Source organism: Hippopotamus amphibius, chromosome 6 (assembly GCF_030028045.1).
Source record: "Hippopotamus amphibius kiboko isolate mHipAmp2 chromosome 6, mHipAmp2.hap2, whole genome shotgun sequence".
Classification (NCBI taxonomy): Eukaryota; Metazoa; Chordata; class Mammalia; order Artiodactyla; family Hippopotamidae; genus Hippopotamus; species Hippopotamus amphibius.
In genome coordinates, this window is record NC_080191.1 from 165,691,577 (window position 1) to 165,835,755 (window position 144,179).

Genomic DNA, 144,179 nt, shown 5'->3' on the forward strand with positions numbered 1-144,179 from the left:
GCGAGAGGAGGCCCCCTCCCCAGGAGGGCTTCCCAGAGGGAGGGAGAATTCTGTTGCCAGGAGATGCAGAGCGGAGATGCTGTCTATTTCTGGGAGATGAAAGCGTCCCAATTACAGTGCAACGTGCGACATGCCAGAAGAGAGAGATGCCTGACACACGCTGTCATCCTCAGCACCCAGCATCACACTTGGTAGACAGTCATGCATTTCTGATGAATGAATGACTCAGTTCCCCCAGCTGGTCGTGAACACTCTCGTCTCTGAACTGGCCCAGATTTTGATCAGCTGCTCTTCAGTTCTGTACGTTGTAGTAGAGGTTGTTGTTGTTGTTTTTTTTAATGCCCATATGTTATCTTTCCTCCCATCCCGGAGGCAAAGCGTGCCCGCGAAAGCCAGTCTCGCAGTAAGCATCCCGTGCAAATAGCTCACAGAACGGGGACTACACCGCCGACGGGAAGCGCCGGGTTCGGGGGGACCCCTGCGGCCCCTCTCGCGGAGGCCATCGGGACACAGAGCCCCCGGCGACACCCGCGACCCTCCGCTGGGAGGGGGCTGGGCGCGCAGGCGGGGCCGGCGCGGGGCCCCAGCCTCGGGCGCGTCCGGCGGCCCCGGGGAGGCGGCCGCGGGAGCCGCTCGGCGCTCGCCAGCTGCGCGCACTTGCGGTTTCAGACCTGCAGCTCCCCTCCCCCACCCTCCCCTCCCCTCCTCTCCCCTCCCCTCCCCTCCCCTCCTCTCCCCTCCCCTCCCCGCCGAGGCCCGCCCGCGCGCCCGCCCGCGCACCCGCCCTTTCTGTCTCCTCTCTCCCTCCGTACGGGCCGGCCCGGGGCCGTTTCCGGGCGCCGGGTATTAGGCGTCGATCAGGGCCGGGGGCGCGGGAGCAGGTGGCGGTGGCGGGCCAGCGGGGCCGCCAGGCTGCTGCGCCGGGGCCCGTCTCCCGCCGCCTTCGTCGCCGCCCGCCCTCGCGCGGCAGCCGGCTCCGTCGTCCGGGCCCGCGCGCGCTCTGCCGGCCCGACGTAGCGCTGCCGCTGCGCCCCCGGGGCCGCGTTCGGGGCCGCCGGCGGCCGGGACGCAGGAGGCCGAGGGCAGCCCGGCCCCCGGGCCAACATGGCCGAAGTCAGCATCGACCAGTCCAAGCTGCCGGGGGTCAAGGAAGGTAGGGCGCGGGCCGTGGCGGGCGCTCCGGGCCGCTCCGGCTGCCGTCCCCGGGTGCCTCCCGGTGGGGGCGTCGTCTCGGCGGCCGCCTGGTGCCGGCCCGCGCTGGCCGGGAGGGAACCGGGTCCGGGCTCTGCCGTGGGACCTGGGGCGAGTCACTTGGGTCCTGAGCGTCAGGTTTCTCCCGCGTGAGGAGGTGGGCGGAGAGGGGCCGGCACCCCCTCACCCAGTGGTCGTGCCGCGGTCCCCGGGAGCGGCGGTGCCCTTCGCGGATGCTCCAGAGCTGGGGACGCCCGCCTGACCGCTGTTCTTAAAAGTCCGGGCCCAGCCCAGCTGGCCCGAAGGCTGGGAGGTGGGGTGGGCTGGACGTTCAGTTCGTGTGGAGCCTTTGTTTTGAAACTTGACTCTCTCCCTCCTTCGGTCTACTTTTCCCAGGCTTGCGTCTGGCTGGCCGACTTTCCCACCTTCCTCCAGGTTTAAAAGTTGAGCCTGGGCCCTGCCCAGCGCAGCCAGGCGGGTGGGAAGCTACTATAAATAAACGTTTTCGCACAGAAAGCAGTAAGCAGGGGACTCACTGTGACCTTGGTTTTTACTGGCTCCCTATGCTGAGGTCCAGAAGAATCAAGATTGATTAGTACTGGTCTAGCGTGGCTTCTAGCAAGTAGCCCACTGAATTCTTGTCTCTCGTCTCCATCCAGACCTAGCTTTTTTGTTGTTGTTGTTGCTGTTGTTGTTGTAACTGAGATCTTGGGTGCTGGATCGCCTTAGTCTTTAGTGATCTTCGGCTGTTATTTTGACCCTGGGAAGCATGGAAGTCTCAGAGTGCTATCCGAGCTTGCAGAGGTTGTCTTTGTAGTGGATGTCGTTTGTTTCAGCTGACTCTTGTGGTCTTAGTTGTCTTGAGAATGTGGAGTTGAAAATAAGAATCTTTGCTTTCTTGGAAATTAGGTTGCTGTGTTTCAGCGCCAACCTGTTTTGACTCAGAGGGGCTTGTGGTGTTCAGGCTGACCCCAGAATCCGAGGAAAGCTTGACGGCTTTATGTCCCAGAGTTCCAAACGCTAGGAGACAGAGTTGCTTGTTTTATGTAGGACATTTAATCGCACTGGGCCTGTCCTGTTGTTCCTGAAGGATGTTAGAATTTAGGCCTGGGATATTTAGCAAGTAGTATTTTTCAACCTTTCAGTTCCCAACCTGGCTTTGGTGAAGATTCTGGCATTCATATGTAAATAAACTTCTCTTAGCACTGTCAAGTCGTGCCTGACTGACAGGAAACGCAGATTTACACTTTGAAAGTCCTGGTCTTTGAGGCTGTCCTTAACCTTTCTGATATGTATGTGGGTGTTGCATGTCTTTAGAGAAAAAGTGATCTTTGTGTAGTGTGTAGTGCTTCCTAGGGGGCAGGTGAGGAGTAGGAGGAGAACTGGAGTTCGAACACAACCTTAATATGTAAAGTATTAGGTAGTGCTAAGATTTAACCTAGCTCTTTGTATATGTCAGTGACCTGAAACAAACTTGAAACTCACTTTCAGTGTATGCGTTTATATTACTCTTAGGTCTTCTGGTTTCTAACCAAAACATGAATGGTTTATTCTAGATTCTACTTTCTCAAGGGTTTCAGCCACTTTCTGTCTATAAATGCAAGATTTTTCCATTGCTAAACTCTAGAGTTTAACACATTTGGATTGGTTTTTATTTTGCACAACATGGTATTTGGCAGTCTGGTTTACATAAATGGTAAAGTGGTAAAAGAAGAAATTTATGTGGCTGTTTCATGAAGTTAGAATTAAGTATTGATTTACTTTGAAGGTGGTCAGAAATTGTTGAGAAGATCATTTTCTTTGTAAGCATCTGTTTTTTTCTACTTCAGAGATCATCAAAGGAAGTGATATGCTATACTAGGAATGTCCTAATGGTGGTGTGGTTTTTGATCTGGAAAGTATTCACATCTGATAAAGTGTATCTTTCTCTAATATAACTCTTAATTATGGCCCAGTTGCTCCTTAAAGATGTTTTTGAACCCTAATTAAAGAAAATAAAGTTGCTGCCCATGACTGGGTAAAACATACACAAACATTGAGACTGTTCTTAATACTGAAACTCCAACTCAGTTTGAAAAGGAAGTTTAGTAATAATTTGCTTAATGTTCTGGCACAGATTTTTAAACTCCAGTTTTAGAAATCTGTCTTCTTTACTTCTCTTATCAATCTAAAGCTTTACACGTAATTACAATTTGGGATCATGGAGTAGACTCCGGTAGAGTTGAAGAAGGACCACGCACTGGAGGCCTGTCCCTTCCTGTTGCCCTTTTCCTTCGGAGGGGATGCGCAGCCCTGGGACTTTCCTTGTGAACATCTCAGCAGAGCTTGTGGGTAGCAGCTGCCATCAGGGAATGGGAATATTATGAAAACTTATTTTTTTCTAGGTTAAAATCTAATGCTCAGTTTTAAGATGGCCAAAGATATTCATCATTTGGACAGACCTTTGAAAAAAATAACTACAGCAGTATTTTTACCTTGGGAAATATCTCTTAAAATAGGAGACAAAGGAATATGTGTGAGGTCATATGGAATAAAAAGAATTAAGTCTAACTAAATGTCAACAGGTAGCATTATTTCTGGTTTAAAAGCATATTTGGAACATCTGCATACTCTTTGTAATGGAAATACTGTTGCCATTGTCTAGGAGTAATGCTTTATTTCTTCTGAAACGTTTGAAGTTCCCTGCTACAAGATTTGAAATAATTCTCAGCCATTTTTTTTTTAGCTGTAGATAAATAACTCAAATGCATCATGCAGTTCGTGAATGCTAGACAAAGGTATTCTCAAATAGACAAAGGTTCCAACAATATTCTGAAAGTTTTTTAGTTTGAATCAGAGCTTTTGTTTTTTCCGCAAAAAGAGCACTTTTAATTATTTTAACAAACTTAAATTTTTGGTCAGTTTCAGCTTCTTTGCTGAATTTTCTTCCTGAAGCCACAATCCAGACTTCCCACTTTTTTTTGCTCTCTCCAGTCTGATTCCCATCTCTCTACTTGTTTTTTTTTTAAAATAATTTTATTTATTTATTTATTTTTTATTTATTGGCTGCATTGGGTCTTCGTTGCTGCGAGCGGGCTTTCTGTGGTTGCGGAGAGCGGGGGCTACTCTTCATTGTGGTGCACAGGCTTCTTATTGCAGTGGCTTCTCTTGTTGCGGAGCACTGGCTGTAGGCACATGGGCCTCAGTAGTTGCGGCATGTGGGCTCAGTAGTTGTGGCTCGCAGGCTCTAGAGCACAGGCTCAGTAGTTGTGGTGCAGGGGCTTAGTTGCCCAGTGGCACATGGGATCTTCCCGGACCAGGGCTCGAACCGGAGTCCCCTGCATTGGCAGGTGGATTCTTAACCACCGCACCACCAGGGAAGCCCTCTACTTAGTTTTAATTGCTCACCAATCACTACTCTTGCCCTTTCCCCCATCTAACAAAGGTTTCACATTATCTTAAAGTTTTGGTTTGAAAGCCATAGCCTGTCCATCAAAGCCATTTCTAGACTCTTTTAAGTTTATTAACTCCTTTGCAGTTTTTTAGTCATTAGAGTTTTCCCACTTTTAGCTATTGAGCACTTATATGTCAACCCTCCCATCTTCCACCAGGGCTAACCTTTTTTCTTTCCTTTCAGCCGTAAGGAATTTTATTATGTATTCTTTCTGTCCTTCAAATGGAAGGTTCCACCATCCCCAAGTTAGTTAACTCTGTGTGTGTGTGTAGGTGCGTGTGTGCCTGAGTACAGTCACAATTAGCATCTGAAATTGGTGCACTTCGTAGACATTTCTTGAAATAAAGATAGCTAGCTATTCTGAGAGCAAATCATTTTTCTTTAGTGAAAGATAAAAGTTAATACATTTTCAGAAATATGCCTAGAAAGCACTGATTCATTTTAGGTCCAGGACACCCCAGTGGCGTATGGGGTAAATTAAATTAATGGCATAAATCCAGAGCTTTAAGGGGAAAGATACAAAATTATGTCTGGTGGTATGTTATCCAGGTAGTCCCAGAGATCTAAAGCATATCACATGCACACTAGACATCTAATGTGATGGAGGTCTCTGAGAGGTCCGTTATCTGGAAAGTGAGGGCAAACTCACTTTCTCTTTTCTTCAGAATTCTACAGCAGTTTGGTTTTTGTGTGTGTGTGTTTTTATTTTGTTTGTTTTTCTTTTTTCTTTCTGGTTATTGTCTTTTAATGAGACCATGGCTAGATCTTGATTAAGGAGGTTTGTGTCTTGTTTTTCTTCACCCTCATCTGGCTTCAGGTCTTTCACATAGCCAGCAAAGATTCAGCAAGTATTTGAATGTGTGAATGAATGAACGAATGAATCATGAATACTAGACGTTCCCTGTTAGTTTAAGAATCCTATCTCTGGCATAATTTCATATGCCTTCTGAGAGCATCAGCTCTTAAAGGGCAGAGATCGTGCTTTTTGACCATGGGCATCGTGTATCTTAGTGCTGCTAGTAAGTTTATAAAGCTTTTTAATCTATTTTTCTAGTTTTTTTTTTTTTTTTTTTTTTCCCTCTGATCTTCACTGTGGTGGAGAGCCAGTCCTGTAGAGTTCAAGAAGTTGTTGTAAAGAACCCTTGAAATTCCATACGTGCACCCAGAATACCTCTCACATAAGGGGAAAACATCTTTCAGTTTATTGCTATATCCAGGTATGCAGTACCTTCTTAAATGAACCAGTGCTTTTTTAAAAATGAAATAGCTGTTATTTGTAAAATAAAGATTATCTTGATTTGAGAATTTTTTTTTTAAACTAAAAAGTACATAAAGAACAACTTATCCCTTTTGGGAAACTGTAAAGTTAATTGCTATTTTTAAAAAAGGATCTCAGAGTAGAAAGCATTAAAGACCACTGATCTAGGCCAGCCAGATTTTCCAGATGAAAATCTGAGAGCCAGGATGGGAAAGTGAGTTTTATCAAACCGTTGAGGTTAAGTATCTAAAAATTGTCACATGGGGCCTAGAATTAGAAAAATTCAAAAGTGAATATTCACACAGCTCAGTCTTCCCTCCTCTCTCCTTTCCCACCTTCCCCTTCCTTTCCCATTTCTTCCCTTCCTCCGTCTTCCTTTGTTCCTTCTCCCTCTTCTTCTCTCTTTTAAATTATTCTGTTTATGCATAAGAATCACTCCTGATGTATTTCGTTAATACTGTCATTTAAAACAGTGGAATAAAAATAATGAATGACAAAACACATGCAGAGATTTTCCTCAGGTTATTTTAGGGATAATGTTTGATATGAATGTTAGTGAGTTAACAGGTTTTATTTTATTTTTTAATCAAGAGCATTTTTTTTTTAGGTTTTTATTTTGATTCAGCAAATGAATTCCTGGGTGAACTACAGGAGGTCATACTCCTGCCTCAGTGTTTTTTCTACCTAGAAAATGCATTTCTTCTCTGGTACACTCAGCCTGAAAGGGCTAAAGTTGAGAAGATTAAACATATTAGAGAAATAAAGCCATAGGCCATGGTCTTTCCTTAGTTCTTTTCAGGGACGTAGTTTTGATTGAGATAAGTGAATTTTTGCCTCAGTAACAAAAAGCAGTATCATACCACAAAACTTAAGTAAACCCTGCTTGAAATCCCAGTTCTCTAAATACAAGAGTGTATTTTAAAATTAACTACCCTGAATTATAGGGGGAAAAAATAAACCTTATCACAGCTGTATTTGCAATTTCAGATGTAGCCACTGGAAGGGCTGTTGGATTAATATTTATAACTGATGACCTATTTAAAAGTGTCCTGTGCTTCAAAACTGTAGAATTAGGATACCCTAGATCCTAAATAAGACCTACAGAGGATAATTGGTCTTATATACCTTGGGGATTATTTAGACTATTCCCATATGTTTGAATTTAGAAACCAGTACAAAAGAGTTCTTAGATAATACTTTTAAAAGGACATGACAAACACGCATACTCAAAAGAACTATTTTTTTTTGTCATTATTTTATTAAAACACACAAGCACACACACACATTAAGATATGTAGGTCTTCATATGATAGTTTGTAACCATACACTGACATAAAAGCATTGAAAACTTTCCAATAAAGCAGAACCAGTGTAAAGCCAGTCTTGCTTGTATATCAGTGTTTTTTTTTTTTCTTTTTAGTCAAATTCATTGATATATAATTCACCTACAGTAAAAATTCATCCTTCTTAGTATGGGGTTCTGAGTTTGGACAAATGTATAGTCTTGTAACCACCACAGCAATCGAAATATTGAACATTTACGTAACCTACGAACTGCTCCACGCTTTTCCCCCACCTCCACCAACCACTGATTTGTTTTCTGTCCCTTTAGTTTTACCTTTACAAAAATGTCATATAAATGGGATCATATAATAAGTTGCTTTTTGAGTTTGGCTTCTTTCACTTAGCATAATACATCTGATATCATGTGTGTATCAGTAATTTTGTTCCTTTTTATTGCTGTGTTCCAGTGCATGGCTGTACCACCATTTGCTTATCCATTCACTGGTTGACGAACATTGGGGTGTTTTCACTTTTGGTGGTTATAAATAGTCTCTTGTAAACATTTGCATACAGGTTTTTTTTTGAGTGAACATGTTTTCATTTCTCTTGGGTAAGCACCTAGGGTAGGTCATATGGTGAACGTATGTTTAGCTTTATAGGAAACTACAAATTGTTTTTCAAAGTGGCTGTACCATTTTGCATTCCTACAAGCAGTGTATATGAGCTCTAAATGCTCTGCATCCTTGTCTACACTCTGCATTGTCAAGATATATATATTTTTTATTTTTTAACTATTTTTTTTATACACTTATTTATTTTATTGGCAGTGTTGGGTCTTTTTTGCTGTGCAGGGGCTTTCTTTTAGTTGTGGTGAGTGGGGGCTACTCTTCATTGTGGTGCACGGTCTCCTCATTTCCGTGACTTCTCTTGTGGAGCACAGGCTCTAGGCACATGGCTTCAGTAGTTGCAGCACATGGGCTCAATACTTGTGGCTCACGGGCTCTAAAGTGCAGGCTCAATAATTGTGGCTCATGGGCTTAGTTGCTCTGAGGCATGTGGGATCTTCCTGGAGCAGGGATCGAACCTGTGTCCCCTGCATTGGCAGGTGGATTCTTAACCACTGAGCCACCTACAAAGCCCTTTAACTATTTTTTTTAAGGGTTTAAATTCTGGTTTTGTTGTTTCGTGGCTGTGAGATCTAAATTTTAACAGTGTAATATTATCTCATGTGGCTTTAATTTGCACTTCTGTAATGACTAATGATTGGAGTCTCTTTTCTTGTGCTTACTTCCTATTCTTATATCATTTGTTTAACTGTGTGTTCTAAGCTTTGCCTTTAAAAAAAAATCACTTTCTTTTTATTGAGTTTTGAGGGTTCTTTACATATTCTGAATTCAGGTCTTTTATCAGGTAAATATTTTGCAAATGTTGGTGGTCTTTAAACCTTGGTGCAACGTTAGGATGACGTGGGGAACTTTGCTGTAAACATATTCCTGCCCTTCTTGATATCAGCTGAATCTCTTGGAGTTGGTCCCAGGAATCTGTAGTTTTTTATACCCAAATTATACTCTTGGACTCACGATGGACATTTGGAATATACTAAGAATACTGTGGCCACTCTAATGTAGAGATGGATCCTGCCCTACTCTAATTTTTTAAGTTTTTGCAGTGGCAGCTCATTTCTTTATCAGGGTTAAAGAATGCGCAGCATTTTTTTTTTCCTTTTAGTAGTTGAAATTAGTTCCTCTAAGATAGGGGTTTGCAAACTATGGTCTGTGGGCCAGTCCAGCCCACACCACCCACTGCTTCTTTTTATACAAGTGAGCTGATGACAGTCTTTACATTTTTTAATGATTGAAAAAAGAAAGAGGAAGAAGAATGTTTGTGATGGGTAAAAGTGATATGGAATTCAAATTTCAATGTCTAAAGTTTTATTGAAACATAACTTTGCTCATTTGTTTACATGTTGTCTGTGGCTGCCTTGGTGCTGCAAAGGCTGAGATGAGTGGGTCATAGCAGAGGCTATGATCAGCAAAGCTTAAATTCTATACTATCTGGTACTTTGTGTAAAAACAATAACTCCTTTGGGACTGTTTCAATGAAACCTTTTAAAAACTTCCCTATTTAATTTTTTTTGATATTTCAGTTATCGCTATGAACATTTATCAGAGCTTTTCTTTAATTATAGTGGTGCGCTGTTGGAGACTGTTATTGATTGAACTCATGTAATAGCATGTTTTATTTTTGTAGTGACTTTTAAAAATATACTTACATCCTGATTTTTATTCTTTTTTTAAGAAGAAAATGTGCTCTCCATATAAATCTCTAGGGACTTCATGATTGCTTATCAAGGTAGAAATCTTATGTAAAGTAAGAACAGTCCATATGTCAGCTCTGAATAAGAATCTGTGGGGCTTTCATGAGTGAAGGGCATGAGTAAACAAGTTCAACTTTGAAAAAGTTTGCTTATGATTCTTAGCTTATTACTTATTGCTGGCTCTCTTCAAAACATATTACAAACACTTGCATGAATGAAGTGTCACTCTTTGTCTTCTTGGAAAATTGTACCAGAAGTACCTGGGTTGATTTACCACTAAACTTTGAAGTCTTAGTGTGTGATGAGCATTTCCAGTCCTGATACAGCTTTTCAATGACCAAACACCAGGGGAGTCTCCGCTGGACTTTTTTGGCTTTTATTTTCCTAATGAGTCATCAAGACTGAGTCACTTTCCGTTAACATTATTCCAGGACTTTTAACTGCATATAGTAAAAGCACGAACGACTTACAAGGATATCTTTCCCTCTTCACTGCCTCCCCATCAACAACAGTTTTTTTTGTCTGTTGACTACATAGAGGAATCCATGATTTACTTTAAGTATTATATTCACTTATTTTTGAGTAGCACTTTCCACCAAATACTTTAAAATATTAGCTTTTTCTTTCATATTATAAAATTCTGCAAAATACTGAATGTTAGGGTTGGTAAATACTTTCAAAACATTTTTATTGTCTAGATGGGAAACCAGGAGTAGAGAAAGAGAAAGGAGGGACTCAATTGAGATTCATATCCTGCCATCTGCACATGTTGAGTTTGGCCTAACATCTGCCAGCAGCTATTTTGGAAAGAACTGTGCAGTCTCAGTGTCTGCATTTACAGATCACTTTCTGGCTTTGCTTACAAACGGTTCCTTATCCTGTCAGTGATTGCCGAATTTTAACTTGCTGTGTCTGCTTCTGTTGTTTTCCCAGTTTTCCATGGTCAGACCTCATTATTTTAAACCCACGAAGCATTTCTTCTCTTCTTTTCTCCTTGTAGTTACCCCATTAAAACTCCACACAGCTGATCGTTGAAAGATCATTTTGACTGTGTGTATATGTTGGAGGGGACAAGCTGGAGGTTAGAAAATGGTTAGGGAGCTGTTATTGATAGACTCCAATTTACCATGCTTTTAACATCCCTGAAGTCCAGGAACTTGGTCGCAGTGGCACTCAAGCTCCCCAAACTAGGATAACTACTGAGACTTAAAGGCAGTGCTGTCAGATAATTTATAGGCCAAACCCAGATACTTTGTGAGTAAAAAGGATGATTCTAATAAGTTTACCAGAATAGGTGTATACTGTGACCACACAACTGCATAGACATTGTTGAAATACCACAGGCAGTTGAATATGATGACTAAGTGATGTTCTTTTTAAAAAACCCCTTCTGGATATGTAATGTAAAGTTTTCATTGCCACTTAAAACCTGAAGGGCACCTGTCTCTCGTAGACTATCTTGAGGTTCCTGATGTGTTTTCTATTTCATAATTGATTACTAGATGAAACATGGAATCTGCTCTATAGAAGGTAGTAGGAATAATTACGGTTTCGTTTAGCTATTCATATGTGGGTTACCCCAAATTCTACTTTTAATTAGTTAGTTTTCTTTTTCTTTCCTATTTATCAATTCTCCCTATATATTCCCCCCAGATGTGGGGAATGGGTATTGAAAAGATGTGTGCAATTGAAAGGAGGTAAGAAATGCACACATTTTTGATTCCTGCTTACTTGGCAGTATGCAATATAACTATCATTTTCTTCTTTTTAAATAGAGTAGGAGGCAGCCATTTTACTCTCTACATTTCTGCTGTGTATCTTTTCAGTCATAGAGCTCCTCTTTGAATTATTTTACAGTATTTTCTCTGGTTTATTGATACATTAAATAATTTGCCCAGATTTAAATCAAACTTGTATAAAATTTAACTTAAGCAGACTAACTTCTTTGGAAAGGGAAGTACTTTGAACCTAGACTTGTAAGGCTTGGTTTCACATCTCATCGTTACTACCATTTGATATAAGGACTCAGAGAAAACGGTATCTCTAAGCTTCCGTTTCCTTATCTGTTTATTGGAGATAATATTTACTATGTCTAACAGATGGGCTTTCCATGGGAGTTAATTGAAGAAATGGATATGAAAATATTTTGCAAAATACAGTGTTATACATTCAACCTCAGTGATATTACTGTTCAAGTTACCCTATAATACTCCTGCTTTTGCTTTTTCCAGACCATTGTTCTTTGAACCTGAATCCTCTATGTGGTATTTCCTTCTATACTATCCAAATATAGCCTATTTTTGTCCCCTTATCTTCTCACTGCCTCCCCAGGTCCAGCTCAAATGCTGATTCTCTGTTAAGTCCACCCTGCTTCTCTCCTGTGTATCTCTTTAACTTCTTTAAGCAGCATGTCTCATCCTCTGTATTGGTCTGCTAGCTCTCTAGACAAGACTGGTAGCTGACTGATCTCAGTACTTCTTGGGGATCCTTACACATAGGAGATACTGCAGGAAACTTGTCAGACTGTCTGACAGCTTATGTTCAGTGGGCAGACTGACCTGAGCTAACTGAACTACTGACACTAGAATAAGAGCTGTGATCATTTGCATGAATTCACTGGGATAGGAATAGAGGATTAGAAGCAATCGCTTTTACTTTTCGTTGCGTGAATTTTCCCCATCTATCAAATTTCTGTAGGAGGCAGATTGTTGCTGAGGTTAACTCAAGGCCTAAACACATAGTAGGCTCCTTTGGAGGCAATGATCTTACCAGTTTATGGACTGATTTTAGTTATGTAAGACCCTGTTAATGTGTGTATATTTTCCAGGATTGTGATATGGTATCATTTTGTTGTTGTAGTAAAGGATCCAATTAGTTTCTTAGATCCTGTTGGATTCTCTTCAGAATTTTTATGCTTACTATTTTCTCCTTTAGATTTATTTTTAGATAAAGGGGACGACGTTCTTATAAACTTTTAACTAACCAAATCACATGTAACGTGTATTTTTTAAGTTCTTGATTATAAAGTTCTTGATTATAGAGATAATTGTGAAGAGTGAAAGTTTTGAGTTGGAAACTAAAAAGGTGAATGTACTGATTGTAAACTTGGTATGGTTTATGATCAAGCAGGGGTGGAAAGTGTGAGCAAAAGAGCTCGAGTTTTTACCTTGGGGGTGGATATGTTTAATTCGTACTTATTTTAGGATGGTTTTCTAAATTAGGGCATACTATTTAGTCTCTTTTAGCTTCGTATGGTGCATTAGAAGTTAACACGGTTTTAAAAACATGCAGTGCTACAAAAACCAATTTATATTTCTAGGTAGATAGTATGGCAGTTTTTTTAAATCATCAAAATGACTTTGAATTCTTAAAAAACAAATGAGATAAGTGAATTAATCCTCCAGAGCAGAAAAGTATTTGGAGTATTCCTGTTCACAGATGCAGGCTGCCCCTGATTTTCTTTCATTTCCTCTGCAGGGGAATTACATGATAACCAGATATACTGTAGGATAACCAAATATACTGAAGCCAGTTTCAGTAACAATACATAGAGAAATCTGAGGCATTTAGAACCCATTCTAGTTTAATTTAAATTTGGTGATCTTCAAGAAGACTAGTGAGTATGGAGGGTGTTTGCTTTCCCAGGACTCTGACCATCTGGCCCCAGGTTAACCTTTTAGTAAATAGTACAGTTCATAGTTGCGTTCATTGGACAGTAAATGAATGATAACATGTTTTCATTTTACCATGATACTAAAGGCTCTGTGAGAACTAGTAGTTGAGACAGGATAAGTCTACCTTTTTTTAAGGCACTAGATTGAACAAAAGGTTATTTGAAGATTTATTGGTGGCTAAAGATACTGTACAGATGGATGAAAGCAGATGTTTGCCATTTTGTGTGGTAAAAATAGTAAAACCAACAGCAGCAATGAAGAAAGCAGTATTTGGTGCAGGAGAAAGTTAGCATAACAGCTATCCTGTATGGATAGCCTTTTATGTAGGCTGTGGTTATCATGTTTTAGATGATGTGCTTGTATCCAAGAGACAAATGTATCTCACTTATACTGAATCAACTACATTTCATACTACCTTATATCTAGGTTGAAGGAATTCTTAAAAATAATTTGGACTGTTTCCTTATAGGTCAGGACATTGAGGTTCTGATTTGGAAAGTGACTTGTCAAAGGTCACTTGAACTGCTGACAGAGCCAGAACTAAACTTCTGATGGGTATCTGGAATGAAGAACTGGGCTGTTTGTACTTCAACCTGTTTGTTCCTTATATGCTACAATAAAGCCATCATATTTCTATAAATTGGGAAAGAGATATCTACATTTCTTATAATAAGATACCAAAATGCCACGTGGATTTGGCAGAAAGCTTTTACTAAAGCAATTCAAAGGACAGAAATTAGGAAAATTCATCTAGTTTTAGGCATGCAGTATTTTAAATCTACATGTTAATGTTGTTTAGATTTTGACTGGCTGTACTTCTCAACAGTCTACTCTCCTACCATTCTTAATGGTGATGCTTCGATGAGTCTTCTATTTTAGTAAACTGTGATTACATGACTTTCACATAGAATTCTACTTTGCTTTCTAATTCCGGGCATTCAACTGAAAAAAGTTTGGAGTGGTGGAGCTTATTAAATATTCTAGACATACTGGCTTCCTTTTAACTCAGGCACACAATGTGTATGTATAGGAAACATGTTCTCCCTTATGAGAAAACATATGAGATTACAAAGAGCTATTGAAATGTAGTCAACTGTTGACTATATTGTAATTCCTTGCCAGGAAACATTTCCGTACATTCGTAAGAGGAAGTAGTGATTGCTTATTCTATTATAGATTCTGTACTAGAGAAGGGATAGATCTGTGTTCATGAGTGACGTAGTGGGATCTGACTAAAGGAAAAACTTCACTGAAAATAAGTAATTGTAAGAATTCATTAATTGATGATGCCAATAATAATTGGAAGTTCCATTTATTGAACTTCCTGTTACTGAGTGACAGATGTTTTCTTTGGCCCTTCACTTACCTAATTGAGCCTTCACAACGTTTATCCTCATTTTGCAGATGAGGAACCTGAGGCTCAGAGAGATGAATAACTTGCCTAAGGTCTTTTAGCCAATAAGAAAACAGTATTTGAATCCTGATCTGTATGGCTCCAAAGTTGTTTTTTCTTCTCTGAAATACCTTTAAACATGAGCCAAATCCAAATCAGAACCATAATGCCATGTTATGTATTCTGTTGACTTGTGTATGGCTGAAGAAATCATCAGCTTCCTCCTTATTGGAGTTATTACTAAAGTTCAGTTTTTGCTTCTCTCTTCCCATGACAGTAACTGACTTCCCAGCTTTCTTTGGCAATAGAGAACCATCAAAAGTTCACACCTAACTTAAATACCACTAAGGTGAATATAGAGTTCTTTCTCAAAAAGAAAAAAAATAAAATATCCCCTCTGATGAACTAAATGGAGAGCCAAAGTGGTTGACAGAATCCCTTCTTAAAATCTACGCACAACTCCCTGTTACCTGCTCAGGAGGTTTCTGGGTGTACTTTGAAACACAGGCTCGCTTCTTCCAATTTGCTGTTGGGTCATTACCTTCTTCTGTATAGAGTATTTGTAGGAGAGGAAATCTGATTCTAATGTAAGCCTGCTTGTAAGAGAAATCTCCTGATCTTCTGGGGAGGCATTTCCCTAGTAAGTGCAAAAACTGAGTTGATTCTAGGAATGTACCCATGATCTCAGGATACTTTTTAGAAAAACACATTTGTAGTCAGTAAATATGACCAATTATTGAGCACATGGCAGCATATCAGAGTAGAATTCCAGAAATCTCAAAGACTTACCCGTTTGTTTTATGTCCATACTTTCAGATTTATATAATCTAAGATTACTGGAAATGTGTATAGATTTCTGACAAGTGGTTACCACAGTGGAACTGTGAGTGCTGCAGTTTGCTTTATGGGAACAAGATTCTAAGAAAATATTTTTCCCATACCTACTTATCCCATGAGCACTTTTTATTTAAAGTTTTTTTTTTTTTTTTTAATTTTGAGTATTACTGTACTCTCAATTTTTTGAAATTGAAGTAAGTTTACTGATCCTAATAAGAAAGAGTGCTAGCTAAAGTATCTACTGGCAGTAGAAAAGTTGAAAGTGGAAATATCTGACTCAAGGATAAATAGAACTTGCAGTAGCTAGTACTTAAGGAAACTTGTCATATGAAGCCAATAAACCAAAATGGTTTTTCTTCCCTTGGTGTAAACTTGTACTTAAGTTGGGTTGATGTGATCTTTTGGGTTTTAATGGGCATGACTGGGTTTATCCTACAGAGGTTTAAGGAGATGGCTGGCTTTTCTTTCCAGGCTAAGGCACACAGAGAAACCAAACCATTTGAGGGCTGCCAAACCATTTGAGGGCTTAAGTGCCAGGAAAAGTGCCATTCAAACAGAGGAACAGAAGGTCGGAGTTTCTCTAGGGATACGTGGAGTGAAAATAAAAGAAATAAATTTTTGCTGTCGAGATACTCATAGTGGAAAATTGCTTTGAAAAAACAAGTCTGCTGCTTGTCTAAGGGTATTTACCCTTTTGAGGACCCCTGTGGTTATCAGTGATCTTTTGTTTTCTACATAGAAGGTTTATCTCCATCAGAATAATTTGTGAGTACTTTTTAAAAAAAAATACAAATTTCCTGCAATGCTTAAGTACTTAACGGTGGTTATCATTTCTGTCATATTACAGGTCAGCAAATATGAGTGATATTAACTTGTTCAAGATTATTCATCTAGTGAGTGTTAAAGCCAGGATTAGAATCTAAGTAAGCGTTCTCTTGGTTACACCATAGTGCATCTGCATGTCGTAAGTATTCACTGAGTATCTCATTACCCGTGCTCTGTGCAGTGTACTCCAGAAGACACTGTTTGAGTTTTCATAAGTGTAATTTTGATAGTCATCTTTTTATGTTTAATTATGAAATTTTTTAAATCTATTTAGAAATCAGCTGAATCATTTTAAAGCAGGAGTGCTTCCTTTTTAATCATTTTTATGATAGTAAGTACTTATTTAGCTTCAGTGAAAATTCATATATTCCTGAATTGTTCTGAAGTGGAACACCCCTGTAAAATGTAATTGTTCTTTAAGGAAGGCAACAAAGACAGTAAATTTGGGAGACAGCTCCTCGGTTATGATCAGTTTACTTTTCCGAGCCAGTTGAAATTCACAGATGCATACATTTGCTAAGGAGAACCCAGAGTTCTTCAGTAAATGATCGGTAAGGTATTAGAGATCTGGTAAGTTTATTCAGTAGCAGTTGTATTTCACAGAATCAAATTCCTTTAACTCTGTTGAATTAACAGCTCACTTTCCTTTTCAAGAGGATGTTTGTTCACTTTGTTTCTGTGACTGTATCTGCACAGTGGTGGCTTGATAAATGTAGAACAACTCTTACTCTTTTCACCTGTCTGAGGTTAGCAAAACTACTATCACCTTAAGGCTGAGGAAGAAGCAGCATAGGAGAAATAATGTACAAACACTTTGAAGTTAGTAGCTACTACAAGACTAAAAATATGTCAGGACCCTTGATTGTCCATACTGGCAAAGTGAGTTGTATCTGTTGGTTAAAAGATAAGCATGCCTTCTCTCTCTCTCTCATGCGCGTGCGTGCACACACCGCACACAGACACACACGCACAGTTAAAATGGTTTCAAATGCTGTGAATGGTCTGCTTGTTGAAATTGGCACTGACTGTGCTTTCTGTCATACTGTGATTATTGTTTAGAGCGGTGTTGTCCAGCAGAACTTCTGTGAAGGTGGAAGTACTCTGTATTCCCCTCTGTCCAGAACAGTAGTAAGCACCAGCTCCATATGGCTGTTTAGCACTGGAAACGTGGCTAAGTGGGACTGAGGAACTGGGTTTTTATCATTTAATTTTGGTTAATTTAAAGAAACAGCTATGTGACTAGTGGCTACCATATATAGTGGGGAAAAAAAATTTGTGACCTTAGTGGATAGAATAATGATGGATGAATAGAACATGCAAATTTGGTTCAGTTTAAGGAAATCTTTTCTAGTACCTGTTCCATCCAACGTTGAACCACGTGAAAGCACCTCACTTGGGATTTCGGAGAGTTGTAACTTTTCTTGGGTGAATTTTTTGTTTTGTTACTGCCAACAAGAAAAGACTAGGCTTCAAAGCACCAATCCATAAGTTCATGCCTGTAGCCCAGGAAGCTTGTGAGATTGTTTGTGTTTGTGGGTATTTTTTATCATTTATGATATTTCCTGATGGAAAGTCTTTTCTCTATCAAGCAGTCCTGCTGGGATGAGTAAAAATTGCTGTTTCCACCCTGCTACCTTCCTTCCCTTTTTTTACTGTCCCTTTGTCAGTATTCCTCTCACCCCCAGGATTCTACCCTGTCAAGATGGAAATTTCTGACTCAGCCATTTTCACTTTTCCAATAAGTTACCCAGTTACTCTGTGGTCTCTGATAATGATGTAGATGGTCTGTGATATTAAAGTAGTACTTCTGATTTGAGGGCTTATATTATCTCAGCATTTTCAAAATCCACTTGCCTACAATCTAGTGTGTATGTGGTTAGCTATAATGTATCTCCTTGCCAGACAAGTGGTTTGGGTTACTGGGGTTTTCATTTAACTATGAATTGGGGAGAAAACTGTGACTGGGGAAAAAAAGCTCAGGAACCTATTTTGATAAATTACATCAGAGTTAAGGATTAAATCATTTGTTTTGCTTTTTAAAATGTCTCCTTATGGAGCTTAGTCTTGTTCTTTTGTTGAAGGTGTGTGCATACGTTTGTGTGTATGCAGACACGTTTAAATCTCGCGCTTCAACTATTGATGAGTCCGTTATATAACTTAGTGTGTCCTAACTAAGTTCCAACATGGTAACTGAACTTACTTTCATGTTTGGTGCTAGTAAAACATTTCTCTCCAGTCAGGAACTGGTGTTATTTCTCCTTTACAATAATGAGAACTGAGCAGTTTCTCCCGGATTGCTTCGGTTATCAGGAAGATCAGATGCAAATTTGGGGCCTTATGTAGACTTTGTTTTTGTTAGCGTGCTTTTTTTTCTTTAAAAAAAGCACACTTATTCTCTAACCTTAAGGAAAGAGTATAATTAAATTGAATCAATAAACATTGCTACTGCAACTAATTTTTTCCCCTAGTAAATATTTGCTGCTTCACTGTTTAGATGCTTAAGTTAGATTAAAAAGATGTATCTTTTTATTATAAAATGTTATGAAAGGGATTATAAATAATAAGATTCCATTTCATGGTAGATAAATTGGAAAATATAGAAATGTTTTAGAAGGAAAATAAGCTACATTATAGTCCTACAGTACATAATCAATGTTAGGATTTTGATGTTTATCTTTTCTAGTATTATCTAAATAAAATTTAACTTGAAAAATCAGGTATTTCAACTGTCGTCAGTGTACAGTATAGAAAGGCTCAGAAATCAGCCCCGGCCTCTGCCCATATCAAGGCGAGTACCTTCAGGACTTCACCTGTGCATGGCCCATATAATATGCCACGTGGATGGTCGTCTGTTGTGTGTATAAAGCAACAGACTTCAGGGTGCCAGTGATTTGTACAAAACACCCACATACATGGTCGGGGTTGTGAGCGCTCTGAGGCTGGAACTAGGACCAGAGATGATGTCTGTAGATTGGCAGGTTTTGTCATTCCACAGATCATTTTGCAGTTACCTGAAAGGGAGCTGTGTTGAAAGGAAGTGGGCTTCCTGTGGTTAAATATTTGTGAGGAGTCCAGATGATTATTTGGACAGGATAAAGCTGGACCCAACAACTACTCAAACCCTTTCTGATAATCAATTTCTATAATTTTAAGAAAGTGGTGAATCAGTCAGCACCTTTTTATGAACAGTGACTGAAATTTAGAAATATTTGAGGAAACTTGGGAACCCAACCTATCATCCAGGGCCTTTATTATTTTCAGAGATATGTTGGGGGGTTAAAGGCTCTTGATGCTCTAAGACATTTTGGACTTCTGACCAAGGTGATGACTTTAGCAGATCAGATATTTGGTAGAACTTTGCAGAAAGTCCTGGGTTATACTCTTCTGGTCTTTGTGGAGCTTTTTATGAAAAGGATAGCTTTCTATTGTTATGTAATTTTTAAAAAAATTAATAAATTTATTTTTGGCTGCTTTGGATGTTCATTGCTGCACGAGGGCTTTCTCTAGTTGCAGCACAAGGGCTTTCTCTAGTTGCAGCGAGTGGGGGGCTACTCTTTGTTGCGGTGCGCAGACTCCTCATTGCAGTGGCTTCTCTTGTTGTGGAGCATGGGCTTTAGGTGTGCAGGCTTCAGTAGTTACAACACGCAGTCTCAGTCATTGTGGCTCGCAGGCTCTAGAGCGCAAGCTCAGTAGTTGTGGCTCACGGGCTTAGTTGCTGCGTGGCATGTGGGATCTTCCTGGATCAGGGCTTGAACCCATGTCCTCTGCGTTGGCAGGCAGATTCCTAACCACTGCGCCACCAGGAAAGTCCCGTTAGGTAATGTTTATGGAAGGATAATTAACCCTGAAAACATCTTGCTGTTACTAGATTTCTCAGGACTTTTCTCTCCCCCCAACTTTTTTTTTATTTTGGTTCTGTCAACCTTGGCTGGTTTTTCATTCACCTTATACTTAATTTACTAACATTTTTCTAATTTTCAGGACTGTTTGGCAGCTTGCAACTATAGAGGACTTCTGAGGACATGAGACCGTTTTTTCAAACAAATAACTCAGGGGACTAGCTCCAGATTCTGAAAATTCATGCCAGCACCTTAGCATACAGTGCATTCTGCTTCAAAATGCCACATACATCCTATGTACCGTCAGGCTGTTTAGCTTAACAAACATGTCCTCAAGTATACAGACATTTTTCATAGCCCTGGGTCTAATGTTGGAAGTGCCACATATTTAACTATGTGATCCTTGGCATGTTATTCCAACTTTCAGAGCCATTTTGAATGATGTGCTTGATTGTCATCTAAAGGAACCAAGAATTGACCATCTGCCTGAGTATACAGCTTTTCTTGGTATTCTAGGAGCCTATCAGGAATTATCCTTTCCATTATAATATGTCTGAAATTTGGGGTGTTGGAAGCAGAAACCCTTTACTGTCATTTAAGGCAGTGTGGGTAGATGTGCAGCTCCTTAGCTTTGTTTAGGTGATCTGGAGAATGTGAATAGATCACACTTCCAAAAAAGGCAAAACGTCTTGGTACGTTATTTATACTAGTCATCATTTTTCTCAGGATCCCTCCTTTCCACAAGGATTTATTTGAAAATCATTATCCCAGGCATTGAGATAAATGTTGGAGAGAAAATGATCCATAAGATTTTTCCTGCCTTCCAGGATCTTGAATATATGCTAGGGAAACATGAGTCCATGTATTTATAATATGATTAGTCCTCCAGTGTTATATTTACTACATGTTGTAAAATCACTGGGGAAGAAAAGCATAGGTAAATCTGGTGGATTTGTGAAAGTGTCACTTGTGATGGTTTTGGTTGTATGTCCTATAGGATTGGACTAATAGAGAGGTGACATTTGAATGAGGTTTCTGAAGGTTGATTATGACTTTTTTAGAGAGTGGAGAGGTGCCACAGGCAAATAGAAAAGGGTTCTTATGCCCATCATCTGTGTAGTGGTGACTAAACTTCCCTCAGACTTGCAAGCCTCTCCCATTCTCTGTTTCACATCCATACCAAGCAACCAAGAAAAACATAAACCAAAACAATAACCATAAAAATCCCCAAACAGTTGAAACATTGGTTAACGATACTTAATGCCCCAATCATTTGTACAATATGTGGAATGAAAGTCCTTGTCTTTCATAAAGGAATTGCAGAAACCTGCGTGTACTCTGTGGGTAGTTTAGTGGGGGGTGGGGTGGGATAATTATACTAAGGATAATAAGTAAGGAAGGTGGATCTGATTTAATTATTTTATAGGTCTCTGCTAAGAAGCATATTCTAGCTCCCAGACAGATGGAGTAAGCATAGTATATTGGAAAGAACAGGGGATTTGGAGACTTGATCAGAAAAGTAGCCCTGCCATTGGCTACTTTGACTAGGAACAAAGTAAATGAGTGTGGAACACCTGTGGTGTTTACCTCTTTAGCATCAGCCAAAATTAGGTGCCACTCTCTTTCCTCTGTCATACTATACTTCAATATTGTTCATTTCAACAAGATGGAAATTATAGGCACTAAAAATCAGAGCAGGATCAAAGGTTTTAGTTACCCTTTATCCCTAACAAGTTAATTGCTCAGACATTACTTGGATAGTATTCTCATTGTTTTCAGCTTTCTGCCTGAAAGTGGGAAATTTCAGTTGTCAGAGTGACCAGGGACTCAAAGCTGTGTTTATTTTGGGGCTCATGATCGGGGCAGGTGATTAGGAGTGTGTCTCCGTTCCATACCTGAGCATCTTTAAGAAGCTCCCACTGATGGTGGTAGTGATGAGGGTGGAGGTTGGTTTTGGTGTTGGTATTAGTCGTGGTGATGTTGATGTCATCTTAGTCTCTATATCTAAATTTTGCTGGGCTCAGAATGTCGAAGATTTGGCCTTAGGATGAGGTCTTTTCACAGTTTACCTACATCGCATTTCTCTTCAACTGAGGCAGTTTTAGTAAAGCTTTAGATAAAGGGAAGAGACTCTTCTTTAATAGATTAGAGAGACATTTCCCTTATAGGGCAGTGAACAAAGGCTTAGGGGTTTACATATATTATCATTTCTTAGTTAAAATTGCCTTTAACAACTATTAGACACATTAGTCTGAATTCATTAATACTCTCTTACCAAAGGGAAGGAAAGCCATTGATTTTGGATGGAGATGCGGGAAAGTAGTTAGATCCCAAAGGGAGATTTTCCTTGGAATTCCCCACTGCAGTTACTACCTAGGGTTTTTCTTATAGGTCATCTATGAAACACTGTGTAAATGTTAGGAATTTTTTTGTCCTTGCTTTTCAGAAGTGAACACAGGCCAACCATTATTGCTAGAGACTTATTCTTGGGAGATAGTGAGACAGAGAAAACTATGTGCATTTTTATGCTCTATTTTAGGACCTGGAACCCCCCTTCCGGACACATGTACCACCCTTAACCTAAATTTTATTTCTTCAATTTCAAAGAACTTAATGCATATTTTGCCTTATTTTAGTTAGTATTTAGTAATATCACTCTTTTCTGACATACTTAAACATAGACCCATTTCTTCTAGGAGTTCTTTGAGCAGAAATATTTGAGGCCAGAAGAGCTCAGTTTGGTTTCCAATTCATTTGCTCATTTGTTGGATTATCTTGGTCAATCCACTTTATTTCTCTGAGCCTTAGTTTCCTCATAAATAAGATGAGGATGTTGATAAAACCTCTGTCTTCAGACAGTTAGGAGGAATAAGTGTGAAAGCGCATTGTAATCTACAAAGTGCTACATCAATGTCAATTGTAGTTGCGCGTCATTACCAAACTTTCAAGACAAAATGTGTGTCTGGAACATCTTCTCCATTCATAGAGGGTTTTTCCATGTGTACAGAACAAAGGAAAGCAAGCATAAACCCAGCTCTCAAAGCAGTGAGTATGTTTTCCATCTGCTACTTATAGCATTTACACTAAAACAGAATAATTTGCAAAATTATACCAGAACATAAAAGGCAATACAGACACAGTTGAAAGAAATAGTTTCTAGTGAATGTATTATTATCCAGGCATTTTTATGTGGGAGGAAGCTTGTTAAGATTGAGTCATAGCGGTTGTATTTTCAGAAAGTTTTGGGATGTGGGTAAAAAAATGACAAAAGGGGAGTGACTTCTTCACTCCTCTTCTAGTTTGTATAGGGTTAATTGGTCCTTCTGCTGAGAATGCTTACCACTTCTGCGCGTTGGAGTTTTAACCTTTCTTTGAGGGTGATTCTCTATTAACTGCTTTAAGGTTTCATGATACAGCTCTGCCAGGTCACCCCCACTCCTTATACCCACCCCCCAGTTCATAGCAAGCATAAGTGCTCCATTTTTATGCCTTCAAAGAATTTTCTATAGGTCTTTATAACCTTTATCAAATTTTATATAATGCTTATTTACCTTTCTGTCAACTCCATCTCCTTGATGGCTTAGAAATGACTTACTCATCCTAATAATAGAATTCAGCAAATGTCTGTTGAGTGACTGTTTATTAGGTGCGTACTGTGCCATTTGCTTATTTAGGGGGATCCGCAGATGAATGAGAATCGCTTCTCTTCAAGGAGAATAAGTTGGAGATGTAATCTATAAATCCTGCTTCCCATTATTGACACTTGGTTGCCTTAATATAAACTTATCCACTGTATATATGTACATATCTGGATTTTAAAAATCACTAAAGCTCAGTTCTTTTCATGGGAAAGGGAGAGATTTCTAGTTTTTATTTGAATGTCTGAAAAATTTTACAAGTCTCTGTGATGCTGTCGTAAACAAGAGAGCTTAATTCTATTCATGACGTTGTTTTCCTCCTTTGTCTATGAAACTCTGTTCTTTGACTTTATTGACCAGTTTTTCTTCATTTTTTTCTACTAATGAGCATCTCCTGAAGTCTTCCTTTATGCTACATCCAGCGCTAATTGTGTGGAAGGTGTCGAGATTGCAGGGCTGGATGGGAATGGAGAATGATGGGATTGGCTTAATGGCAAGAAGATAGCCTGAGATTGGGATGAATGAAAGTGAACATAAGTGGGAAAAAGTTTGAGAAGTGGGAAGATAAAGCACAGGGTCCAGTGGTTCGTCTTAAATGTGTCTGCAGGGAAACATAGTGAGATGAGTTTATGCTATTTATCCTCAGTACTGTTTATAGCCGTTTGCTTCAAAGCAGAGTAGATTAGAGGAAGAGCAAAGATCCTGGCTCTGAACTTGTCCTGGCTGAAGAATGTTTTCTGTAATTCCCAACCTGGTTACTGATTTACACTGAATATGTGATCTTCCCAGCTTGCATTAGAGTAGCAACACAAAGAATACAGAGGCTGACTCTGAAAGAAACTAGAGTGGTCGCATAAGAAATTATGGATTAAGCAAGTAATATTCCAGTATAAATGAGATGATATATTTGGAAGTTCCTAATAAACTCGGAAAGGCTAAATCTGTGATCGACAGTACAATCCTGTGCATGTATGGGTGTGTGTACGTATTTGTAGTCATGGAAGATGTTCTAGGTTCTCTCCTAGCTCAGGCCCTACCCATACTTTGTGGCTACCAATTCAGCCTCTACTGTAATAAGATTCAGGGTCAAGTCACAGTAATTGGATATACTTCAGCCTTTTTAAATATTAAGAAATGATTAAGAAGAGTCATCATTAAGGTAATCATAAATTTATAAATTCCTTGGCTTAAATTATGATACAGCAAATGTGTCATCCTGTTTATGGTTTAGCAATATGTGCTGCTGATGAAGTAAAAGATGTGAATTTTAAAAGTTTTTATATTTAGTTGTAGAGTTTGTGTGATATATATAAAACATTACAAAAAGCACAGAAAATATAGAAACCCAGGAACCTACCACCCAAATGTAATAGATGTTAATATTTTGCCTCGTTTGCTTGTCTTCTTTAGTTGGTAAAGCGGTGGCACAGCATACATGATGAAGGCGCACGTGCCCCTTTGCTTGTGTCTCTGGCGGTCACTGTGTCAGTGCCAGGTATTAAAAACGTATATTTTTACTGCAGGTATGTGTATCCATAAATATTACATTTTTAATGTCATGCTGACTGAAATAAAAAATATAAAATTATTGCACTTCTTCACATGGTTATCTACATGGAAAACTGCAGTAATTTTGTAATTTTTATGTTATTCAGCATAATATTAAAAGCGTATAAAATATATCATTTTGGCATAACTTTCTGCCCTCATAATGTAAATTGAAGTGGCTTTTAAACTGTTTTGAATGTAATCGGCAGAATGATAATTTTTTACATTGTGACCTAATACATATCATATACACGTGTGTATATGTGTATGTAAAGCTGAAAAAAAGTTCTCAAAACCATAGTTTCCTGTACTATGTGTGATATACTTTATTTTCTAGCCTATTCATTCTGAAATGCTTGTCCCAGACTCAATAAATTGTGTTTTTGATCTAACAATAGGTTGCCGCCCATGATTTAAAAAACATTAATCTAAGATTAAAAGTTTCAATCTTAATCTAAAGTTAATACTGTCTTTAGTGTACAAATAATATGCTTTTGTAGTTTAATAAAAGTGCTTCATATAATAAGGCAGTGTATTAAAATAGCATTCTTCTGCACAAAGTTTGATTACATTCATTTTGGCTAATTCATTCTGAATATTCGTTTTCTGTGAACTAAATCCATACATGTCATGGCCATTTAATTAATGTTAATTAGCTAAGTGTTTTAGAGAATGCATGTTGGTCAGTATAGAATATCTCCTTTCAGTCTGTGCTGACCGTGGTTTACCAGGAGGCCAGGAGGGCTGTCCTGGTGTCAGAAACAGAAAGAGCTCTTGCTTGCTCAGAACCTGACTCCCAGCCCTGCCACCAGCAAACTATGTATATAGCCTTACTATGTCCTCTCTTCCTTCTGGCCTTCATTTTCCTCATCTGTTAAATAAGAGGTTTAACTAGCTTTTCTTGAAAGCACTTTCATTCTATGAAATATGGGGGAACTTTGACCTGGGCCTCAAGTTGTTAGCATTTGCTGAGAGTATATCTGACGTAGAATAACAGGGCTTTCTATTGAAATTGCTGGTTTTGTAGTTGCATTTGAACCAGGGGTAAGGAGGTCATATTTGGTTTAATATGATTTTGGGGTGGAAATGATTTTTCCATCATAAAACCTTTTCAGAGTAATCTTGATGTCTCCAAGCGCTGCTTGCTTTTTCATTGCGTTATCTCAGTGAGGGACAGGACTGTGTATATAAATATACGTAAGTGCTAAGAATGGCGAAGGAATGTTTCTTCATTCTGTTTTAATTAAATGTCCTCACAGACAAAGCCACAGCTGCAAAAAGAAATCGGTAAACTCTGGCAAGCCCGCATGAGTTCTACACATTGCAATAGTCTGAGGCTTTGGGAACTTTCCTCTTTAAAGTGAGGTACGTGTTTGGAATAGAGTAAGGATTTGTCACCTAAACTACACATCCTTAGAACAAACAAAACAGTATTTTTCATGGTAAGAATCCCTCATGTGTGTGTTTCTTTTAAGAAGCAGGAGTTTAAATTATAGTTTGCAGTGGAATAGACCTTTAAGAGCATCTCTTCTTATTTGTGTCTAAGAAAATAGTCCAGGAAATGCTCTTGCCTGCCTCTCCAGATGGGGGTAAAGTTAGGGGCAGATGCCTGGTGTCCTCCAAGGTTCCCACTGTCTCTTGGTTTGCAGGTTCTTTTTAGGCAGCTCTACATTTAGAGAGACCTAGAGAACGAGTTCTAACTTGTGTCTGAGGGTGTGGACCCATCGAGGAATGTGACTGCACTTAAAGTAGAGCTCTGCTCCTGCCTAAGAGACTATAGAGGTGTGTTTTTCCTTAAGAGCATCAGGATCCTCTGAACCCCACATGGCTGAGGCCTAGGCTAGGTTTCCTTGAACTCCTCTGACCATGGAAAAACTCAAATTTTTCTCAGCTGCAATACGTGAAACATTCTTGTCTCTTTTATTATTCACAGCAGTGCTTGCCCTCCCTTTATAGAAGTGGATTAGAATTTCTGGACCTCTGGGTTCTGAGTCTGTGATTAATATCCTTAAGCCAGGGACCTAACCATTATTTTGTGACATCTTGTGCTTGGCACTGAGCAGGTACTATGTGGCTTTGTGTGAATGAAGACTTTAGACTAACTAGTCACTGTTTTGTGCATTGCGAGTTGTGAAGGTGATCATCTTAAAATATTAGAATGGATTCTTTGAAGTCCTGAACAAGATCTTTTCCTTTCCGTGTTAAAGTACTGTTACTGAGCCTTCCTGTCTGCCCCCTCCCTCGTCCTCTGCAGTGTGCCGAGACTTTGCCGTCCTGGAGGACCACACCCTGGCCCACAGCCTACAGGAACAGGAGAGTGAGTAACAGCCCCCTGCCTGCTTCTTCACTTTTCTCTTTTACTGGTAGCTTGAGGCGGATTTCTTAGGGTGAGGCAGGGAGAAAACAGAGTCATCGGGCAACATCACCCATCCATCCTCAGGGATCTGCCGAGGCAAATGACACCTCGGTGGAGAATGAAGTCTGGGTGTTTTGACGTCAGACAGCTGCTAGGGATGAAAAGACTGTTAGGTGTATCAGAGGAAAAGAGGGACTCAAACCGTTTCCTTTGCCTTAGTGCTGTAGAGGGGAGGTAGTAGTTATGCATGGTTATACACGGGGGTGTGTAGAAGGCTGACAGAGGAATAGGTTCCTTCCCCGAGAATAGGAGGCTTGAATGCCTTTTCCCAGGCAATGGCAGTATCTAGATTGTAGATTTTTCTGAATTTTTATGTATATAATTGTGAAAAGTAAATCTAAGTTTTATGTGTTATTCAAGAGTATGTAAGTGTGAATTTGTAGTTTGTGAATCATTAATTTATGTGTCAATATAAAAATTCAGTATTGAAAAATGTAGTTTATAAATAAGATGGCAACTTGTGGAGCAGAAAGACCACTGACCCTGGTTTTAGATTATTTGAGTAGAAGTCCTGGCACTGCCCATGTGCCCAAATACAAATCACTTAACCTTTCTGATCCTCTTTTTCTGTTATGGAAAGAGGAGAATAAGAACTGCTGTGCTGTGTATCATACAGCGTTATTGAGAGCAAAAGATGAAATGATGGCTGTGATGCTCTTTTTTATGGAAAGGCTCTTAAGTGTATTCTCAGGTTTATCATTAATAAGCCAAAGCATGATAATTCCTCTCTCCAATTTTTCTGTCCAGTTGAGCATCATTTGGCATCGAATGTTCAGCGGAACCGTTTGGTCCAACATGATCTCCAGGTGGCTAAGCAGCTTCAAGAGGAAGATCTGAAAGCTCAGGCTCAGCTGCAGAAGCGCTACAGAGACCTGTGAGGACTTGGGGAGTGGGAGGGCATCACGCCAGGACTGGTTTTCTCTGTGGGGTCGGCAGCCAGGGCAGGGAAGAGGACTCTCCATCCATCCCTCTGATTCCTTTCACTGTTAGGTTACAAATCCTGCGGTGACAACCGCATCGTTTTCTTTGATTTAAAAAAAAAGTCTTTGTTGTTGAAATACTTTACTAGGTTTTTTAGAACATGTGGTTTTCTAGTGTGGACTCAACACTTTTCACTGATGACTTTGAGCCACTTGGTCCACCTCTCTGACTCAGTTTTCCTTACCTGTATAGGGGGAAATGAGCTCTGTCCCCTCTGCCCGCTGGGGTTTTTGGGGAATCCAGTGAAATACCAAATCTCAAAGAACTTTATGAAGTCTGTTGGGTTCCTTTACTATTTCCTAGCAGTTTTTGCTACTCTCATTTTCATTGAACCGCTTGCCTTTTTTTTTTTTTTTGGCTGCACCACACAGCTTGTGGGGTCTTAGTTCCCTGACCAGGGATCAAACCTGTGCCACAGCAGTAAAAGCACTGAGTCCTAACCACTGGACTGCCAGGGAAGTCCCAAACCCCTTGCTTTTTAAGTTGAGGCAGAATCTTTTGGAAAGCTCTGATTTGTACCCTCAGTTCTCTTCATGACTTCAATGTCTGACCAAAGTTATTTCTCTGTCTCCTCCTAACTAGAGAGATCATACCTAAGGTCTCTTCCAGCACGATGACTTTTTATTCTTTTTAATGCTTTAGAAGCTCACAGAGTACATTTCTTCTTTGAGAGAGGCTCCTGTACCTAAATCTCTAATGGTGGATTTAACCATGAAATTGTTTTGAGGAGGAAGGGGTAAAGGAAGAAGTGAAGGGACCCTTCTATACTTTAGTCGTCATGTTTAAATAAACAGGATAGCCTGTTATTTTTGCTGCCTTTGAGGAAGGGTGTTTCTGCTTTATTATTTGCAGAGGGGACTTTATGCACGATTTTGTTGAGCCTCCTTATTCAGTGCATAAACATTCTTACGGACTCTTGCTAACTCTGCCACCATGAAAGGCACCAGAGGGCACAGGTATGAATGAAACATGGCCATTGCCTTTAAGGGACTCAGGGAAAAAAAACTCTGAGCGTTTGCCAAAGCGACACACAAGTTCGTGAAGCACTCCATATTTTTCAAACCAGATTAATAAATACTTTTTGGTAAGTTAAAAAAAAATAAGTAAATGAAAAGAGGCTATAGAAATTAAAAATGAGTATCTTTTTATCTTCAGTTGTGTGGTTTGAATGGTTCAGAATCCTAGAATGTTATACCTGTAATATGAAGATATTAAAGTCTAAAAACTTTTACAGCCGGTAAGATGACACCAGAGGGCATGATTCACTGGTTACCAGTGACAGCACCGGAAATGAGGTCTCCAGGCGTCTTGTCCGGTGATTTTTCTACTGATTCTAAAAAAGCTTGCCGTTTCCACTTCCAGCTTGTGCTCTCTGTCTTGTATCCTCTTCCTCCTTTTCTGTCATGTGTGTGCGTGACATACATACATATACTCTACTCATACATTCTATTCTTTGCATCACTATTGTGAGGATTAAGTGAGATAAAAATATGCACTGGCTCATAGTGAGTATTCAGGGAATTGTGCTGTGTTTAGGAAAAATCATTCCTTGTGTTCTTTATTCATGTTGCTTTCACCTTTGTGTTTTAGTGAACAGCAAGACTGTGAAATTGCTCAGGAGATTCAGGAGAAGCTGGCTATAGAGGCCGAGAGACGACGCGTTCAGGAGAAGAAGGATGAGGTACAGCTTAGTCAGTGCCCCCTACCCCACGGAGGAGGGCTGCTCAGCTCCGGAGCTGCGGCTTTCTGTGTTCACCAGCTCAGTGTAGGGTTGCCTGGTGGGCAGCACAGCCCTCCCCTTTTGGGGTGCGTAGTCCAAGTATTGCCCTCCCTGGACCACTGTTTATTACCCTTTGATCAGTTGTTTAAGTGATGAAATCTTAAAAGATGATAGTGGATAATTTGTGAATTCGTTTCCATAGGGCTGCTGTAACAAATTACCACAAACGTGGTGGCTTGAAACAGCAGAACTTTATTCTCTCACAGTTCAGAAGGCTGCAGGTCGAAATTAAGGTCTTGACAGGGCCATGCCACCTATTAAGAAAGATCCTTCGTTGACTCCTAGCTTCTCATGGCTCTTCGCTGGAATTCCTTGGCTTGTAGTTGCGTCATGTCAGTCTCTACCTTTATTGTCTCATGGCCTTCTTCCCTGTATCTTTTTATCCTCTTGTTTTCTTATAAGGACACCAGTCATTGGATTGAGGACCTACCCTAATCCAGTATGATCTCCTCGTAATTAATTATGTCTGCAAAGACCCTATTTCCAAATAAGGTCATGTTCTGAAGTTCTTGGAATAAATGACTCTTTAAGGGACACTTCAGCTCAATACAGTATGTCTGTCTTTGGGTTGTTCCCACAGCTTTAGGGAGAGCAGACCTTGAGTGTAGCCTGACCAGGAGTCAGGGACTGGTCATTGCTCTCACTCTTTTTTGTTAATGGTTTCACTCTCCTATTATACGCTGCCTCAAAACAGTGATCTGTTTGATTCTGTATATATTTTTAAATTGTGTTGTTTTTAAAGCTGAGCATGATTAAAATCAGCAGTAGTATATGGCTTGTAAGAAGACTTGAACTTGCACTTAAATGATCACTTGCTTTTGTGTTATATTTTCAGCATTTCTTACAAACAATTCATTTCAATTTGTATTCATTCCGTGTCTGCTTTTTTTACACCTGTTGTGCTGTTCTTGGCCGTTGTCATGATTTATAATGAGGAAAAAATGATTTATTATTTTTAATAGTAGAATGACTATATGATATTTTGTATACTCAGAAATACTTCTTAGGGTTAAAGGGGGTGCTACTGATAAGTACATAAACTGGGACTCTCCTGGGCAAATTGGCACATTCGATCACCCTATTAAACAGCTATGATCAGAGTTATCAGTGAACCAGCCTGCATCTTTTGTTCCTCCCACTGAGCCATCCTTGTTCCTCTGAAACTCCTTATCCGATGCCAGGTGAGTGTGAGATGCCTCGTGTGAGTGTATTTAGCTATTTCTTTAAGAAACAAACCATGATTATGTGATGATCAGCAGTGTAAGTAGGAATTAAGGGTTCCTTTTCATCCTTCCTGTTCTCGACACAGGAGCTCTTTCTTACTACAGGATGTGCTGCCTCTCTAGAGTCGGGACTGCTTTGGAGATGAACATGGGAACTGAAAGAAGTGATTATGTTTTGTAGACAGGAAAGCTTCTATTTAAAAATCACAGAGTAATGAAGTTGGCCTCTTATAAATGCTACTGGTGTCTTGTAATTTCCCCCCCTCATTGGGGGAGAAACAGTGTTAGGGAAACCAAAACATTTTATTTTACGCCTGTGGAATCTAAACAGCAATCACAATAAATAATCTCACTGTTATGTTGTGGAAAGTATGCGCTGTGGTGAATAAATGCATTTTTCAGAAGAAGAAATCAAGTCTTGAAGAAGTAAATGACTGGTCCCAAGCTGCAGTAAGATGCCAGAGAAATGCCTGTATCTGACTGCCTGCCTCTGACTTGAATATACTGCGACACAACATAGAACACATAGACTTTGGAGTTAGACTGTCCTGGGTTTGAATCTTATCTATGTAACTTTTAGCTGAGACGGTCAGCATATCACTTAACCATGTAGAACCTCAGGTTCCAAACTGAAGAAGTCATGACAGCTCTACACTACCCTAAAGGGCTGTTGTGAAGTTTAAAGAAAATCATGTATATAAAGTCTCTGGTACCTATTAAATTAATAGTTGCTCTTTCCTTTTTGCTTTCTTGCCAGGTGTTTTCCCCACCATTCTGCCCTTTATAACAACTTTGATTTCTCTTATAGAGAGATACGTGCTAAATTAAAAAGGGGGGAAACTAAACTGGCTTAAGTGTGTTGCAATATGGTATGATTTGGAGAATCTTCAGGAGTGTACTTTCCTTCAAAACAGGCCTGCTGCCACCTTGCCTTCCACTACTATTTGACCTGATGAAATGTTCCACTTTCCCCAGTACAATGGAGAGATGAAATGAGAAATCCAGTTGTTCAGGTTTAGTGAGACTAGCCTTTAAAAAACTCTTTTCAGACTTTTTGACTTTTCACTGATGCCTTAGATTAGAAGATGGCTGTCCTGCCAAGATGTTCTTTTATTGCAGAAAAATATGACTTCCAGCTGACTAGTATGTTGCAATATTAAGTAAAGAAAATTTGTGTTAGTAAAGTTTGATGTTGAAGGATGTACGATAATGCTTATTTGTTTTAGTCCAGGGTGCCTAATGGGGAGACTGAGACAATTGTGCTAATTTTTCTGGCCAACTTTGCATTGCCTGTTACTCATCAACTGTCCGAATTCTTTTTTTTTTTTCTTTCCCCCTCTTTATACTCTTCTGCTTCCTTGTAGACTCTGCTTAGCTAATAACAGCAGGGCTGTGGAAAAGTCCTCTCTGGATTTTCACCCAAATCTCTTTTGAGATTTTTGGGGTCAGCTTTCTTAGGTAGTTTATAATCACCCAAAACAACCAGGTTTAGAATCCAGAGCCCCTTTCCTCTTGGGACAGATTTTTTTTTTTCCTGAACAACATTGTTTGGGACTTCCCTGGTGGTACAGTGGTTAAGAATCCGCCTGTCATTGCAGGGGACATGGGTTCAAGCTCTGGTCTGGGAAGATCCCACATGCCAGGAGCAACTAAGCCCCGTGCACCACAACTATTGAGACTGTGCTCTAGAGCCCGCGAGCCACATGACTGAGCCAACATGCTGCAACTACTGAAGCCCACGCGTCTATAGCCTGTGTGCTCCACAACAAGAGAAGCCACCACAATGAGAAACCTGTGCACTGCAATGAAGAGTAGCCCCCACTCACCACAACTAGAGAAACCCCATGCACTCAACGAAAACCCAACACAGCCAAAAATAAATAAATAAGTAATAAATAAATTTGTAAAAAAAACCCCAAAACATTGTTCATGAGAAGTAGAGTTACACAGCTTTGAATGGGCGAATTAGCATGTCCAGCTTTGTTATTGTATAATTTTATTGTGTTTTTTAACAGAGTGCAGATGTAAGGAAGCTAGCATTTCCATTGGGGAGATAGATGTAGAAAAGTTTAAAAAAGATCTTTTGTATTCTTAACAGCATCATGGCCTCTCCCTCCTTCCCTTCCCTCCCTCTTTTCTCTCTTTCCCTCTCCTTCCCTTTCTTCCTTCCTTCCTTCCTGTCTTCCTTGCTTTTTTTTTTTTTTTCTTTAAACTCTTTTACACAGTGTCTTGAATATAGTAGTAGTTGAATGTCTCACTTGGTGGCCTGTTGAAGGGGCTTGTAGCCTTTGGTAATACTGGACTGTATGAGTTTGTGATTGATATGGGTGGACTAATTTTATTGGGATCTTTCTCTTTGGTCACAGCTTTAGCATTTGTCAGTATTGTTAATGAAGCCAAGAAATGTGTTTAGTTGATTTAACTCAGTTATTCTTAAAGAAAATTCTTAACTAATTGCGTGTGTGTGAATATAGATATGTGTGTGTGTCTTTGAACCTAGGTCCAAATATGTGTGAATGTGAAAGTATTTTAGGGAAAAACTTTATTTATTTTTTGCTTAAATAAACAGTAGCATGACCCAACCATGTTATGAAAGTCTGTGGTACTAGTTCAACAATTTGGAGCCATTTATAATGTGAACTGTTCAGGGATTAACTTAGTAACCAATTTACATTAAAAATTAATCTAGTGTGAGCCATGGTACTTTTTCATAGCATTCTTAAGGTCATTAGAAAGTCGTGTTCTAAAAAATTATTTGTGTAAGTTGGCAACATCTAGAGAATAGCTCAGATAGTAATAATTTTAGCTACTAAAATCTTTTCCTATGTTTTGGCACTTTAAAAATAAGTTTATACATATATAGCCAGACAGGGAGTGAGTAGGAGGCTTCTGGTTGAGAAAATTCTTCTCTCTTTTTATCCTCATTGTATTGATGTTTTTATAGCCATGGAATTGGTATTATCCTCTTTTTTTGGTCTTACAGAGTAACCTTTTTGGGATTATACCTACTTTGAGTTCCCTACTGAGTTAGATGTCAATGCATTAATTGCTAGTTAATAAAAGAAATTTAGCAATCTAATGGAATGGCTTTCCTTTTTTTGTTCTCTGACAGTCCTTTGACAATCACATTTTCAGATCTCCTTTAGATTGTCTTTATACCCAAGATTTTCTCATTTCAAATCCCAGTTCTGTTGTATGATAGAGGTGAAACCTTTAAGGGAGAAGTAACCCTGATATAAAATCATATAAACCATAAAAATACCCTAAGGGATCCAACACCGGGGTTCAGTACTTTGTCTTCTGCTTGAGAAAGATGCGTGGTCTCCTCTGGGCTCCTTGCACCTTGCTTGTATGAATGCCGCTCTTAGAGCACTCATCGTTGGGTGTCTTACATGATGTTAATCATCTTGCTTCTAGCACTTAATAGATAAGAACATTAACAATATTGACCGTGTATCTTTCTCTGTAGGAGGTGTCTGGCAGAATGTTTGACCCATTGAAGGGAATCAGTAAATCCTTGTTTTTCTTAAAATAACTTTCCTTTAGCATTCCAGGGATCCTTAACTGTGCCCTTCCTTATGCTCACAGCTTCCAATTTTCCAGAGTTGAATGTTATTTCAGTAAATGTATTTACTAGAAAGTCTTCTATGCAACAGAGTTGTTTCTACGCATTAACCTAAAGTAAGTCTACCTGATTAATATGATTAATTAAAAAATAATTGAAAGTCACTTCAGAAGGGCTTATGAGTTCTTTTAGGTTTGTTTTTTCCCCAGTTTTGTTTTCTCAAATACTAATTTCATAAGCTTTATATTTTTTTATGTAACAAAAAGGCATCTGTCACAAAATAAATTTAGAAATTCCTGTGTTACAGGAAGATAACAAGTCACTTTTCTTTTATCAAAGTGTCAAAATGTGCTGATGTGTTTAAAGAGTTAGATATAATACATATTTTCTATTGAATGCTTTTTGGGTTTTTTTGGAGAACCTTTTGATACCCAGTGTTCTCAGAAACAGGGCTTGGGAAGTGCTGTTCTAGACTAACCTTTAACAGGAAGGAAGCTGAAGACGAAGGAGGTTGTTTATGTCAGGGGTGACTAAGCTGCATCCAGGCATTGTGACTAATAATTGCCATCTTTAGCTTGTTTCAGGGGAAAATTTTTATATTGAAATCACCTCATTAAGCCCATTGTGCAGCAGTGTTGGAAAGCAGGGAAGAGAGCTGACTTGTGCTAAACCACGGTTTATAATATAGCAGCAGTTTTCCATCAAATCCTTTATCCTTTCCCTCCTCAGGTCTAGCTAGCTGGTCTTGTTCTTCTCAGACAGAATAAGCTTACTCAGAAAAGAGCTGAGAGGTTAAAAGAACCAAAGGTTTCGGTGCTGAAATATATGACACACTATTATTACTATTTTTCTACTTGGTTAAAAGCCCTCCTTTTGACTAGCTAATGCATTGTACAAAAGGGGCATCACCTTTGTTTCTCTTTGGTTCATCTTTGGCTCTTCAAATTGAGAAAGTGGCTTATTACTATATATTCAGTAGGACTAAATTCAATAGCAGGAAAGCAATTATAAAGTCCCTAGAGTACAGTTTAATAATTTCTACTGGCAGTTGTACCTGGTAATTTTCCTTTATATTTTTATTCAGTTATATCAAGGGAAACTTTTTGTTTTCAGTAAAACAAACCACTTAGGAAAATGAGCATTAGGTGCTTAGTAAACATGACAACTCAGGGAGGTGTTTACATTTTCTTCCTACTTTTGCAGTAAAATATGTAGGGATTTGGGAAATTCTGTAACAGATATCACTTTGGGGAAAATACATTATCTTGTCACACCTCTCTCTATTCCTAACTGATTGATATATTGCTTTGCAAGACATCAAATGTAATGAGCCTGGCACAGGGGATGGCACCTGGTAACACTCCCAGATTTATTAAAATGGTGCATTAGGGTATCAAGACATTTTACTTTTAAGGTTGAGTAGTTCAAACTCTTCACTTTACAGGTAAATAATTCAGGCCCAAAGAAATTCATTTTAGTAGTTAATGTTTCTTTCCAGTGTCTCTAAAGTATCTCTGACTTAAACTGGAAGCGAAAAGAAAATCATCGTGTTCCTTAGATTTAGGGAATTTTTTTTCCCATGAAGTGTTAGAAATTCAGATTTCTTTGCATGAATATTATACTTGTGTTCTAAGTGGGATTCATTCTGAGCTGCAGTATTTTTTGAGTGCTTTTACATGGATTACTTTTCAAATATATATGTGTACATATTTTACACAGTTTTATGAGCAGTTTCCAGCATAGAAATCAGTTAAAGGATATATGTTGATAGTATATAAGTTTGAATTTAGGTGTGTATTTAACATAAAGTCAGATTTGTAAGACTATTTTGTGAATATTAAAAGCCAAGTATATGGATAACCTTTGCTAATTTACCTAGCCTCAGTATCCAACTTATGTCTGCACTGATAAGAGAAATTGAGTCATTCAGATGAATTTTATTTGCCTTGCAGTCTTAGTATATTCTTCATTTTGACTTATTCAGAAAATTGCAAAAAGAATAGTGATTAATTCTTGCCTCAAAATTTGCACCATTTACGTCTAAGCACTTCTTATATTCCTCATTGTAAATATAAATAAGCCCTCAAACTACCTATAACTCTTATTACCATTTGCCTCAGTGAGTATTTTGCCTCATTTGTAAGATCTTTTTAAGAATCTGGTGACAGCTAGGGATCTTCTTTCCAAAAAAGTGTACATGAGCAAAGTTTATGTGCTGTTTTATTGGGCCTTTCATAGAAATAATCTTCAAATTTAGAACACTGTCACTTTATAGCTCAGAACCTTTAGGAACCCCTCATCCCTTACATTATAGACTCCAGACTTCTTGACCGTAACGGACGCCTGTGATCCAGCCTCTGCCTGTGTTTCTGGACTCACCTTTCTCTGTAACACCCCACATCCAGTGTTCTCATTGGACCATTGGTTGTTCCCTAGATTGATGCCCATTAAAATATTTATAACTTTGCTGATGTTGTTCGCTATTCTTCCCTTGCCTGTTGGAATCCAGTTCTTTGTTCAAAACCTAACATTAATGCAGAGCCTTGAACTAACTCATTTAAGCAGAAATGATATTCCCTCTTCTGTGCTCCCATAGACATTTTACCCTCTTTTTTGAGGCATTTATAATTTAATTGTATTGTAGTTATTTGTATATACCTTTGTTTTCATAGGGGGATGGTAATCTTTTAGGGGACGCAGTCAGAATATTCATAAGTCAGTCACTGCTCAAAACTTGCCTGGAGATGGAACAGAGGGGAGATAAGAGGAAGAGTGTTTTCTCTTTTTTATTGATAGTTAAGACGGTGGTCTTCTAATGCAAAACTAAATCAGAATCAACTGAAAAATTCTTTTTAAAAAAGTTTTTAAATTGTAAATACAGTTCATAAAGGTTCATAAATTATGGCACTCTTCCCCATTCAGACTCAGTGAATCATCATCTTGGAAAAAGGGCCCACAAATATGGTATTTAAAAAATTCTGTTCTGTAACCAGCACCAGGAATGTTACATTTGAATGTCTTCAAGTTGAGTTAGGTTTCAATTCAATTAAAAAAACCTTTCTCCATTGTCTGGATCTTGTGCCCTTCCTACTGAGCAGTTAGTCATCTGTGGCATTTGGACAGAATGAGCTTAATGCCATAAAGTCTGGGGAGCCATAGGCAAAGCCACAAAAGCCTGGCAGTGGAATGTCAAACGATTGACCTGTAGGGTCACTGTATGGAGTTTGTTCATCCTCTGGTAATATTTATTTCCCTTCTCTTTGTATTTGCAGGACATAGCTCGACTCTTGCAGGAAAAGGAGTTACAGGAAGAGAAAAAACGAAAGAAACACTTTCCAGAGTCCTCTGGAGCCAATGCTTATGGTGATAGTTACTATTATGAAGATGGAGGTAACAGTTCCTGCATCATGACCTACTCTGTCCTTAGACTCAGTTGCAAGACACTCCTTTAAATTTGTCTGTAAAGTGACCCTAGGACCCATGTAGATTTGTGGTGGGATTTTATCTTATCTAATGAATTAATCTGTTCTTTAGTTGGATGACCAGGGCCATTTCTATGGCTGTTAAACCTTGAATATAGTTTAGCGAAATTTGGCATGTATTCTTTTGCACTGTTGCTACTTGGAATGTTATATTACATTCTAAGCACATAAACTGGGGTGTAGAAAAATGGCATATGAGTGTCTAGGCGTGATCTTCCTCAAGAAAATCTGCGTAGTACTTTTTGAAGCAGCAAAGTGGCACAAATAATAGCGGAGGTGCAGCATTTGTCAATTACTGGATACCAAAGCTTTTTTCCATGCTTCTTATCTTTTAAGCCTAGGCCAGTGGGCTAGCCTGCTGAGGACAAAATTGAATTTTAAGATTCTCTATTCATCTTTTGCTCTTGATGCTTTCTTTGCTATTTGATTACATATAGAAAAATCTCTGAGCAAGAGAGATCCCTTCTCTCATGCCCGCTTTTGCACTGTGGTGGTGGTGGTGGTGGTGGTGGTGGTGATGGTGTGGTGGTGGCACTTGTGGTGGTAGTGATTCTTTATCTTAAAAGTGTGTTGGGAAATGAGTATTTGCAAATATCGTTCATTCCTTTTTAAAGATCTGTCAATGGAAAGACATCTCCTATAGTTTTTAGTGCCAGTATTTATTGTAGTTCAATTTGGAGACCATACTTAGGATATCAACTAAAATCTTAGGATATCAAATAAAATCTAAAGGCAGCATCTAGAGAGTAAAGATTTTAAGGTCAGTAATCCCCAAGTCCCTTGAAAATTAGTTATAAATTGCTTTCCTGTAATTTCATTATAAAAGGTAAGTAGGTATTTGTCTTTGATGAGTAGAAGGAAAGATATGTATGCATAAATGGTAGGATTATTATAGTTTGAGTCTTGCAGTCACATTGTTCTAAATCTATCAAGATCAGTAGAGCTCAGCTCTGTAACACAATCAGCAAGCAGGTTGATTCTCTACTTATTGCTTGGTGTATTCTTCCATATGTGAAATGCTCAGCTCTTTTTCGATAGCCATTTTCTGTATGCTGGTTTTTCTAATCAAGTCATGTGATATATCATTTAAAAAGAAAAATTATTGCCATATTTTCCTATACTAGAAATCAGAAGGTAAAAAGTTATTTGTCAACTTTAATTAAAATCTTAGAAATGTGGTCTGGTGTTTTTTGTTTTTTTTTTTTGTATTTCTGCACCAAAGGCATGTTCATTGCAAATAAAAATAACCATCCTAAACTTTTAAGTCTAAAAACATTAGGGTGGTAAGTAAATTAAGTACACTAAAGTACTAATTTTAGCCTTCCTCTGTTAAAACCTTGTACTAACTTGAATTGGGAGTCAAACCTGGTTTTGTCCAGAGTGCTGTCATACTGACTCATCTCTCTAGACTATGTTAAAAATTTAGTGGATTTTCAGAGACACCTAAAATTTTAAAAAATCTATTTAACTGTTTTTGTAGATTTATAGAGATTGGCATATATGCAACTTTTTTGGAGCTGGGAAGGATTGGGAATAGAAAACAGTGACCTCCTGAGCGTGTGGCTGTAAAGTACTGTTGGAATTTCTCTTCAGTCATGTTGTTGCTGGGAGATGATACACTGCTGAACATGTGATCTTCACTTACATGCCTTTGAGTTAGACTAAGTTGAGTTCCACAGAAACCACATTGCAGTCCAGCTCACACTTACAAAGCAGCCTTATGTTCTTTGCAGGGGTCCTTTCCCAACACATAAGGGATATTCTTTAATTGTACTTCTCTACCTTTGCGTGCAATGTGATTTTTGTCTGCCTGTAATAATCACAGTAAATCTTTACAAAAGTGGTCATTTTAGCTTTTATTTTACTTAAACTTTAATAAATTAATCTTTTAAAAATAATCATTTATAGATTTTCTACAAATCTGAAATTATCCAAAACATCTGTCAGATTTATATCAACTTTTGGTATATCTTGTTCATTTAGGAATCCATGTTTTTCTTTCAAAGCCACTTGCCTGTATTGTAAGCACATTAGAGGTTTTTTTTTAAGTCATGGTTTTGGAATCATTAAACCTTGATTCAGGTTTCATCCCTTCCTTGGGGAAGTTGTCACGTTAAGGAAGTTATCCGCTGTGATCACTCTAACCCTCTTTCTCGTCTCTAAAATGGAGATTCTAAAAATACATCCTTCTCGTGGATGTTGATAAGATTAAACACTGTAAATTTTGTGAAGACTTATAAACTCTGAAGTACTATTATTTATGCATATATTACTGTAATGTGTGTATTACATAGCATTTTGTCGAAACATTTAATTTTGAAAGACAAACATGGAAGCTCACAGATAAAATGTTCGCATATATATGTGTGTGTACATGTATACGTATATGCATATATGTATGTATGCAAGTATTGGCTATAAGGAGGTTAATTATATTTGCCAAATAACTTGGTCTCAAGAAACATAAAAGCTCAATCCTTAACTGGGCTGGATTTTAAAGGATTCAGACATATCCCTCCACCCCTGTCTTTTTTTTTCCTTTCCCAGGTTTTAAGATATCACAGATGGTCACAGTAAATATTTTTCCTGTCAACTCTGTGAAAGTGTAGTGACAGCTCTGTTCTAATTCTTGCAGCACACTTCCCTAAAGTAAAACTGTTAATATCTGTTAACTTTTTAGAAAGAAGTAAAAATAAAAAACAGAACAGTCATAACGTCACAAATCCATGTTGAAGACAAAACCATTCTTGTCTCTTTTGGGGCTTAAAGACAGGCTTCACTCCTGCAGTTTTCTGTGGGAACACTGGTATGAACACTAAACCATCGTTTCCTAGTTGTGGCCATCATTTAAGCATCATTTAAGTCAGTATTATGTTAATTCACAGCAGGAGCGAATTGATTCTTTCTCAGTTGTCAAGATACACTGAAAATAATAGTTTGGTTAAAAGAGTAGATACTTTTGTATTACAGAGAGTAATTGTTCTGTTTCACTTCTGCTTTATGTACAAAATACATTTTACCATAAATTATAAAGATAAATACCTCTACAGACTTTTTCGAAGACAGATTTTAATCTGGATGTCATCTTTGAAGCACATGTTCTTTTCTTCTGGAAAGCTCAAGAGGAAACAATTTGGAATTTTGAGTGGAAGCTTATAGCATCAGTGATACACTTAACACCTATCTCCCTTTCCTCTATTCCTTCATTAAATTAACAGTAACACACTTTAACAAAAACAAAAACCCCAAAACCAAAACAAACAAACCCCTCAAAACCCCTAATAACTAAGGAAATTTATGATCATTTATTTTTTTCTCCATCCCACCCAATTACAGTAGCTGTTTCAAATGCAGTTCAGCAAGTGACTAATTCCAACAGGAAATCTTGGCTATCTTAGCAATTTTCCGTGGAATTAGGATTTGTTTTTGTTATTTCCCAATTAAAGTAAAAGTCTTAGAAAATGTTAAAATAAATATGCTCTTGCAGTGTGCATTGTTAATTTACTTCCTTTGTTTTCACAGTTTGCTTGTTCCTAAATGAGACCTGACAGAAAAGCACCCATCTGTGTGCTGTTTCTGCAGTTTGTGTTAAACTTAGGGACTTGTATATTTAGCACATATTGTATTTTTATACACAGGCTACAATATCATAAAGTTTTTTGAAATGTATTTAGGAAGTGACCCCTTTTTATGGCATCTCTTTTTATTTTTATTTTTTTTCCTCTGCAGAGTTGCAAGATAGGAGCAGAGCTACCCAAAGATGATAGGGTCATTTACTCACTTAAAATTCTCCTTTACTCCCTCGTCTTGCACACTGAACTGTAATATGGCTGGGAATGTTTGCTTTGGCCCACTAAGGGGAGAGGATAAAGGAGTACAAAAATCTGTGGATCCTGGCTCTAGTGAACTAAGTAGAAACTAGCAATATTCTGACATAGATTTATTGTTATTTCCAATAAGAATATTTGAAAGTCTCTGGCTGGAGTCACAAAGCTTAGTTTTTTTTTTTGTTTTATAAGACTCCCTCAACTCTCACTCCCCCCTCCCCCTTATACTAATTCCAAATTGATTTTATAAATAGAATCAAACATTTAATGACTGGAATTTTTGTTATTGGCAAATATTAAAGTACTGTGTTAACTCTTGCCTAATCATGATCAAGCTCTTCTTTCAGATTTAATGTAGTTCACTTAATTTCCTTTTAGTTTTTTTACCTTTTTGACTATGTACCCAGAATCCTTCATGTATGCATGGACCATTCCAGCAAATGCTCATACCTTCGTTTCAGCTTGTTAAACTGAAAATGTAGTCTTCTTCATTTTAAAATATGTTAAACTTGGGCCCCGTCTCTGTCCTGTAGTGAGTCCATACTCTCATTAAGTTAACCTGCATTTCTATTTTTCACCTGCCTCCACCTCCGCTTTAGACCAGCCACGGTCAAGGAGGGCAAGGGAGCTGGGTTCTGGATTCTCAAAGTCTTGTAGACACCAAAGTGAGGAAAAGACTGTGAAGCAGAGAAAGGAGAAATCCAGACATCCACAGGAGGACTTGGAAGAACTGGAAGAGCATTATTCATCAGAGAAAGCTCTGTCGTCCCCCAGCTTGGGTAAAGTAAGGGATGATCCCCAAATTAACACGGAGCAGCCTGAAAGGAAGCGATCTGGTCACGAGAGGTTCCGGAGACCTCCTCTCCCCAAGATCAGTGGTGAGGTGTTTCTGAGCACTGAATTGGACGACTGGGAGGCTAACCGTAGACATCAAACTCGCAATTGGGAAAAACAGTCCAGGCACCAAGACCAGCTTTCTCCCAAGGCCTCACGGAAAGCGAGGCCTCACTGCAGGGAAGCTGTGCACAGGAGGGACCTGGGGCAAGGTGAGCACAGAGAAAGGAAGCACAGGCCCAGGACTCCTCCCTTCTCAGAGAGTGAGGAGCGGCACCACCTCCATGACACAGGTAATGAAGGAGAGCCTCGTTGGAAGTCCTGGTATCATGTCTACACATATAGACAGATTTATTTAATACGCATCATAAGCAACCTGTCCTTTGTCTCTGGTTTGTGCACATGGCTTGAAAGTAAATCCTGGAGCTAAATATTACAAAAGGCATATTTACTTAATCTCAGATCTCAAGAAGGAAAATATTTGTACCTTTTCCCTCCTGCCTTCTAAGAGAATACACTCATTCCTTACAACGTGCTTCCAGCCCCAGATTGCAGTGGAGGTACCCATCCCAGATAACAATTTTTATTTTGCCAAGACCCATGCCCCAGAGATTCTGATACCAAGTCAGTGCTCTTGAGTTTCTGTTTGGATTCGGTGAACCCAGAAGTTTCAGTGACACCGCTTGCACAGTATTTTCCTGAGTAGAAGATCTGCGGGGCTGGAAGTACAGGATTTTCTTGACCTTATCTTTCCCAGCTGTAAAGTGAGAGATGGGACAGGCAGCCTCTTAAGATAGCGTCTTTCAGATAGTTCGCCTCAAGTTCGTTTTCATCAGAATCAGCTGGGCTGTTTCCTAAGAATGCAGATTTCTGGGTCTTACATATGTTATCGTCTCTGGAGGGTAGCCTGGCAGTTCGGGCTTATTTGAGACCGGGAAGTGATTCTTATGTACTTAAAGTTTGAAAACAGTTGGTTTGAGTTCCTTCCTATGCTTTAAACATCTTCAACTCTAACTCTGCAGTTGGTGTCCTGAAGTGCCAATATCAGGTAAGTTCTTGATACTTAAATAAGAATAGGGTAAATGGTCGTCTTAAGCCTCAGATTTCTGGCATCCCTGAGGCCTAACTCTGAAGTGCGTCACTGACACAGTAATGGTTCTCTCTGTTCTTGTCTGGAAACTGCCACTGTGATGTTTTCCGTGTGGCTGTACCACTGCAAGTCGTAGCACTGCACTGGCTGGTGTTTTTAATTAGATCATAACTCATCTCCCTAGTTCTGTTTTGCTCTTAATGTAAGTTTTACAGAGACACAAGGGTTATTGGGGAAAAAGTACCAAGGAGATGACTGTTCTTACTTTCTACCATTACTGTTGCCCAGCCAACCTTTACTTCTGGTCTGGAAAGTGGTTTCTAGATTGCAGGTTCAGGTTGGTTCTTCCTATCATGTTATCTCTTCCTATCATGTTAGTCTTAAGTTTTTAAAGGACTTGGTGATAAAGCAAATGAAAATTCAGCTCAGCAAGCCAAATGAGTATCTGCCACAAATATTCTTGCCTCAGGCTTTATGTTTGGGGATAGATGCTTGGATCTGAGCCTCAGAAGGTTCATGAGTCAAGCCAGAAAGGTGGATATGTAGATAAACAGTTGCAAATTAGATAAACTTTGAACAAAGAGCTGTGGGTCAATAGAAGAGGAAGTGATCAAATCTACCTGAAATAGGCATTATGAGTAAGTTACACTGTATCCAGATTTAGAAAGCCGTGTTGGAGTCTAAAAGGTATGGGGAGGAATGGTGATTACATCCTCTCCTTTCTGATTCTGTGAGTCCGACCCTCTAAGTGTCCTCTGGGCACTGGTTAACCTTTATGACTTTTAGTATACCTGAGGGTATCTTAAACAGGTTTAGAAAGGGTGGAACTAATGTGAAACAGACACTTGACTCGCAGACCCTACTACTGAAGTTGTAAGCACGTTTTGTTTCTTTTCTTTTAATAGCATAAGTGTTTTAAAAACATTGTGACAAGGCAGCTACTAAAATGGCTACAACATAGCTGCTAGCGTCTGTCATTTTATATTCGACTTACTTTGCAAATTTTACCTACATAGGCCCTGTAGGCATTTGATTTTGCAATGCCGGTCCCCCTCTATACCTACCCAGAATAGGTCAGATTGCATTAAAATGTAATTATTACATACTGGTGTCTGTTCTTGCTGTTGTAAAAGCACAGTTCTTAAAGTTGTTAGCATAGGCCAAAGTTTTATTTAACTTAATGATGCGGAAACTAGCAGGGCAACAAAGAGCTAGTCCCAAGCGCATTGATTTGCAGGACACAGTTTTATAATCAGTTGAAAAAGGAACAGAGAATATAGTTGCTCAATTAAATATGATTGGTTAATTTTCTAAAGGGCAGTAAATCCATACCACCTTTGACGGTAACATCTCTATTGAGCTATTAAATTGCAGCAGCTTATTGATTTTGTGCAGGTTAACTTCTCACCTCTCAGAGCCATGAAACACCATTCTGCTGTGATATTCCCCAAGTGTCAGACTGGCTTATTACAAAATACTCTTGAATGGTATCAGGATCCATGCATCATCATGGTACCTTATTCCGCAGTTTAGAATAAGTTTATCATGAATACCAGTATTTTTAACAGCTTTATCAGAATTTATTTAAAGGTATGCTTTGTTCATGTTTATTGAGGGAGGTTCTTGTGTTCACAAACTGGAGAATGATGAACAGGAAAAGATAAGCAAGAATTTGATTAAGAAATGAATGTGGAACTGTTGAAAATATGGCTCACCTGGTTTTTTGAAAGTTAGTTTTCTGATTAGGTTACCAAAATGGAGACAGCCATGTTGTTAGTTCCTTTGAATTTACTGTGTTTAATAGCATTTTAGAGCATCTCTGTTTTCTGTAATGACAGCCTTACACTGTACTATCTGAAGTTCCATATTATAGACTTACAAAAGCTCTTTTCACCTTTGGTACAGAGTATACTGCATTTAGTGGGCAGTCCTGTCAGTCCAGAAATCTAGTATTCCAGGCTGTAGAAATTTTCTACTTACGAGACATGCAACTTCCCAGGATATATCGAGTTCAAATAAATGCTTCTTTTTCCCTTTAAATATTTGACCTAGAGAGATACTGCCTCAAAATTTAACTATTTATTTTTTATTGGTGTATAGTTGACATATACCATTATATTAGTGTCAAGTGTATATGTGTATATATTGCAAAACAATCACCACAATAAGTCTAGTTAACATCCATCACCACACATAGTTACAAATTTTTTTCCTTGTGATGGGAACTTTTAGGATCTATTCTCTTAGCAACTTTCAGATATGCAGTACAATACTCACAGTCTCTGTGCTGTGCATTACATCCCCATGAGTTAGTTATTTTATAATTGGAAGCTTGTACCTTATGAGTACCAACCCCTCCTCTGGAAACCACAAATCAGTTCTCTGTATCTCTGAGCTCAGAATTTTTTGTTTTGTTATTTTGTTTTAGATTCTACATGTAAGTGAAATCATAAAGTATTTGCCTTTCTCTTTCTGACTTATGTCACCTTCCATGATGCCTTCAGGGTCCATCCCTGTTGTCATAAATGGCAATATTTCATTCTTTTTTATGGCTGAATAATTCCCCCCCCCCCCCCCCACCATGAGTCTCTGTATCTCACATTTTCTTTATCCATTCATCCATCAGTGGACATTTAGGTTGTTTCCATGTCTTGGTCATTGCAAATAATAATGCACTGAGCACAGAGTGCATATGTCTTTTTGTGTTTTCATTTCCTTCAGATAAATTCCCAGTAGTGAAATTACTGGATTGTATGGTAGTTCCAATTTTTTTAACTTTTTGAGGGACTTTGTACTGTTTCTCATAGTGGCTGCACCAATTTACATTCTCACCAACAGTGAGTGCACAGGGGTTTCCTTTTCTTCACATCCTTGCCAACACTTGTTATTTCTTGTCTTTTTGATAATAGTTATTCTAACAGGTGTGAGGTGTGATACCGCATTGTGGCTTTGATTTGCATTTCCCTGATGATTAGTGATGTTCAGCACCTTTTCTTATGTTGGCCATCTGTATGTCTTCTTTGGAAAAACGTCTGTTCAGACCCTGTGCGCATTTTTTAAAATCAGATTGTGTTTTTGCTATTGAAATGAATGAGTTCTTTATATATTTTGGATGTTAGCTCCTTATCAGATATGTGATTAGTGAATATTTTCTCCCATTCTTTATGTTGCCTTTTTATTTTGTTGATTTCCTTTGCTCTGAAGAAGTGTTTTAGTTTGATGTAGTCTCGCTTGCTTATTTTTTTGTTTTTGTTGCATTTGCTTGTGGTGTCAAATCCAAAAAATCCTCTCCAAGACCAATATCAAGAAGTTTACAGCCTATGTTTTCTTCTAGGAGTTTTGTTGTTTTGGGTCTTACATTCTTTTGCATGTGGCTGTCCATCTTTCCCAGCACTGTTTGCTGAAGAGATTGTCCTTTCTCCATTGTGTATTCTTGTCTTCTTTGCCATAAATTAATTGACCATAGACGCATGGGCTTATTTGTGGGCTCTCTGTTTTGTTCCATTGATCTCTGTGTCATTCTCTCTGTCTTTTTTTGGAGGGTGGGGAGGTGGCGCACCACGGATCTCCTAGGATCTTAGTTCCCCGACCAGAGATTGAACCCGCGCCCTAGGGAGTGAAAGCGCAGAGTCCTAACCACTAGACCGCCAGGGAATTCCCATGTGTCATTCTCTTTTTAACTCCCAAGAGGTCACAGTCTTAACACCTTTCAAACCAAATAAGACTCTTCATTTGACTATTTCACGTGAATGCCTTCCAAGCGTCTTTGATGGTAAAACAAAATATTTTCTCAGTTAATTTTGTGGCGTAGAGTAGGAGGCATAGTGGTGGTGAAATTTTAGTTTCCACAATATGAGCACATTCCCTCTGTGTTTCTTTCACCAAATGGCAAAATTGAAAGAGCAGGGCAGTAGTGTGACCTACCCTGTCGTCCTCAGCTAGGCTTTGGGCTGTTTGTGGAAGTGTCATTTTTCTGTAGATGGGCATTCGGTAGATCAACCTATCTTGTCCGCTGACTTTTCCCTGTGCCAACTTCCCTATCTAATTTTATTTATTTTTCCCTGAAATCTTCCCTTCTAGTTATGACCAAGTTAATTATAACTCCAGGAGGTTTATTAGCTCTTGGGAGTGAGTATACCACTGTTTCCTGACTGTCCCAAACCACTCAGAAATCAGCGTTAAAACCAGCCCAGCCTAGCATAGGATTCAGTAGCTCTAGCTGTGAAGTTGAAGTAGATTCTGTATTCTGGGTAATCAGGTGCTAATCAACCTGAAGCTAGGAAGCCAAGTTTAGTAGTCTTTATTTGTGGTAAGGCAGATGAATCTGAGGCTTTTAGATTTACCACAGTGCTATGTTTAAAGCTCTAAAAGGGGCTTCACCAGATAAACGCTTCATTTGCCCAGAATTTAGTTGTATTTTTTTCTTTCCTTTTTCCTCTTTTGTTTAAGGCAAGTGAATCATGTGAGACATTTTGATAAAAATTATTTTCATGTAAATTTAATATACTAAACTAGTTCCAATAGTAATTGCAATTAAGAATCAACTGGTAAGATTCTAATATATAGACATGATTGAGAACCTCTAATGTAAAGAAATAGACAACTAAGAGTAGCTTTTCTTTCTCCTTTCAGTAATCCATTTACTGAAAGTCACTATTCCAGATGGTTAATCTTGTTCACTGCATTAAATTTTTTTTATTATTTTTGAATATAATGTATTCACATTGTTGAACAATTGTAATTTACAAAAGATACAAAGAGGGGAATACCCACAATTTTGGAATAACCATTAGCATTTACCACTTAATTGAAAGCTATAAAAGAAATATATGCTGCTTATAAAATTACAAAGTAAAAAGCCAAAATCCCCTACCAGTTCCCCTGTTCCTTTCTGCTTAGAGCAGTAGAACTCTCAGACATTCCCCTCATGTTCTATCTTCCCTAAAACTTAGCAACATTAAACCAATCAGAGCTGCAGGAAAGATCCAAAGCAGTTGGGTTTGGAGACCATCAGAGCAGAAGCCACGGGAGGGCCACTGGTTGGTTAATAGGTACTGTCACATAACTCCCAGGTGACGCTGTTTCTGTTCCCTCTGAAGTCAGGTGTCCAGGGCTGAGGCAGAAAGATGGAAAGCCTCTCATCTCCTCCAGTCTTGACAGCTTAGTCTCTTTAAAACTCCAACTAACTTTCTTTTCTCTAAATTATTTTTATTTCAGGGCCTTAATCTTTTTTCACTTCCTATTTTGCAAAAGCCTCACTTACAGTTCCCTGTATGATTTTCTGCTGCTGGAGAAACTGTGTGCGAAGGCAGTTTTTACCAAGCAGGTTCGGGTGGGTAACTTTGTCTTAAACGTGTGGATTAGCTGTGTCACCTCTTCCATGCCTAGGGGACACAATATTTCCAGCACACTGTACACTGAATTTTAGAGTGAAGGCAGTATTGTCACTGTTAGATACTGAAGAAAAACTTCATCTTAAATTTTGCAGCTTTTTAGAAAACACACTCCATAGCCTTATTGCACTGAGTTTTTTCTAGGAATGAAACCCAGAGTGATGAAAGAAACGGTCTCTACTCCATCACGAGTGACCCACAGGGATCAGGAATGGTATGATGCTGAAATTGCCAGAAAACTACAAGAAGAAGAAATTTTGGTGAGCAAACTTTAATGCAAAATTTTAGGTGAATCAGTAGTTTTTTTGTGAATTGAATCAGTCTTGACATATAATAGGCCTTATAGTCCTCTCTCTGTTGAGAAACTGATTCCTTATTTATGGGTGGAAAAATCAAGACAATAGGAATAAAGTGTCCAGTTTACTCACTGAGTAAGTATTAGCAACAGAATTCCATATCCCTGTCTCTCCTGTACAGAGTTCTGATAATTCTCTAAGAATCCACTGTGGAATTTGATAGAAACAGACCCTGCTCTGGCTATTGAAGGCACACCAACTGTTTGTCATCTTCAGGGATATTGACCACAACTAGTTTCAAATACCAGTTTGTTTTTAGGTGGGGATTTTTTTGTTTAATGAATAACATAGATTCCAATTAAATTATACTTTTTTATATTTTCTGTACCATAGGCTACCCAGGTGGACATGAGGGCAGCTCAGGTAGCCCAGGATGAGGTGAGTTCGTGTTAGTTAATTTGTTTAGTCAATATTCTTTGGAAATATCCCAGTAATTTTCTACTGCAACTTTGCAGTCAAAGATACTGACTGGATTTTGTTTAGGAAATCGCTAGACTTCTAATGGCTGAAGAAAAGAAGGCTTACAAGAAAGCCAGGGAGCGGGAGAAATCATCTTTGGACAAAAGAAAGCATGACGTCGAGTGGAAGGTAGGGTCTGTCTGGGTTTTTTTTAATTGGAAATGCACTTAGAAATAGCCAGGACATGGAAGCAGCCTTGATGTTCATCAACTGATAAATGGATAAAGAAGATGTGGTACATATGTACAATGGAGTATTACTCAGCTATAAAAAGGAACGAAATTGGGACATTTGTAGAGACATGGATGGACCTAGAGACTGTCATACAGAGTGAAGTGAGTCAGAAAGGGAAAAACAAATATCGTATATTAACACATATATGCGGACTATAGAAAAAATGGTACAGATCAACCAGCTTGCAAGGCAGAAATAGAGACACAGAGGTAGAGAACAAACACATGGACGAGTGGGGAAAGCGGGAGGGATTTGGAAGGGAATGAATTGGGAGATTGGGATTGCCATATATACATTACTAATAAGAAAAAAAAATCTAATTGTACACTTTAAATATATGCAGTTTATTGTATGTCAATTGTGTCTCAATAAAATTTCTTAAAGAAAAAAAAAAGAAATATGCTTAGAACTGAAATGGGGAGTCCTCTTTTAGGGTAAGCTCACAAATATACTTAAGGTATACAAATTATCTGTATCACATATGTGAATCTGACTTGTAAAAGTTATTTCACCATGAAAAATCATATTGAATTCTTGAAAGTAACTATGTAAAGAGTTAACTGCTGAGGTTGAAAAACTCATTTCCTTCCTTGTAAGACCAGCTGAGATGCAGGTGCCTCTGGCCATGAGCAGTCTTAGTTTTACTGTGCTTGCCTTACAGGAGAATGTAGTGCTTTCTCATGCTCTTTAATTTCCACAGTGGCCTCTCTTCTCTCGACTTTCCCTGTTTGCTTGTATTGTCCTTCCTCCTTGATCGTGTGCCAGCTGTTTTCTCTTTCCTCTGACATCACTTGATCCATGGAAGACTGACAGCCATTCTTATCACCAGCAGTCATTGCTTCTGAAACCTTCTAGCAAGAGCTTGAACTGTTATCATCCCCTCATTAATCAGAAATAGTAGACAAAGTAGTCAGCGACTGCTGTTCATTCTGCTGTAACCTAATTGTTGTATGTGGTGATTGCACGTTTAATTGAACATATCTTACGCATTAGTTGTACTGTGTGCAAAGGACCACTCTGGACTCAACTATGATGGAGTAGGTATTTTTAAAGATTACAGATCAGAAAAGGAAGAGGGGGAAGGCCACATTTCTAGCAATATCAAGACCTCTGTCATTTCTAGATTCTGTAGCTGGTGCTGGAATTGTTTCTCTCCTGGAAAAGTTGGTATGAATATGCCTTAGTTTCTGAGCTTGATAATTATCATCCCTAAGTCAGATGTTCAGAAATAAGTTTAAGAGCATGAAGTTAGATTCTGTAGACTCTGCAAATCTGCCAGTTCTGTTACTGAACCAAACTTGGGTTCACTCACCCACGTGCAGTAAAGCCACTCTGGTGACACTCGGTTGTGATGAAGGAAAGTGCACAGCGTTCATTGTAAGGCTCCATGCAGGTAGTCTGGGACAGCTAATGTTCAAAAAGCCCGAACTCCCCGGTGGGTTCAGGAAAGCATTTTTTAAAGGCCTGGGGGCTAAGTGCTCATGGTCATCAAGTCGTTAACACCTTCCATTTGCTGGAGGTTTTTACATTTGTAAAACCACTCAGGGAGTGTGCACCAGATACTCTTATCTAGGTGTCTACTTCAGAGAGGAGCTAAAGCAGAGGATATGGTGGGCAGAGGGGCCTGTCGCTGGGAGGCCCCAGAGGGTCCTGATCAGTTACAATTCTTGTCAGCTGCCTTGTAGCTGTTAGGTTGATGATGGTGGCCAAGCGCACCTCTGTGGGGGAGCATGTTTGCATGTTTAGTCCACTCATCCGGCTGTCCTGAAAACCTGCAACACACTTTCATGACTATAATTTTTTTTTTTGTCTCTGAGTGGATGTATTTAAAAATATTTTATATTGCTCAGCTGGATGTGAGTAACCTGAAATTACTAAAGGAGAGTTTCAGATCATTTAAATAATCTATAAATCTAATCTTTCTGTTTGCTGTTTTCTGTATGTGTGTGTGTGTTTTTCTTTCTTTTTTTTCCCCATAGCCCAAGACAGCTAAATCACACTTAAAGTCAAAAGAGAGTGATGAACCGCACCGTTCTAAGAATGACAGGCCAGCACGGTAAGATAACACCTGAAAAGGGGAGTGAGGAACTTGCCCTTGGGGCGAGCAAGGAGATGTTGGCTGCCTGAAGAGAGTGTTTGTTCCTTGGAGAGGAGATCCAGAAATCTGCAGTTGTAAGGTGGTATCAAGTCTTGCAGGGTTATTTTTAATTTTGTTTTCAATTTTAAATTGGGTTGAACAAGTCAGATCAGGAAGATGGGGAATTTTACAGAAGCTGGGGTGTATAAGGGAAGGTGTACTCTTTGTTAGGACCAGTTCTTGTCTCTGAAGTCCCTGAACTGACTGCCCTCAGCTAGGAAGGGATGAAATTAACCATTTTCCTAAGTAAAATCTCAGGTTTTAAATTTTTACTGTGTTTCATGATCACACTGGTGTGCGTGACATTCACATACACCTGAATTCATTTCTGTGTGTCTCAGCATCCTAGGCAGGTACTCCTTTGAGTCTCTGCAGACTGTTCTAAATCCCACTAGATCAAATAGCTGTGGCTATGGTATGTATGTATACTTCCTGACTTCTCTCAAGCAGTCTGCTTGGGTCATGGTTATGGAGCAGCTGCTGTTTTTCCACCACAGATTCTCAACATTTAAGTCTCTGGGGAAGCAACTCTTATTTTTTCTTTATTGCTTTTCAAAGGGAAATTGATTGGAAGAGGAAGAGAGAACATTAAATAGAAAAAGACAAAACTAACGCTGAATCTAACATTTTGAAAACTAAATTATTGAAACTTTGTATTTTGGTCCTCATTATTAATAATGTTTGTTAGTTATTAAAACATAAGTTTTACACACTGGAAAATATACACTGTTGTTGCCGCTTAAACCACTAGACTTGTTTCCTTAAAGAGAATGTATGTAATGCCCTTAAAAAGCCATACTCTATTCTTAAACCCATTGGCTTTCAGAAGATAAATACCTTTCAGAATAATTATATCAGGCTGTAAAGCTTTTAGGGCAACAGTGGTGTAGTTTGTCTAATTGTATAAAATCGGTTCTTAGAGCTTTTAGTTACACACATGCCAAATGCTTTTTTAAAGCAAATTTCAGAACTATATACTTTAGCTTTATTTACATCCCTGCAATATCCAAGTAAAATAAGAAGTAACTAAACTGTTCTCAGTAGGTAAGTAGGTGTGGCATATTGTACTTTTCTTTAATAAAGGAAATTAAAATCACCTTTAGAGTTATTTTGCTGTCTTCAAAGTCCTTGGGCTTTTTAGAACACCAGTAACTTTGACAGCATATGATAGAACAGTCTGGAATGTCTATTTAAAGGATTTATTAAAGTTGAAAACAGGTTTCTGCAATATAATAGATACTCCTTAAAATGTTTGATGTATTTGATTATGAATATCAAATGATCCTGTGTTAAAAATGGCTACTGTAAATGAGTGAAAAGTGGCCTATGACTAGTTAGAACTGAAGTCTTTTTGACTTAAGAGGAATATTTGTCTTTAAACAGCATTTGCAGAAAGATTATATGTATGGCAAAAAAATATGAATAAGAATCTTATAAAACTTGTATTTTCATAGTTAAAACTTAAAGCCAGATATCTTATTATAGATATCTTACACAGTTGATATCAGAATGTATGCTTTCTGGTTAGAGTCTATGTTTTCCTCTTTCATATTTAGTCATGATGGAAGTTGAGTTAACCATTTGTACAAAAAGAGGTGGTTTCAAGAATTGAAACATGGAGCTTCCTAGTTCAAGATGTTTACTTCCGTGTAGTAATAATAATAATAGTGGTAGAGGGGGAACAGATTCTCATATAGAGCTTGTAGCAGTCATGGTTAAAAGTCATTTTCATCGTCCATTACAAGATTTCTACTCTAAAAAAGTAGAGAACCAGTTGGCACTCTGAGTTAATTCCAGTTCTTTGTAATCGGAGAAAGTTTCAATCCAAGTTCCAAATTGTTTTAACTATAGGATTTTATATTAATAATACTACTTGGTGTTTTAATTTTGCACTCTGCCCTTAGAATAACTTAAAAGATTTTATAAATCTCAGTTCCTACAGTTATTCTTATGAATATGAAATATAAAATATATTTGTCTCCACTTATTCATTTATCAGATATTTATTACCTAATAGTTGCCCAGAACTAAAGTAATCAGCAGTCAACAAAAACTGTTTCCTGCTCTTATGAAATTTATATTCTAAACAGATAATTATACAAATAACTATTATGACTGTGTTAAATACTAAGGATGAAAACTACAGGTTGTTAGACGAGTATAAGGAGACACTTAACAGTAGTCTGGGTGTCTAGGAGGGCTTCTTGAAGACATGGATTTTGAGTGAATTCTGAAACATATTTGGCTTTATCACTTAAAGAGATAAATCATTTCATAAGAACAGTTGGAAACAGGTAATCCTAATACAGCATAAACTATAAAACAAGTAGTTAACAAGATTTTTCCAGCTTTGGATATGAATACCCTTAAGTGAACTAACTGTGGTACAACACGTAATTTGGTAGGACCCCTGAAAGCAATAAGCTGAGATTTGTTCTCCATGTACTAATAATTGAACAAAACAGCACACCAGGAGGACTGAGGGCATTCTAGATTGATTTGTTTCTCCTTACAGGGGGGATTCTAGAGGATTTGTTGGTGGCCCATACTTTCTTTCTCACTTTGGCATCCCTTTCCTTGATGATGAGTTGATGGTGAGGCAATAACCATAGAGTTTTTTTGACAGTCCCGGTTGGCTTGTGTTTCCCCAGTTTCCGGTCACCAAATGAGGCTAATGAAAAGAGTAAAAAATAAACCCTGCCACCCTGATTACCATTCCTGTTTTCTTGAACATAAGTTACTTCTTTAGTTAACTGTCTTAATTCTGGAGTCAGATTGCTTTGTCTCAACTCTTTCTGCCAAGTCTTATGTTACTTTTTAAAGGTGAATGTTATACATATCTGTGAATAATGAAAGGAAAACACTATTTAATTTCTAGTATTTGTAAACCAATGATTCAAAAAAGAAAAACAAGAAAAGTGCCGCTTTATTCTTATGCTCATATTAATCATGTGTATAAATATGTATGAAGGTATGAAAATATATGCCACATACCATTTGAAAGTATAAGGAGTGTGTGTGTGTGTGTGTGTGTGTGTGTGAGATCTTGAATGCAGGTGACACGAATGATAAAAACACACACCTGTATAGCAGAGCATAGTATAGTAGTTAAGAGCACTGCTTTTTGAAGTCTCTTTGAGTTTGAGCCTCGGTTCTGCCACTTAACAGCTGTGTAAACCTAGATCACTTTCCTGATCTAACCTAATCTACCTTTAAAATGTGTGGATGATAGCTGCCACGCAAACGTGTCCTGAAAGTTGAGATCATCTCCGTAGAGCCTGTGACGTAGTCCTCCACACGTGCACAGGTCTGCATCCCATTCTGACCTCTTCCAGACACTGACTACCCAGGGCGTGGAAGCTGTTTAGGTCAGGGTGAGAAATTTGAATACTTATCTGTATTCTCATATGACAGAACCCATTATACCAAGCTGACTGTAACTTTCCAAAGTTCAAAATAGTTATGCTTTCAGTATTGCATATGTAATTACACAAAGCATCCTACATTGTGGTTGTGTTTGGCAGCTCTTAACCTCATCAGGTTCCATGCTGTAATGCAAAATGTGAGCACACCTTTGGGAAACAACAACGAAAAAAGGGAGAGATTTTGTTCTATCTTATCTTTATCAGTGCCAAAGTTCACAAAAATCTATGTTATGTAATTAAAAGAATAAAAAAGTTTGGAGTATTAAAATTTTCCCAATTTTTTTACAGTTTGTCTTGACATGAAAAGCTGCACCTGTGTAGATAACACTGCCCTTTCTTTCTCTAAGCTCTGCTCTGCCACCTGGTGGTGTAAGGAATTTGCTTTACATTTTCTGTGTTGACCAGTGTCCCCTCTCTGCCCTCCCTTCTTACCTGCCGCCCTCTCTGCCTTAATTACTTTCTTCCCTTCTATCCTTTCCTCTCTCTCTTTTTCTTCGTAAAACCTACCAGAACGAAGTATATTTCTCCTTAACGACAGTGATCCCATTAATCTTTGTCTCGCTAGCCCTAGATGCCGCACGCGTGTCAGGTGCTCAGAAATGCTTGTTTTGTTATGTGCGTCAACCCAGAGGGGCAGCGGGATTAAATCATTTATCCAGGGTCATGCACCTGGCCAGGAACTAACGTGAGGATTCTAAAATATTCTGGCTTTGTATTTCTGCTGCACATGTGTTTACCAAGTGATCCAGGGAGAGGTGGAACTGGAGTCATCACTACTTTAGAGTATCTGTTTAAATGCTGACTTTTCTTCAGGCCACCACCACCTGCCGTGACAGATGCTGAGGGTTTGGATAACACTTATTTTACAAACCAGCATAATTCCACACGTCACTTCTCAAAGTCAGAGTCTTCTCATAAAGGTAAGAAAAATATATATATATATATATGGTCAGGTTTAAGGTCTTTTTTAATAATCCTCATGCTGTGTTTGAAAAGCCAGATGCCGTCTTATAGATCACTGGAGTGGAAAAAGAAGTTATTCTTCTTCTCCGCAGATCATTATTCTTCATTTATTAAAAAAACAAACAAAAATGATTAAAAAACAGAAAGCAAACACCTTAAATTGAATGCAAGACTTTCTGTGTACAGTTAGTTGACCTTTGAACTGCACAGGGGTTCATGTATACCTGGGTTTTTTTCAGTAGTAAATACTACAGTACTACTACACCATCTGTATTGGTTGAGTCTGCAGATGTATATACAGAGGGCCAACTATACATTATATGTGGATTTTCAACTGTGCAGAGAATCAGCACCCCTAACCCCCACATTGTTCAAGGGTCAACTGTATTTGCATTTTCTCCAGGGAGAATTCGTGGCTTTTATCAGATGCTTAAAGGGTGACTATGTCCCCCATTTAGATCTACTGGGCTTTTACTGTCCTGGCTCTTGTTTCCCATCTACCCATGACTCTCTTAATTAGATTAAAATACACACATGCATACACACATCACACACAACACATCAAACAGAAGAAAAATGGGGCCAAGAAAATGAGGAAAAAATATGAGATCTAAGTTGGACCAGATCTTTCAAATGAAAGGAATAATCGAGTCTAGGTCCTCTGCCAACCCATAAGCATTCATTTATGTTTACTTTTATGACAGTCGTAAGATGAGATAGTGGAAGTGTAGTTTCTCATGTTAATTTGCTCATCTAAAAATGGAGTGATTTTAATGGTATCAGCATTTTCAGGACTATATAAGCAAACTATATGAAAGCAGATTGTGACAGACTTTACAAATATTGGTCTTAATTGATACTTATTATTTTTTACGGTTTTTGAAGATATCTTAGGTGATGTTTTCATTATCCTTTCCCACATCTAATGATTACCTTCCCAAACTTACTTAAATTTTCTTTTCTGCAGTGATTACAAGATACCAATGCACAGGTGTCACTCCAGACTAATTAAATTATTTGAATTTCTGGGGGCAGATTTTGCCAGGCATTGGTATTTTTTTAAAAAGCTCTCCTTCTCCTGCTCCCCTACCATTCTGTAAGTCATCCAATGTTGAGAATAAGACAAAAAACATTTATTTAAAAGATGAGATTAGTTGAATATTATCAAAACAACCCATACACTACAATTTTCATCGGTTGGGGGCCTTTTCACCATCCCTTGTTTAACTGGGGGGAGCTCATGATTTTCTTTCTCAAATTATATACATGCATTACTTTTAGGAGGTGTCTTCCTGTCCTTGACATATATTTGATACATAATATTAAAGTAACACATTGATTCTGAATATAAATACAATCTCCCTAGGTATCTTCAGGAGATTGGTTCCAGGACCCCTGAGGATCTCAAAATCCTCAGATACTCAAGTCCCCTTTGTATAACGTGGCATGGTATTTGCCACACATCCTCCCCTAAACTTTAAATCATCTCTAGATTACTTATAACATGTAATACAATGCAAATGCTCTGTAAATACTTGCAAACATATAGCAAATTCAAGTTTTGCTTTTTTGAACTTTCTGGAAATTTTTTTCTGAATATTTTGAATCCGCAATGGATGGGTAACCTGCAGATATGGCGAGCCAGTTGTATTCCTACAACCGAGAACAAACAAAATATGAACCACTTGAAGTACATAGAAATATAGATAAATTATTTTACCTGAGCCAGGAGACAGAGTGTCTCCGAGATTTTCCCTTCATCGCTTTTCCTTCTCTCCCCAGGTTTCCATTATAAGCGGTAAAAACCTAGGAATCTGCCTTGAAAACGGACTCACTGTAGCAAAATTACTGGATGATACAGAATGCCTTCCATGCTTATTTTTTTCCTCCTATATTTTGTATTCTTCAGATTTATCCTCAAGTGTTTTTTGGACCACAAATAATTTTCATTCACTTAAAGTGGTTTGGTTATCCTGATCACTTGGGCAGTATAAGAAAATCTAGCTTCTGAATATTGGCCACCTTTATGCTGCATATGGTTCCTGGGGTATAGTATCTTAAGAATTCTATAAAATGCCATTTTCAATAGGTGTGGAGTTTTGATATCTAGGGAATAGGCTTTACTTAGCAATTAGAATTTTGTGGAGATATGATCAAAGTAAAACGTGATGTTTGGATGCCATGCAGAATAAAAGAATATAAGAAATAGCTTTTTTTCGTGCATTTAGTGTATGATATATTGAAAGACAGAGGCTTTTGCTTTTTTTTTTTTTTTTTAACTATTCAAGGAAAGAAAGAAATCACAACCATAAAGTATTAAAAAAACAAACCTGAAACAGTTGAAATATGTAACTGACTCCCAGGACCGTAGAGGTCTTATGTATCCTTACATGCCCTCCTGGGAGCATTGGCCTAGATGTCGATCACTAACGCCATCTCTGCCATTGCCGCCTCAGTAGCAAGGCTCTCTGAAGCCTCTGTGCATTGGAACCTTTATTAGTATTTACTGGCAAAAATTGAATTCTCTGAAGTTTTAACTTAAGTCTGTGAAAAATCAAGTGAAAACGAAAAACTGAAAATGAAAAATTTTGTATCCCGTCTCTTATTTGACATTTACTTATAAAGCCAAGGGGAATGGAATTGGAAAGATGTTTATGTAAGTGATGATGCCATCATTTTCTCTGGCTGTAAGATTGAAGGTTTCCTCGTAGCAGCATTTGTTGGCAACCTCTGAAAAATATTTTGTGTATCTGTCAATAAGTAGATTAATTGGACATGAAGTTGAAGTTGATGAAGGGGTTCTTCATCCAATATTTGGGTCTATGCATTTGTTAATGACACATGGGCATTGGATTCCTTTTGTGCCAGACCTTTAAACCCCTCTTCAAGAAATCTGGAATGTTTGTCCATCTTCTAACCTCATGGAAATGCCTCTTTTCCCATACTAGTTAGTTAACCTAAATATCAGTCATGCTATATATATAAATAATATCCTTCCAGCTTGACTTCCTGTTATTTTCCATTGTATGAATCTGACGTTTTTGGCATTTTAGTATGATGTTTGTTTAGGAAAGAAATCTTTGGGTGATTTGAGAAAAATTGTTAATCCATTCTTTTCCGGCTGGGAACTGGCTTCTGTTTGCCCTGTCTTTCGAGGTGGTCTTTAAAGTTGGGCAGTATTGGGAAGGTTTTTAGACTAGTTTCTCAGAGCAGATTTGGGTTTTTCATTTTGAGAAAGATCTTTAGTTTCATAAAGGTTTTGGACTGTATGAACTTAAGTAAAAGATATCTAAGAATTAAGCTTTGGGAAAACGATAATCTAGAAAGGAACAAAACCCTTAGGGATGTAGTCATTTCGGAAAATTGGGGAAAGGGAGACTGACAGGACTTTGAATGTCCAAGATGAAATGAATGAGGAAAAATCTTTACTTAAAAAGAGCAGGGCAGACCAAACTGAGGTCCTAACCTTAAATCAAATTCCAGAGGGTGGTTTCAACAGCCAAAGTTTAGGCATTGTTGATTTACAGTAATGCTATATTTTTCTTTGTCTGCCCTGTGATTTTGCTTCATGTTTTAAAAAGTTTTTTATGATAGCTTTAAAGAAAAAAGTGTATTTTTATTTGAAAATCAGGCAAATGGGCAAAACATCATTTGCCATATTTTTATTTTTTTAATGTTTATTTTTCTATCTCATACAATCATCAGTTCTTCATTACAAATTCTGTTTCTCTTGCCTCTCATGTACTACTTCATCCAATCATATTTATTATTGTAAAATGCTAACTGGATATATTTTACTCAAAAAAAGTCAGGTCAGTGAACACGTAACCGGGATGTTGGTGTTTCAGCTGTCTTAGTGAGTGACCAAAGGTGGTATTTCCCTCGTGACACACAATTCTGCATCTGTATTGAAAATTTGTTATTTTTTTTAAGGTTTTTTAAAAGATTAGAATTTTAAAGTATTTTAATTTAATTTTATTTTTTGTAAAGCACACACTTTTTAAGGAGTGTCAGAGTAATTCACTGTGGGTAAGGAGACAGTTCAAACTCAACCGATTGAATTCCTCTCATTCTCATTCAAACAGTGTAATTGTTATCTTTGAGATTATAGAAGCAACTAACAACTGTCTTTTAAGGAACTGCCAGACATCCTTCGCTGTGTTCTCTGCTTTTCACTTTGTCATTTTTATATAAATATGGAAGCATTTATTTTGTTTCTGTTCCTACTGCTGGAACACACGCAGTTTAATTTTTAGGCCCACAATGTATTATGCTTTAATGTTGTGACATAAACTAACACTCCTGGCCTTGGGAAATCTTCCTGTTTCCATACCTCTGTTCTCTGGGGACCAGGCCGGTTAACATCAGCATCGCTGAACCAGCACAGTGTGCTGTGCAGCCTTCTCATGAGGCTGCTGGACACGCACACCCATCGCCCAGCCTAACTTTTTGTATGTCGTCGCCTGGAAGTAAGGTTAGATAAGGGTCAGATTAAATGTTCTGAGCTGAAAATAATGTGACTCTACTGTCAAACCATTGTTAGACAATTTTATTGGGAGACTGGACAGTTGCTACACATGCTTTAAAAAATAGCATTGAGGTTTTTAGAAAGTGACTGCATACATGAACTTACTGTTTCTCAAGTGACTTTACAACAGCCAGCAACAGACTAATGACCTGCAGAAAAGACTGTATGGTTTTTAATCATAGAGAAACATCTAAATTAGAAAAGATATGGATAGATGCTCCCAGGAGGAAAACCTTTTTAGAATGGCAGTGGGCACTTGCATCCAGATCAACATATTCCAGAATGTGCGACCTTGGGCCTTGTGTTCCGATGAACTCAAGAAAACTAGGAACCAGACCTCTTTTCCCTTTTTCTTCTCTACTGTGGCCGGCAGCGGAACTGGGTGGTGAATAAATCTATTGCTAACTTTGTCCATACCTTTCGCACAATCTCGGGACTTTTCAGTATAACACTAATCAACTTTTAACTGATAATTATTTTTCTTTAATACTGTCAAATATTCTCTGAATTTTGTCTTGTGCCAAATTGCTCTTTGGAAACATCTGGTATAACATGGTGCATTCAGTTTACCACGTAAGTGGTTAACACTTTAGGGCCTTGATTTTTAATGTGTTGTCCTTGTGTAAAAATCACATTGGGGCGTACCAAGATTATTCATCTATTCAGTGATGGTTTTCTTGAAAGATAACTGTGGTGATTGGCTGTAATATCCTCAGCCTAATAAAGGCGCAAGACCCCTGTGTAAGCAGCTTTCTGAAGGACTGAGAACAAAACAGAACTTGTACTCAAAGGCTTTTTTCCCTTTTGGGAAAGCACTGTTTGTGTTGGGGATGTTAATACAGAAAGGGAATCCTTCAGGTAGATTTCACTGTCACACAGGGCGCTGTATTCCGATAATATCGGCTTTTTAGAAACAAGCATCCAAAAATCAAAACCTGCCCTTTGAGCAAAAAGAAAAAGAACAAAAACAGATTTTTAAAGGACTTTGTCCATTGCTTACTGCTCAGAGTCAGAGGAGTGATTAGGTAGAATGATCCCATTTTTCCTCCTCTCTGGTGGTGCCTATGAGTCTTAAAGCCATAACCGCTTAGCTTACTGGTGGTAGGATCTTTTTCTCCCTAGTCCGTCGTAGGTCACCTGGGCAGGAGGAAGCAGCCTGGAGACTGTGCTGATCCTGCTGCATGGGGCACAGGGGTCCCCCAGCGTCCTCTGGGAGGCGTCTCTTCTACCCCTGACGATATATACGGTTGTTACAGGGAAGAGTGGAGACGGCTGTTGCTCCTGCCATTCAGCCGTCATTAGAAATTTATTTCTGGAGAAGTCGAGAAGGAAAGGGTAAAGTAGGAAGTCCTCACTGCCACAGAGTCACTTTTCTTATGAGACCTGCACTTTATGCCGGCAACGTCTGTGAGGAGCAGTATTGCCTTAAATTAGTTGGATTCCGATCGAGGTCAGCGTCCTGTATTTCCTGTAGGTGAGCAACTGTCCGCTCTCCACTGAGATATAAAATTCACAGGTGAGCCTCAGACATCCTTGTCAGCAGAAGCTTTGGACCTCCTCCCACCGAGCTGTGGGTGACGTACACACTGATGACTATGTCATTTCGTGTCAGGTTGCCTCTCAGTCTGCGAGTGAGCAGTGGCAGGACCAAAAAGGCTGGTAGTAGGAGAGTGGGAAGTTCCTGACTGGGTTCTCCAGGTGACCATTTCCTAAATAACTGAGAGTTGACTGTCCTCGTTTTCTATAGTGACTGTGCAGAAGATACTTCCAAAGGTTCCGCTGTGCAGTGAAGTCAGTCATTATTGTTTTGTGAGAATTTCACCAACACTCATGAATTGAAATGCATACATTAACAAAAAAAGGAGAAAATCAAACAAAACAGAGACATTTACTCAAATGGGAAATGTGTTGATGTGAAGAGTGTTTCTATTTTATTACTTCTAAGAGAAAATCAATCAGAAAATCTTTTGCTATGGTAGGGGAGACACCAGAGTGTTTTTTTAGGGTTGCATTTAATGCCACAGACTAACACAGTCTAAGTAATCATGTTGATTTGTGGAAATGTCTGGGCCTAAGAATCGTTCTCTGTGCCCCTAAATATTTGTGAACACTGCCTAGAAATATGTTCCTAATAGACTTAAATGTTTTTGTGTATTCTCAGCAAACTAGAAAATGTTTCTCTCATTTTGAGTAACTCTTCATAGCAGAACCATCACTGTGCCGGTTTCAGCATTCCAGATAAGGACAGAATTAATTGTGTAACTTAGTTCCCCATGATTCTTTGCTGAGGTTCATATAGAAAGAATGGAAGAATTGAAAGACTGGGTTTGAGTGACATTTCCTTCACAAAAGGGCAAGGATTAAGGACAGCAAAGAGAAGATAGTTGAGAGAATATACTGTTACACATCATATACTTGGAATAAGTTTTTGTTGCCCTGAGTTTCAGACCGTAATTGCTAAAAGAGTTTCTAGCTGTTAAATTCAGTGAGAGGGTTTTTGGTATCAGAATTTTTAAAATTTCTCATTGAATTAGCCTCTGAATCCCCATAGGCTATAACTTCAGCCTTGCCATAAACTAAAAACCAATTGCCCTTTCTCAGACATAGCTATATTTTTCACCTGCCTCTTAAAGGCAGTCCAGTATTTAGTTCATGAAGTATTGTAAGATGATAGCATATAAAAATGTTCTGAAATAAAAATTCTCTGTAATGCAGTTTTCCTTAGGAAGAATCCATCCCAGTACACTACTGTATTTTGAAAGGTGCTGAATTACAAAGTACAGGAGTTTGTTCATATAAGTCAAGTTGCTCAGGAAATTTGAGGTGGTGCTGTCCTCTATCTCAAAATTTGGAAAGGTATGCTCTTGAGAGAGGTAACTGCATGGTGCGCAGAAGGTTTTGGATGCTTTGGTAAGAAGCCCTTTGACATTTGGAATGTGGATGTTTAAAAAACAAGGGAGATGTTACCCCAAGCGCTGATCAGTTTGTAGCCAAGCCTCAGAGGGAAAGGCAGCTTTGAAATAGTTACTGCGTGGAACTGAACAGAACCTTAATGGAATAGAGTTGCCTGTCTGAGGCCAGAAAACAAGGAGGCCACCTCAAATCACATGCCTATCTAGAGATTAAGTGAAACTGGGAGGGACAACTGTGGATGCCTTAAAGGTGACTGATGTTGGGTACTGGTGGGTGTGTGTGCATCCTTCTGGACGAGGCTGATGGAAACAGCCTGTTTCAATCCACCTTCATACAGCACAGGCTTCTGTTGCTGACCTCATTGGCGAAAGTGAGACACATGGTGCTGGAGACATTCTTGTATGCTGGGTGGCTGAGGAGATGATGTTACTCAGACTCTTCAGTGCCAGTTACACATCTTCATTCATTCATCTATGCAAGCTTGTGTTTCAGTGGTTCGTTTTTTATACCTTGTGTCCCATTTGATTCTTTCAACATCAGGTTTAACATTGATTGATATTACGAATAATTTTTAAACCAAAGTATTGTATAAGTCTGTGTGCTTGTTTTCCCGAATGGTTGGAGGCAAACACCAATCTTGTCCTTCTCTCTTAATAAAGTCATCCATTTGTTACATCAGTGGTGTCCGTCTCATGTTTTCTCGTGTTCGAGGACTTGGGAAGTTCTGGGAATATTCTTTTTTTTTTTTTTCTTTGCAAAGTTAACTGTAATATATCTTTATTTAATAACAGTAGCTTTTTCTCTTATTCTGGTTTCTGTAACCATGTATAACACTATACCGATGCCTAGTACATTAAAATTCTGAACAAGTACTCGCAAGTCTAAATCTGTTAGAGAAGTGGCTTTGTTTTGTGTATGGTGGTTGGTGGCTTGGTTGATGTATTTGAAAGAAAAACAGGTAAGTGGATGTTCACACACTAATCCAAATAAAGACTCCATGAGGCCAGAAACTGAGTGTGCACCACACATGTGCTCCACGGATGTTGAAAATAAACATTAATAACGACTACCGTTTAACATTTTACCTTTATGAGGTGTGTTTCTTTATCTAGTTTTGTTTGCTAGACTAGCTATGATGTGGAAACTGATTCTGCAGAAATTTAGCAGGTAACTATTTTCAATGACCATTAAACTGATTTTTAAAGAGGTAACTATTGAGTTGGCCACAAAGTTCGTTCAGGTTTTATTCATAAGATGTTTCGGAAAAACCTGAACGAACTTTTTGGCCAAACCAATAGTTAGCGTCCCTTGGCTAGAATCTAGACCTCACTTTCTTCTTTGGAAAATATTACAGGGAATCTGAAGTTATCTCTATTATGTATCTATACTGTTGTGAAAATACGTTAAGGAAACAATCCAAAATTGGAGTTAGGAAGCCACGTAGGGAGGGCTTTCACATGTGTCACGCATTGCAGCTTACATAGTTCCTTGGGAAGAAGGAAGATTTCCTCTCTCACCTGGCAACAGTACAACAGTAAGCTGCCCTACTCTCCAGCCAATGGGAAGCCATCACCACTTCAAAATCTCATTCTTCTCCAGTGAACTTTTGTTCAAAACCACCCCTCCCATTTGTTCTCCACACTTGTTTATAGTTCAACAAAGTTTGCTTGTCCTGAATTGCAAGTCCTTTGCCTTTTCCAAATAAACTCATTTTTGCTTAAGCAAAATTGCTCTGCTCAGCTTAAGGTTGACACCGTGTATCACCACCGGACACCTAAGGAGCATCAGTGATGTGCAGACATTACTATGTTTTTTTAGTTGGAAAAATTTGGTGTGTTAATTTTTGCCTCCAGTTTCTAAAGAATGGGTGAAAGTTGCCAGGGATAAAAGTTTGCACACCTAGAAGTCAATTAAAAAGTTAAATATAGGGCTTCCTAGGTGGCGCAGTGGTTGAGAATCCGCCTGCCAATGCAGGGGACTCGGGTTCGATTCCTGCTCCAGGAAGATCCCACGTGCCACGGAGCACCTAAGCCTGTGCGCCACGACTAGTGAGCCTGTGCTTTAGAGCCCGTCAGCCACAACTATTGAGGCCATGTGCTGCAACTACTGAAGCCCACGCGCCTAGGGCCTGTGCTCCACAATAAGAGAAGCCACAGCAATGAGGAGCCTGTGCACCACAACGAAGAGTAGCCCCTACTCACCGCAACTAAAAAAAAAAAAAGTTAAACATATAAGGAAGGTAGCTTTCTTTAATCTGTGGCAGGAGGTACCCAGTATGCTTGGATGAGTTTTGTGGGTATGGATGGGTTTAAATTTGCAAGATGAAAATGCAATATCTTGTACTACCAGATCACAAAGAAGCTATCAAAGAAAAATTGTGTCAGAATATCCCCAATCAGGCAAAGAGGATAATTTGTGCATCGATAGGGATAATAACTGAAATTGATAGAAACATCAAATATGTTTAAGCCCAGGTATTTAAAATGATCTTTATTCATTAAAATAACCCTTACTGATCACTGGCAGCAGATGCTAGGGACCAACTCATTATTTTGAAAACTGGTGAATAAGGGGAATAGTTGAGTATTTATCCTGCCATTTTAAAAAAATAAGATCTGCACCTTACAGATGAATAAATGAACAGTTGATTATGATAAATTTCCCTTTATAAAATATTGTAACTAATAGTCAAATTTAAAAAATGATAGAATGATGGAATCATTCTGCAACCCTTAAAAATTAATAGATCTACACAGTAATCACCAGCAGTTGGTATCATAAAAAGAGGGAGAATTAGATATTATGTCTCTCCAAATGAGAGTAACAATATTATCAGCAAAATTACCAAGTTTCTAGATTTATCTACTAATATTTAGAAGGAAGTATAAGGCATTAAGGACCATTTTAAATAGAAACATAAGATTGCAATCTGCAAAATCAAGACTATGAGAAACTATAAAATAATGAAAATTCTTCAAAATATATTTGTAAAGGAAAGGGAATAAGATACAAGAAATACTTAAGTGGAAAATAGACTGAAATCTATAAGGTGATTAGGGAAATATGAACACTGGGTATTTGTTGATATTAAGAATTTAGTGTTAATTTTTTAGGTCTGATAATGAAACCAGGGTTGTGTTGTAAACAAAAACAGTTCTTATGTTTCAGAGATACACACTGAGGTATTTATAGATGAAATGATAGGGTGTTAGAGAGTAGGATGTAAATGAGATACAAAAAAAGATTGGCCATTTATCAATAACCGGAGATGGATAAATCAGGTTTATTATGCTGTTCTCTCTACTTTTATATATGTTTGAGAATGTCTGTAATAAAGTTTTAAAAGTGACAGGGAAATAAATTTTCAAACAAAAACTATGAAAAGCCACACTAAAGATGTATGTGTACTTCAGGCAAAAGTGAAAGATCTTGGATGAAAGGTCAGAAATACAGGAAGGAATACACATGAATGAAAAGTATATGTTTGTTGGTAAATATAAATGAATATTGACTATCTAAAACAGCGATAATGTATCTTGTTGATTTAAAACATAAATAAAATACACAAAATGGTAAATGAATTATGAAAGAGTCAATGGAGTTAAAGAGCCATAAAGCAGTATTTCTCAAATTTTTAATATATGCACCATCTAGGGATCTTGTTAAATTGTAGGTTTTGATCAAAAAGTCTGGAGTGGGGCTGGAGATTTTAAAATTTAACAAGCTCCCAGGTGATTTTTATGCCTCTGGTCTAACAACACAGAGTAGCAAGGTAAAGTTCCTGCAATACCTCAGAAGAGGTAAAAATTCTAACTTTTATTAGACTTTGCTATGTCAAATATACTTGCTGTAATCCTTATTATAACAGCAAAAACTAGTAAAAGAACATAAAACTACTAAGACAGATAATAGTGAGGGAAATGGAATAATACAATCAATCTAAAAGGAACATAGAAAAAGTGAAACAAGTAGAAAGCCAGTAGTTAGAGGGTAAATTCAGACCTAAACATTTCAGTAGCTATATTGTTTGTGAACTAAATGCTCCAATTAAAAGGCATAGCTTGTCAGGTTGAGAAAACCCATTTATGTGCTGCTTTTAAGAGAAATATTTAAAATACATGATACAGGGACTTCCCTGGTGGCACAGTAGTTAAGAATCCACCTGCCATTGCAGGGGACACGGGTTCGAGCCCTGGTTGGGGAAGATCCCACATGCCGCGGAGCAACCAAGCCCCTGTGCCACAATCACTGAGCCTGAGCTCTAGAGCCCACGAGCCACAGCTACTGAGCCCAAGTGCTGCAACTACTGAAGCCCACATGCGCCAAAGAGTAGTCCCCCTCACCACAACTAGCGAAAGCCCGCGTGCAGCAACGAAGACCCAATACAGTCAAAAAAATATAAATTTATTTAATAAAAATAAAACATATGATAAGAAAGTTTGAAAGTAAAAAACAAACAGAAAAATGTTCCATGAAAACACTAACCAAAATAAAGCTGTGATAAATACCAGAAAAGGCATACTTTAGTAAAAAATACTACTAGTGAAAGAGAGGAACAGTTTGTAAATTTGCAAACTTCACCTTACCAGGATGATTTTGACAAAGTGGACAAATGAAGTTTTCTAACAGTTAAAGCTGTTAGACTGCCTCAGGAAGTAGCAAGTTATTCATCAAACTATGTTCCAACCACTATAAACTCACTTTCTCCAAATATGCAGTCTTTATAATTCTATTTAGGTGTAAACAAAATCTTTCTAATATGAAAAATTTTTCAAGGTGAAGTGGGCTGCACTGGGAAATAGTTATTTCTAACCAAATACAACCCTGGCTAGGACTACATCTTATTTTTGCCTAGCATAGTGTCTGACACATAGTAGGAGCTCAGCACAGAAGTTTCTATGTTGAATAAACTGATGGAAAGAAAAGAGGGCTCCTAAAGCCCTCTCCAACCTTGACTTTCTTGTGATCCCATTTACTATGCAGAGTGTTAAAAAATGATTAAAGAAGACAATTTAGGTGATACAAACAAACTAAGCAGACAAACTATGAGCTGGAGTCTTCTTTCAGAGAACGCAAAATGGCGAGGAAGGCAGGAAGCTTTTAGAGAGTAAAGAATAAAAGAATAAGAGAGAGCAATGTCAGTATCATGGTAGGGTGAGGTGATTCCCTTGTCCCCCCCTTTCAATCTACAACCAGTAAAACATCCACAAATCAACAGAGGTGCCTCTGCCCGACACACCAGGATGCCGGAGAATTCCATGCATCTGTACATCTAAAGGTGGGTGGAACAGATAGAGGAGATAAAACCAGGGGAACAATGGAGGCTACGCCTGCAATCCTGGTCCCCTGGCCATGGCAGCTGAGCCTGCAGCCCCATAGAACCTGGGATCAGCAGAAAAGGCGGTGCACACGACTCCAGCCCCCTAGCTGTAGTGGTACCTGCAGCCACAAGTAACTGAACAGCGGAGGTAGTGGCACCTGATACCACAGTCTCCTCAGCTGTGGCGATGCCCACAACTTCAGCCCCCTGTAGGTTGCCTGCAGTGGTGGCATCCAGAAACCCAACAACACTGGACAAGGCAGAGACACCCATGACCCTAGCTCCCCCTCTCGCTACTTCTCTCCCCCTGTGGCAACAGAGCCTGAGACTCAGAAGATCTTGAATGTTGCAGAAGTGCCCACCATCCTAGTGCCCCAAACAGCAAGGCACCCACAACCGCAGAGGCACAAGCAGTGATAGTAAGAGCACTTGGTGAAACCTCTGACAGAGATGGGGAAGGGTGGAAAATTCCGGCTTTCAAATACAACCAGAGACAGCTCAGATAAGAGAAATCTAAATGTTGTGCTGTAGTGCCACTTGCTGGGAAATAAAAGAAAGACCTCTAATTTCTAACCTGTTGACTCTTTAGAATCAAGTTAGGAGAAAAAAAAAAAAAAGCTTTATCTAAAGTAGAAAGATGTTCACTACTTTAAATGCACCAACAAAGGAACAACTCATGAAACACCATGAAGAACCATGGTAACACTATGACTAAGAGAAAATGACCATTCTTCAAAATCCAAACGTAAAGTCGCAGAATATTGCACTCTGTTAGAGAATTCAAAATAGCTGTCATGAGGAAAACAAGCTACGAGAAAACTCAGAGAGGCAGTTTAATGAGCTCAGGCATAAATGTAAGGAACAGAAGTAATACTTTACTAAAGGAACTGGAATTCTAAAAAGGAACCAAACAAATTCTGGAGCTGAAGAGCTCAACAGATGAGATGAAGGATGCACTGAAAAGCATCGGAAATAAAGCGGGGCATGTGGAAGAGAGAAATAGCTTGAAATAGAAATCTAGAAATGATCCAGGTCGAAGAGAAAAGGTGATGACGACCTAAAAACGTGAGGAAGTTATCCAGGAACAATCTTGACTCTTTTGGGAAGGGCAGCCTCAGGGTGATGGGTTTCCCAGCAGGAGAGGAGAGAGAGAAGAGAGCAGAAAGTTTATTCAACGAAATAATAGCTGAGAACATCCCAAGCCTCAACTTTTCTAACATTAATTTTTTCCACAATAAATTCGGAAATATGATGTGTATTTTACACTCACTCACAAGACCTGTCCGTTCAAACAGGTGTATCTCAAGCGCTCAGGAGACACACGAGGCTAGTGGCTCCTCTATCGGACAGCACAGATCTATTACATCGTCAGTTCAGATGGAGACAGGGAGTCCCATTTTAATATGTTAACTAGCTCATACAATAATGGAAGTGAAAATGTTTTGTAAATTACAAAGGGATTGATCCACACGAAGCGGTGTTTTCTAACCTTCACCCAACTGTAAATTCCTTGCCTTTGACTGTTGTACCCACATTGTACCAGCAGAGCGCGCTCGGAGCTGGCAAGACGGCTTTAAGCCTTGACGTGCTAGAGACTTGGCACTCATCCTCTGGATGGCCTGCACGTAAAAACCAATACACTGGTTCCGTTAGGCAAGATCAGACTCTCACGAAAACAACACCTTATGAAACTTATTCGATGCTAATTATAGAAAATGTTAGAACTGTGATAAGTAGCATTTAAATCAATTCACGCATGACCCATAGTCCCACTGAAATACAATCACAAACCCATTTTACTACAATCTATTCCAGGCTCTCATCTGCACCTGGGATTTAATTACATGTACTTGTAGTCACATTAAGGACAATGTGGGGTTTAGAGAGATTTGAGCACATTTTTAAAGCGAGTGAGATTGATCAACCAGCGTGAAAAAAGTTGGAAGAACTTGCACGATTAATAAATTCCACTACTGATAGAGTAAAATTTCTGATAAAGTGAGAAGCCAGAGGCACACAGTCATGTGCATTATATGTGTATAACATATGTATACACACACACATATACACATACATGTTTGTATTTGGCCTTAGAGATCGCATTATACAATAGGTATATATAATAAGAAGGCAGGAGAAAACAGAGTGTAGATGACATAGATTTGGTGGTAGGAAGTGGATGGAGTTTCTATCTTTCATTTCTTCCTTCCTTTTCTTTCTTTCTTCCTTCCTTTCTTTTCTTTTCTTTTTAACCTTCTGTGTAATAGGAGAGAATATCCTGTGCTGAGAATGAGGGGTAAGGTTGAAAGTCTGAGGAGTGTGAAATAAGAAGCAAAGTTCTATCCTACAGCAAAAAAGTGGGCTTCAGAAGCCAGTGGAGAATGGTGACAGTTGGGAAAAATGGCCAAGGGAAATGATGAAGGGGACTGCCTAGGAATTGCTGAGTGCTGTGGTTGGAGTGAGCAGCTGGGATTGGATTCTCTGTGTTTACGGTGGCATCAATCTTCACAAATGCTTGCTTTTCAGCAGCTGCATCAGCAACCCACATGCAGAGGCAGAAGATCTGAATGGTTGGAAGTGATCTATTATTGGGGTTTAGATGGGCATGTGTAGCAGAGTCAAAGGGCCAGAAAGGAAGAAAGAGGTTGAGTGAGGTACCATGAGATTTTGGGATGAGGCCCAGGGGCAAGGGAGTAACATTCTTGAAGAAGAGGGAACAGTTTTCCAGGAGATCATGGTGATCAGGGTGCAGGGATCAGGAAATGAGGGAGCGAGTATAAAGAATAAAAGGTTTTGGCCAGAAGGAGGGTATTTTAGATATGGAAAAGGACTTACACCCAGGGAGTAGATGATTGAAGTGCAGTGCAAAGAAAGCTGACTATGGTTCGGGGTCAAGGACATTGACCCCTTTGTGGTCTAACGTGTCATTTACATGGGCCTTGAGTCTCAGAACATGAGAGAAGGCATTGTCATGGAGGTTTGTATTAATTGGAAAGAAAACAAATTTGGGAAGAGCAAAAATTTTATGATGCTGATCTTGAAGGTAATCCTTGAGTAACCAGGAATTTGTGTTAATTTCTAGGCATAGAATTTGATAATGCAACAACGTCTCTTAGAGCAAAATATGAAAAAAGTACTCTTTCACAGTAATAAATTTGAACTAGTTTCAGGGCATGTACCTTGGGATTTAAGCACCTCAAATAGATTTGGGTTAGAAATAAGTTTTTTTAAAAATTTTTATTTACTTACTTACTTTTTATTTATTTGTTTATTTATTTATTTATTTATTTATTGACTGCATTGGGTCTTCGTTACTGCATATGAGCTTTCTGTAGTTGCGGCGAGTGGGGGCTACTCTTTGTTGTGGTGCACCGGCTTCTCATTGCTGTGGCTTCTCTTGTTGTGGAGCATGTAGGCTTCAGTAATTGTGGCAAGTGGGCTTAATAGTTGTGGCTTGCAGGCTCTAGAGCACAGGCTCAATAGTTGTGGCACATGGGCTTAGTTGTTCCGCTGCATGTGGATTCTTCCTGGAGCAGGGATCGAACCTGTGTCCCCTGCATTGGCAGGCAGATTCTTAACCACTGTGCCATGAAGGAAGCCCAGAAATAAGTTTTTGACTCACTTGCTAGCTGTGTGACTTGAACAGATTACGTATCAACTCTGAAACTTAATTTCCCTATCCATAAAATGGGGATAATAATCTACTTCAAAAATTTACAGTACATTTTTCATAGAAAATATTCACTAAGTGATAGTTGTTGTAATCAAAATTAAGGGAAGAAAAACGTCAGACATGTTTATTGATAGAAGCCAGAACACAGGCAACCCAGAAGGATGTCCTGAGTTCATTACCAATAATAACTTCAATTGTGGGCAAAGCAAAACAGAAAGAAGTCAGGAGATGTTCAAGATCAAACTTCAGGATTATCAGAATCTCTAACTCCTTGCCAGAACCAATAATATCCTCCCCTTTCCTTCCCTTCCCCTCCCCTCCCTTTGCCTTTCTTCCCCCCACCCACCCTCCCCTTCCCTCCTTTCTTCTCCTCTCTTCTTGTTTCCTTTTCTCTTGACAGTTCTGAGTTGAGTTTTCCTTCATGCAGCGTAACCCTGTTTTCCTTATTTCCAATCATTGACCTTCTTATGCCCCCTGGCAGTCTTACTTTCTCTTCTTATGACAGTTCCTTAGGCATTTGGAGGCAGTGACTGTCTCCCTGACGGTCCACTTCTCCTACATAGTCGTCCTTGGGTCTTCATTGTCCTTTTACGACACAGCCCAGGGTCTTGGGTACTTCTGATCACCTCTGTGTCTGTCTTAGTCTGTCTCTGTCCCTATGGGCACCTCACCTCCAGGCACGGTCTGAATCCCACAAAACTGAGTAGGACCATCACAATCCCAGGTATGGACACAATTTGTGCAGTTAAAGCCCACATTGATCTTTTATTAAGATTTCTGTTTGTTTCTCATGCACCATTTTTATGGGCTTCCCCAGAAGTGCAGATGGATTTTGCACCAGAGGGCAGGGTTTACTCTTTCTCCAGGTTACATTTCATTTTGTAGATTTGCCTATCATCTACCTTTGGTGAGGATCCTGATGCCAGCAAATTGGATTTATGTGCAGATTTGAAAAACACTGGCTAAGGCTTGAGTGATAGGCAGCTGCATCATTTAGAAGCCTGGAAGCTGGCTTCACAGTGGGTAGGTGGGAGGGAAGGTGGCTATAGACAGCCTCTGGCAGCAGGCTTCTTCCTTAGAGTAGATGAGCTGGAGACAAGGGTATGCAAGCTCCAGGGTTTGTGCTGACACTGACCCTGACAGTGTTTTTCTCATCAGAAGCAGAAGTATTGCTCCTTTTTAAAAAAATTAATTAATTAATTAATTTTATTTATTGGCTGTTGGGTCTTCGTTGCTGCACACGGGCGTTCTCTAGTTGCTGAGAATGGGGGCTACTGTTCATTGTGGTGCACAGGCTCCTCATTGTAATGGCTTCTCTTGTTGCAGAGCACAGGCTCTAGGCATGTGAGCTTCAATAGTTGTGGCACATGGGCTCAATAGTTGTGGCTCACAGGCTTAGTTGCTCCATGGCATGTGGAATCTTCCCAGGCAGGGCTCGAACCCATGTCCCCTGCATTGGCAGGTGGGTTCTTTACCACTGCGTCACCTAGGAAGTCCAGTATTGTTCCTTTTTGAGGATTGATTTTACTTTTCAAATTGTACCCTTTCTACTACTTTGAATTTAAATGTTCTTTAGTTGGAAAATGGTGTGAAACCAAGCCTCCTTTGGCCTTGGAACTCACTCTCCTATTGAAACACAGCCTTGAGTCAGGTTTCATGGAATCTGCTGCAGGCCTTTCTGGATGGAGTAAGTACAGCTCACTTGGAGGCTATCGGTCAAGTTGCAATCACCCTCTAGTGAAGTGTGTTGAGCGATGAGCTCCTAGCAAGGAATGGCAAGCACACTGTTTCTATGGAAGACACTCACCTGTTTCAGGAAGGCTAGCCAGCAATGAACAGAAGACAGGCAGCAAGGGGAATTTGCATGCAGCTTGGAGGACAAAAACATCTTGCTTCCCAAAGGGAAAATGACAGTTTTCCCATCAGCACCCAATATTGAAGTTGACCCACAGCCTCTGTATCTGCACGTTCCAAGCCCTGAAAAGAAACTCATGCCACCCCCAGGGCCCTTCCATGAATGAAGGTTGCTCCACAGAGAGTGTGCATGCTGTGTATGGCCTATGTAAGAGAGGCCCCTAGGTAGGCCTTGGTGACCCTGGGACCTGCTGAGGCCTTGGCATGCTCAGGGAAATTCTGTGCTTTTTGTTCAGAGTGGATGCACATTTGAGTTTGTGCTTGTGGGAGAGAGAGGTCAGGTAGAAGATCCCAGGAGGAAGGCAAAGCAGTGAGTCTTTTGGGTGCAGCTCGGGTTTAGTAGATGAATTTTTTTAAATCTGTTTACTTGGAAAAATAAAAGTTGTCAGTCTATTGATTTATCAAATTAAAGAGCATTGGTCTCTGACTTATTTAGATACATTACTTACATTGAGTCAGCAATATGCATTTTACATTGTAGGGAAGGGAAAACTTTGCCTCTACCCTCTTAAGCTTCTTGGCAGGGTCTGAAAATTAATCTGACAAAGATAGATTTAACAGGAGGAAAGTATATACATTTTATTGAATCTTCACATGTCCATGGAAGACTTCACAAGAGAATGAGGACCTGAAGAAATGACCAGAACAGAAAGCTTTTATACCTTTTAGACAAAGAAACAATAAATCTGTGAAAAATTGACAAGATGAAGGTGTTTGGGCTTCGGGCACTAAATGGTGAAGAAGTAACTGGGAAGATAAGGGCAAGCTTAACAAAGTTTGTTTATAAAAATTTCTCAGCTCCAATCTGCCTATCTCTAGAGATAAGAACATTTCCCTTCTTCCTGTTACAGGGAGGGAACCTTCACATGGGAGTTTTATGACCTGTGTCAGGGAAGGGCAAGGGGGGAGGTTCAGGGGGAACTTTCTAATTCTGCTCTTTTTTCCAACTCCTTCAGCTTCAGATATTCAATATGCCCAGGAGCCATATTTCAGGGCTTGTCCTGAACCCATCAACCTCCCCTGAAAACTAATTTCCACATAAGAAAAAGTCTGTAAGTAGAATTCACTGTGTGTTCAGACCAGAGAGCTTTGCCAGCACTGACTGTCTTACTGCTGTGACTTCCCTCCATACAGAGGGGGAAGCTGGTAAGTGGCAGGACAAATGGGGCACAGTAGGCTTGGCTTTCAACCTGGCGTGGGATTGCCTCTCTAGGTTTTAGATCAGGTTCTTGAAACACAGCGAGCCTGGGAACGTAGCTGTGCAAGGAAAGTGTGCATCACCTAGTAAGCGAGGTAGGAAAGAATATCTGTGTAGCCCTGTGCAAATCAGTTCAACTCTCTGGGTCTCCGTTCACTCATCCTTTGGACTCTATGTAGTGAAGCCCACTTGCAGCTCTAAAAATCAAGTTTTTAGCCATGTCAGTGGAATGTAATAGGTAAGCACAAAGGACAAATAGATGAGTGAAAACAAACGGGGCTTCTTTCATGATATCTGTCTGTGTAGTCTGGGTGTTCTCCTCTCCTGGAAATATGTAGGTAGTTCTAGGGACAAACCCTTTTGCTAAAGAAGAGAACAAATTATGGGAAAGAGAAAAGTCTTACAGAGTAGGGCAAAGGAGACAGACACTGCAATCAGTTGCGGTGTCCATGGTGTTGGTAGGAATTGACCTACCCATTAATGAGGCAGGACCATGAGGCATAAAGAAAGCCATTAGCCCAGCAGGAAATGGGTTGTCTTGGTAAATGCCAGATCTTTTCTGCCCTCTTCCACTCTATTTTAATTGACATGTTCAGTACTTTTTGATCTATAGCAATTAAGAGGCAGCTTCTGCCAGTGGAAGCTGGTCAGGTCTTTGAATCTGACACCAGGACCGGAGGGAGAGCTGCTGTGGGAGTCTGGGCTGTCAGAAGATGACAGCAGCCTGTGGCAGGAGTAAGTGCTTTTCACCCAGAGGCAGCCCTGCTAGTGAGATGAGAGTGAGGTGCACCAAGTTAGCAGACGCAGAGGAGTGAGCTGGCAGAAAGAATCACATCACATCTGCCGGAGAAAGTGATCAAAAGCAACACGACTCAGGCAGCTGGCAAAAGGTGACCCTGGATACTCGTCTGCTTCCAAAACACAGATGATCCTGAAGATTATGAGAAAGGGAACAAATGTGCCCAGGATAAGCCTCGACCAAGTTAAATGATCTCTCAGTCTGTCTCTCTCTGACTTTAAAAGCTCCATCCTTGCTATTTGACCACTTGTAGATTATTAAGAAATAGTATTTTGTACAATGTCTATAATTTGGGTTTTCAGTGTTCCAGTTTTATTCCTCGGGGAGCTCTGCCAGTACTCATCTGAACACATCTTCAAGCAAGAGACCCCACACTTGATTTTTCTTTACCTCCCATCAGTTCGGAGCCAGATGTTGAAATGAAATGAAAATCTGCTTCATTCCAAATTCAAAGAGCATATTTTGCTGACAGCCACGCCTGAGGCAGAAAAGTAGTGTATCTATTTCTATATTTTAATCCCCTGGATCATGGTTTTTTGCCCACGTTCTTTGTTTACGAGTTTATTCAGCCTGTGACTTGTGACTTTGTAGAAAGAATGGATCAGTTTCTCATAGAGATAGTTTTTCATTTTCTTTATAGTCACGTGGTAACTATTTGAGATTGCACTCTCAGCAGGAAATCATTTACTATTTTTAAATCAATATGTTTACTGCAATTAAACCAACTACAGCTTGTTCATCCTGAAGCCTTAATTTTGTTAAATTTTTATTGAAAACATACCTTCTGTCCCAGAAAACAATCCACTCTTCTATTGAAGATTTCTACATTGTGGAAACCAAGGCCCCAAATGATTAAAGGATCAACCCTGTGTTACCCAGCTTGTTGATAGCAAACAGACCTTGGATTTCTTATCCTGACCCCACCTGTGTGCTCTTTCCAACCTGCTCTTCCACCTCCATTTTCGAGGAAGAATCTATTATCTAGGGGTATGCAATGGATTTCTTTGTTCTTATTCAAAATGTGGTCTGGGAACCAGTACCGTGGATCCCTCCTGGCAGAATGTTCAAATGCAGAAGCTTTGACCCAAGCCCAAACCCACAGAATCAGAATCTGCATTTTAACTCAATTCTTGGAAGAGCCATGTGCACATTGAAATGTGTAATGCACTAAGCCCTCAGGCTGGGCTTTGCCATTTAATTAATGGATCTATTTGGTTAGGGTAGCACATCAGGCTTTGCAGGATTGGAAAACAATATGTGTGCATGTGTTTTCATTTCAACTCATAAGCCTGTTACTTCCTCTTTAATTTAGCTTGTTACATGACAAAAGTTCAACGTTATGGATAATGAAAGAGATGATTACTTAAAATCAAGTACAAATTTAGGAATGATCTCTAACCTTAACGCTGACTATGGGATAAAGTAAAGCCTTTAGGGCCTGTCTTAATTTGGTGTATAATAATAGGGACTGTGATGGTATAAAAAGACTTTTAGAAATGAAATGGTAAACTGGGCTCTCCCCTTCCACTGAGAAATAACCAACCCATTACAGACTCGATCTTAAAACATCCTTTGCAAGCATACGTTAAAAGCAGGGAACATTTCTTGTCCTGTTTCTTATGTGTAAATTTTCACACCAGTGATAAGAGAAGGTCTGGCATCACAAACTTAACTGTTTTATTCCTATTGTGGAATGTAGGAGCGGCAGTTACCTTTGCACACTGGATTTTAGTCCATCTCTTATTTTTCCTCTTCTCCATTTATACAGTCTCCACCTTATCCTCTTTCCTCTTATGACTCCAGGAATTTATTAAAGTGCCTTTTTCTGTAAAACCATTTTCTATAATATTTTACCAACAGAAATGCCTTTTAAAAAACAAAACAAAACAATCTCAGAATCTTCGCTCCTGCTTAAAACCCCCAATGTCTTCTATTTTTATATGATTCAGTAAAAACATCTTAATAGACCTTCATCTTTTAAAAACATATTTATTTATTTATTTATTTAATTGAGGTATAGTTGGTTTACAATGTTTCAGGTGTACAGAAAAGTGATCCAGTCACACACACACACACACACACACACACACACACGTGTGTCTTTTTCAGTTTCTTTTCCATTACGGATTATTACAAGATACTGAATATAGTTCCCTGTGCTATACAGTAGGTCCTTGTTGTTTATCTATTTTATATACAGTAGTGTGTATCTGTTAATCCCAAATTCCCAATTTATCCCTCCCCCACCTCTTACCCCTTTGGTAACTGGAAGTTTGTTTTCTGTGTTTGTGAACCTGTTTCTATTTTGTAAATAAGTTCATTTGTATCATTTTTTTTAAGATTCCACATATAAATGATATCAAAGGATATTTGTCTTTCTTTGAATAGGCCTATATCATAATGTTCACCCTGATCTGGCTCTTACCCAATTCACTACTGCAACACGTGATCCTTGATTGGTCCCAGATAAGAAAAAGAAAGTTCCTATTCTATAAAAGACATTAATGGGACAACTGGAGAAATTTGAATAAAATGTGTATATCAGAAGTATATCATGTCAATGTTAATTTCCTGCTTTTGATCATGGTACTGTTTGTGTAAGATAATGTCCTTTGTTTTAGAAAGTTACACACTAGTGTTTAGAGGTAAAGGGGTATCACCTTGTCTGCAGCTTAGTCTTAAATGGTTCAGGAAAAAAAGTATAATACACACACACACACAGAAAGAGTAAGAGAGACATATACACAAATAAACAAGTACAATAAAATAATATTTAGGGAATTTAGGTGAAAGGACTTTAGGATTTCTTTGTATAATAGTATTATTGCAACTATTCTGTGAGTCTAAAATTTCAAAATGAAAAAAATGAAAAAAAAAATTGGACAGATGGTCATGTAGATCATCCTGTTGCCATTACATTTGCATTATAAAATCTTAATCCATAAAATATCTTCATGATTTATTTTTGAATGAAATGAAGGCTTATAAAACAATAGGCATACACGTATATTTTAGAATAGAAAACAGGCTGAAACAATAAGCTTATAAATGTTAAGGATAGTCATTCCTTAGCAGTGAGATATATGGGTAATTTAAAAATATTTTTCCTTTTTCTTGTCTATTTTTTTCTTAATTTATTCAAATGGCTGTATTATTTGTTAAAATGAGAAAACAATAGAATTATTATACTTGCAAATTCATTAGATTTTATTCCATCTTGTTTAGAAATTAAGATTACAAGTAACAAATTTATTTTGCATCTTAATTTGCAAAATATTAATGCTTATTTTAACCTTGCTGAAATCAGAAATACAGTGGTTTCCTTTGTATTTGTTTTTCTTACTTGTTGACATGGAAAAAAATTGAAAATGTCTGTTGTTCTTTCTCATGTTTTAACCAATACTTTTCACCTATTTTCACACTTGAATTTTAACCAAGCTGCTATAAAGGGACAAACTGAGTCATTTGGATAAGTATACATGCAGTTGTCTTAAACCCATTTGCCAAAGGTGCTAAAAAGTGCCAAGTCAGGTACAGGAGAAAATCTAAAGAACCAAAGACCCTAGATACTGTCTCTATTGAAGGGATAAGAGTAGTTACATTTTTACTTAATGAATAATCAATCCCCAAATAATTGGGCTTGGCCCCAGCACGACAGTCATTGTAAGTGCAAAGGTGATTTGGCAATTTAGAGCTTTCATCTAAAAACAACAAAAGATAGGGACTTGAAAAAGGCAAGGTGAACTTTTCCTCGGATTTTACCTCCTCATCCATCATCAGCCTTGGGAGAAAGACTGTACTTTTTAACAATACTTTTTTCTTATTTTTTTCTAGTTAAAAGCCATAAATATTATAGATATATTAGAAAACACAGAAAAGAAAACAGAAGGGGAAAACACCCTGTAATTCCAGAGAAAAAGATGACAAGTCAGTATATTCTCCTCAAGCCACATACACATGCAAACACACGCATTTATTTTCCTAACATGGGATCATTTTTGTTTGTAACACATCCTCTACAATTAATATAGTGTGAATATCTTTCTATGTAAATGTTCCACTGTATGATTTTCCATAAGCAACTGAAACTACTTCACATTTATTTCATATTTATGTTATTTCAAGTTTTTTTTTCCCTCTCTCTCCTAAAAGGGACGCCATTTTGATGACTATCTCTGTAGCTAAATCTCTGCACTTAAATATTTTATGAGGACAAACTCCTGGAAATATAATTACTGTGCATTTTTTAAAGAATTTTGGTACGTATTTCCTCCTTTAGAATGGGCTAATGTATACTCCCACTTTGAGAAACACCTCTATCCTGCATAACCCTGTACATTATTTTTAATACTTGTAAAGTTGATTATTGGAAAATACTGTGTATTCTAAATAGCACTTCCTTGATTACTAGAGAGAATGGATTTTTTTTCTATGCTTATTGGCTATCTATTATGTAAACTATCTCTTATATTCTAACTAGTAGTAAAATACTAAAATATGAGAATGCCAGAGATGGATGAATGAGCTCTTTTTTTTTTCTTATCTTAGTTTTTGTTTATTTGTTTGTTATAAACGAGAGAACCCATTATCAACTAAAGTCTTGGAAGGAAACTCTGTATGTAAAGCAGATACAGTGTAGCTGTGCAGGTTGAAGCAGGGCTGTGGGGACAGGAGAACAAGAGTCAGCTAAAGATGCTGAACAAGGGAGGAGAAAATTGCAGAAAGAATGGAAAGGAAAAGGGACTGGAGGCAAGGAGACCAGGTAGAGGACATAGAATCTTGCAATTGACCAGGGCAGTGACAGCTGTAGTTACCACGAACTGGGAAACTTCCAAGTAAACCTGACTACTGCTTTCTCCCTCCCTGTTACTAACTCTTTAGAGAAGCTCTTAAAGCTTGGAGCATGTTCCCAGACCTAATTCAATCTGACATATAGGAAAAATCAGGGAAACTAGGGTTATAACTTAATTACTGACTTCTGTAAGGCTGGAGCTGCAGGGATATAAGAGAACACTTAGTTCAGTGCTTCTCAGACTCCAATATGCAAACCATCCATGAGACTCTGATTTACAATGCAGGTCTGAGGTGGGGGCTTATGTCCTGCCTTTCTAATAACCTCCCCAGGAGTGTCCAGGTTCCTGCTCCAGGGAGCATCCTGAGGAGCGAAACCTGGTTCAACTCCCTTAGTTCAGACACAAATTCCTTGAGACGTAGCGATGTGAGGACTTCTATTATATTTACCTGTATGGCAGACTGTGACCAGAAACCTCCTCCCACAACACACACACACACACACACACACACACACACCCCTACCTGGGTTACCAGATGAAAGGTAATTAATATCCTCCTGAAAGCACACAACCAAGCCTGAAGTAAGAAATCTCCAGGAATACCAAAGGAAAAGATCTGAAAACTAGAGAGGAAGTACGTGACCTGCCATGGGGCACACTGGCAACTACTCACCTAATTGTCTAAATGCATTCCAGAGAGGGACCATGACTTGCTCAAAATTACGTTTTGTAAACCCAGTGTAAGTGCTTTATCGTTAGCCAATAGAAACTGAAGAGGATTTCTTTCTATTATTTTTCAATTTAAAAAAAAATATACAATTTTTAAACATTACACTCCATTTACATTTATTACAAAATGTTGGCTATATTTTCCATAGTGTACAATATGTTCTTGTAGCCTATCTTATACTCAATAGAAACTGAAGAAGGCTTTGACAAATAATAATGAAGGAAGACCTACATACCAATTTAAAACTTACTATAATGTTACTATGATTTTTAAAAATTAAGTAATTAATTTATTTTATTGGCTGTGTTTGGTCTTCATTGCTGCACATGGGCTTTCTCCAGTTGCAGCAAGCAGGGGCTACTCTTCATTGTGGTGTGTGGGCTCCTCATTATGGTGGCCTCTCTTGTTGTGGAGCATGGGCCCTAGGCGCATGGGCTTCAGTAGTTGTGGCACATGGGCTCAGTAGTTGTGACACATGGGCTCAGTAGTTGTGGCTCACGGGCTTTAGAGCACAGGCTCAATAGTTGTGGCACATGGGCTTAGTTGCTCCAAGGCATGTGATATCTTCCTGGGGCAGAGATTGAACCCATGTCCCCTGCATTGGCAGGCAGATTCTTAACCACTGTGCCACCTAGGAAGTCCTATAATGTTACTTTGATTTTTTAAAAAAGCAAAGAGGGATAGACAAATACATCAGTAGATCAGCATAGAGAGTGGAAATAATTAAATATAAATGTAAATATATATTTTCTTAGTATCTGAGTTGGCTGCATTTCAATTCAGGGGGGAAAAAAGGTAGATTGTTTAATAAATGGTAATGGGACAGCTGACTTTCCTTTGAAGGAAATCAAGATTGGTATACAGTATACAAAGATATGTGGTGCACTGCAGTCTAAATGAAAAAAGATCAAATAAATTAGGTAATAAATTTAAAACACAACTATGAGAAGAAAATAAAGGATACTATTTGTATAAATCTTAGGAATCCAGAAGCCCCAAATAACAACAACAAGAGGACAAATTTAACTACATACAAATACAAACTTCTGCACAGCCAAAGGTACTCTTTAAAACAAAGTCACAAAACAATCATCTGGGAGGAATAATCTAACACTTATTGCTAAAGGGTTACTACACAATATAAAAAAGTTTCCTAACAAATTAATTAGAAAAACACAAACAACCCATAGAAAAAGTTTAAAAAATACAAACAGATGGTCTGGAGAAGAAACACCAATGAGCACTTAATGGTAATCAGAGAGTTGCAAATTAAGACTGCAGTGCCCACTCTGCCTGACCAGTGATGTTGATCTTAGGTTTGAATTGATAAACTCATGAGAGAAGGAATGGGCTTTACTCAGCACCAAGTTTTTTTCACTCTATGACAGGAAAAATGAAAGGCAACAACAAATCAGGTATGACACCAGCAGAGTGGGGTCTTCTGACTATTAGGCAGAGCTTGCAGTATCGCCAAATCACTACACACTCAGGACATGTGTGGTCACAGGGACAGAGCTGAGCTCTTGGAAGCCATCATCCCAGGATTTGAATACCTTGCTAATTGTACCACTGCCTGGTACTGCAGCATCGCATCAAGATCATTCACTCTTTACTTGCAAAAGCATCTTGATGATAATGTGCTTGGCCCAGGACGTAGACCTCAGGCTGCTTATCATTCATCTTGGATATGCTGTGGGTATAATTCTAGTTGTTAGTGTTGCAAGACAGACTTCACCAACAGTCAAATATATATGTGTGTATATACATTTGCATATATATATATATATATGAAAGAGTATGAATAAATATATACCAGATTGTTCCAGAAAGAGTGGAAGAAAGCAAGAAAATTGTATTTGATAAATGACTATATTTTCTTTTCAAATTACTGTAGGAAACATATTACCTATGAGTTTTATTTAAAAAATAGTTGGCCTTGGGGATCTTTGTTAAGGAAATAGCATCAGCTACTGCTAAATCTGGCCTCAATGTAGTAACCTGTGAAATGGACCACATAATGGCTTTCCAGAGTCCCTGGACATTTGGGTCTTACTAAGTGAAGGCCATTGCTACTATTAGGGAGTTTCTGTGACTTGCAGAGCTGCTTCTCCCATGGGTATCCCACTGCAGGGAGAATGGGGCTTTGTCAGTAACTGTCAGACTTCCCTGGCAACTGGGCCTCTAAACACTTGGATAAGCCTGTGTTTATTTTGTTGTTGTTCTTATTTTGTTTTGGTTTTGGTAGTAAAAACCTCTAACATGTGGCTCCTGAGGCTGAGATATTCAGTCATACCATGTCTCTTCACATAAAGCCAACATTCCCCAAGAATCTGGTCAAGGTCACATAGAAGCTTCTCTAGTCCAGTATTATTAAGTGTCCAACCAAGGATAAGTTTCCAGGGGTCTCAGAACTGAGGTTCTCTGGCTGTGGTCAGAACGCAATCCCTAATTACAGGTTTAAGCCAAGCTCTTGATGGCATTAATCTCCCCAGGGTTGACTTGTGGCTCCTGGTGTGACTTTGAGACCTTCACAGTCAGCTCTGATAGATTTTCAATAAGCTTCATCTAGAACCTCCATAGCAATATTGCCTCATGACTGCTGGTGCTTGCTCTAAGCTGAGAGGTCAAGTGACAGTCCCTGCTTGCTCCAGAAGATGTGGGAGAGTCTTTGAGATCTTCTTCTTGGATTCCAATACTCCCAGTGGCCTTTAGGGCCATATTCTCCCTGGAGAGGGCATGGGGGAGGAATTGTCTCATGAGAGCGTCAGGAAAAAGATTCCTGGGCGTTCCCAGGGCCCAATCAACTCAACCCTGTGTGATCAGGGAGACCTGCTGGAATTGTGTGCATGAGGTTCTAGAAGGTTAGGTGTCTGAAGCTAGACACTAGCTAGATTCGATCTGTTCTGGAAGCGACTGGGAAGACCCACAGTGAGGTTCTGAGGCCCTGCAGGCTCAGTGGGAAGAGAATGAGAAAATCCGCCATCTCCAGGGGTAAGATTCGTCCTGGAATGCCAGCCATTCATTACTAGCCCTGGTTCTCACTAAAGAACAGATTTTGCTGCTGGGCATAGCTGTCTTTCCCTGGCGAATTTTCACAAGTTTTGGCCTATTTAAAAGGACAGCCCTAATATTTAGAAGGTCTGTGGGTATTTAGGTAAATTATTTATGGTCTGAAATCTTGTACATCCACTCTTCAAAGGAGTAATACAATATGGATGAGAACTGAGTTCTGCCTCAATGCATAAACCATGCTCTGCATTCTTGCAGAATGGCCTTCTCTGTGTGGAGTCTTTCGGCAACCTCTGTGGTTTTTAAACTTTTATGGCCCAAGCATTGCTCAAGGTAAAGCAGGTGTCTAAGGAATTTTATTTTAGTAGTATCTTCCTCATGCAGTGATTATTCAATTCTCTTCTTTATTAGGCTATATCTGGGCTGAGTTTTCAGCACAAGAGCACTGGCTATTATGATTATTTCAAACTCTAAAATAATACAGTAAGGTTTTTTTTGCTTTGATTTTTGGTTTTTTGGTTTTGGTAAATTTTTGTTTGTTTGTTTGTTTCATTTTGCCAGAGAATAAATTTAGGCTATGAAAAATTGGACTGTTTACCCTAGATGACACAGTGGACACTTACAAATTCAAATTTGACCTTAAATTTAATTATTCCATTAGACCTAAGTTCTGAAACTTTAGCATGCATCAGAATTACCTGGAGGCATTTGTAAAAGGCAGATGTCTAGGTTCCATCGCCAGAGTTTATGATTCAGCGGGGCCCAAGAATTTGCTCTTCTCACAAATTCCCCAGGGATGTTTATGCTACTGGTAAAGGGGCCACAGAGCACCACTACTTTAGACTATGCTGAGGTTTTGGAAACTCTCATCTGCTGTAGTTTATTCCTTAGAAGCTTATACACTTTCTAGCTTGTAGAGTGCCATCCACATCTTTTATATTGTTATACATGTGAGTCATTCAAGGACAGTTCTAGGTTGTATTAGACCAAAGCTTTTATTCTTTAAACTTTCCTTTATCAAAGAAAGAGTTTAGCTCCAAGGGAATGTTATGTCACTCCATAATTGGTTTTTATTTCCCTGTGAATACAGGATAAAATCTTGCTTGGGTCTGGCTGAAATAATTTATCCTCTGATATCTCTGGAACAGGTCTGAAATAAAACACTTACTTTTTCCTTTGAAAAAAATGGCAGTTAAACCCTGAGTATATCCTCTCTGTTTGGGAATATTGAGGACCACGTTCCCCACTTTTGTGATGATTTTCACTTAGTCTTGGCTCCCTGCTCCAAATCCCTGTGATCAGCCTTAAGGCCCCACCTCCAGGAGCATGCGTGTTTTTCTTTTGTGAAGTCAGAGTGATGTTTCCGCGTGGATCAGATTAGTTAGGAGAGAGGAAAGAGTTTATACATTCTTCCAAAAATATGAAATGGCACTATTGTATCTTTAAAGGACGAAAATGAGCAGGGACAAAAGTATTTTGCTAGGATAGTGTGTCTCTAGAAACATCAATGTAATGAACTAATTGTTCTGCCGGAATATTCACAGATGAGTAAGAAAGCTCAGCTTGCTCTTAACACCTGTGGGCGATACATGTCTCTCAATTTCAGAGGTCTTGAAGCTCCTTGGTTAGTTTCAATAGGTTATATGTTATTTCTGCTGGCAGCACTCAGTGTGGGTTCAATGTAACTTTGCTTATTGAAATCCTTAGAACAACTCTGCCATGATTCACAAGTCAAAGGCTTCAGTTGGCTGTAGCCACAAAATTGTGTCTCAAGTATACTTTAAGGGACGGCCTACCAGCGCTATTTATTGCCTTCAATCTAAAGGGCATTTAAGTGCCCTGCTCTTTTCTGGAACTAAAATATTTAACATTTAAAGTAACATTACCTTTATTATCCCCAAGATTATATTTAAATGATGGTTTCAGTTTTCATTTAAGTTTTCACTAAATGAGAGCGTGATAGCTGAAAGACGAACAAACTTCTGGGGTGCCTTTTGAGAGGAATCAGAAATTAGTTGCAAACGGAGAAAGTCCCTGAACTCAAAAACTCATTGTATATTCTCCATCGCTTTGCAGAAAATACCTAAATTACTCATAAAACTTTTATGAACAAGGCCATTTTTGAAGCTGAAGAGCATAAAATAGTGTTGAAACTCTTGAAGTGAAGATGAAAATGTTCCTCAAACCACCCCCACCGCCATCCTCCTTTCTGACCCAGTTTCCAGCGGAAAGCTCTCTTACAAGATTATGCTTCCTCTTTCCGGAGTGATTGATGTGTAGGGAATTTTGTTTTGCCTTGGGTGACTTCAGAGAACACATCTTTTGCTCACTGGCTTTGGCACGTGTTTGTTTCTGTACTATTTTCTGGCTCCAAAAGGTAGGGCACTGTCATTGGCTTTTCTTTTTTTCTTTTTCCTTTTTTTTTTGCCAATCTTCTCATCACATCCATCTGTGGTCATTGTAGGAGATGGTAAAGCATTTGCGGACTGGCATTCAACTGGAAATCCTTTACAGCATCCGTTGGAATCCTGATGGGAAAATGAAAACTGCATTAGTCATTGAAAATAAAATAGATTTGATTTGGGATATCACTACACAGTAGTTAAAGAGCTGAAAGAGCAAAAAGGAAACACGGGTGGCCTAGAATAATAGCTACAGGAAGAGCCTGGGATAAAAAGGAAACAGTGACGTTAAGGAGCACAGTGTGGCTGGTTTGGGGAGCCAGAAAGAAATTGCAGACTTGGTCAAGTGCCATTGCTATAGCAGCTACCGGGGTAGGGGCCTAGGCTGAAAGGAAATTCTTTGTCCCCTCCTCCTACTTTCCAGGGTTGCTCTCAGAGTGCTGCCTCTTGGTGGGGGTCACAGTTAGCTAACCAGCATGGGAATATGGGAAATAGAGGCCCAGCATCTCAAAGTAGAGTGTAGAGTGAATGTGGAGGCGTGAGCAAACTGATAGCTAATCAACATAATCAATAATGTTTAATACAAGGAGAGTAATTTCTTAGCATACTTTTTCCTTATTGGTATACTAGCATCACTGCAGGGCACTGTAATTAAATGTGTAATGAAGTTTCATCAAACTGAATTTTAGATCACTCATTTTCAACTCTATGGTTTTCATTCTGTATTTCATGGATTTCTGTCTCTCTATATCTTTGATAAGCACTATGTTAAATTACCATAGTATATTTTACACATGAATGTTTATACATACCTATATACATATATAGGGTAATTGGGAATATGGGATTTTCACCTTCTGTGCTGATTTTACTTATTTATTTTTAAAGATTCTTTTCTTATTTTTGATGTGGACCATTTTGAAAGTCTCTATTGAATTTGTTACAGTGTTGCTTCTGTTCTTTGTTTTGGTTTTATGGGCACAAGTCATGTGGGACCTTATCTCCCCGACCAGGGATCAAATGTATCCCCTGCATTGGAAGGTGCCATCTTAACCACTGGACCACCAGGGAAATCTCCTGTGCTGATTTTAGAACTTAATTAATCCCTGTATAAGGTACAACTTCACAGTATCTAATGACCTAGGACAATTTCAAACATATTAAGGCAATTTATTTATTTATTTTTATAGATTTATTTATTTATTTATTTGCTGCACTGGGTCTTCGTTGCTGCACATGGGCTTTCTGTAGTTGCGGCAAGCGGGTACTACTTTTCCTTGTGCTGTGTGGGCTCCTCATTGCGGTGGTGGTTTCTTTGGTTGGGGAGCACGGGCTCTAGGCGCTCGGCCTTCAGTAGTTGTGGCGCACGGGCTTAGCTGCTCCGCGGCATGTGGGGTCTTCCAGGAGCAGGGATCGAACCTGTGTCCCCTGCATTAGCAGGCAGATTCTTAACCACTGTGCCACCTAGGAAGTCCCTAAAGCAATTTAAAAATAACCAAAGTATATAAAATTTTATTTCCTCTAAAGAAAAATAATTTGAGAACATAAAGTAATAGTATTTTTGTAAAAGAACTTTAGAGCTCATGTAACCGATGAACCTTAAGTTTTTAATGTTGTTTTCACACAATAGCCAATTCTTTCCTTAAAGATTTTAGTGCTGGACTGAGATAGTAATGAAAAAGATAAAATAAATTTACTCTAAACACATGTGACTTCAGTTAACCCAGTTTTCTTGAATTGTATGAATTGGAAATGTTTTAGGTGGATAGATGAGAAAAAGGATTTCAGAAAGAAATGTGCATGGGCTAGGTCGGGATGTTAGCTCATTCCAAAGAGTTATAATTAGGATCTATACTATCCAAAAGGCAAATATGCTTTGAGGTATGCTCTGTCTATATACTTAGGGGAAAATATTTGATTTCTTTGGTGGGAAAAATTATCAAATCATTTATGAGAGTGAGGCAGGAAGCATGCATAGTGTAACAAGACTAACTGAGACTTTCTGTAATGGAATAGAACTGAGGCTTGCCCTTTATACGTAAGAACGAAGAGAAAGTGCAGAGCTGGAAACCAGGTTTATGGCTCATGTTTCTCCTCTGTAAATTAAAGCAGGGAAAACAAACCATCTCTTTCAGGTCAGAGACTCTGGCATTAGTATCCTTACTGAAGCTAACATAAACTGCTTTCCAAACAAGGAAATCAACTTGTTGCCCTTCCTGAAGCACTCCAGCCCACCTGCCGCCTAAATACAATCTCAGTTCTTGTTATGTTGCAACCATCTGCATTTTCCACAACATACATTTTTCTTCCATATCTTTGCTCCTACTTTTCTCTTAGCATGAAATGTCCTTTCCTCTTTTGCCTTTCTGTCGAAATTTAGCCTATCTTTCAGATTCCATGAAATTTGATTCCCTTTGCTTTATTCAATTGCTTCTTCCTTAGTCTTAGAACTCTTTGCCTCATTATTTTCTGTCTCCTACACAAACAGTTCCTTATTTTAGGAGATATACTTCTCTGATGATACTTCAACAGACTATAGGCATGAAAACCTTATACTCTTTTCTCCAGAAAGTCATACATATTTACACAAAGAATTGTGTATAGAGTTTGCTGAAAGAGCTCGAGATTTAACAGGTGGGCTGTTTTAAGACACCTAATGTACTTTTTTTTTCTTTAAAATGATGTATCTGTTGTTTCTTTTCCTTCCCTTCCTCCCTTTACTTCTCCTTGCTTCCTCCCTCCCTCCCTCTCTCCATCTTCCTCCCTCTCTCCCTTCTTTCCCTTCTTTCCTCTTTCTTTCTTTCTTTCTTTTTCTTTTTCTTTCTTTCTTTCTTTCTTTCTTTCTTTCTTTCTTTCTTTCTTTCTTTCTTTCTTTATCTTTTCAAGCTATTTACCCTTTAATAGTGGTTTCTACTTTTTATTTAGAAAATCAAATGTTTGGGTACTATTTTTCTTAGCGAGGAAGCATATCTCAACAAAACAAATACAACTGAAACCCTACATACTTATAACCCAATATACTTACTTTGAAAAACTTTGTTGAAGAAAAAGTATATTACCCTCTAATATTATGTCTTTAAGGACATTGTAGAATTAAGTAGTGGAAAGAACATTGGACTTTTTGTCTAAAGACATGGGATCAATTTTAGGATCCACCAGTTAGTATGTATGTGAATTTCCAAATTAATGTAATATCCCCATGCCTACTACAACTTTGTAAAGTAAAAAATTAAAAATACTTACATGACTGTAAAGATCAGATGAAACATATATGAAAGCATGTTGTGAACTGTATGTTACATTAGCTAAGTTGCAGAAGTTGTTTTTCTTGTCATGAATAAATAAGAATCCTTATAATGTAAAATCACATTTAAACATAAGCATCAAGTTGCTCTTGGGATACGAAACATTTCAGGGAAATAAAGAATACTACTTTATCTAAAATGTCTCATGTATTACTCATTGTACAGTAGCTAATTTTTAAGAAAACTAAATGTGAGATCTAAACTCATTTGCATCATATGCACTGAATTAATACCAGTGAAAGGAATGATAATGTAGTAAGAGTGGCAGTGGTCTTACCTCAGACACATCTGTGTCCTCCTCTTACCACCTCGCTTCTGCATGGCAGATGTGGCGTAACCAGGTTGTAGGGTAAAGAGCCCCATTAGTGGTGGGGCTGGATATGCAAGGGGAGGCTTTGCTTTTCTGGGGACTTTTTCTTGTGATCTGATGGTTCCCTTCTCCTCAGAATGGCTAAGCCACAGCTGGCATTATCTAACTTTAGATTTCTCCGTTCATCAGGGACCCTGATGATTTAATGGTCCATAAATTGTATTCCCTGCAATTCTGCTTGTCAGGAATTTAATAGTGGAAGCAGATGCCCCTGTGGTACCATTACATTTACATAAAAGAGTCTCATCATCAGTGCATACCACATAAAATCACTATTCTTTTCATTTTTGTCTTAGAGTCTAAATGAGACTTTAAAATTACAGAAAAGACCCTAGAGGCTACCATACTTTTAAATTAAACCAATCATTTCCAATAAAGGAATGAGATACACTTAATTTTTAAAATTCCAACATCTCGTGGCCTTTTCATTTACAAGCTATAAGCTTTTTTGCAAAGTATTTTTCCCTGAGTCTTAATGTTATTTTTAGTATTCTTTGAACCTTCAGAGATGCATTCTATTATTTAAAATAATGTTTTAAAGATAGCCATATGTAATGTTTCTTTTTAGAAGAGTATTATTTAAAAGAGAATTATCATCTCAAAAATGCCAATGGAATATTTTTTACTTGCATAAGACTTTTTCATCTGCCTGTTCTAGTTACATGTACCTAGTTACAATGTCTTTCCCTTTCACAGAAGCATTTTTAATGATTTTCTTTGCCAGCGATCCCTAAAATAATAATTTGTATTTCTGAAGGGTGGGACGCTTTTGTACATGTATGTTTGTGTGTGGGCACACATGTAAAATTATAGAGGAGGATATTAATGTCTACAGTAGGAAAGACCAATTTGTAAATTCCTGATTTATTTTTGTTTTATACATCTGTGTATACATCTGTATAAAGTGAAACGCTTGTAAGTTTAACTGAGACCATATGCTTTTATCACATGACTAACCACAAAGGAGTATTGGTAAGTAGCACTTGTATTCATTCATTTGACACTGATGGAGTGCACAGTGTGTGCCAGTCATTGAGAAAAACAATGAGGACATGAAGATGATAGGATCCACTTCCTCAAGGACCCCTGAATCTGCGGCCTAGAGAATACACATGTAAATACATTGACTATCATAAAACAAGACAGTCTTGTAGCTGAGATTAGTTCAATGAGCTATGAGAATGCACAGCAGGGGAATTTCACCAGTCCCTTAAGAGAGAGCAAACAAAGCTTCCTGGATGATGCTCCAGTTGAATCAAGAGAGGACGATGTGCAGAGGTGCGAATGCTTGAAAGAGTATGTTTTGTCAGGGATTCATTCAAAGCATGTATTTCAATATGATTGAAATGTCAGAATCTGGTATGCACATTTCAGTATGACTAAAATGTAGTCTGCAAGGCAAGTGCGGTTAAGAGAGGAGGCTGCAGAGATTGGCAGTGCCAGACCATGGAGGGCCATGCTTGGGGGTTGATATTTTATTTTCAAGCCTGTAGGAATCCAATGAGTGGTTTTTAGCAGTTTGGGAAGTGAGAAATAGCTTGATCAGCTCTGCATTTCACAAAGATCATCCTGGTAATATTGTAGTAGAGATATTGAAGATGATTAAGCTGGGAGCAGGGGAAAAAGGTAGGCAGGTGATGTAAATAGCAAGGTTTTAAGCATCAGGAACTGGGCAGGGGAATGACATCTGACAGAACCAAGAGACTTTTGTGGGTAGATAGACTCAACAGGCTTGACGACCAATTACACGTGAGGAGTAGGGGAGAGGGAAGACCAAGCATAATTCCTGGGTTCTGAATTAGGCAAGGTGGTGGTTCCGTTGACTGAAAAGGGAGGTGGTTTGGAGAGATGATGAAAAATATTGAGTGATCCTGTGGTGACTAAGATGACCTTGAAAAAGTAGACAGAGAAGTGCAAAAGGCATCTGTTGGGGCCAGGTACTTTGGAGAAACGCCTAGGTTGGAAGAATAGATCTGTGCTTTAGCAGCCCTGTGTCAACTGAAATCCAAAGAGTATATGGGGCCATCCAGGGAGATCAAATACACTGAGAGGAAAAGAAGACCAAAGACGGAACTCTTAGAAACATTATCTTTTAAGGGGTAACAAAGAAAATGAATTCATGCAGGAGGTTGAAAAGTGGCTGCAGATGTGGATGGGAAAGTAGGTGAGAATTGCATCGTGGAAGTCTTCCAGGAGACAATTTTAAGAGAAGTTTGGTCCAGATTCTATATATTTCAGAGGAATAAAGTAAGATCAAGGCTGATATGTGTTTATTTTATTAGGAAAAATGGGGTAACTGATCCCCCTTGTGAGAAAAATTTCCCTGGAGAGATAGAGATAGAAATTACATAGTAATAGGGTGAGGGCAGAATGGAAAGGAGAAAATGTAGACTGCTTCTCAAGAAGTTGGTTACAGAGGAACTCAGGGAGATTAAAGGATGGCTAGAAGACCCTGGAAATCAGACCAAACATTTAATTTTTAATAACGGAAGAGAGATTTATATGTGTCTACATATGAAGAGAAAGGAAGCAGTAGAGAGAGTTGTTGAGGGTGCAAAAAAGAGAGAAGATATTGTGAGGTTCCTAAGAAAGAAAACACAATTTCAGGCACAGTTTGAAGGATTGTGTTTGACAATATAAGATCAACTTACTTGTGAAACTGGAGAGAGATGATAAGAGCTAGTGGAGATACAGCAATTTATTGATGGACAGGGATGGGGTAAAAGCAGGAAATTGAATGATGACCTATATCTTGGGAGGTAAGAGAAATTGCCTGTGTGATAAAAGGCAAAATAAAATGGCAATAGTTCTGTGGATATTTTCACAGGAATTCTGATGGTCTCCCTGAAATTGAAATGGTATACTAAAAATATAAAATGATTTGTTCTAACAAAAGTTGTGTGGCACAAGATATTGATAAATTTTTTTCAATCAGTTTTCTTTATTGCTGTGGATGTAAATGTTTGGTATTTTACTATGGCACATTTTTAATTAAAAATATGACAGAAAAGCTACAGTGACCAATTGAAAATAGTTTATAGGAGTGGAAGATGGGAGGAGAATCAAGTTTATGTATTTCACAAAGTGAATGTGTGCTTGGGGGGACTTAGGAGAGACCAGAAGTTGCAGAGTGACTGTGGAGTCCAGGGTCTCCCAAAATGTTGAGCCTTAAAAATATATTTTTGATGTTATCTCTAAGATGTCACATACACAGTGATGGAATTTTCTAGAGTATAAACATAATTAATTTGTTAAACGTAAACCTTTAACATTCATCTGTTTGATAGCCATATTCTGGCAGTTCTTTATTCTGAATCTGGGAACCTCAAAAAATAGAAATGGCCTTGACTTTACTTGCCCACTGAGATGCCCTGGTGCTTAGATGGTAATGATAGCTCTTAGAAGCATAGCTGAGGAATCTTCATCCCAAAATCATATATTTGAATTTTTAAAAATTATTTTGATAACCCAATCCAAAAGTGGGTGGAAGACCTAAATAGACATTTCTCCAAAGAAGACATGCAGTTGGCCAACAGACACATGAAAAGATGATCAGCATCGCTAATCATTAGAGAAATGCAAGTCAAAACCACAATGAGGTATCACCTCACACCACTCAGAATGGCCATCATCAAAAAACCTAGAAACAATAAACGCTGGAGAGGGTGCAGAGAAAAGGGAATCCTTCTGCACTGTTGGTGGGAATGTAAATTGGTACAGCCACTATGGAAAACAGTATGGAGGTTCCTTAAAAAACTAAAAATAGAACTACCATATGACCCAGCAATCCCACTCCTAGGCATATACTCTGAGAAAACCATAATCCAAAAAAGAAACATGTGCCACAATGTTCACTGCAACACTGTTTACAATAGCCAGGATGTGGAAGCAACCTAAATGCCCATCAATAGATGAATGGATAAAGAAGATGTGGCACATATATGCAATGGAATATTACTCAGCCATAAAAAGGAATGAAATGGAGCTATATGTGACGAAGTGGATAGACCTAGAGACTATCATACAGAGTGAAGTAAGCCAGAAAGAGAAATACAAATACCATATGCTAACTCATATATATGGAATCTAAAAAAAATGGTACTGATGAACCCAGTGACAGGGCAAGAATAAAGATGCAGATGTAGAGAACGGACTTGAGGACACGGGGTGGGGGGGTGGAGGGGAAGCTGAGGTGAAGTGAGAGAGTAGCATTAACATATATACACTACCAAATGTAAAATAGATAGCCAGTGGGACCCTGCTGCATAACACAGGGAGATCAACTTGAGGATGGGTGAGAACTTAGAGGGGTGGGACAGGGAGGGTGGGAGGGAGTCGTGGGAGGGAGGGGATATGGGGATATATGTACAAATACAGCTGATTCACTTTGGTGTACAGCAAAAACTGGCACAACAGTGTAAAGCAATTATATTCCAATAAAGAGCTGAAAAATTATTATTTTGAGAGTATAGTAGGAACAGAAGAAAAGGGAATGTTTGTTGATAGAGTCTGTCCACTCATTCACTAACGTACCAGTTGATTGGAAATTAAGACTAATCCATTGCAAAACTGGCCAGCATAATAAATCTGTGTAATAATTTACCAGGGTGACACTGCACCAGTGATTCGCTGTCACTGTATATCACACACTTCTGGGTTACCTTGTTGTTTACTATCCACTGAACACGGAATAATTTGTATAAGCAGAAAAACTCTACTCATGCAGAATCCTCCTATCTAGATGTCTTACTTACAGAAAATCCCATTGAAAGCTAGGAGCAGAGAAAATATTCATTCTGAATAACTTAAAATAGGAATATACAACCTACTTTCAGCACTCGGGTTGCCAGACAATTTCAGTTAAATATTCTGGCATACCTGATAGAAAACTGTTTAGTCAAAAATAATAACATGGTAAATTTGATAACCTCTGTTGTACTCTATATCAGGTATTGTGTGGCATTTAGTATCCAATTTTTTTCCAACAAAATCTCATTTTTTTTTGCTTCAACATAAATGAAAAGCATAATAAGAAATATGCAGTGTTCCCATCCTACTACCTTGAATGTTCAATTGGTTTTTTTCTTTAGTCCATACACTTCCTTCAAGTCTGTACATTTTCTTCCGATACCAGAACTAAACCATTTTTATACAATAATGGAACAGCAATTTCTTTGTTGAAAAAGAATATTTTAATTCATCAAGAAATGCTATTCTTTCCAAGATGTGAACATCATATTCAAAGCACCAACTGCCCTCTAAAGGAAGTATGAAAGGAACTATTTTTAAGGTGGCAACAGGAAGATTGGAATATTTCATCAAAATAAGGAAGTTACAATTAGCCAAACTCAAAACACTCAGGGGACATGACACTGAACTTTCAAAAGGCAACGCTTCTCCAGATATCTGGAACTTCTGGTGTATATATGTATTGCTCCAGAGAGCAGTTTAGTCCTCTGTAATTCAAAAGTTAAGTTCAGAAATGACCTTCAACTTATTTTTATCTCTGAAAGATTAAGAAACTCAGTTTAAAAAAATTAATGTAGATTCCAGGTGGGCAAATCTTTTGATAAGGTTGCTAATTACTTCCTACCTTAAAAAAGTTCCACAAGATAAAAATAGGATGAAACAAAATGAACACCAATGCCTTAAAAGATAAAAGGGGGTAGGTTTAAGACAAAATAAATTTGTCGCTACTGAATAGTTGGTACACAGTGCTAATAATAATAAAAATGTTAGTCAAATGCAGTGCACGAAACTTGATTGAATGCTGGTTTTAGAAAAACTGTAGAAGACATTTTTGGACAATTGGAGAAGTTGGATACAGACTGGATATTAGATGACATTATAGAATTATTGTCCATTTCCTGAGATGTAATAATAGTGCCACAATTTTATAAGAGACTGTCTTTATTCCTAAGAAAGCATGCTGAAGTATTCAGGGTAACAGGAGAAAAAAGAACAAGTGGACATTTACCCTGTTTCATTGTATTCATTGATTGTAAGATGTACTGTTATTGTTTAATAACAGGGAAAAATGCTGTCAATAAAAATAGTACTACATGCTTTCATATCACTTTGCATTTTATTTTTTTACTGATAGAGCTTTTTAAGTCATTTGTGACAGTTTGTAAAATTATCATCTTTTTAAACATCTGAAAGATGAAAACATTAAAAAAATTCACTGAATTTTCCTGATGCTTGATTGCTATATATACATTACTAACAAGAAAAAAATATCAAATTGTACACTCTAAATACATGCAGTTTATTGTATGTCAACTAGATCTCAATAAAAGGTTTTCAAAAAATTTTCCTGATGTTTCTCCACCTTCAAAGTCTGATTCTTCCAGATTTTGTTTGGACTCACTGCCACCCACATCCGTATCATTTCTGCCAATACCATCCTCTGTACCACTCGGAAAATTGATGTTGCAGCATTTCTTCAAAGAGTGCTTCACCCTTTACTCTGAGACTTTCCTCTAAGCTGCAGACACCCATTTTGCAAAGGTTAAGGGTGGTGCTTTTGATGCTTGCCCTTGGGCAGGTAATGACCATGATTCCAGTGCCATCTGGCAGCAGCAATTACAAGACACTATCGGTTCAGGACACAACCCAATTTTAGAAATGTTGAAACTGTGGAACAATCTGTATGTTGTTGATGAAACTTGGTATCTTGCATTTAATTCAGACATCTGGCAACACTCAAAGTTCATTTACTAGATTTTATTTTACTCTTAATTATACTTAATATGTTTATCTGTTTTTTAAAGCCACAGCTTATTATTACAAGCAACACATTTAGAATTTAAAAGAATAAAATCATTTGCATATTGCTTTATAATTTGAAAGCTGCTCTCACGTGTCCCAACTAATTCAATTTTCCAACAAATTAAATGCTCGCTGGGCACTATTATTGTTGGCTACTACTGGATACTATTTGGGTTATTGTGTACTATTACTTATCCCCATGCCTGCTTTACAAATGATTAAATGGTTGGATCATGAACACTAGTAAATGCTCAAATGCGAATTCAAATGAATGCAAGCTGCATGGTGCCAACATGCATGCTCTTTCCACCAGGTCTTCTATCAATGAGGACAGAGTGAGGGCGAAAGAAAGCAATGCTGGCTTTAGGGGGCAATGACCACAGCTACACAGCCCCACAGAAATGCAGACCGGAGGACAACATGTAAATAAAACAGCTCAGAAATAGAGTGGTCTAGAGACATTGTGTTGCAGTAAAAAATATTAGGTCCCATATTCGTATTAGTGGGTGTCCATAATGTTGATTTGAGGCCTTAAGAAAAAGTTAACTAGTGTTTCTTGTGGTTGCTGTTTCTTTTTCAATAAGGAAGCAGTCCAATTACAAAGTTAAGCTTCCCAAATAGTTAATTAAAATTATTTTATTTCGAAAATAATTTTCTCAGGATAACATTGAAAATGTTAATAAATTATCACATATTTTACATTGTACTCAAGCAATTGTGACTTTGACATCTTAAACTAAGCCTTTACTATTACTCTTCTGATTATTAATGTAATATACATATTTTATAGATGATTTGGAATGTCCAGGAAGGTAAGAAGGTATAAAGAAAGAAAGAGTAAAAATTAAATTAAAAACACCCCACAAAATCCAAACACCTGAATACAATTATTGTTAGAATTTGGCATATTCTTGCAGATTTTCTTCCTGTGCATTCAAAAATATAACTGATATATCAGAGATATTTAGTATCCTACATTTCTCCACAGACATAATTGTAATCATTATACACTATTGCATTTTAAATAATAATAACTAATATTCTTTTTAACTGAGTGAATGTCAAATAATAAAATTATCATGTAAATGATGTATGTTAGACATTCAGAAAGGGTACGGTCTATTTCCCTATTGCCTCTTTTAACTCCCCAATGTAAAAACGTTTAAATGTACTAGGAGCTGGCTCAGTGAAAAGTCTACCTGGAAGTTAGTCATTTGGGGGGTAAGGCACAGGCTGGCATGTTAGTGAGGGTTGCCTGGAAATTGTGTCCTGTGACCTGGTGTCATATACAATGCCCTGGAGGATGTTACAATCACGAAACCTGCTTCTCTCGTAAAGTCTGGCTTGTTTCTCAAATGCTCTGCTTGTCATACGTTAAAAGCAAGAATGAAAGATTTCTTTAGAATGCGTTTTATGCTAGCGCAGGGTGATCATAGTTCAGCGCTTTGGGGATCACTTCAAAAAAGTTCACTGTGAACGGCCTTGCTTGCCTCATCGTTAGATTTTGAGATGTTACCCTTACATTTTGGAGTTTCGTTTTATTCATTTGCCAAGTTATTTCAGTATACTTGGATTCAGTTCCGAGTTTAACGTCTATGAGTTTGATGTTTGAGACCACGGCAGGGTGGTGACAATTTACATTTTAGTATTATTGTCTCTATAAAAGCACTTTGACAGCTTCTAAAACCATCTTTAGTGCACAGTGACTATATCTGAGATATCCAAGGAGTGAAGAGTAAGGCCTTTTGTAAAGGGATTAGAATAATTAGGGCGCTAGGAGTTCACTTTTGCTGCCTAAGCTGTTTCAAGTACAGTCTTTCTCAAAGTAATTACCTCCAAGTCTCTCTGCCACCTCTTCCATCAGAAGATGTAGATTTCCTGCTAAACACTGCCCTGTCTTTCCTCCAGTCTATCTTGTAGACCTGTGTGTTCTTAGAAAATGTCAGGAGCCCTTTAATATCCTTTCTAGGTTTGAGAAATTTCCCTCAGTTAAATGTGTGTCCCTATTCTCAATTCAGAATCCGGAAATCTGTCCTCCTGGTCTTCCTTGAAGCAGGGACACAGCCATGTGACGTAGACCCTCCCAACCAGAAACATCCTCACAAGAGAGAAACCTGAGGAAACATTCACCCCACGGGAGCCATTTTCAGGCAAGCCTGGTGGCCAAGGTGTCTGGCCTCTGAAGACAGCAGTGTCAGAGGCTCTGGCATCTGGGGTCCAGGGCAGCTGCTGTGTGTGTCCCCATCAGTTGTGAGGGTGGGGTCTACATAAGCAGTCCCCGGACCTGGCTCTTGGTTGCACACATCCACCTCTGACTCTGTCTCCACCTCAGATACATTTTGAGCCACCTAACATGCAAAGCAGACTCTTTCCCCCCCTAAATGGAAGGCATGTTGTGGTTTGCAATTCTAAATCCTGAGAAACACACTCTATCCCCTCACCCACTACGCTGTACCCATTGTCTCCTCAGCATAGGGGCCATGTCTTGTGCCTCTTGGTAATTTTCCTCAATCTTATCCACCATCACAACTAGCACCATTTCGCAGGGTTTACAAATGCATCGACTCTGTAAATGGTTTTTGTGTCAAATTAAATTATCTTAAAGCAGCCCCAGGCAGCTCTGTAAGGACTGTTTACTTCCTTGTTATGAACGAAAGAGGTTTTCCCCTGCACTCTTCACAAATAATACTTAAAAAACAATTCTTTGGTAAGCAAAATCCATCTCTCTGTATAACGTGCACACAGATTTTCTGAACAGGGCTGGTAGAGGAAAAACAGACCAGAAAGATATACTGCTTTGCAAATGTAAAAGAGGGAATCCATGTGATTTCCAGAACCCAAGTGAAAATGAATAGTTGCAATTGAGATTAAATCCTTCAATTGAACAGTGAGATTTTGTTTGTCCTGATCTAAATCAAGGTGGTAGAATGGACATATGGAGAATAAATCGGGATACTTGTTTTCAACTCCTGTGCCCTTCCTTAGCTCTGTGATTTGGATAGGTTAGGACTTTCGAAACTTGGCTTTGTTCATTTTCAAAATGAGATAGTTAACGCACTGTCCACCTTAAAAGCTTGTTATTGGGGGTAGGAGAATGAAATTGTTAGCATATGACGGTGATTTATAACTTGTAAGAAGGATTATAAAAATTACTCCTGTGTTGTCTTTTTCTCTAGAATATTGGTTTTCTATTTAAAATTTTCTAAGTGCTCCAGAGAATTTGAGATTAAAGTAAGGAATATATGTTGAGTATCTGCTTCCTTAAGTAGAATCTTTCCATTTTCATGGGGATTTTATTAGAAAGAATAAATAATATACTTTGGAGAGCATTAAAACTTTAAAAATGTATCTATGTTTTATAATTAAATAAGAAAAAAATTTTGTTAGGCTTCTTGAGCTGCAAGAGACAGGTACTCAAATCTAGCCTAAACAACCACCAAAAAAAGGAATCTTATTTTTCCCTTTTCATAGAACTGGGAAGTTCAAGGACACATTTTAAGGTATAGCTGGATTCAGGTATTTAAGCACTGTCATCAGGAATCTTTCAGATGCTGATTTCTCTATGTTGGGTTGCTTCTGGACTGTGTGTGAGAGTAAAGCTGACTACTAGAATCTCTAGACTTATGTTCTTTCAGTTCAGCAACCCCAAGAGGAAGGGGAGACTTTTCTGGACATGACCAGCAAAGTTCCATGTGTTCTCATTGGCCCAGGCTGAGCTATGTATCTATGCCTGAGCTAATCACCATGGTCAGGAAGATGCCTAATCCTGTAGCTGGTGCAGTCAACAATCTTTGAACCTCAGGGACTGACAGTGGGCGGGAGAAAAGTTGCACAGGGAGAGACTATACAGAGAAAAATTATGCCCACTTCATACAATCTGAAAGCAGCTAGGGCCAATGTATTAAGAAATGTTTGTAGAAAGTGCTTAAATTCATTTGCCTCCACGAGGTCTTGTTCTCGATAGCTTTTATCTCTGACGTAGTCATCTCTAGATGGGTTGTTTTGCAGCATTATCAAGGATATGAATGATGTTAGGGTGCCCATGCTATCATCAAGGTGGACAGATGCCTAAAGAGTATTTCTAAGATGGCCAAAAAGAAACAATAAAGAGGTTTGCAAGAAGAAAATGCTGCAGAATGTGGCCATTTGGAGCCTGCTTTTGCGAATTTTTAATAAGAGACTCCCGGCACAGAGAGCTGTCATGCCTTCATTAGGGGTGATGTGGAGGCTGCTCTTAAGCAGGCCACACACTCCAGGTGGACATAGGGCACCGCAGGGCAGAAACAGCTCAGAGTATATTAGTTTTCAGTATGATGCTTCTTTTCCATAATACATAATAAAAGTTAAGCACAGGATTCTCTAATATCAAAAGCAGATATGCAGAAGTGGGCAGAGACCTGATTTAGAATTGGAACGTTTAAGTCCCAATCCCAATTCTGCCAAGAACTTGGCACGTATCCTCGGGCAGTCCCTTGCCCTGTCTTGGCCTTCAGTTCTTCATCTGTAAATTCAAGGACTTGAATATGATAACAAAGGCCACTTCCTGCCCTGTAACTTCATTCTACTAGCAATTCTCTGTTTTGATTCTTTTGTGAGTTTAGTTTTTTATATAGGTAATACACTTGCAAGGCTCAAAATGCAAAATAATATCGAGAACACTGTGGAAACTTCATTCCCACTTAGAGTTTCTTTATGAAAATTCAACTAAATATAAGTTTGTTCCTCGCCCCACCGCATTTCTCACATAGAAGTCAGTATATGCCCTTTTCCCCCAGTTGATATATCCTAGTGTTCTTTTCATATCACTATATAAATCACTTCTTCATTCTTTATTTAGCTTCCTGTAGTAATTCCATTATTCCCAATGTTTTGTTCTTAAAAATTATGCTATGCATGCAGATATAACTATAGTATAAGGACTAGAAGTAGAACTGCCAGGTTAAAGGGTAATTGTTTTTGTAACTTGTTTTTTAAGACTGCCCTTTCCGGAGATCATACAAATTTATACCCAACCTGAACGGTGTAGGAGGGTCTATTCAATGTCACCAACACAGTGTTTTAAAACACACTTAGATTTTGCTAATCTGATTGATTAAAAATCTTGGCACCTTTTTCTTATTTTAATTTTCTTATTATGTATAAATGTTTAGCAGATTGACTTCTGGCATGTCAGTGTGAGGAACTCTGTTGATCTGCTTCCCAGAGAAACTATGAAAATTATCAAAAGCAACCATTTAAAGCCTCTGGAAACAGTCCTAAAGGCAAGAAGCAAATTAAAACAAAAATCTGTTCAAGAAAATCTATAAGAATTGGGAAAGGCCAGAATCTGTGGTGTTCGAGTTTCCTCTCTACACCCAGCTCAGCGAGATGGAGAATTTACTTCGGAATGCTACAGTCAAGAACACAGAGCTCCCTCCCCTGAGCTCCCAACAAGAGAAATTTCTTCCCGGAAGGGGCAGGAATTCAGCAGTCCTCATTCTGCCTTGATACCTACTACCAAAGCTAAGTCCCAGGCAAGAGTGGTTAAGAAGTAAGGTTTTCATTTCCTGCTCAGTCCCTACTTGTGAAAAGAAGGCTCTGCTTGGGTGCCATATACTGAGAACACTAGGGCCCTGATTGCCCTTGCCCAGGCCTGTGAGGTGGTAGTCAGATGCCAGAAGAGGCAAGGCAAGAGACGATGCCCTGCTGCTGCCTGCCCCTCACCAACCTACCAGGGGCTCAGCTTCTGTGGTGCAGTTTCTTCCCTCAAAGAGAAGCTTGCCACTGTGCACATAAGAAGATGCTCAGCAAAACTGGTCATCAGGGAAATGCAAATCAAAGCCACGGTGAGTCACTACATCACACCTACTAGGATGGCTGGGATCAAAAAGTCAGACAATAACAAATGTTGGCAAAGATGTGGAGAAATTGGAACCTTTACACGCTGCTAGTGGGAATATGAACTCGTGTAGTCACATTGGCCGTCCTCAAAAGATTACACATAGTGTTATGACCCAATGTTCTACTTCTAGGTACATACCCAAGAGAAATAAAAACATACGAATGCAAATGTTCATAACATAATTGCTCATAATAGCCAAAAGGACAACAGCCCAATGTCCATCAGTGATGGATGGTATAATAAGTAGTCTTTTGTGACCAGCATCTTTCACTTAGTATAATGTTTTTCAAGTTTCATCCATGTTGTAACACATTAATACTTCATTTTTATGGTCAAATAATATTCCATTGATGATGCTGGATTTTGTGCTGAAATATACACCCCTTGTAATTATAGTTATGTTATCTTATCTTATACTAGTATTCATCATTTTATTAGTTCCTCTTTTATTTGGGGTTTGTTATGAATTTGTTCAAATGTTTAGCTAGATATCATCAAATGATATTTTTCATTAGATCCAGCAACATAATATTATAAAAATTGTTGATAAGGAAGCATCCTTGCAATTCTCGAAACAAAACTACTTGATAATGGTGTGTTATATTTTTTAATATAAGGGTAATTTAAATAAATATTTTGTTTGTTTTTTGCTGTTATTGCATAGAATTATTGTATTGAATTTAGAAAATGTGTTCTGTATTATTTCAACTTTGGGGAGCTGAGGTTTTCTACATGTCTTCTTAGTTTCCTTGAATATAACCTGGGCAACTAAAAATAAAGTTTATTCGTTATTTTCTAGGCACAGAATTTAACATATATCAATCAGATAGCTTTTTAAAAATTTGTTTACTTATTTGTTTATTTACTTATTTATTTTTGGCTGTGTCAGGTCTTAGTTGTGACATGTGGGGTCTTCGTTGTGGCATGCAGAATCTTTTTTTTTTTTAAGAACTTTTATTGAGATACAGTTAACAGACAATAAACAGCATATATTTAGAGTGTATAATTTGGTATCCCAATCTCCCAGTTCATTCCCCCCCAACCCTCCCCGCTTTCCCCATTTGGTGTCCATGTGTTTATTCTCTACACCTGTGTCTCTATTTCTGCCTTGCATTTCCTCTTTCATATTTGTTAGCATTTGCCTTATGTATTGAGGTGCTCCTATATTGGGTGCATATATATTTATAATTGTTATCTCCTCTTCTTGGATTGATTCCTTGATCTTTATGTAATATCCTTTCTTGTCTCTTGTAACATTTTTTATTTTAAAATCTATTTTATCTGATATGAGTATTGCTACTCCAGCTTTCTTTTGATTTTCATTTGCATGGAATATCTTTTTCCATCCCCTCACTTCCCGTCTGTATGTGTGCCTAGGTCTGAAGTGGGTCTCTTCAAGACAGCATATATATGGGTCTTGTTTTTGTATCTATTCAGCCAGTCTGTGTCTTTTGGTTGGGGCATTGAGTCCATTTACATTCAAGGTAATTATTGATATGTATGTTCCTATTACTATTTTCTTAATCGTTTTGTTTTTGTTTTTGTAGGTCCTTTTCTTCTCTTATGTTTCCTGCTTAGAGAAGTTCCTTTAGCATTTGTTGTAGGGCTGGTTTGGTGGTGCTGAATTCTCTTAGCTGTTGCTTGTCTGGAAATCTTTCATTTCTCCATCGAATCTAAAAGAGAACCTTGCTGGGTAGAGTATTCTTGGTTGTAGGTTCTTCCCTTTCATCACTTGAAATATATCATGCCACTCCCTTCTGGCTTGCAGAGTTTCTGCTGAGAAATCAGCTGTTACCCTTATGGGGGTTCCCTTGTATATTATTTGTCATTTTTCCCTTGCTGCTTTTAATAACATTTCTCTGCCTTTAATTTTTGTCAGCTTGATTACTATATGTCTTGGCATGGTTCTCCTTGGGTTTATCCTGCCTGGGACTCTCTGCACTTCCTGGACTTGGGTCGCTATTTCCTTACCCATGTTAGGGAAGTTTTCAACTATAATCTCTTCCCATATTTTCTTGGGTCCTTTCTCTCTCTCTCTTCTCCTTCTGGGACCCCTATAATGCAAATGTTGGCGTGTTTAACATTGTCCCAGAGGTCTCTTAGGCTGTCTTCAGTTCTTTTCATTCTTTTTTCTTTATTCTTTTCCACATCAGTGATGATCACCATTCTGTCTTCCAGCTCACTTATTCGCCCTTCTGCCTCAGTTAATCTGCTATTGGTTCCTTCTAGTGTATTTTTCATTTCAGTTATTGTGTTGCATATCTCCGTTTGTTTGCTCTTTAATTCTTCTAGGTCTTTGGTAAACTTTTTGATCTTTGTAGCCAATCTTTTTTCAAAGTCCTGGATCATCTTTACTATCATTATTCTGAATTCTTTTTCTGGAAGGGTGCCTATCTCCTCTTCATTTAGTTGTTTTTCTGGGACTTTATCCTGTCCCTTCATCTGGTACAAAGTCCTCTGTTTTTTCATTTTCTCTATCTTTCTGTGGCTGTGGTTTTCAGTTCTGCAAGATGAAATACTGCTGATACTGCTTGATACTGCTGTCTGCCCTCTTGTGGAGGAAGCTATACTAGGAGCCTCCTGTGTGCTTCCTGATGGGAGGGATTGATGGTGGGTAGGGCTGGGTGGGCGGAGCTCAGTAAAACTTTAATCTGCTTGTCTGCTAATGGGTGGGGCTGTGTTCACACCTTGTTGGTTGTTTGGCCTGAGGCCACCTAGCACTGGAGCCCATAGGCTCTTTGGTGGGGCTAATGGCAGGCTCTGGGAGGGCTCACACCAATAAGCACTTCCCAAAACTCCTGCTGCCAGTGCCCCTGCCTCCTCGGCAGCCACAGCTGCCCCCCACCTCTGCAGGCAACCCTCCAACACCAGCAGGTAGGTCTGGTTCAGTCTCCTCTGGGGTCACTGCTCCTTCCCCCTGGGTCCTGGTTAACCCCCTTTTTTTTGTGTGTTCCAAGAGTGGAGTCTCTGTTTCCCCCAGTCCTGTGGAGGTCCTGCAATCAAATCCCACTGACTTTCAGGGTCTGATTCTCTGGGGGTTCCTCCTCCCGTTGCTGGACTCCCAGGTTGGGAAGCCTGATGTGGGGCTCAGAACCCTCACTTTAGTGGGTGGACTTCTGCAGTATAACTGTTCTCCAGTTTGTGAGTCACCCACCCAGCATTTATGGGATTTGATTTTAATGGGATTGCGCCCCTCCTACCGTCTCATTGCAGCTTCTCCTTTGTCTCTGGATGTGGGGTGTCTTTTTCGGTGAGTTCCAGTGTCTTTCTGTCGAGGATTGTTCAGCAGTTAGTTGTAATTCTGGTGCTCTTGCAAGAGGGAGTGAGCGCAGGTCCTCCTACTCTGCCATCTTAATCCTCAGAATCTTTCATTGTGGCTTGAGAGCTCTTCGTTGAGACATATGGGCTCCTCTCCAGTTTTGGCGTGTGGGCTCCAGAGCACGTGGGCTCTGTAGTTTGTGGCGACACAGGGGCTCTCTAGTTGAGGTGTGTGGGCTCAGCTGTTGTGGCATGCGGGCTTAGTTACCCCACAGCATTTGGGATCTTAGTCTCCTGACCAGGGATCAGACCCATGTCCCCTTCATGGGAAGGTGGATTCTTTACCACTGGACCACCAGGAAAGTCCCAATCAGATACATGTCAATTATGTTGTTTAGATCTTCAGTATGGATCTGTTTTGGATTAAGGGAGGTAAATGAAAGTCAACTACTTTTAGTGTGTTTTGATCCAGTTCTTCTGTAGCCCCTGAAATTTCCACTTGATGAAAGCTACTGTAATATTATTTGCATATTCACAACTATATTCATAGTGTTTCGCACTCTTCAGTATTACCAACTGTCCTTCTTTGACTAGTTTCCTACTCTTTGACCTAAAGTTACCTCTGTCTGATATGTAGATTATGACCCATGTTTTTCTTGGTTTGACATTTGTTTAATACACCTTTGCTCATCCTGTAATTTAAACGTTTCTGAATCATTTTCTTTGGGTGTCACTTTGTATGTGCATGTGCTCACGTTACTACTTTGCGCTTCAGTGTGAAATCTTTTTCTTTGATATGTGAATAAGCTTATTTACATTTATTGATATTGCAGATATATTTGTTTTTGTCTGCAATAAGTTTATATATGTTTTCTGTTACATATTTTTAAATCTTCTGAACTCTTTTCTGTTATTTTGTAGTTCTGATATTTAAGATAGTTGTTATTATTTTTCTCATAATTACCTTTATAACAGTACCAATGTATAATACTGATAGTTCCCTAAGCATCTACAAAATATCTATCATAATTTATATTCTCTTTCTCCCCTCACCCAATTTTAGTCAACACAATTAACTTTCTTTACCTTTATACTGTAAAAGATGTCTATTCTTCTATTGCTTTTTTTGTCACTATACATGTTATCCTTTGAGTCGCAGTTACTAGGAGGCCATCTCCTAGCTTTATTCAACTTCTATCTTCTTTCCCACCTTCCTCTTCTCAAGTTATATTAGTTACATTTTTCCTACATCATCAGCTCTTATAACTAAATTCTCTCCTTCCACTTACTCCTAACATTTGTTAAAATGTCTTTGCTATCAGATATCTTCCATTTTCACGGCCACTCCTTTTGTATTTCTCTAGTCATCTCATGGTTGGCTAAAGTTTTCCCTCCAGTTGCTTTTGTTTTTGTTCTTTCCCTAGAAAGAATCTTAGGATCAGCTGTTAGACTGTTTCTTTTCTACTTGAAACTCAGCTTGGCTTGATGGAAATTCCTTGGATTACATTTTATTTCCTTAAGTAAGAAGTGTTTCTTCACTGTCTTCTGTCCTTGAATGTTGCTGTGGAGTAATCTGAGACTAACACTATCTTTTCCCTTTACTAGTGATGTGAACTGTTTGTCTAACTGCCCAAATGACTCTTTGTCCAAAGCCAAATAACTTCTGTAGGAAAAAGCTCAATGTTGACTGGTCTGAGTAACTTTTCCCTGGTACATGATTTACTCCCTTTTTTTTTTAATTTATTAATTTATTTATTGGCTGTGTTGTATCTTCGTTGCTGCACATGGGCTTTCTCTAGTTCTGGCGAGCGGGGGCTACTCTTCATTGCGGTGCTTGGGCTCCTCATTGTGGTGTCTTTTCTTGTTGTGGAGTACAGGCTGTAGGTGCGCAGGCTTCAACAGTTGCAGCACACAGGCTCAACAGTTGTGGCACATGGGCTTAGTTGCTCTGTGGCATGTGGGATCCTCCTGGAGCAGAGATCGAACCCGTGTCCCCTGCCTTGGCAGGCGGATCCTTAACCACTGCACCACCTAGGAAGTCCCATGATTTACTCTTTTAATATGCACATTTAGGCCTTTTTATGCCAGAAAAATTTCCTTCAGTTATAGTTTTAAATATTTTTTATGTCTTATTGTCTCAGTTTTTTCTTCAGAGACCATATTATATTTATATTTGCTCTGCTTTGCCAGTCTTCTATATCTGTCATTTTCACTCCATTTCATCCATTGCTTTATTCCATTTTCATCCCATTTCATATCTATCATTTTTCACTAATTATTTTTTAATACCATTTTAAATTTAATTTATTTCTACTCTCAGTTTTCCTTACTGTATTTTCCATAATGTCTTTCTTGTGCTTCTTCCAATTTGGCCACTTATATTTCACTCTCTCCTCTTATCTCCCCTCTTTCCTCAATTCCTGTATTTTCATTTTGCCATCTTCCTTTGAGGCCAAGATTGCTTTATTAAACTTTTGAATTTAATGACAGATTTTAGGTTGTAATTTTCATATGTTACATGACAATATACTTTCTGTGTGTCTTCTTTTTTCTGACACTAAGTTTTATTTCTTTCACCTTTCTTTCTTATAGTATCTTTTATCAAGGTTGTGTTAGACTGTCTCTTTGTGATATATGGTTGAATGAGTTGAATTTTCCTGGAGTAGCTCTTCAAAGTTTTGGGAAGGGGGAAAAAGAGGACAAAGGATACTATGGTCTTCCAGGATTTGTCTTCTGCTGCAAATGATACCAACTGTTTTCTTCAAATAGATCCACACTGTGAGTTTTGCTGTGAGGATATACCTCCTCCACATCCTTCAAACAAACTGGGCATAATAGGGTTTCTCCCTGTCTTGGGCTCCCTAGCTCCCTTGTTCATTAATACAACAATGCAACACGGTTCTTGTCCAAGGGACATGGCTGAGTCTCTTACAGTCAGAAGCTGTGTTTTTATGGATCTTTCTGAATTTATAAAGGCCGAACTCTCATCCTTTGACATTGGTTCCATTTTATCACTCCATTTTTACCCCATATGCTGGTTCAGTCCAATCTTAGTCTATTTCATCTCATCCCTACTCAAAATACTTACTTCTCCAAATTTCTTTCCCGTGGGCTCCTGACTGCCAAGAAGTATATATTTTTTTCTGGCTCTTTCTGCTGCTTTTCAGCCCCTCCTGGAAACTTGATTTCTCCACAGTGCATCACTGCTCCCTATGCCACTGCATTCCACAAGGCTAAGGGCAAGTTTCTACTGTTTTAGACTATATTTTTGAATTTGTGGATTTTTTTTTCTGAGTCCTAGTTAAACTGAAAATGGAATTTGCTTGTTTTCTTCCTCCCTCCCTCCCTCCTTCCCTTCCTTCTTTCCTTCCTTCCTTCCTTTGTCTTTCTTGATCGATGTGCAGGATGAGAAGGGAGGAATATTCCAACTAAAGCTAGATCCGTATTCATTGTGTGATGTCCAATAATGATTCAGTATAAGCAGCAAATTAAATCTTGAAGTTTTAAATGTCTTTTCACTATTCAGTGCATGAAAACGTAGCCTTTACATCAACTCTAGAGATTTACTACTAATTTTAGTGTGGCTTCATGAGCCTGTAACTAGTGCAGCTGCATGGGGCCCTGCACTTAATGTTTAATGTTCTGTGGTTGGTTACCATCTTGAAATTCTTGATAATTTGATATTTGAATTTATATTTCATAAGGGAAGTCTGATGGGACAATGGAGCACATGCAGTGGGATTGGGACCTGGGCACATGCACTGTCCTGTCTCCCACCACCTCTCCACCTCCCTGGGGCAAGTTCTTGCTGCCTTTTGCCCAAGAAAGTGACCAGGTTGCTTGGAGGGCTATGTTCCACCATTGCTCTCTGGTCATAGAGCATTGGGCAGGCAGTTTGGCAAGGACCTCTCACCTATCTCCAATCCAGATAATAAACTCATTCTAATGTGAAAGTTTCAATATCTCTGGAGGTCACCCATTCACTATGGGTTGGAAGGACACTGACCAGTCCCTCTCTCACCCCTGGAGTCTCTGCATTTGCATTTTCCATCAGCCTTCCAGATTATGTGCCAATCCTGACAGCTATTTACATTTTCAGCTTAGAATATTGAGGCGTAGGTACAGCCACAATTCTAGTAATGTCCTGGGTTGGGATTCTACAGCTCTTAGCCTTTGTACTCTATTTCTGTCTAATGCTATCAGACTGTTTTCACAATTGTGACAGAGCAATCGGGAAGTAAATGCTGAAGTTCCATTGAATTTGTCCTCTGCAATTTATGTACTTCAGATTTATTAATGTTTACTGATCCACTAATATGTGCTTGCTAATGTATCGGGTAATGTAAGAACTACAGAGATGAAGCACACTTGGTCTTTGACCTCAAAGAGACTAGGTATTTTGTGTGTGGAGAGTTGAAGGAGGCAGAAGTGTGGCAGAGGGAGGAAGAGTTAATGGCAGTAGTAGCGATGCGGTTACCTCAGTTTCTAGTGGAAGTAAGTTAATACAAAGTGCTAGTCAAATTCAAAGAAAGGTAGAATCAAATCCTGTAAAGAAACCAGGGATTGTATCCTAAGAGCCACTTGATCTAGCTTTTTAAGGATACATAAGATTTTGACATGAAGAGAAAAAAAGCATGAGAACCACAGAGAGAAGTGTGCATAGAGGTACAGGGATGACATTCAAGGATGTTTTCAGTGACAATGACATTCTGGTAAACTCCTAGGATGTGAGTGGAGAAGGTACCTTCACCTGGAAAAATTGTAGTTTCATTGAAGGCATCATGAGGTTATTATCAGCTGAATAAGGGTTACAGCACATTATGAATGTCCCTAAGCAAGACATGAACAGCCTCAGTTGGGCGATTCTCAGAAACACGGAGGTGAGAAGGAGTGTTTCTGCAGCAGACTGAATTTCCTGTAGGTATTGGAGACTCAGCACCAACGATGTAATGAGACCTTAGTTTTACTAGTGCCAGATGAAAACTGAGATGACTGGTAGCATTTAAAGTTAATAATTTATACCCATTCATTTAATATGTGTTAACTATTATGTGCCAAGTCCCTTGCGAAATTCTGTCACCACCGCCTCCTGCTCGCTGAGCAAATAGGAGAGCTGTGCGCATGCATCAGCGCTCCGCGCATCGGCCGCCGGGTCAAGGGTCAGCCCGCAAGATGGTGGTGGTGTGGCCCTTCCTCCGGCTGCTGGGATGGAGCGGCACGTGGCGCAGAACCTGCCCCGGGGCCCCAGGTGCTGCAGGCTGCGGACCTCACCTGCCAGGAAGAAGGTCACTCACACCAGCCAGGTGTATGGCAAGGACCACTACAGGAAGGTCGTCAGAAAGAGGTGAATGAGAACTTGGCCGTGGACCTGATGGGCGAGCAGCCTGCGAGCCAAAGTGAGAGTCCAGTGATACCATGTGACGGCGGTGGGGGCGGGGGGGTGCCCGGGGGGTGCCCTTGGCCGCCGGAAAGTGTACACAGACTTGGACAGAGAAACAAGGACTTGGCATGTGCGGCTACTATGGACTCCAGATAGACAGCACCGTCCCGGGGCGGGGTGGGGGGCGCGCAGGGGACTATGTCTGTTGGAAGGAATTAAGAGACCCTAGTGATGCACGTGCTGCATCCCTGGTGCCGAATAAAGGGTGTTGTTTTCTTTAAATTTTTTTTTAAAAGGAGAGACAAGAGAGGCAGGTAAGCAACGAAAGCAGAAGTGATAAGTGCCTTCTAAGATGTGGCTAAAAGACTATGGAATTCCAGAGAATGGAGACATTCAGACCTTCGGGATCATCATAGAAGTCTTCATCCAGCGATTGGAATTTCAAATGGACTTGGAAAGATGTAGGAGATTTCACCATGAAACCATGGATGCAAGGGATCCCAAGTGAAGAAACAGCGTGAGCAGAAGCAGGAAAGTAAGGGGTGACATACAGTGAACAGTGAGAAATTGGGTTCGATTAGGGAAAGGTTGTGAATAGCTAAGGACATGTCAGGAGAGGGATTTTCACAGGGAATATTCATCATAGAAATTCTTTCAGATGATGCCAAAATTATAACCACAAAGAATGGCAGGGGGGCAGTACAGTGAAGAGCCCCACATAAGAAAGCATGAAGCTGATGTAGAATGACTGTGAGTGAGCTTTCTTTCCTCTCAAGAGGAAATTTCTCAGATGACACCAGTGCGACACTGCTTCAAAAGAAAAAGAAAAGGTGCTGACCCCCTTGGCTATAATTGCATCTTGTCACTTTCCCTTTATTTCATAGTCATGCTGTAGGCTTTCGATACAGACTTCAAGGATGACTGGTCCAGATGCTCAGCTCTTCATGTTCTTGTCCAGAAGGAAAATTCCGTATCTGTTCTTAAGAGATAACGTCTATATGAGTTAAGAAATAGCCAATCAATTCAAACAAATTAGGTTATGGCCATAATACTCAATTTCAATACTTAGAATAAAAAATATTTTAGGCAAATAGAGGCAATAGCTTTTTTTCAATATATTATTATTTTGCAGCTATGTAAATTAATAAAACAAATACGTTATTTTTTTATGGTTTTCAAAGTAAATTCACATCCATAGTCTCAATTGCATTCTCATAACTTCTGAAATTATTGGGGCCTGGAATTTTAGCCCTATTTTTCAGAAGAGGAGACTGAGGATGAGATATAAAATGAAAAATGAGAAAGCAAAGACTTTTGAATAGACCAAAGAGCTAGTAGTACCAACTTTGCTGCTATAGATGTGGAAACAGAGACCTAGGGAGGTGGCTGACTTGCCCAAAGACTTAGAGCTAGTAATCTATCTCTAAGTCCAATCTGAAGTTGGGACTCAAATCCTACATTATGACTCTTAGACCAAGAAATTTCCCTCCACACCCTGCTGCTTCTGAAGATTAAGTAAGAGCTTTTCTTTTGATCATTGCTTCCATATGATTCAGCAAATACTCAAATTCTATTTCACAAGAATGTAGTCAATTCTGTTAAACTTTCTGTAGCCAGTATGCGTCAGCGTGGTTTGTTCCAATCTACATTCTCCGAAATGAGTAAATTCTTCACCTGCAGAGGAGTGACATTTAAAATAAAGCCAAGTAATTTTCTGTTTTTGAAAATGTCAGAGATGATCAGGGATCGTCCAGATTTGGAGCTATAGTAGCAATTTTTTCTTAAATGACTGTGCAGTTTAAACACATACAGGTCAATATGATCTCTGGGCCTCTTCTGGTGAGTTGCAGTTTTGAAATTCACTTAATCCCCTGCTATCGTAGAATCAGTATCATGCACTAGATGGCCATCCAAAGTTTAGTGTTTATGGCTATATAAAAAACAATCGGGCTTCCTAGGTGGCGCAGTGGTTAAGAATCCGCCTGCCAATGCAGAGGTCACGGGTTCGATCCCAGCTCTAGGAAGATCCCACATGCAGCGGAGCAACTAAGCCCGTGCGCCAAAAAAAAAAAAAAAAAAAACAATCATTGCAGGCTACAAATCAGTGGTGTACTCAAATGCTTTCTAACTCCTGAGAGAATTATTCCACAGGATGCAAGAAACAAGGAAAAAGACAGTTCACTGCTTTATAAGCTTTAGAAGGTCTAGATGAGTTTGAATATTCTTCCAACAGGGGAAAATAACATTCAATTGCAGACTGAAAAAAAGGTTTATGACTAATTATTATATACAAAATGCCCTATTTCCTAGTAGGTGTCACATATGGGTTGTAATTTGGGTAGAGAATATTTTTCTGTATTCCATCCAAAGAGGATGGTAGGAATCTGATGGGCAATTGGATTCAAAGCTTCTTTTGCCATTCTCATTTTGTGTGATCTTAGGGGAGAAAAATCACAATTTACCATTTTTAATGGTGTATTTGTAATTCTACTTTGAACAAATGTTTTTTTAGGGCCTCCTAGATGTTATGATATAAAAATTTTACAGCTGCTGTTGGTTAACAAGGATTTGCCTTATGATTTTGGAACAGAGCAAGTTTTTTTTTTTTTATTAGTTTTTATTAACATGTGCACGACTCTTCCAAAAGGCTGGTCTGGTGCACATCATTCTTCTAAGTGACAGGCAGTTTATAAGCAGGGATCAGGCAATGCAGGACTGAAAGCCAGTCACCAGAAAATGGCTGAAGGCAGCACTCTTTCTTCATATGTGAGGTTTCCATGTTTCCTTATCATGCTTATGTTGTGTATCTACTTATCTAAATTACAAATTTTTCTTTTGTGAATAGCATGAGATTCGCCTTTCATTTCATGAGAGCATGTTTATAAATAACTGAGAAATTACAAGAGGGCTTCTCCATGGAGGTGGTTTTGGCCTCTGGCCTGCAGCATAGCTTAAGGAGGCAGAAGACTATAGTAGCAGGGAAGTCTGGGTCAGATAAGGATTTGTTTCCCTGATCTCTAGGACCTCTCACAGTGGCAAGTGACTGGTCTTTCTTGCCTGGAAGAGAGTAAGAGAAAACTGGGGATACCTACTCTGTGGTATAATAGGCTGGTATTCTTCAACCAGGTGTTTGTGTATATTACTTAGGATAGGTGAATTCCATGTGCCGGTGGAGAAGAAGTTTATTCAAGTAAACACAAGAGCTTGATCCCCCAAATATTCTCTTGCTATGGCAGAGCAAACAATAAAAGGTAAAAGTTTCACACCCCGCCTGCTTACTGCAGGTTCACTACAGCAGGCGATCTCTTTAACATTTCTCTGATTTACATTTTTTTCTGGTGGATATCTGGTACTCCCTACTTTACCACCCAGAAGTTTAAGAAATAAACGTAACTCTATTTCTTGATTCATCAACTTTTAGCAATAGCAGTGTATTCCAAAAACAAAAGATGCAGTTTGCTCAGGTATAAACTCCTCCCTGTCTTCTTCTCTTCGTCTCCCAGTTTCTAAGAATTTTAGCATAATTTTAACATTTTCGTGGTTTATAGACTTGAGAATACTACACTTTGTTTACAAAATCTTGAAAAACAAAACCCAACAGTGTTTACATTATTAGGATTATGTAAATATCATTCACTGCAGAACCAAGTTGTGTAATTGGATCTATAGAGAAAAGGAAATGTAATCCTAAGACATTAAATGAGTCTCTCTAAAGAGAATTTTCCACAAGTCAAGGCCAAGTGAATTATTTTCTTATAATCTATTAATTGGTCAAAGTAATGCTGTATTATAGATCAATTAATGCCTGGACCATATGGAAATGAGCCTTTTAGAAATCTTCCTGGGTGGTTGAGCATTTTGAAGAGAATCTAAAAGTAGAGAGAATATGTCAGCACTGTTTGAGCAAGGTTTTAATTGTCAGAGTGAAGAGGTCTTCTGTAGAGTTGTGTCTGGCTCCTAGAGAGGACGTGTATAAGTTTAATCTAAGATAACTATTAATTTCTCTAAGGCAGTTAGGGTCCAGATAATCACTGCTTTGATAATTTGTTATGCTGATAACTGAATAAAATACAAAAATAATGAGAGGAATATTTATAGAACTTTGCTCCAAAGTGAAATCTCCAGGACCTTAATAACACCTAATAATTTTGACAATAGGGTCTAATGGAAATTGTGGGGTTTGGTAGATATAACATCATATATGGGTAACTGGAACATGGCAGAATCTAGTGGAAACAGGTACTATATACAATGGACATGGAAATATAAGAAGAAGCAGATGTGGACCCAGGAAAGGTGGTGGTACCCAAAAGAGCTTGTAAGCTTCCACAGAAAGCAACTCATGTCTGGGAGAAATGGCAGCACTCCCTGGAGACATTTGTGTCCAACAGATACAACAGTCCCCAGCAAAGGAAAATTAGTTTAGAAGATGGAAAAAAATGGTGGATTTTATGTGGAGGATAAACAGTTTGTACATGTGAGCTCGCTGAGGACATAATTAGGAATGAGAAGGTAAGGAAGAAGGTTAGTTAAAAATCAGTTGTACTCATTTGTTATTTTTCATTTAGTCCCTTGATAAATGTTGTGAACATTTTAGTTTATAGTTGCATGAAGACATTTCTCTATAGCAACATGACATCATGGGAAAATTTTGGTCGGAGAAACTATCTTTGGGACAATCTTGTGCAAGTCCCTTGAAGACAATCAGAAACTAGTTTTCCAATCTGTAAATTGGAAATAAGAAAAACCCCTTCCTCACAAGGTATTGTAAGAATTAAGTGGAGAGATGTAAAAGTCATATGCAAACTCTAATGGGTTACAGGGCTGTTAGCTTTCATTCTGCAGAATAATTTCAGAAATTCTTTCCTTTGAATGCCTCCCACCTCCCGACCACCTGGGGCTTAGACAAGCCTTCTTATCCCTTGCTCAGTGGAGCAGTGATGGTAGTTAAGAGTCCTCACTCCCTTCATCAATACAGTTGGCTGTCTCAGCCTGCCCTGAGGTTAAAGTATCTTCAGTATTTTGATTTTTCCCAAGGGTGCTCAAAGAGGATATACTTTATGGTCCTATATATTACCTTATTGTCCAGACTGTCATGGGCAGAATTTTCTCCTGAGGTAACAATTCAGCTCCCCCAGTTTTGACCCCCAAGGGAGTCTAGACAACTTAGGTTTATTAACAAACCTTTTGTTATTGTTGAGAATATTAAAAAGAAATTTGTTTATGTTATGGTCCATCATTATTTCGATTTTTTCGATATTTGTTTATTGGACTTCTGTGGGGATGGTGGCCAGAGTGTTATACAAAGAACAACACTAAAGTAGAATTTATAAAGATGAGGAACTCAAGCCTGGTTCTTTCTCTTTCCATCTGTGTAATTTTAAGCAAATATCTTTATCTCTCTGAGCCTTATATGTCTGAAGTGTATTATTTCTGTTTCCAAGAAGGCGCTGTGATGTGGGGAATAGATGTAATTAAATGGGAAGATTACTGGCCAGTGAGTCAAGATGTTAAATTTCCATTTACAGTATTTGGGGCTTGGGGCAAGAAATTTGTCCTTTTTGAATATGTTTGAATATGTTTTCGTATCTGTTTAAGGAGGGGATACTCCCAATCATTTTTTTTAGACATAAATGTGTAAATCTATTGAAGAAACTGTTCATAGTGGTTACAGCTATTGAGGGAGTGCAAATTCTACTTTAAATTTTACACCCTTCTGTACTATTTAATTTTTTAACTATGTCCATATATTACTGATATGAATTTTATTTTTTTATTGGAGTATAATTGCTTTACAATGTTGTATTAGTTTCTGCTGTACAACAAAGTGAATCAGCTATATGTATACCTACATCCCCTCCCTCTCGGACCTCCCTCCCCCCATCCCCTATCCCACCCATCTAAGTCATCACAGAGCACCGAGCTGAGCTTCTTGTGCTTTATAGCATGTTCCCACTAGCTATCTATTTTATGCATGGTAGTATATATATGTCAATCCTAATCTCCCAATTCATCCCACCCTCCCCGTCCCTCTCCATGTCCACATGTCTGTTCTGTATGTCTGCGTCTCTATTCCTGCCCTGCAAATAGGTTCATCTGTATCATATTTCTAAATTCCACATATATGTGTTAATATACAATGTTTGTTTTCCTCTTTCTGGCTTACTTACCTTTATATGGCTGACTTTAGGTCCATCCACATCCCTACAAATGACCCAATTTTGTTCCTTTGTATGGCTGAGTAGTATTCCATTGTATATATGTACCACATCTTCTTTATCCATTCATCTGTCATTGGACATTTAGGTTGTTTCCATGTCCTGGCTATTGTAAATAGTGCTGCCATGAACATTGTGGTACATGTGTAGTAGTAAGCCAGAAAAAGAAAAACAAATACCATATGCTAACACATATTTATGGAATCTAGAAAAATGGTACTGATGAACCTAGTGGCAGGGTAGGAATAGAGATGCAGACGTAGAGAACGGACTTGAGGACACCGAGGGGAGGGGAAGCTGGGACCTAGTGAGAGAGTAGCATCCACATATACACACTACCAAATGTAAAATAGATGGCTAGTGGGAAGCTACTACAAAGCACAGGGAGACCAGCTTGATGCTTTGTGAAGACCTAAAGGGGTGGAATAAGGAGGTTAGGAGGGAGGCTTAAGAGGGAGAGGATATGGGGATATACGTATACATGGGGCTCTTTCACTTATTGTGCAGCAGAAACTGACACAATACTGTAAAGCAATTATACTCCACTAAAGATTTAAAAAAGAAAATGAATGCAGCATGCGTATCACTTATTGCATTAACATTTATTTGTCTGCAGTCTGTACTGGTTGCTGTACATGAAGGGTCAGACATGGGTCAGACACAATGAAGGGTCAAGCATGGGTTTTCTAAGGATCTTGCAGTTAAGCAGAAGAGTGCATCTTACGCATATCTGTGATTCAAGGCGGGGGCGGGGGGGGGGATCCAAGATAGCAAATGAAAGCTAACTGGAAATTCAGAGAAAGGGGGAGGTAAACCCTATCTGGGGAGGGTAGGAGAAAAGGTGATCAGGAAAAGTTTCACTGAAATCATACTCTTAGGACGCAACTTGTAAGAATGTGTGGAATTTGAACAAGCGAAGATGGGCCTACATTTTAAGCCACAAGAATAGTACATACAAAGGTTCTGAGGCCAAAAATCGTGGCCTGGGTGTAAGAGATGGTGAATATGTACAATTTGGCTTCTTTTGAGCATGAGAAATGGAATGGTAAGCAGCCATTTGAGATTATAATGACTGTGAGGCAGAATGAGAAATGCTTCCTATTATGCAGTGTAAAAAAGGCAAATGTAGATTATGTCTGCACGTGAGCAGAGGCTGGAAGGAAATACCAACCAGAACAAAACTGATAAATAGGAGATATTAGGGCGGAAGCGTTCCAGTTAATTCTTTTTCTTTTTGGATTATTATTACGTGTGTAGTATTTGGAAATGCATGGAAGTAGTTTGTGGATGGTTGTACTTTGCAAACATGAAGGTTTGCAATGCATACACATAGCTTAAGATACAAGTAACTTGCATATTAAACTCTGTGATCATTGTGTGTACTCTTTAACTTCTAGGAATCCCGCAAAACAGAGTCACAAATTCTCATTTCATTTCTCATAATTATTAGCATTTGACAGGAGGCATAAAGTGTATGTGCAGAGTGTCCCTGCCCACAATGAAAGACTCATCGAATAGGTACCAATCAGATAGGAAGGGCTGATTTTTCAGCACAACATTGTGATGACAGAGCTCGGCTATCTGTAGATAAAGTAAAATATGGTGTATTATTTAAATTAAAGTGATGAAATGCAGAGATTAAATACTATTTCATAGAAGCCAACTTGTGCTCAAGGGACTCACTTATTAGGCAGTCTTGTGATAGAAAGTAAAATATATCCATCTATACAAAAAGCAATTTATTGCCCACCTCACTGTCTTGCTAACCTCAGCATTCTTTCAAGGTAGCTGGAAGCAGAATTAGTTGCAATAGTACCCATACCTCTATCTTACTGCCTAGATGAACTAGATCTGTTTGCCACAAAAAAGGAAACGTTGTCAGTTGGCATGACTTATTATAAAGCTGCATGCTCATTTGATGCTTTTACTAAATTACTTTTTCCAGTCATCAAAATATATACATGTGTACTGCTATCTTCTGCAATGCATAAGACTTCACAGATGCTGCAGTCAAACATCAAGTAGAATGACTTACTTGAGTAAGTCACTAAATCCTACGTCAAAGTAGAAGGGCACTTACGAATCGTTTATCAAACTACCATACTTTATATAGAGAGTGGGAAATTGAGGACCAGAAAGGGCAATACTTTCATGAGCTTTCATAGTAAAAGTTAGCAGTAATGTAAGAATGGAAATGTCTTCCTATTCCTCATTTAGTACTATTTCTAAATAACATACCACATTCTTGTTAGAAACACAGATTGGGTTCAAGGGAAACAATTATAGGTGTGTCTTAGAACGTTTTAATGGGAAACTAAGTTTGATTTTGGGGAGAAAAGTGAAACCAGATTTACCTCTCTTTGAGGTGGGTAGTAAATTAGCATGTTGCCAGGTGGTGTAAAGAGGGAACGTTATTGCAGAATGATGTCAGGCTAATATTGCTCTGACCACATGTGGCGTCTTTATTTTTTCTTGTTGTGCCTGGAACAAAGTGTGGCACATGAGGATTGCTCACTAATGTTTGCTGAAATGATGTTCTTCTGTAATGACAAAGATGGAATCCATCAACAGTTGGTACTGAAATACCCATTGACTTTCTAACAACATTGAGCCCAGTCAAGGCTCTGGAGGGCTACTACAGCATGACAGGTTTTTATCCTTGAGGAAATGGAAATCTCGTTGGAAGGAGAAGAATAGAATTTACAAAACAGCAGCAAACGCTGCTGAAAAGAACCCACTTAGTTGCAAGCTTATTTGGCACAGTCACTAAGAAAAGGAATCAGAGAAGGAATGATACTAGTGAGTGAAGAGTTAGTAATGACTTCAGTGAAAACTCGAAGGTTGAACTCAGCCCCAAAAGACAGGGAGGCTCAGGGTAAGAGCTGACTAGGCAAGATAATGAATCTCCTGGGTTTTTTAATACCATTTTTTTCTGGGTCTCTTTTTAACATCATTGCCTGTTCTTTCATTTCCTTAATGAGCACATTATTCTGGCTCCTTAAATGTTGGTGTTAACAGGATCTCATTTTTAGAAGTCCAGTAAATGTCCTTTAATTTGAGTTAGGCAACTGTCATTTATAACAGAAAGCGTTCTAACTTATCCATGGCCTTTGGCTTCTTTCTTTTTCTTTCTCTCTTTCTTTCTTTCTTTCTTTCTCTCTTTCTTTCTTTCTTTCTCTCTTTCCTTCTTTCTTTCTTTCTTTCTTTCTTTCTTTCTTTCTTTCTTTCTTTCTTTCTTTCTTTTTTTCTTTTCTTTTCTTTCTTTCTTTCTTTTTCTTTCTTTCTTTCTTTTTTTCTCTTTCTTTTCCTTTCTTTCTACATTAAACATGCTTCTGCCAAATTTCCACCATTATTTAAGATTTAACAGTTACCTAAAAGGTGATTTGCAAATCTGTTTCTTGACTCCATACTTTATTTCTACACACTAGACCTGTGGTTCTCAACTGGGAGCAGGTGTGTCCTCCAGGGGACAACTGGCAATGTGTAGAGACATTTTTGATGGGCAGAGGAGCAGTGTGCTATTGCCATCTCGTGGGTGTAGGCCAGGGGATGGGGATACTCCCCCTCTCCTCAATTCCTAACGAAGAATGATCCAGTCCAAGCAGTCAGTCATGATGAGATTGAAAAACCCTGCTATAGAACCATATGTCAAAGTGCCAATTGGCCTTCTTCATTTAAATGTCTCATAAATGTCTCAAATTATGCTTAATAGAAATGAAATACATCACTTTTCCATTTCCCAAACTTCAAAGAATGTCTGACAATTCAGTTAGTTAAGCCTTGATAACATTTCTTCATTAACTATGATAGTTTCTGTAATGAAGTTAGGTCATCCAAGTAAGAACTCAGCGTTTTTTTCACCAAGTCACAGCAACAGATTAAGGACGGACTTCAGGCAGCTGGCCTGTGAGCCTTTGACTTCCTTGATCAGGTTCCTTTGTCGTTGGGAACCTGTTCCCTGTACTGTATTTTGTTATTCCCTCGGCTGCACAGTGCTTCCCAGGAGCCACGCGTGCTCTTCCAGGTTATGCCCACTGTCTTTTCGGCTAAATTAACTCATCACTGTATCTTGATAAGATCACCATAAAAGTCATCCTGCTTTTGTAAAATAGCTATACCTATTTCTAATTTTGTAAGAAATTAATATAGGAGAAGTACAGCTAAAATTGAAATCCTCAGTTCTCTGTACTGTGGATTGACGTTCTCTATCAAACATGGTTGTACAGATTTCAAAAATGTTCAAGTGTAACTCTTTAAAAATATGGAATACTCTTTCTAAGCTTTTCCTGCATGAGTAGGATACACCATTACTTAGAAATGCTAAATAAGGCCTTAAAAATATTAACATTCCTAGTCTTTAGTATCAAGCTTATTTTTTGCGAAACCACTAACCACTAATTGCAGCTTGAGGACTAGGGCCAGTGGTGTGTTGTTTAACCAACTCCTGGAAAAAAGAGAAAGAAGAAAAAGCCACAGTTTTAGTATTTGCTCATTTCCATGGTGTAAATCCACCCATCATTGTCAATTCCGAGTTGCCAGTTTTTTAACCTCTGGCTGACAAAATTCCTGAATATTCCTGCCTGTCCTTTTTCTGTGGGTAGAGCAATATTGAAGTAGGATTCTCATGATGTGAGATTTTGTTTTGGCCCTGGCATAAATTTACCGTGTGACTCTAGGTTTGTTATTCTATGTCTCTCAAGTTTCAGGCTTCTCAACTGCAGAATATGATGGCTGAATTGATGATCTCCAAGATCTGTTATGTCTGTAACAGTCAGAGTGGCGAAGCATTCCCCTTATCAATCACGACTCTCAATGTACAAGCATCAAATATTGGTACTATCAGGAAACTGTGGTAAAAATTTAAGATTAAATTGCTCTAGATGAGTTTTCTTTTTCTATTGGTTTTGTCTGTTATAGAGTAAATGCTAAATAGGCATTCTACTGTTTAAAACAACTATAAATTGGATTGAAACAATTCTTTATTTTTGTTAGTCTATTCCTTCATCAATTTCTCCAGTAAATAAAACAAGCCTATAACCATTAACTTTTATATCATTAAGCTCTTCTAAAAATGGCAAATTTTTTTTCTTGATTTGATCTCTCTATCGAATTTTGTCAATGCAACATGAGTTTGATAATGTTATATCTGAGAGATTTCATGAAGTTGCAATCAGTATACGAAGTGGAGAATGTACTTTTAAAAGCTACTTTATTTAAATAGACATATGCTTCTGTTCTTTTATGCCATAAATAATTTTCTGGTATCTGTGATATACAGATATTACCCTATAAGTCTGTTTTTGTGAAGTGTAACCAAAACAAAGAAGTAAGCCAACAAAGCATTCCGTCTTTCTGGTCAAATGCAAATTTTCTGTTTAAAAATCAAATTTTTCATTACCTGAAGACAAATGTGAAATTGAATTTCATTTGTTCCCTTTTTTAAGTAGGAAATCATGTCATATGAGAATATGCAATAGGCCTTTTCCCTTGATTGTTAAATTGACACAAAAGTTAAAGTGAATTAATGTAATAAACTCTCTGCTTCTTAGTTGATTTTTCCTGTCATTTCACCCATGATAGAACAATACTTATGGCATCACAGAAAGCCAGAGCTGAATGACTCTTTAAATGTTATAATCCAATTCCTTGATTAAGTGCATGGAAAAACTGAGACCCAAAGCAAGAAAATGACTTGACCAAAATAATACAGGAAGGGTACCAAGCTGCTCTTTCTACTCTATCCCAGAACATCCTGGCACTCATGGTATGTGACTGACTTTTCTAATACTGGGACATGAAATTAGAACATTTTCTCATCTACCTTGCATATCACCACCCCCACACACCCTACTTCTTTTTACCTGTTTACATTCAAGAGCCACAGAGCTCTTTCTTCTCTTTTCTGTAAACTTCATACCAGAATTTGATCTCATGCCTGTCTACTTACTAGGATGTAAGCGAGTGATAATAGATAACAGAATAGATTCCAGGAAGCATTGTTTTCACAGATATTTAACAGACGCTCTACTTTTGTCTGACAAACTTTTTGTTTTTGAAAAGTTTTAGATTGACAGAAACATTGTAAAGATAGTAGAGAGTTCCCGTATATTCTATATTCACTTCTCCCTGTTATTAGCATCTTACATTGGCATAGTGCATTTACCACAATTCATGAACCAATATTGACATTTTATCATCAACTGAAGTCTATATTTATTCACATTTACTAAGTTTTTACCTAATTCCCTTTTTCTGATCCAAAATCTCATCCAGGATAACATACTGCAGTTATTTATAATGTCTTCTTAGGTTCCTTTTGGCTACGTTACATTCTCAGATATTGTTTTTGGTGAGTTTGAGAGTTTTGAAGGTTAGTGGTCAGGTACTTTTAAAAAGGTTTCTCAATTGGTATTTGCCATGATGTCTTTTTTATGATTAGACTGGAGTTATGGGTTTTTGTGAGGAAGACCACAGACATAAAGTGCCACTCTCATTATGTCATTTCAAGAAAATACGCCATAAATCTGGCTTAAAAATGTATTATGGTGGGAGCCAAGTTTCTGTACTATAAAGAGTAACTGTTGATGTTAAACTCTATCACTTTTGTCAGGTTTCGATACTGTACAGCTACGCTTTATTTTCGTTCAGTATGCTTTGGAAGGAAGTCACTGTGTGTAGCCGACATTTAAGGAGTGTGGTTATTTCAAGGCAGAATATCTACATAAATTATTTGAAATTTTTTGCACAGGAGATTTGTTTATTCTCTACCATTTATTTATTTTTTTCAGTCATTTATTTATATCACTATGGACTCACGCAACTTTATCTACTTGTTGTTCAAATTGTTCCAGCATTGGCCATTGGGAGTTCTTCTTTTGGCTCCTGTATCCATTTGACATATTCCCATTACTGTGTATTTTGAGCACTCTGTTATTTTCTGGCAATACCACATGCTCCAAGCTCATCTTGTATAATTCCATCCACAGCCTTAGAATCAGCCACTTCTTGAAGGAGCCCTGGTATCTTTTATTGGAAAATGATATTTTAAAATATTGTTTAAAATCATTTAAATCTACCATTTAAATAATATTTACAACAATCTAACCTATTTGAAACTTGGTACTTAAAATCAAGACCTGGGCGCTAGTTGTGTTCACTGTTACTATTCGTATCACCAGAAGAACAAGGAAAAATACATATGTGTGTGCTAACTGTGTGTATTCACTTATTGATAGATATTACTATAGCAATCATCTTTGTCAATATGGAGCTAAAGATGAGCTCACACTCTTGTCTCTAACTCTAATCCATTATCACATGGATCCTTCTAGCCTCCTAATCTTGGTTATCTGTACTTTCCCACTATGACAGAGAGACACTTGGCTCCTACCATCTGCCATCCATTTATTTTATGTTTAATTGCAGTATGTATACATAGTGCTTTCAGAATTCCCAAACCAATCCATGTGGGAAATGACTTTTGAAGTAGAGTACAGTGCTAGGTACAGTTCCTTTTGACTTCAGGCTTACAGAGTCTACTCATTTCCAAAGTTACTTAGATCAGCATGTGCCCCTCCATCCCCTTCAGTGAAGTTATTTTATAAATTGTGGTAACAGTTGGATTTCAGTCACAGTCTGCACTCTATCCTGGGTTTCCCCAACCTCACAGATGATTTTTCTTCAGTTTCATACGTGAAGGTCCATTCTTTGTATTGTAAATTTCTATGAGTTTTGACAAATACACATTACAGTATCATACAGAATATTTTCATCACCACCTTAAAAAAATTCCTTCTGCTTCACCTGTTCAATCCTCTTTATCTCACCCCTTTCCAAACCCCTGTCAACCACTGATCATTTTCCATCTCCATAATTTGGTTCTTCCAGAATGTCATATAATTGGAGTCATACAGAGTGTAGATTTTGATAGGTCATTTCTTTTTATCACTGCATAATATTCCATTGTATGAAAGTACCACAGCGTGGTTACCAGCTCACCTTTTGAAAGATATCTTGGTGATTATAAATAAAGCTCTATAAACATTCACATGCAGATCTTTGTGTTGGCATAAGTTTTCAGATCAGTTGGGTTAATGCTTAAGTGTGAAATTGCTGAATAATAGGTTAAGACTATATTTAGCTTTGTAAGAAACTGCCAAGTTGTCTTACAAAGTGGCTGTACCATTTTCCATTCCTATTAGCAGTAAACAAGAGTTTGTTGCGTTGCATCTGTGCCGGCAATTGGAATCGTCATTTTTTAAAGGTATTAGCTGTTTTAATAGGATTGCAGTGGCTTCTCTTTGTTGTGTTCATTTGCATTTCCCTGAGGACAGTTATTTGTGCAGCTCTGCATATGCTTACTTGCCACGTGTATATCTTCTTTGGTGAGGCATCTGCTCAAAATTTTGCCCATTAAAAAGTTTATTTGTTATCTTGTTGTTGAGTTTTAAGAGTTCTTTGTGTATTTTGGATAATAGTCCTTTATCAGAGTTGTCTTTTACAGATATTTTCCTCACTCTGTGGCTTGTCTTCTCATTTCCTTGACATTGTCTTTCACAGAGCAGAAGTTTTAATTTTAATGACATCCAGCTTATCAGTTGTTTGTTTCATGGGTTGTGCCTTTGGTGTTGTATTTAAAAAGTCATTGCGATACCCATGGTCATCTAAGTTTTCTTCTATGTTATCTTCTACAATTTTATAGTTTTTTTGTTTTACGTTTAGGCCTGTGATCCACTTTCACTTAATTTTTGTGAAGGGTGTATGGTCTGTGTCTAGATTTACTTTTGGTTGTGGATGTCCAGGTGTTTCAGCACCATTTGTTGAGGAGACTGTCTTTGCTCCTTTCATTGCCTTTGTTCCTTTGTCAAAGATCAGTTGACTGTATTTATGTGGGTCTGTTTCTGGGCTTTCTATTTGATTCCATTGATCTGTTTGTCTGTTCTTTTCCCAATGCTGTTTTTATTACTGCAGCTTTACAGTAAGTCTTAAAGCTGGTTGCTGTCGGTTCTACAACTTTGTTCTTCTTCAATATCGTGTTGACTCTTCTGGGTCTTTGCATCTTCATATAAACTTTAGAATCAGTTTGTCAATATCCATGAAATGACTTACTGGGGCTTTGACTGGGATTGCATTGAATCTATACATCAAGTTGGGAGTGGCTTTTTTTTTCTTTCCTTTTGGGATATCTTGTAATTTTTGTGGTTCAAGTCAGGTATGTTGTGTTTGATGATAGGAAATGAGACAAAAAGGGCTCAGTCTGTGAGGATTAGCTCACATAGTCGTATGGGAATTTATGTTAAACTAGACAGGAGTTGAGCAGTGTTTAATGTTTGTTTTTGGTACCAATGGCTTCAAATGCCACGTGTGTCCCTTCCTCACTTTGTGGTTCCGCATGTGTTATACTTCTCCTCAGAGGCCATCTATTCATAGGCCTTTCTGCTCTAACCCATGGTTGCTATACTGGAGCTCTGTTGGTGCAGTGGTAAGGTATGAGGGTGGAGAGGGGGAGTGATCTATAAAAATCCGGTTTAGACTCCGTTTTGCAGTAGGCCTGTGTACTTGGCTGAGACCTAAAGTGATGTTTGCAATCATAGTTTTTTTCCTCCCCTGACACCATCCCCTTTCCTGTTTGCAGTTTCCAAATATTTCCTTGAAGCGCGTATTGACTATGAATTTGTTTTTTTCCTTAGATGAGACAAGAGTTCTAACTTGTCTGTTAGAGTGAAGAGGAATTCCATTTCCCCATCTTGGATATGGTGTCAGAATTGTGTTCAGGCAATATTCATTTCCTCCTGGAGTATAGGTCTTTGCGATGGAGAAAACTCTGGGTGCAGTTCCCAGTGGTGCTTCCTCGCCTCTCCCTGCCAGAATCCATGATGAGATTTTTCTGGGGTCCTCACAGTGAGAACCTTCTAGGGTTTCTGGAGGGGAAGCCCATAAAAATGTGGAACCCCCATAAGACTGCAGTCCCTAGGATTTCCTCTCCCGCATGCTAGTCCATGGTCAGCCTCCAGGAATTCATCGAAATAAGCATTTAAATGTTCCTACCAGCTCAGGGTCCGGTAGTTTTGGCTCCAGTTAAGTGGCTCTTGGTTGCTGTAACTCTCTGGACTTGCCTATGTCTCCAGATTTTGGGTGTAGCAGTTTTCCCTGTGATCTCAGTTATCTGACAAATTCAAGAATAGTCGTTGATTTTAGTTTGTCCAGTCTTTGTTGTTGTTGTTGACAGCTTCTGAGCAGTTTATATGTGAGTGTTGATTCCAGAAGTTCTCCCTCATAAATATGTTTTTGAACTTTCAAGCATGGACTAATGGATTTACTGTTTGACGGGGGGCCTGGGCTTTGGGTTACACCGATGACTCAGGTTACTGATCCACTCATGCTTAATTTTTTCTGAGAGCGAAAACAGTGTCTCATTTTCCCCAAGTGAAAATGAGTTGCAGTATACTATCTTTAAGGGCCCTATGACTTAAATATTACATCTTCAGATTCAGAGTTCTCCTTTTAGAACTCAAGGCCACATGGCAATCCACCATCTCTCTCTAGTGTCTGGCTGCGTGCAGACCTTGCAGGTCTACATCGACCCTGCACTGGTCCCTCACGACATGGCCTGAAACAACCTCCAGTCCGTGCTCCAAGCTACAACTTGCTAATGTGTTGGAGTCAAACTGTACATTACATCCTGTCAGAGCTGGGGGAAGCCTGAACATTCTTCCAGGCCACATTCCTTTGGGAGACTCAAGGGGCCTCTCCTGTAGGGACACCAGGTGGGAAACGGTCAGTTGCTTTTTTCAGTCTGTACCTGTTGTAAGTGTTTTATGACTTTACTGCTACCACCATTACAGGCTATTCTTTCTTGAGCTCTTGCTGTGTGTACAGCAGCATTCTATGTCCAAAGCACCTTATCTGGCACGTCATTCCTCTAAGCTAGATAAATGTTTCTCCATTTTATTCATGTGCCGATTGTCATTTCGAGAGAATGACTGGCTAACCTCTCGGCTGTTTGGATGTGGATGATCTGGACATGAACTCAGATCTGTGTCACTACAAGGCTTGGGCTCCTTGACTTTGCTAAGTCACATGTGTTTGCGTTTCTGTTTGGCTTACATGTGTGTGTTCAATTATTTGCCACCTTGAACCAGAGTATATCTCTTCCTGTGATTTGCATTCACATTCCACAACTCTAAGGGTTTGTTGGGTGGACATGTCATCTTTCGTAACTGAATAAATAGAATGTTCTTCTTCTGCCTGATATTGCTTGCTAGCACTGAACTGAAATGCCAGAGATGTGAGTGATGGCCCAGATGTTCTAAGTAGCTGTGTGGCCTGAAACAAGTCACGCTTTTGTATTATACCGCTTTCCAGATACTGTTCTAAGCACTTTATATATATTAGCTCATTTCCCTTCACCTCAACAACTCTATAAGACACCTATTGTTAGTCATGCAGTTTTACAGTTGAGAAAACTGAGGTCCAGAGAGGTTAAATAACTTGCCCAAGGCACACAGCTTGTTAGTGATGTTGCGGGGATGTGAGCCCCAGAGTACAGATGCTAATCACTACAAAATGCTGCCTTTTTAATGTACCAATTAGTCACGTGGCAAACCTTTATTAAAAGCGTACTGCATTGATGTTGTCTCAGGTGCTGGAAACACAGTATAAAAAATAAGTCTGGCTCTGCCCTACTGGAGCTCATGTCTCCCCGATTGGTGCTACTACACTTACATGCAGTACCACCAGTAGCAGCAGAAGCAGCACTTGGGAACTTGAAAGAAATGCACAACCCCACCTCCACCCACCCCAAACTTCTGCATGCACATGAAAATTTGAAAAGCTTGGATTTAGAACACTAAGACACTAGAGGGTAGATTGCGGTCCTCCGTTTCTTCCCCTGGCCTTTGGTGTCTTCAGCTCTAAAAGGAAGAGGGTATCCCTCCAACTTAATATTCCTTAATGTTAAGGAATTATAGTCTCTAGGTCACACAGCAGACTACTGCAGAGTGGCAGCGACCTGGGCGATAGATGCTAGCAGAGCACTGCCCTGTGTGTGGGCTCCAGGTGCCTGATGGAGTGTGCGAGCCTTCTGCAATGGAGAGCAAACATCGATCCTGGGTTTCCATCTTTCTCCTTGTTTCCATCTCCTCTCCTTGAGGAGATTAGATGGTGCCCAGCAAGCTAGATATCGCCTCCAGTCAATTTATATGGCTTTTATATTTATTTAGAGAGCAGGAGGCCGAGCCTAGCTCCTGCTGGATGAGGCAATGACATGAGAATTTAAAAGGGCTGTTTCATTAATTTTGGAGGGAATTTATGGCTGACAAAAGACCGCATTATTGATGGTGGGTAGACAGCGCTCGCCTCGCTGCCTCTCCGGAGCTGCCAGGGAGAGCCGCCCCCGCTCCTGCTTCAGCATCCTGGGTCGCCGAGGGAAGCCCTTCCCGCGGGGAGGAGGGAGTCGTCCTGGCGCCCGGCCAGCGGGGCGCCGGGCTTAAGTGGCGGAGCCTGCAGCTGGCTGCACCGCTGCAGTCTCTGAACAGAAAGGACAATTAGAGGTCGCCCAGCTCCATCCTCGCCCTGCTCGAATAGGGTCCTGAACACCCAGAGGGGTGAAGCAATTTAGCCACGTATCAAGTCAGAAATCAGGTAGAAATCAGGTACAGCTGCATAGCTTCATCTTTTTGCATCATTTTGTGAAATTAAAACTGCTTCCTAAATGACAGTGGCAGGATGTGCGTGGGCAGCTTTCTATGTGTTCTTTGCACAGCACTGAAATTTCTCAAAGAATGACAATAACATATTTTTATAGACTTCAAATCATGTAAAGTGGAATTTATCTCTCACACATCTCTTTGAAATGTGAGGAATGGAAAGGGCCTTTTGGGCATTTTAACAGTTTTTAGCCATTTGTGATGGGCCATGCTATGAGATAGATTCTTTGTACATCATCATCTTTGGTGACAACATCAGTTCTGTGAGGTGGGTGTTATAATCCTCATTTATAGAGGCTTGATGCAATTATGGAGCTTGTTCAAGGTCTCAGAGATTATACGTAGCAGAGATAGGAGTCTTTATCCAGCTGTATTTTTTTTTTAACCATCTCATGAACCTTGTAAAGTGTAGTTCCAGGATTAAAGAATAAGCTTTTCTAAAGGTTCCTAGTTGGGTTCTTGAAAGTAAAAGAATGGATCTTTCTTTTAGGAATAGAGTGAGAGTGGTGACCAAGATGAAACCAAGAAAGGAGACTAATGTCTGTGAAGTAGCTGGGCATCGTAAACATGCAAACAACCCTCAGTGATGTCCTGACTCAGTCTGAGAATGAGGAGTGTGGGGGAAGAGAGGGATAGACTTCGCTGACGGGCTAATGACAGAATCCACTGCTTTAGTTCCAGCTTTCCTTTACCAGGACAGAAACTGTCAATGAGGACTAGAAATGGGCTGACAGTAGAATTACGGTCTAATCTTTCCTTGTGTAGGATTCATGTTCTAACTTTAAGACTGTGCCAATTAGATCATTCAGAATGTTAGCCATTTACCCACTCCATGACCTTAAGATTCCTAAGACACCGCATCTGGAAGGAATCTTAGACCTCCCTAGACCACTGAATTCAAATCTCTGATTTGGAAGATGGGGACAGAGCCCAGAGAAGGAAGGAAATGTTGTAGAAGCTAATGGCAGAACCAAAGCTCAGATTCATGTTGCCCAATAACCACTAGAGTTCTCTTTAGCAGCCCAAATGGCTTCCTATTCATTATTTATGTGTGTGCTTACACACATTTATAATGTATAAACAGTGTGGACATACATCTTATGGGTGTGTGTGTCCACACATTTATTTCCCCCTGCCCAATTATTCTACAAACTACGGGGGCTAATGACCTACCTTGAATGTGACGAAAACACAGTTACTGCACGTACTCTATAAATACCTGACTATAGGAACTTTAATTAGAAAAGTTTAAGTGATTGCAGTAAATAGAGCTGTGTTTAGAGTACAGCTGTGCCTGTTCTTTCTGGTTAAGGATTTTACCCAGGCAGATTTTGAAATTGGAGATAATTAGATTTTGGATGTTGAAGGTCAGAGAACAGGAGTTGGAGAGAGATCAGTCCTCAGAAATTCTGAGTGTTTTAGGAAAAGCAGTCTGGTTAGAAATGAACATTATAACAAAGAAATTAAGGGGAAAAAAAAGAATTGAACATCATTTTAAAACAATAATGAAATTGCCATCAGGTTATTTAGTGAGAAAAGAGTTGGGTACTCTGCTGTGGTGATGGAGGTGGGGGCCTTTTCACTGGGAGTCAGAAGACTTGGGTTGTGTTTCTGTAATTGGCCAGCTCAAGGCATATGCCTCAGGAGGGTCTCTGTGCCCCTGTCTGTGGAATGAGGAAGTTGATATAGTTCATTGTAAGGGCCAATGTCGGTAACTGACTACTTCTGTCATAGTTATTTCAAGGTAATTTTTTCCAGTGTGTGTTTATTCATTTAGTCATTATTTAGTAACTCTTTGTTGACTGTCTGTTAGTGGTAGGTGTTATGCTCGGTCAGGGGAACACAGTAGTGAAAAGGACATACAGTTCCTCAGGAACTCAGAATCTTGTCTAGATATTCTTAATTGTTGAGCCAGTAAGTGTTCCCTTTGTTCTGGCATTAGGAGAATGTCCTCTTATCCCAAGTCAGACACTAGGTAATAAATCTATTTTACACTGAGGAATTCAGAAGATTGCACAATATAAGAATAGAAGAACAGTAAATCCAGGGCTAAGATACTACATGGAAAAATATGATAGAAGAGGAAAATAAACTGATTAAATGGGAGTGAGGAGATTAAACAGATTCAAATGGTAAAATGAGATGGTGTAGAGGCAGCGAAGTGTTCCTTAGACAGTGGTCCATAGATCAATCACTTAGAATTGCTGTGGGCTGGTTGAAATGCAGGTCTATAGGGTTCCAACTTCAGTTCCCTGGAATCAGCACCTGGGAATAGGGATAGATATCTGGTTGGTAAAAAATAACAAATACTCTAGGTGTTTCTTATGCACACTAATGTCTGAAAACCACTGGACTAGGGAATTGTACACACTGCAAATAATTAGAAAAATAATAACATTTTACAAAATGTAATGAGTAAAGCAATGATGAGTGTTATTCCTAAAATTCAGAAAACCAACTTCATAATAAGTAACATAACATCCATAAATTTTCTACTTTTAACTTGTAGAGCAAGTATTGATTGGAATACTAGATAATAGACATACAATTTATGTTGCTCTGATTTATATGCCCTGTGATGCGAAACTGTTAGAAATGAGTTCCCTGACCTCTTATTTCTTCCATTCATTTTAAAATTGAGTGTCCTTGTACCTGTGGAGGGACAAGAGATGAGGTTAAAAGAAGGGAATACTGGAGGGAGGGAGGGGAAAAAAAAGAGGAAATACTGGGAGATAGGAAAGGAAGATGACAAATGTTTTACCTAAACATAAACTCATATTTGCTAAAGGACAACACATAGTTTTAGTCCGTGTGATTCCAATGATTAATATCAAAATAATTTAATTGTGCTTAGAGAAAAATATTGGAAATGAGTAGAAAAATTTTCCAAGCTGAGTTGCCTATAAATATGCATATATACTATGAAAGAACAAATGGACAAATGAAAACAAATTAATTTTTAAAACAACTTCCTTTAAGGAGCTTGGAAAGGCTTGCTCTTTGCTTGCTACTTTGGCAAGTCAGTTCCTTACTTTTTCACAAGGTGGTGCTATACATGTGACTTCACTGACTGACATATGCTTTTGGTACAGTTTGGAATAATTGCAGGTTTAAGCCCTTAAACCCTCTGTTTTATGATTACTTGCCAGTTAACAGTAAAGTGTTTGTCAGTGATTTTATGATCATTTGTTCCTGGTCGTGAAAGAATGTACAGGAAATGATCTGGAGAAAAATATAACGTCTACTCTGCTCTCAAGGCAGGGAGTGAAATCCTTACTCTAGTTGCCTATGTATCCCAAAGTGACACATCTCTAGTTAGAGTTCTCGCAAACACAATAATGTGGCAAAAACAGGAGAGTAGGAAATTCTCACTGTGTTTAATTCATCAAGACTTTCTTCTTTCTTCTTTTTTGTTTTCCTTTTATAATTAGGAATTAAGCTAATAATGCATTAGATTTATAAAAATCTGGATTAATGTGGTGCTTTGTGTGTTGTGATGAGTAGTTAAATTCTTGTGAATAGTATACCATTATTTATTTATTTTTGTTCATGGATGTGTATATATTTGATTGCTTAATTTAATTATCTTAAATTCATTTCAAGTAGTCCTCCCAGAAAATGTGTATTCTATTTATTTGAATGGTCCATGGGGAAAACATTTGCTGTTATTTGCAGTTTAAAATATAATGAAATCTGCAGAGAAGTCAGAATTCATGGAATTTATTGTATTAACATGCTTTCTTTCCCCACTCCCTCAATTGTTATTTTTGTTTCTATTTCTCTTTCTTTCTGCCTAATCTTGGGACATTTCATTAGCATTGATGTGGTGTAAGGAATGCAGAGCTAACCATTTTCATTCTACTTTTGTGCTAAGATTCATATAGTCCTCATAAATCTGTACGCACGTGGTTTGTGTTTATTAGCACAGAACTTGACCTCAGAAACGAGTATAAATGAAACAATAAAAACAATGTTTAGAACTGGAAGAGGACTTAGCAACAACCTAGTTGATTACTCTTTATGATATAATAAAAATATATTTATATATTTGGACTGTGTCCCTGGTTGTGGCATAGAGCTCCTAAAACCCCGGGAATTTCCTGAGTAATAGAAATGTCTTGTTTTTCGTAAGGAGCCACTTTGAGTTTTTGCTGATGAGGTGACTCTCTGAGGGCACCTAGATAGCTCTAGAATGGGACTAGTGGCCAGAAGGAAAACAGTCCACCTGATTAGAAGGTTAGAACTTTCAGCCCCATCCCTCAACCTCCCAGAGGAGAGAGGGGCTGAATACTGAGTTTAATCACCAACGGCCAGTGATTTAATGAGTCATGTCTGTGTGATGAAACGTTGATGAAAACCCTGAAACAAGGCTAAGGGGATTTCCAGGGGAGCACTGATGTGCCGGAAGGGGGATGCCCCTGGCTTGGGCTTGGAAGCTCTGCGTGCTCCCATTCCTCCAGTACCCTGCCCTGTGCATTGGGCTATTCCTGAGCTGTTGTAATAAACTGTTAAGTATAGTACTTTTCTGAGTTCTGTGAGTCATTCTAGCAAATTTTGGAAACTGACAGGTGCCTGGTGGAAGCCTCTCTGAATTTATAGTTGGCTGAGCTGAAGTGAAGGTAGCCTGGGGACCCCATTTGTGACTGGCATCTGAAGCGGAGGCTGTCTAGTGGATGGCCTTAACTGTGGGGTCAGGACCAACTCCAGGTAGTTAGTATCAGCATTGAATTGAATTGTAGGGCATTCAGTTGGTGGTAGAGAATTTTTTGTTGTTGGAAAACCGAACACCCTTTTTCTAGTCTTCTCAAAAATGATGGAAAGTTTAAAACCAAGACATGGTAAATGATATATCTAAAATCATGCTGCAAACCACACTGGAAGGTAGCAAAACCAAGCAGGAGAGTCCAGGCCTCCTGACTGTAAGTGCAGTGATCTTTTCCCTGCATCACACTTTCCTTCTACTACATATTTGTTCATGTATTTGCTTTTGATTTCCTATTAGAACCCAGTATTCTGCAGAGGATAAGAGAATGATTGGGGAATTTATAAGGGGGTAGGAATTACCTATACTCTTTTATAAACTACCTACTGCAACAAAAGGTTGAGAGGATCAAATGATTGTTCTGAATTTCCAAATTATCAGTAGATATTCTAAGATTTCCAAAGAGAATTCTAGCGAGTCGTAATTTGGAGGGAAAATTTTCCTCTCATAAAAAAGGCAAGTGTTTAAAAAAAAGAAGAGAGACACTGACAACAAAGACTTACATTTCAATGGGACTTTGAAATGTAATTTTGCAAGGCCCCATCTCATCCATTATCTACTGTTAACAACACCATGAGCTTGATCACATTATGACATACACTTTGACAGGTGAAGAAACCTAGGCTTGGGGAGCATGGGGTCAAATAATCTACCCCAGGTGAAGTCATGGGACAAGGATGGATTTTGGGGCTTTTCTTTTCTATCAGTGCTACCTCTCAGCATCACAGGAGACCATAGTATTGTAATTCATGCTGTAAACATTTACTGAGAGTCAGCCATGCATTGTGTGATGGGGGCTGGGAAGGTGAAGATAGAGTCTCGTTCTTCAAAGAGTTTACTGTCTAATGAAAGTAACAGACATTTAAAAGTATTGCGTGTAATAATTCTGGGGTAGAGGTTCGTTCAGGGTACTGAGGAGCGCAGTGAAGGCGGTGCTGCTTCCATTCTGATGCAAGCCAACCACAGCTTTCGCCTGAGCTATCGTCCTAACTCGCATTCTTCTTTCCCTTCTTACTCTGGCTCTTCACTGTCCATTCTCCTCACCGAAGTCAGAATCATCCTTTAAAGTGCAAATTAGATCGTGTCAGTCCTCTATTTAAAATCTTCAAAAGGTTTCCCATTACTGAACTTTGAATCAAATTCAACCCCCTTTCTAGGACCTACAATACCCTGTAATATCTGACCTCTGCTTATTATTCAAACTTTCCGTATTAGCATTTCCTACTCTATTCACTGTGCTCCAGACACGTTGACTTCCTTTGCACATGTCAAGGATAACAAGCTTATTCCAGCTAATTTCCATCTTAGGGCCTCTGTGCCAGAAATATGCTGGACCATTTACTTGGAATGCTCTGGGTTCATGTTTTTTGCCCAATTGTCTTCATTCTCTCACTTGCTCTCTCATCTATTTATTTTTGTTATACAGGTCACAACTCAAATATCCCCTTTTCAGAGAGCTCTTCCCCAGTGACCTCAATTACAGTACTCTCCAAACCTGACAGTCCTCTATCACACTACTTTATTTTTGTAAGACCACTTAACATGCTCTAAAGTTGTGTGGTTTATTTATGTTTATTCATCCCTCTCCTCCCTGCACCATACCCGCTGGTTCCTGCTCCCTCTATTAAAATATAAGCTCCATGAGATCTGAGGACAATGCATCTTGTATGACAATGGTATCCCCAGGGTTTAAAGTATTGCCTGGCACATAGTAAGCACTGGATGTTTATTCTATAAATGCATACATTTTCCTAGGAGGGTTGGGTGAAAGTTTCAATTAGGAGTTGACATTTTGAAGAATGAAGCTCCAGCTAGAGAGAGGCTTCCGAGAAGAGAAAAGCCCTGTTCGTATATTGAATCTAGAATTACGTATACTTAGGGAATTATTCATCCAATCCCCAAAGCTGGTACAAAAATCTCTTTTTTCTGGTAAATATGCTGCATAAATATAAAATACATTTTCTGTTTAGGTTTCTCATTGTCTTTCTACTGCTTGAGATGTTAACTATACAGTCTTTTCAAATAGGACATCAACTAAATCTTTGAATGAGTTTGCTGCTGATTTCACAGATAAGGCTCTTTTGCAGAGGAGTGGGACTGTGATGCTCTATTCTACCACTGGCTTGCCTTCTTCTATCTTGCTGACTCCCCTTCTTCCTTTATTTTTTTCCTCCCTACTGATGCTCAGGCTGGCCAGTGACACCTAGAGGCTATTGCTGCTGGCAGTTTTCTGGGAGGATGCCTTTGTTGCTGTTATTGAAGAAGCCCACACATGGCAGTTGTACCTGCCAGGTCACCCAAGTTAAAACTAAACAGAGGGTAGAAGCTATTATTCAGGCAATTCAAGCAAAATAATGTGCTTTATTGCCAGGCAGTTTTGCTTCTTTCACTGCTTTGTTCTGGCTATGGGGACATTTTGAGCTGAGCTTCTGAGAAAGCCCAAGGTACCTTTGTGGAACTACCAGCTGTTCTTCCATTTTCTCTCTTATGCCATCTGTGACTTGGTAAAAAAATTGTCCCTAGGTGTATGGTGGGGTGGGAGTGAGGGTGATGTGAAAGTACTTACTGTACCAAGCTGGGCCGTATTTCTGACCTTAATGAAATCAGGCAGTTTTATTACTGTAGAAAAGCACAGTAGTGTTCACTCCTAAGCATTTTGGTATGAATACACTAGGGGCATCTTTTCTTTTTTTTTTTTTTTTTTTTTTTCTCTTTTTTTTTTTTTTTTTTTGTAATTTTAAGTCTCCTAATAAACACATTTTACAAAGAAAAAAGAACCAGGTGAAATTAAACTCAATAAGCTTTGTCACCCAGTATATCCAAAACAGCATCATTTCAACCTATAAATAATATTAACATTTATTATTTTTTTCATACTGTGTATTGGACAATGCAGTTTTTTTTTTTTTTTTTTTTTTTTTTTTTGGCTTTAATTATTATTTTATTTTATTTTTTTGGGGGGTACACCAGGTTCAATCAACTGTTTTTATACACATATCCCCATATTCCCTCCCTTCCTTGACGCCCCCACCTCGATTCCCCCCCACCCTCCCTGCCCCAGTCCTCTAGGGCATCTTCCATCCTCGAGTTGGACTCCCTTTGTTATACAACAACTTCCCACTGACTATTTTACAGTTGGTAGTATATATATGTCTGTACTACTCTTTTCAACATTCATCTTTTCAACATTTTACAGAGGGTGCTTTATGTTACTTTATTTCAGGCAACACTTATTGGTACTTGTTATTAAGACCCCATGCTATGAGGGATGTAGAGATGAGTAATTGAATCTAGAAGGGGGGTGCAGGGTGTGTGTGTGTGTGTGTGTGTATGTATTACAGAAAATAATAAGTGTTTGAAGTAACCTCCTATGAGGAATGAAAGAGGTTAAGATCTCAATATGGTGGGGGATACAAAAGAAAAATCAGCTTCAAGACAGCAGATTCATTTGAGGTGGGTCTTGAATGATCAGCTAAAGTTAAATAGGACACCCTGGGTTAAGAAAGTCATTTTAGCTTTAAGGTAATGGTCTAAAAATGAGAAACTGTGGTGCGTGTTTAGAAAATTAAATAGGGAAATTTGGCTGTAACGTATGGTATCAGTTCAGGGTAATGGGAAGTGAGACTGGAAAGATAGAAATGAAACATTATTGTGGAGCTCTTTAAATGACAAGGAAGTGACTCTTATAAGTAATGGGGAATCCAAGAGCTTTTGAGTAAGTAGTTGACAGGTTGCAGGTAATTCTAAACAGATTAACTTGGTAAACTATGTAGGCTACCCTAGAAATGCAGCAGCCAGAACAAAGACAGTGAAACCACATGGGGTGTTTTTTGGTGTTGGGTTTTTTTTTCAATATGTATTTATTTGCGCCAGGTCCTAGTTGCTGTATGCAGGATGTTGGTTGCCATGTGCAGGATCTATAGTTGTGGCATGCAAACTCTTAGTTGTGGCATGTGGGGTCTAGTTCCCTGACCAGGAATTGAACTCAGGCCCCCTGAATTGGGAGCATAGCGTCAGCCACTGGACCACCAGGGAAGTCCCTGCATGGAGTGTTTTTCTTAACACTGGGTATAGTAAAAAGTCCATGGGATTTAAAACCATGGACCTGAGTTTGAATCTTGGATCTGCTACTCAGCTGTGGTGTGACCATGAGAAAATTAAAGGAAATACCTGTATAAGCCAAAGCTTTTAAGAGGAGTTCACTACATATGAAGTCTTTTCCCACTTACTTCACAACATATTTGGCAATTCTCAATTGTAAGTACCATACACTTTCAGTAGAGTATTTTCTTTTAGCCAGGCTCATATGCACGTGGATTGTTTCTTCCTGAATTCTGTCTCAAGAGGATATGTTCTTGAAATGCCAAGATGATCTTGCCATAAGATTTCTTCCTTAGAGCAGCCTTATAGCTGATGATTAGTTCCACCCGAAGTCAGCCATGTTAGAAAGCATCTCCTAATCCATACACCTAAAAGAAATCCACGTTAATCAGGCTGATGATTTCGTAGAACATTTACAAAATGCCAAAAGACTTTATCGTAGTCCCTGTCGAAATTTGAAAGGAGTATGTGGGTTGGAAGGTCTGGAATGTGATGCAAAGCTGTTACCTGCCTGAGACGGATGTGTAGAGTCAGCTGGATTAGATAGGTGCTTGTTTATGTGAGTATTATCCAAGTACCTGGGGCTGATTTGTTAATAAAAGGATAGTTTTATGAGAGATCCGAGAGCTTTGTATAATGTTTAGAGGTTTATTAAGAGTGCCACAATTTAAGACTAATAGTAAGATTTACATCTAACAAATTATGGCCTGATTGAGACTCATATTTTGTCAAAGTGGCTGAGCACAACCATTTCTGGTTTGGCTGTAAAAGAAAGTTTTATATTTAGTAGAAGGAGGACTAATAGACTTCTAAGGACCTTTTCATGATTTGCTTGAAGAAATTGGGTCAGTCTCAAGACTTTAGTGACAGGAAAGGGCCAGTCCCTGTATCATCTTAATCTGTCTGTGCTTAAGTTTACCTTTAAACTTCAATTAGAAAATTTGTTTAGGTATGAGGTTTTAACAACTTCAGGAGATAGTCGATGAAATTACCCACTGTTAGGTTAATAAACACCAATACATCTATTTAAGTTAATCAATTCACACTTACTTAACATTCTCCTATCTCATTAAATATAAATTAAATGCATAGTTGGGAAGCTAAACTGAAAACATTTTCCAGAATTTATACAAAGCATGAATACAAAATATGTTACTGGCAGCTGGAGGCAGAGCAACTTCAGTACTGTGATGTTGAGCAGAGAGCATGTTGCTATGTTGGTGAGCAAAAACCAGAGTGAAAGATAATTAAGCATCTCTATTAAATGCACATTTTGTTATTCTGTGAAAAAAAAAATCATAGGCATGTGTGGCACTGTCATGGCAACGATGGAATTTTTCCATCTATAATCACTAGATGCAAATTTAGTAACATTGATTTCATCTCACCTATTTCTGGGGCTTTCGTTCAGTGTATTTCTGCCTGGTTAGTTCAAAGATTGTTAATGTAGGTTAAATGGAAGCTAATTGAAGATGCAATATAGAGAACTGAACTACAGCTAAAAAACATGCTACAACTAAAAAAAAATATGATGGCTAATATTTAGAAAGGGGAAGAACAATTAACACGTTTACTCCATTTACTTCTAAAGCTTGGAATTTAAGTGAGAGGTTCAGTGCTGGATTTGGCAGTTAGTGACCATAAATAATTGTGGTTTTTTGGGAACTTATTAGGGTTCGAATTCCATGCTGGGGACCCAGGATCTGCCAAACAGTCAAGTATTGATTTCTCTAACACAAGGATTTTTTTAAAAATAAAGAAACAAATTTTGGAATGTTCCCCGTTGCTTGATATGTAAGACTTAACTGGTGTATAGTCCCTGTGTTGTCACTGCTGTGATTCTCCTTTCTTCCCTCCTGGTCTTCCAGGATTCCCAGAGGAGTTGGGGGCAAAATGGATAACAGGAGGTATTTCCAGCGTTCCTCACAGACATGCCCAGAAATTTTAGAAGTAGGTTTATCTCCTCAAAAATTTTGAGAATTCTTGATGTAAAGAATTGAAGAATACAAAGGATTAGATTTCTGTTGTCCTTCCATGTTGAACATATTTGTTTAGTAAGTTTTAAAAACATGTGCTGGGGTAACAGGTAAGAAGCAGTGTAATTTTTATATTAAAGGGATACAATTTCATTTGGAGTTCTTATCATTTTAAGAATATTGTAGTAATGAATAGGCCAGGGTGTCATCAAAAGTAAATAGAATCTCTGAGATTAAAATAGATCCCCCAGTCTGTTTGCTATAGTGTTATAAGTATTGCAAGCATTCTGCATTTTAGATCAACTAGAATTGTCAGGTGATAATGGCCATACCAGTTTCAGTGATGAGACGACATGCCCTTGGTCTTATGGCATGAAAGGATTGTCGCTCATCTATTTTCTAAAGTTAAGACCTGAATATCAAAAGGAAAACCAAACAAGGAATCAGGATAGAATAGTAATATAGTTCAGAGATTGGGCTTTTCTTCTGAGGGTACAGTCATGTCTTTGCAATTTTGTTTTCTGTATATAGAATTACTGTGAATGTAGGTATTGACTTACGTGAATAATTTAAGGAGTAATAGATAAGAAATGACTGTCATTTGCAGCATTAAAATAATAATCTTTTTTACTCCTTTTTTCCCTCCTTCATTCCACTTTAGAAGTCATTTGAAAGTAGAAAGGAAGATGAACCAACACTAGCTAAGTGACTACAATGAGAGTTAAGATAGGCAACTTGGGGAGGAAAAAGTATTTTGTCCATAAGTTAG

General features: G+C 38.7%; 1 protein-coding gene across 2 annotated transcripts; it reads left to right on the top strand.

Annotated features, from left to right (window-relative positions):
* The first annotated feature begins 860 nt into the window (after positions 1–860).
* Positions 861–59,611, top strand: CCDC50 (coiled-coil domain containing 50). Of its 2 annotated transcripts, XM_057738022.1 has the most exons (12): positions 975–1,153; positions 27,492–27,554; positions 28,401–28,527; positions 30,225–30,315; positions 38,475–38,592; positions 43,111–43,638; positions 49,973–50,088; positions 50,518–50,562; positions 50,668–50,772; positions 52,857–52,933; positions 57,253–57,359; positions 59,185–59,611. In XM_057738022.1, the coding sequence occupies exons 1-12, from the start codon at positions 1,105–1,107 to the stop codon at positions 59,202–59,204; spliced, it is 1,446 nt and encodes a 481-aa protein (XP_057594005.1). In that variant the 5' UTR covers positions 975–1,104; the 3' UTR covers positions 59,205–59,611. The 2 variants fall into 2 exon arrangements, with proteins under 2 accessions (XP_057594006.1, XP_057594005.1); XM_057738023.1 differs by lacking the exon at positions 43,111–43,638 and having other exon boundaries at positions 861–1,153.
* Positions 59,612–144,179: the final 84,568 nt, after the last annotated feature.

What these genes read in the sequence shown, in the direction of transcription:
- CCDC50 (XM_057738022.1), top strand. Translation starts at nt 1,105, where the DNA reads ATGGCCGAAGTCAGCATCGACCAGTCCAAGCTGCCGGGGGTCAAGGAA. An exon ending in CAGCCTACAGGAACAGGAGA is followed by an intron (nt 27,555 to 28,400) that starts GTGAGTAACAGC and finishes TTTTCTGTCCAG; the next exon opens with TTGAGCATCATTTGGCATCG. An exon ending in CTCAGGTAGCCCAGGATGAG is followed by an intron (nt 50,563 to 50,667) that starts GTGAGTTCGTGT and finishes GATTTTGTTTAG; the next exon opens with GAAATCGCTAGACTTCTAAT.